This window comes from Epinephelus lanceolatus, chromosome 19, assembly GCF_041903045.1.
Source record: "Epinephelus lanceolatus isolate andai-2023 chromosome 19, ASM4190304v1, whole genome shotgun sequence".
NCBI classification, from domain to species: domain Eukaryota; kingdom Metazoa; phylum Chordata; class Actinopteri; order Perciformes; family Serranidae; genus Epinephelus; species Epinephelus lanceolatus.
In genome coordinates this window covers 39,208,520-39,352,698 of record NC_135752.1, presented here as the reverse complement: position 1 = coordinate 39,352,698, position 144,179 = coordinate 39,208,520, and the positions used below count along the sequence as shown (strand labels likewise).

Sequence of the window (144,179 nt, the reverse complement as noted above, 5' to 3'; positions counted from 1 at the left end):
ACAGGAGGTCAGGGGCCAGTCGGCAGCCCTGCATATGTACGAAGGGATGTTTCTAGGATTTGAAGACATTTAAGGTGTAAGTGGCATTTATACTTCTGCAGTATCTGTGTCGACGTAACCTCCGCAATAGCATAGCTGACTCTACACTGAGGCCCTGTTTAGTCTGTCCTTTGCGTTTTAAAAATCTTCTGCGTTTATATGGCGACGTTACTGAAATGATCTCCGTTCACACAGAGCCGCAAAATCTACTGGAAACGCTGTAGTATGCACGCCAGGCCAATGGGTGGCAGTGTAAATTTGCAAAGCAACACCACGGCATGACGCCATGCCTGCGCTGAAGCACCTTCCTCTGCAACGCGGTGATTACAAACCAAAACAAAGAAGACACAATGGTGAAAGCACGCACAGATAACTTTGTCTGGATGGACGACGAGGTGGAGTTGCTGCAGTAACAGATCTACACTTCACTTCAAATCAACAGGGTGAGCAGCACAAACAGAGCTCGCCATTGTTGTTGTGACGGTCAGCATGCCTCGTGACTGGAACCGCAATGCGCATGTGCGAAAAGTCTCCGTTTTCAGAGGAACTGCATATTGCAAGTTTACATGACAATGGAGACGCTGTCGTTTCCAAAACGTTGCACTCTGGAACCCGTTTTCGAATCGTTGCGTTTTCAGGCACCCAAAACGCCGCTGTCGTGTAAACGATCGGCCAAAATGCAACTTACGTTTACAGATTTCAGTTGAAATCGTTGTCGTATAAAAGGGGCCTGAAGCTCTATTCATCACAGCATCATACAGCCTGACACTGACTGCAACCAAGACTTGATTAGACCCGTCTCACTCAGTGTGACATGAGATAAACTTGCACAATTAATGTTATCACAAAGTCAACACAGATGCCTTTAAGGACGTGTAGCTGTAAGTGGTAGTTTGAGATTTGGGGAAACACGGATTTGTTTTCTTGTTAGGTGAGAGGATTGATACCACCCTCGTGTCCGTGAGGGAAATGTGAAGACATAAGAGCAAAATCAATTTTCCCCTCTAACTCTTGGCAGAAAAGTGAAGGAGTTTATCTCACTAGATGTCAAATTATTCCTTCCCAGCTCTCGTACCTCGTTGAAGCTAATTTTGGGGATGTCAATGTAGCTGTGGCCCATCTCCATGTGGATCCTCAGGCCCTCCACCACTGACAGGCTGTACTGGTAGTTCCTCAGGTCCTGTGGATGAAACCGTTTACTGAACTCTGAATCATGTCTGCAAAGGCCAGCAATGTACATCTGCTATTGGTACCCTTAGTATTTCACTCATTTTGGTGCACAGATTTTCAAGTCAAAATAAAATCACAAAGAGAGAACAAGAAAGAAACACACATTTATCTCTTCAGAAGAATCCTGTGATCACCTGCGTCAAACTGCACCATCCTAACTAGGTCTGTCTGAAAGCTGTGGTAGCAAAGCTTAAAAATATCAAACTGTTTGTAATTAAACCGTGATGATATTCTCAGTTTCCTCTCTTTTAACCAGGCTTCGTCTTCAGTGCCATTTGGGACTTGTAGGGAATGATTAACAGCAGACAGGAGCTCTGCAGCTACTTAATTACAAGCAGTTACAAACATGGTTTCAGTGGGAGTAAGGAGTGAAGTACACAGCTTTACCTCTGACGATACTTTAAAAGACATCCGTATGTGTTTTAATACTTACAGCCAGTAAATTCATGATGGTGTGTCCCGTCTCTCGATACACAGAGTCCCGAAAACGGACACTTGTCAACGTCGTGGGATACACTGGAAAAGAGAAGAATATTCAGTTTGTTATAGCAGTGACACTATAATTAATCAGCTTTATTTAAAATTATAGTTATCTTGGTGGAAACATAATGTGCATGGTTTGCTTTAAAGGAGCAAAATCAAAAATATGATAATAATATTTAATGTTTTATTTAGGGATAACATTTCTCCTCAAATAATTTTGAATAAAATAAACTTTAGAGCTGCAACTAAAATTCATTTTCATTATTTCAATTGATCATTTGGTCTACAAAAAAAAAAAAAAAAATCACAATTTATTAAAGAATTATTATTAATTTTATTTTTTTAATTATTTTATTCATTATAATAGTTGTTTTCCTTTATTTACTTAGTGATTTATTTCATGTTTTATTTTTTATTTTTATTGAAATTTATTTTTTTATTTTTTATTCAATATCTTTTATTTTTCAAGTGTGTTCTTACTGTGTTTTTGACATTTTGTACATGTTTACATGGAAAAAGAAGCGTGACAATAACATGTTTTGTTATTTTCAAAAATGATGATTCACATTAAAAAAATTAGAAATAATTTGTTTTTTTTAAAAGAATTAATTTATTATAATTTTTTTTCCTTATATATTATTTTCATGTATTTATTTATTTATTTTTGTTTATTTAAATGTATCTATTTACACAGTAAAAATAAACAATTTATGTTTTTTTTTAATTCATTGATTTATCATTATATATAATAATTACTGTTTTCCCTTACTTATTTATTCATCTATTTATTTTATTTTATTTTTATTTTCAGAAGAGTCTCACATTATTTTGTTTATATAGAAAAGAAGTAAAGCAATACCATGTTTTGTTATTTTCAAAAATTATTCATTGTTTTTCCTTATATATTTATGAATTTATTTTTTCATGTATTTATTTTTATTTATTTAAATTCATCTATTTACACAGTAAAAAATAAGAAACAATTTCTTATGGGGTTTTTTAAATTCATTGATTTATCATTGTATATAATAATTACTGTTTTCCTTTACTTATTTATTCATCTATTTATTTATTTATTGTATTTATCTATCTATTTTTTTTTTTTTTTGAAGAGTCGTCTTCTTATGTCTCACATTATTTTTGTTTATATAGAAAAGAAGTATGGCAATACCATGTTATCCTTGAAAATGATGGTTTACAATAAAAAACATCTGAAACCAAGCACAACCGTCCAGAGCCCACTCACCGCTGTACTCGGCTCCAAGCCGCAGAAGCAGCCTGAGAGGAAAGACTTTGGCCCAGGGCACCTCCAGCTTCTGGACGAGCAGGCCGAACAGGAAAGGCTGAGCGGGGAGAGTGAGGCCATCTAGAGGCTGACAGGTGGGAGAGAAGAAGAGCATCCCAGCGTGGTCCTTACTGCCCAGAAAACTGTTGGTGAACGTCACGTTATCCAGCTCCTCCAGGAACTTCCCTGTAACAGAAGATCACGACTCTGTAGTCTCTGTTTTAACCAAGGCAGACAAACAGCCTGAATGTGCTGTATCTACCTCTCTGGGCTTCTTGGTAAATGTTGAGATAGAGCGTGAAGAGGTCTTTGGGGAGAGTTTTTTCTTCTGGCAAACACTCCAACAAGAACACCAGCTCTCTCTGGCCCAGAGCCTGCAGCCCGTTAGAGCCGAAACACCAACACTGCCGACCGGAGTCTGACGGAGGAAACAAAAACAGAGAGTTATTAGGGGCTCGATCTGTGAGGGAGCACGGGAACACATCCAGGATCAGGCTGTATATGATGTGTGCTGACAGCCAGTTTATTTGTCATATAAAATCGAAAGTGATTTGAGATATTTTCTGCTCACATGTGACCAGTTTGACGTTGATCAGCAGGTTGGCATTGAGAACAAATGTCAGCGGTCGGGGTCCTCCCTCCTCTAATAAGTGCAGGATCTGACACGGGGCGGGACTTTCCTCAACCAACACATCTGGAATTAATAAAAAACAGCAGAGCACATTTAAAGCCACATGCTTGAGATTCAGTGACAGATTTTTGTCAGTCAGACAGCACATTTCTGTGCGATATTTGACACCTGTTGGATGAGAGGGTGCAGTCACTGCTGGGAAACAGTGGTGAGTTGAAAAGTAAACTTTTAAGTAGACAAATGTTTTCAGTTCTCTCACAGGCTGCATCAGAGACAGATGTTAAAACTTATTTTGCGATTGACATTTTAATAAAATGACCACTGTGAGTGTGAGGGACACTTGTATCGCCCACACTCTGGTGAGTCTCTTACATTTTTACCTTGACCAGGCGTAAACCTGGAGGGAATCAAAGCTTTGGAGGTGTCTGTGAAAGTTTGTATCTGACTGTTCACTGCTAATCTCAAACTACTGGACCAATCAGCCTCATATTTTGTGTGCACTTTTTTGACTGTATGCCAGTGCTTATTTGGTTGACAAAAACTATGGTGAAGATTTTTCATCAATGACCTTTTTTCCCACCACAAAAATGAGACGATGACGAGCTAAAAACAGATCTTGATGATAAAAAAACTAAGACAAAATCTGTGCTTCATTTTCGCTGACGAGATGAGACGGAACGAAACGTCAGTGGTGGACTATCCGATATTGAAAGTGAAAAACTGAAGCCGTGCTTGTAATGATCTTCAGATGCCTGATGAGCGACAGGCTGGTAAACTCCAGTAAATAGTCTGCACCAGGATGTTTGGGTTGGTGCGAGTTGTGAGCTGTAACTCAGCAGTAAATAATCAGCCGTGTATGTCTGACTGTGGATGGTGGAGCTGCTGAATGGATTTGTGGAGTTTGTTAGTTGCAGTTAGCAGCTAGCTCCGCTCGCAGACTTCACAGCTTCACCCCGCAGGACTCCACTCAGTCTGGACTGGAGAAGGTTTGTGGGTTGATGGTGTTTGACAGGCAGGTAGGAGGCTCAGTTATCTGTGAGTGTAGCTGTGCTGTAAGTAAACAGTCTGAACTCAGATCAGTTTTCTCTGACAGAGATGAAAGTTTAGTTTGAATCACCAACTCTGTGAGAGGACACCAGTTTAAACCTCCAGACTAACATGGTGCACATGAAGAAACAAGTTATGTTTCTGCTTCTTAACAGTCACATGGATAAGTCAGAGTTTACAATGAACCTGGGGACAAATCCTAGTTGGCTCACATTAGTTATTTGTTGAGAGCATAAATAGAGAGATGTTGAGCTTTTCAGATGATGATCAGTAAGTGTGTGCTCGTAAATCAGCCCTTAAACCTGTCACACACTGCTGGAGACATGACACACACACATTATTTTATACAACCTGTCACCTTGATTCTGATTTATGATCTATGAATTAACCTCACTGGATTAGTTTAAAGTGACTAAAAGACTAAAATCTTTTGATTTTTTATTGACTAAAACTATGAAGGATAAAAATGACTGAAGTGTGACTTGAACTAATAAACACTGTCGTCTCAAGACTCAGACTAAATCTAAAATAGCTGTCAAAATTACAACTGCTGAACCTCAAGGACCTCTTGTTGTGGTGATTCATAGTTGTTGAAAAACCTGTTTTACTGAATGTTTCATGTCACTGCTGATTCCTCACTCCTCTTGATCAACCAGTAGGGGCCACAGGTTTTCTGGAAATTGGCCCGGCTAAAAACAACAAGCCTTACTGTCTGTTGCAGGAAACATTTTGTCCTTCGTTGTGGCTTAAAAACTGACATCCATTGAAACGTTTGGAATCATTTTGAACCAGAGCATCTGCAGATTTATTCCATACCCGCTAAATTTTGATGCACGACAGTTAGGCACAATACGAGATCAATAAATCGTAAATTTGCTTGTTATCTAATTTATACGTTGTAGAATGCCATAGGCTTGTGCTAATAGTGTTAGCATGTTGTATTTGTGGGGAAAATGTGTCCAGATAAAGACAAGTGTTTGTCTGTGAATGCTGCGAGTTATAGTGAAGCTGATTTGTGTTTGACACTGTCTCTATGAAGCCATGTTTAATGTGTGTTTAATGTGTGTTTTGAATCAACTGAACTTTACAGCACTACACCGCCGACTAGTGTTTTGGAGGTGTAACTGCAGAGTGACACAGACACACCACCGCACAAGAATAAATGCTCACAACAGCGTAGAGTCTGCCACACAAGTTTAAATCCCCCTCAAAACTGCCAAAGCACTCAGTAAAGAGTTACATGTCTGAAAGGAGCCACAGAAAACATACAAGGACACTGAAATAAAACACACACCTCCAGCTTCATCCTCTCCAGTGATGATGAGCAGTGGTGGGAGTTCATCCTCGTTGTCTGGCAGCAGACTGGGAACCCTCTTCACTGAAGTACCGATCCCAGAGAGCAGGGCGTAGTCCCAGGGTCCAGACAGCGGAGGTCGAACCACCTCCACAGCCCCTGAAGCTTCAGGAGCGGAGGAGCCACCGACTCCAACCTCTGACCCTGCAGAGCCAGGCTGAGAGGAGAGAGTCGGTCACTGTGGGAGCTTTCAACTTTAGAGGATTCAGTTATTTTTAATCTTCATGTTTTATTATTTATAATCTAACTGTGAGGCAAAAAATGGTCTGTTAACCACCTGGGGAAGAACTCAACTTTCTCAAAACATGGTAACCAGTTTAAGAGACGGTGAGAGCAACAAGACAATGTGAAAAAGTCCTGATAAAAGAATCTCTGCTGCTCTGCTGCGTGGATGATGTTTCTGTGTCTTACTGTTTGGTCCGGAGAGACGGCGCTGAACTCCTGGGAGCTCCGCCGGCTCGTCACCGACAGCTTGGTTGTGTCTGCCACCTCTCCGTTGGGCAGGATGCCATCAGCGAACCACACGCGCTTCTGTTCACGAGGACAACCTGATAACACACAGAAGTCTCTTCAAGGGTACGGCTCAGGAAAACAACACTGACAGTGAACGTACAGAGCGTGTTCAGTATTTAAGAGCAGTCATACTGTCGTTGTTTGGGTGTTTGAGAACGGACACAGGCACCATGACGGTCGGCGGAGGAGAGTTAAGGGTGCCGGCGGCTCGAGCCTGCTGCAGAGGGGGGATGGTGCTGCAGTACTCAGACGGGACGTTGGGGTTGGGACTGGGACCCGAAGGACTCATCATCCGCTCCAGGGCCTGGGCTGCAAGGAGAAACGTGTCATGGAGGTGGGTTAATTTTAGCTTAGTTTCAAGAGTCTGTGGATGAGTCCAGACTGAAACAGCTCAACAACTAACAGATGGATTATGTTGAGTTTTAATGCAGACTTTTACAATCCCCTGATGATGACTTTGCAGATCCTCTGATTTAATCTCCAGTGTCATCAGGAGGTTTATTTATTTGTGGATTTGAGTGAAATGTCTCCACAGTAACAGGGTGCATTCACATGGGATTCCTTACAGACGTTCATCTTCCTGTCAGGATGAATTGTGATCCCTTTACTTTTCATCTCACGCCATCATCACTTCAACATGTTAATGTGTCCAATACTTTAGTTTTTGGTCAAATTCCTGAAACACTAATGACATTCCCATCAGCCTCAGTTGTTCTTTGCTGTACAACAGTTAACTTGAGGGCGCAATAAATGCAGTATAATAGTAGTTGTCATACTTGAGGTCTGTTTTTATGACAGCCATATTGTTGTTTAGTTCCTTCATTATATTCAGTTCACAAGTTCATTTTCCCCGTCAAACTATTTCACACTTCACTGGTGTCAAACTGTTAACCTCTTGCACTCCACCCTCATTTTGTAGCGAAAACGCCTAAAATGACATACCCAAATTAAAATGACTGTAGCTTCTGAACCGCTCTGACTACATGCATGCATGAGGTGTTGCCAGAAAGAAAACTCCCTGAAGTTTCTTGTGAAAGTGTCAGAAACACTCTAGGTGATACTGAGACAGAGTAATGGGCCTCTGAAGTCAGTAAAAAGTTGAAGATTTTGTCTAAAATAAAATAAAAAATGTGTTTCAGGATGAATAACTGTCTGTGGCTTCATCTGAGGAGGTAAATGACACTGTGGGGCTGTAGGCACACTATCAATGAACACTTGTTCCAAATTTGAAGAAGACTGCTCAAAGTATGACCATTCTACAGTGTTTTATCCATGAAAAGATCCAGGCGGAGCTCCAAATGACAAGTCGGTCACTCAGCTTCAAAACAGTACTATCAGTGATCAAACAACACTCAGCCAGCTTCAAACATTGTACCTTATTGAAATCAGGTGTGATTATGATAGCTGATGTTGTTTATGACACAGAAACACCATAAAATATCACCAAATAAAGCCATATGAAACGTGAAAGTTATGATCCCACTTTCTAGACGGTGTATCTCAGACAAAAATAGTGGTAGGAGTGAGACTCTTACCTTTTATAAGACAGCTAAGTCCCTGCTAATAGCTCCACATAAGATCACGAGTAATCCTTTAACTTTTCCCCTCGAAAAACGGCATGACATGACTTGTCACCACTCATCGTGATTTTGAACTTTGTGTGTTTAGGCTGCTCTGGTGCGAAAGGCATAATAAATAAAAGAAAAACGATGTTATTTCTGAAAAGTCGAGAGCTTCCTGAATCCAGCAATACCAAACATCACATGGTTTGATAACGTAGTGCGCCTGGGAGATACCATTTAACAGAGGATGAGGGGAGCGGGGCGTCGGCATCCTGGCATAGTTGAAAATGTTTTTCTGTTAAAACACCTATAAACACCTGAGGTATGGACAGTAACAGAGTCATATTGCTCCACAGTATGTAGGTACTGTTGTGTTTTCATGTTTGGACTCACTCTGTGTCCATTTAAATGAACGTCAACACAAGATGTAGAACTTTTTTTGTTAGCTTTCTTTCTAATATTGGATATTTCTGATAAAAGCAGCTCTGAAGATGAACCTGAAGCAGCTGATGAGTGATCAGATATCAGATCAGATCATTCACAAGCAGAACTGGAGCATGATGAGCATGACTGTGCTCGCTCAGAGGACACACACTGGACACAAAAACAGCCTCACAGCCATGTTGCAATGACCACGAGGCACTAACTGTGATTTCTGATCACTGTTATGACTAATTTCTGCCTTGAAGCTGCTTGTGTGTCGCACAGTGTGATACTGCAGCACATCCTGAAGCTACGTTTCATTGTTTTCAATACAAAGGATTCGGAAACTACCAAAATCAGACACATTTAACCTTTGACTGACAGCTCTGCTCCCCTACAGCACATCCTGTGGTGCAGATGAATGAAGGTTAGTGCAAACAGCACAGACATGAGTTGTTGCTTCCAGGAAAGCTTCCAGGCGGTGACTGAGAGGCTTTCTAAATGCCTCTCCGGTTGGACTCTCTCACAAAATGCTGATGCAGCACTCGTCTACATTATATTGATTAAGCATCATAGATCTTTATTGATCCGTTGTGTACTGACAACAAGAACAGTGTGGCTTACAAAAGCACAGGAACTCAGCCACATCGAGAGGACACACACCGCAAAGACATTACAGTAGGATGGACTCTCTTCAGTTACACAGCATCACTACAAGTTGTTTCACCTTGTTCTGCAAAGAAATGATGACAAGGCACAAAAACAGTCATCCAAGGCTTTGGGTAATTACTTGGTTGGGTACTGAACTTGGTACTTTAAACGGACCAGACGATCTCCATCGGCACTACTGAGTATCGATTCACATTTAATTTGCCAAATTTCAGCACCTGAAAGCACATCTGGATGAGAACGTCGGGTTTCGGCAAGAGGCAAAGTGCCATGAACCGCCCCAAAGCTCTGAGGTCAGCAACAGAGCGCTGCAGAGCCACCAGTTAAAATTCAGACAGGATTTGGAAGCGTCCCAAAGCCAAGAAGCAACCATGGAGCACTGCGAATGGTCCGTCGGCTCTTTTATCGCTGCAGCGCCGATCTGCTGCAACAGTTTCAGCGTCTAGTCTATTTACTTTTCTTTATCATTGTAGTAATAGTCTTATTATCACTGTTAGATGAGCAGACACGACGGGCAGAGAAAGAAGGGAGGGGGTTTCCTCCAGGTGCTCTGACATGTTCTCCCTGTGTCAGTGTGGGTTTCCTCCAGGTGCTCTGACATGTTCTCCCTGTGTCAGCGTGGGTTTCCTCCAGGTGCTCTGACATGTTCTCCCTGTGTCAGCGTGGGTTTCCTCCAGGTGCTCTGACATGTTCTCCCTGTGTCAGCGTGGGTTTCCTCCAGGTGCTCTGACATGTTCTCCCTGTGTCAGCGTGGGTTTCCTCCAGGTGCTCTGACATGTTCTCCCTGTGTCAGTGTGGGTTTCCTCCAGGTGCTCTGACATGTTCTCCCTGTGTCAGCGTGGGTTTCCTCCAGGTGCTCTGACATGTTCTCCCTGTGTCAGCGTGGGTTTCCTCCAGGTGCTCTGACATGTTCTCCCTGTGTCAGCGTGGGTTTCCTCCAGGTGCTCCAGCTTCCTCCCACAGTCCAAAGACACGCAGGTTAATTGGTGACTCTAAATTGTCCGTAGGTGTGAATGTGAGTGTGAATGGTTGTCTGTCTCTATGTGTCAGCCCTGTGATAGTCTGGTGACCTGTCCAGGGTGAACCCTGCCTCTCACCCAGTGTCAGCTGGGATAGGCTCCAGCCCCGTGACCCCTAACATGATAAGCGGCTACAGAAAAAAAAAGAGCGAATGTTAAATGGAGATGGACGGAGCCTTCTGTCCGTCCTCTGCACACGTTTTCTAAAAGCTTACGGCCAAAACACAGCAGTACCATCCAAGATCTTGGAGGCAGCGTAGCGTAGTTCAGGCGAGATGTGATCGTAGGAGACGACAGTGACACTTCAATAATGGCAGAACGAAACAAATCGGTGGTATATGCTGATGTTTTCACAGCAATCTATAACAGATATTAGAAAGGGAATTATGACACAGTATATACAGGGTGTCTACAGGCATCAAACAGTTAAATTTAATGCTTTTAAGACCCGCTTAAGACACCAAATTTAGGACAGATTTTTGGACAAATCTTATTTTAATTATCTAAGCATCACAGGTAAGTAGTACAGATGTGGTCTTGTGCAGAGGTAAGTGTTATGTGCAAGTATAAAGTACATTTTTAAAGATTTGTAGCACTGGAAATGTGGATGTTTAAATCACTCATTCACTTCACTCATTTACACAAAAAGAAATTAAGAGATATATAAATGAAATGAGATGAAATGTTTGTGGTAGTTACGACCTCACAAATTCAACTTTAAGACTTTTTAATTACTTTTACATTTTTTAATCTAAGACATTTTAAGGACTCTGATATTGAGTAAAAAGCAATTTTTAAAAGATGTTTTCATGTGAAAGAAGATTATATTCTAAAGGCTGTTTCATACATTTGCAGGATTGAATTTGTGCTCGCTCAAAGGTATTGAAGGACTGAATGACATGAAAACAACAAAACAAATCATCAGCCAGATTGTGTTTTCTGAAGGAGTATCAGCCCAGAATTTAAATCGGTGCATCCCTACTCTATAACTTGTCCATTTCACAACAGGTTGGATGAATTGTGACCGTCCATCGTTGTGACGAATGGAAGAAGACGTGCTGGATTCTGCTGACAGCGATATCTCCAGCTGTACCGACACAACCGCTAACATGGCTGATGAATGTGTGAACGCTGTAACCATGCACAGGGCCCTTTGACCTTCTAGCGTAAGTGACGTAGGCAGCAATGAAATCTGAAAACAAGTGGTCAGCTGGGGATGCATGACACAAACAGGTCTGAGCAGCGATGTGTCCTCCTGTGGTCAGATCACCACAACATATTCACACTGGGTCAAATATTCCTCAACGCAGATTATTAACACCACAACAATCCAACAGGACACAGAAGCAGTAAACAATGACTACTTTTTAAGATTCAGCTTACCTCATCCTCATCCTCACCCTCATCATCCCCTCTGCTACAACTCAACCCGTCCAGATCACTGCGAGTCTATTCCTCAGTCTGACTTTCGACACTCCCATCACAGCTCCCCTGAAGCAGCTCCTCGCTTATCTCCGTGAGTCTACGTGTGCCGTTAGCCGTGTCAGCCCCGTTAGCTTTCGGCTGAGGTGTGTGTGTGTGCAGTAAGCTTCACATGCAGCTCACCACACTGTTGTGAGAGATGGAGAGCAAAAGGAGGAGGGAGAGATGACGGAGAGGAGAGAGGGATCACGTCACAGCGCTCGAGCATCCACCAGCAGCCACAAAAAGTGGATCACCTCTTTCTTCTTAATTTAGACGCCGTGTGCGAGCGTCACATGTCCGCTGCGTTAGGCGGGTCCCGTAGCACACACACGCACACACAATCAAGGACAAATGCCAGTGTCCTGCTATAACTCTCCTCCCCTCTCCATCCATCTTCCCCCTCCCCATCTCTCCTCCATGTCCATGCTGCAGTCTTTAACTATAAAAAGGTGCCTCTCTCAAACACAGACGAGTGAAGCACAGACGCTGATTTCAAATCTTTTCTTTTTTACACCAACGTGCTGTTTATGTTCATGCAAAGACGCAATTCTATATATGAATGTTTGAATATTTAATATTTGTTCAGACATGAAAGCGAGCCTCCCGAGCCGCTCTGTACGGGACGTTTTTAGTGTTTCATGCCTTAAATATTCATCAGCTGTATAATGAAAACGTTACTGTGATGTTATTAAGTTTTAATGACAACTCGTTTAGTCTATTTAAAGATGACCTGTAGGTTTAGTCTGTTCCTGTGAGAGGATGAAAAGACCAGTTCTACCCAGGGCACAAAATTAGCCCCAACCACCAGCCAAATGCTGCTTAAATATGCAGGTGTCTGGTAGAATTGCTCCACTCACCAGCCCAAAAACAACTTTCACAAGCCAATATATGAGCCCCATACAGAGGCAGGGCGTCTATAGACAGTTAAAAAATATTAAAGCTGCATTAAATTATGTTTTTGGCCAGGTGAGGGCAGCAAATCAAACTATGAATCAGTCCCTGCAGTGATTTCGGGGAGCTGTTATTGGGACTGTTGTGGCCTGAAATGCAAACATAAGTTCACAGCAGCTTTTCTAAAACAATTGCGATGTACGCTGCGAAGTTTACAGACATTTCTTGCAACAAAAATTACAAATCTGTTCATAATGGCGGGGGTGTGGGGGGCGTCAACATTGAATTGGTGTTGATCAGGACCATCTCCATGAGCCACTCTCCCCCTGCTGCCTCTGACCGGTTAGCATGAGCTGACGATTAGTCGTTTAAATGATTAAACGCCCGCCCCCTCGTTAGTCGGCACCAAAAATATTAATCGTTAAACCAATTACTATTTTATTTATGTACAAGGCTGCTTAACTGTCATGCAGTCGCCCGCCACTAGTGGGTGCTACAGAGCTGTCAGACAGCAGTCCCCCTCCCCGCGGTAATGCTCGAGTAGACTGGAGTTTTAAATTGGAGCGATGTCCTCTCGTAAACCAGCGCAGTTTGGCAGCTTTGATCTAGACAATGAAAAGCATGTAGGCTGTGTCAGAAAATAAACTGGTATATAATCACTCGACTGGAGCAACACACAACCACATTCAACTCAAGCATTCGGATGTTAACCTGGACAGAACGACGGCTGCTGCTGCTGCTAGCGGTGCTCGCCACACTCAGACCAAATTGACATCGTTCACCCAGAGACGCTGTGAAGATAACGCAGCTCATCACAACAATGACCTTGCAAGATACGCTTCCACTGAACTTTGTTGAAGGGTAAGGCTTCAGGAAGTTAACGGAATATGTTGAGCCTGAACGCATCGTGCCGGGACACAAAATGAGAACCTCCAGGCTGAAGCACATCCAACATAAAATGAGTGATTTCCTTTTTTTTAGACTAGTCGATGAGCCTTAATTAAAATTTTCACTTAGTCAACAGGGAAATTAGTTATCAGGAACATCCCGAGCTAACATCTCAACTCTTTCTTTAAACCCGTTAATAACCATTAGGGAACATTAGCTGTGTGATGCTAACAGTTAGCCCTGTCAGTGGGTGTGTACTGAATCACGTACTTTTTCTTTTTACTTTTACTAGGTGCTGCAGCTGCCCTTAAAAAGTACATACTGTTGCATGCAGCATGCACACAATTGGAATATGCTGCTGTGTCATAACATCACGCCCTGAACTTTGACGCTCTTGCTTTTATATCCGTTACCTTGGAGATAAAACAAACGCCACTCACCGAATTCGCCAGAGAAGGAGATCAACCCGGAGAGCTCTGCTGTTGTTACTTTGCAATACATGTAGTTTAACTTGTAGATTCTAACATCATATTTGTGACAGTGAAATTACATCTGCAGTGTTATTTTTATAGTTATATCCTTTTGTTGTTTGTAATATTTATGATTATTTTGTTCACTAAATCAATTAATATTCCTGCTATTACTGTTCAACTGGCACTGTCATCCGTCATTGGGACTTCTGACAGCTGTCAATCAACTGTCAAGCTGTCGTCTGTTTGCAGCTCATCGGACGTGACGTATCGTCCACTGCTCAGACGGTTGTAGAAAAACTTATCAACATCACATACGATGGAGGATCTTCCTAAAAATACAAGTATAGACTCGTACAAAAAGTAAATCCCTATCCAGAGTTCATCATTAGCAACAATGTTTTTGTTGGAGTCGTGAAAACTAGAATTGCCGCCCTGCAATTGTACACCTCCGCCCACCAGTCCAGTGTCTCTGACAGTCTCCATCCATGTCAGTGAAAACATGGATGCTTCACACACAGAAGATCTATACAATCAGCACAGTTTCAAGATTAGAGTCACCAATTCAGTATCTGACCAAATGTCTCCCCTTCTGTTCCTGAGATATGACGTTAAAACATGATGATGTCACAGTCAAGCTGACCTTTAACCTTTTGACCTTTATTATTTTATCCTGTTAGACATTTGTGTGAAATTGTGTCACAATCAGCATATGAATTCTTGAGATCCAGACATTTGTGCCAAATTTGAAGAAATCCCTTAAGGCCGTTCTTGAGATATCGCGTTCACAAAAACGAGACCGACAGGGTCATAGTGACCTTGGCCTTTGACCTATGACCACCAAAAACTAAGCATTTAATTGTTGAGTCCAACTGGACGTTTGTGCCAAATTTCAAGAAATTCCCTTGAGGCGTTCTTGAGATATCAAGACAAGCATGGGATGAATGAACAACCCGAAAACATGATGCCTCTGGCATGGAGGCATAAAAAGTTGAGGCTTGAGCACCACCTGAGGGTGATGTCATGACCTTCCCTCTCCATGTTGCACAGGACCACGCTGTCTAGATTTTAGATGTTGAGTCCAGGTGAATGTCTCATGGCTGCCTCCACGCCGGCAACAAAGGCATTAACAGTAGAACAGGACTGTATCTCAGAAACTACAACGAACACAATCAAGAACTGATATCTGTGAAGTCATAACAAATTAAATATCAAAGATTAACAGTCATTTGCAGCATAAACAATAATCTATTTCTATTTCAATGTGGCAATTTTCCTCATTTTCAAAATTCCTGTGTTTGTCTACACCTTTTTATGTGATCTAAAAATTTCAAACTTGTACTGTTAGATATGCACAAAGTTTATCCAGATTTCAAGACTTTCGACCAATCAGAACAAATGTTGTGACATTTCTCCTCATCATACTAAATATCATTTTTGGCCACAAATGTGTTAAAAACACTTTTTCAAAAGGCCCTTCAAAACCACAGTCATCTGTCTAATGCTACACGTCCCTCCAGGACATGTACACACATGAATCATTGGAGCCTGTACAGCAGCTTTATCCCATTTCAGAGGTTTGTCAATAACGTTCAACTCATCAGACGGACACAAACTCCTTAATTACTCTGCATTTCTGCAACAATCTCACCACAGTGGTGAAAATACTTCCACATTAGCATACTGAATGTCTGCACACTACTCTCTGCTCACATATCTGTCAGAAACATGTGGAGGTGAGTGTGAGCTCAGACCACAGCAGGGCCTTACCTCTGTGTATGGTATCAAAGCAGACGACACACACACGAGCCTCCTTCTCCAGGTACTTCAGCTTACACTTCCTGTTGCAGCAACCGGCACAGTAAACCTGCCACAGAGGAGAGAGTGACCAAACACGTACGCTACAGAGGAACGTGCATACATAAGAAAAAAGACACAACAATTCAGAGTGTATCTAAACATGTCCGCCTGGTTGGACCAGCAGCAGCACTCTTGCTGAGAACAATAACAACAGTCCTCTCTAATGCTGTTTTAATCACTCACCTTTAAAGGACTTAGCTCCATCTTTAGGACACGCGGCTCAGTGGAGATCTATAGAGGGGCTGAAAAAAGAAGTGCTGACTCATGCTCTCTGTGTCCATGCATCCACTGAGCTATATTTGGTGCTGGGACGTAATCCGTTTCATTTGACTATTTCCAAAACACGCACCCCTTACAACTTTCACTGTCATTCACGTATGACATTAAGTGTTGTAAACAAAAATGCATCTAGACTTCGCACAAATAAATGTTAAAAAAAAAACAGAATTAAAGCTGATTGGACAATCTATATAGGAAACATTCAGAGTTCCCTGTAAGCGCACTGACAAACTGTGGTACTGTTCACAATTTAACGACTTAGAAAATTGGAATTGAAAAAAAAAGGTTTAAATTTTAGCTCAAGGAATTCATCGTGACAGGGAGACGTTTCTCTTTTTTTTTTTTTTTGTCCTGCTCCTCGTGCAGGGCGACGGTGCAAAATTAGTCTGATGTTTACAATTTCCACTTGATTCACTGTTTCAATTCAATCAGCCGAGCTGCGCTGTCAGAATAAAATGAAGCCTACAACAACAAAGATGGCTGCACTATAACACTGCTGAACCTTTCAACTTGGGGTTCAATGATTAATCAGACAGTCAATCAACCTAAAAGCAACAATTTTGACAATCGTTTGAATCATATTCAAGCAAATATACCAAACATTTGCCTTTTAAAGGCTCTCAAATGGTAGAATGTTCTGCTTTAAGCCCAGCTCAGACCAAAGATTCACGACAAGACGAGTTGAAAGAGGCGACTACCTGCAATGCACTTTTCTGCAACGTTCTAAAAAGCTGCTAGCTCACACCAATACAACTAGATGTCTATCATCTCTAGTCAACAACTTAAGGCCCTGACACACCAAGCCGATGGTCGGCTGTCGACCAAAGTTGGGCTGTCGGTGAGCGTCTATCGCCCTAGTTTTTGCAGTGTGTCCTGCACCATCGGCACTTCGGCGTCTGCGGCTTTTCGGCCGATTGAGCATGTTGAATCAGCGGCGGAGCTTGTCGGTGAAAGAGATCACTCTGATTGGCTGTTCAGGTTTTATTTCCTCGCCCCTGTAGTGAGTGAATCTGCCTGTAGTGAAACCGGGGCTAACCGGTGCTTCCTCCTCAGGCTCCACTTCACTCAGCTGCCCCACAGACCCGCTGCTTCTTCCCACTTTAACCTGAATAACAAACTGGAGCTAGCTGGGAGCGGCTAGCGGAGCGTTAGCCGCAGCATGACCGGAGGGAAGCACAGCCAGTTAGCCTCCGCTAGTCTCTGAGCTAGCCCCGGCTCTCCGTTTGGATCCAACCGGAGCACCGAGCCCTGGTTTGTTATTCAGGTTAAAGTGGGAAGAAGCAGCGGGTTTATCGGGCAGCTGAGTGAAGTGGAGCCTGAGGAGGAAACACCGGGACCGTCTGGATGTAATAGTCCGTGGAGGTGCTGCGGTGCTCGGCTGCACAGATAGGAAACCCCTCGGCTGACAGGATGTACCACTCTCTCACTCCGCTCTCTCTCACGCAAGCGCAGAACGTACGTGCTACTTGGCCGTCGGATGTAGTCCGTGTAGTGTGTTCAGATGCAACTGACACAGGGCGACGTGAGGCAATGTAGACAACGCAACAGTTGGCTTTCGTCACTGCTAGTTCTTTGATGTCGGTTTGGTGTGTCCGCACCTTTAATCGATATATTGATCCAGATTGATGGATCGTTACACCCCTAGGAAAAACTGCAACACAGAAGACGAAATCGCAACATGGAGATGGCGGCCATTTGTATCGCATGTTTGGTTTTAGTTTGAGGGCCGTTACACCCCCAGTATTCACAGCTGGACAAAAGCGTCCAAGTGTTTTCATACAACAGAACGACACATAAGTGAAACTTGAACATACCTTCCCGCAGGCTCGACAGTGGTGCCGTCTCTTGGTGAAGGTGAACCTCTGGTAGCAGTTCATACAGTTGGGAGCTTCAGAGTCGGGCACCCAGGCAGGCTGTCTGCTCCCCAGCTCCTCTACTCCTTCTCTCTTCCAGTTCACCGACCTGGCTCCATCTGTGGGTGACTCCCCGGGGTAAGGTGGGGGCTCTGAGAGTTCATCAAACCCCACACTGTAGTCCTGATGCTCCTGAGTGGCGTACATAGGGCTCAAATCCCTATTGTTGGAATGTTCCTCTGTAAGACTTGAGGGTGAACTCTCTTCATCCTCAGCAGTGCTGAGCGTCTGCGCCTGCTCCTCTCCTTCCTCTCCTGCTGGTGGAGATCGTGCAGTTTGGCAGTGTAGCTGTTTAGGTCTTGCACCTCCATAGGAGGGCTGCTGATCAGGGCTACTGCTGTGCTGGGACTGGAAAGTGTTGCTGGTTACAGAATGGTTTACCTCAGAGGAGGGTTCTGGCTCTTCTTGGCAAGGAGGTCTGCAGGAGTCTTGTGATGGAGCACCAGGGTTTGAACTTCCCTCTACAGTCACACACATTGTTCTGTCACTCTCTGGAGAAGCCAGACCCTCCAGATCCTCCCGTCTACCTCGACCACAGCTCCTCAGCTCCTCTTCCACCAGCCTGCCCTCCAGATCTCCGTTTGACTCTGAGAGACTCTCAGGTTGAGTGAAATCTCCCGAGCCGCCACCGCAGTAAGAGACACCACCCTGCTCTGCTTCTGCGTGTGCCTGCAGGAATGCATCCAGCTCCTCGTCTGTAACCAGGAGCTCGGCCTGGTCGCTCTCAGGAAGGTATTCGAAACCAAACTCTGGAGGATCAACGGGGCTGGGTTCTGAGTGTTCGCAGGAGGCGAGTTCTGCAGGAGGGGCAACAGCAGCAGGTTCGAGGGCGAGATGCTGCCCCTCTGGTGACACCCTGCCCTCTGCAGCCTGCTCGGACACTGATGAGTCAACGGGTTCCTCTAAATGCAATCTGTCCTCCCTTGCTTCCAGGGCTGACAGGGAGTCTGCCTCAGTGCTTTCAGAGACGTCTGCAGCCTCATCGCACTGCTCTGAAGCTTGTCCCGACTCGTCCTCTGCTGTCTTTGTGTTCACCAGAGCTCCACACATGGACACAGCTATAGGCAGGCAGGATAGGCCCATCGCTTCGCTGTCTGAAGCTTCTGACTTTGGACCATCAAGAGACTCAGCTTCGCCTTTATCCGAAATTTCTTGTGACTCCTCTTCTTTACTCACTGAGGTTGTTGTTGTCTCTTTAATGCTATCAACAGGCAGAGTGGGCTCCGGTTCACAGTGGTCTAAAGAGTTAACCACTACCTGGTTTGTGCAAGCCTCCTCCTCACAGTCCCTCTCGTCTTTGTCAGCTGACTCAGAGATCCTTGGTGCCAGTGAATCATCTGTGGACTCACAGCTCCTCTCCACTGCAGCAGGAAGAATAACATCCAGCAGACTGAGCGAGGCAGAGTATCCACCGCTCTGCTCCTGGGAATCCGAACCCAGAAGCCCGTCTTTCCCTGCAGACGCCTGCTCTTCTGTTACGTCCACACTTTGGCTCGGCCGTCCTTGCTGCTCTCCTCGCACAGTGACCACAGGGCTGTCAAAGTCCACGAGCAGCGTCTCCTCCTCCTCCATTTGCTTCTCCACCATGTCCAGCTCACTGAAAGCATCGTGGCTGTTGGCCCTGACCAGGATGGCTGAGCTGGTGTCGTTCACGAGGTCACACACCGGCTTCAGAGCTCTGTCGGGGCAGGGAGGGGCTGAGCTTTTAGGTGGCCTGCGATCCACAGAGGAGAGAAGGTCCACGCCAGTAAGAGGCTGACCTTTGACCTCCCTGTCATCAGCGCTGCGGTTCTGACTGCTGGAGCGGTCAGGACAGTTGGTGGCAGAACCATAATGAAGAGAGTTAAGGTCGGGGAGGTTTGGTGGGACGGTGGACGCCTCAGAGGATAAACCCAGTGAGGAGAAGGGGTACACAGCGGGCTTCAGGAAAACAGATTTACAGTCGAGTTCCTCTGTAATAAAAATAAAGAACAAAACATGTTAAACTCAGATACACTTAAAAAAACATAATTCAAATATCAAAGTATATTACTGATATGAAATAGTACGGTTAAAACATTTCTTTAACCATTATTTAAATGCATAAATTTCAACTTTAAATTGTACTTCTTTTCCCACATTCAATTTTCGTTTTCTTTTTTTGCAAATAATCAAATATTCTTTAATAATTTAATGTGAATACTAGAATACGGAAGTTTCTTTACATGCCTGCTTTAACGCACACACTGTGCTCACTCTTTACACATGTGTCGAAGGTCTTTAATATGGTTGATCGCGTCATTCTTTTAGATAAGCTGCTCTCTGTGGGTTTTTGATTTATCTACTTACAACTTATTACTTACTTATAACAAGTTATTGTTCTTGGCCCCAAACAACTCAGAGACTCTTTATCTGATGACATAGTTTCTCTAGATGGCATTGCTCTGGCCTCTAGCACTACCGTAAGAAACCTCGGAGTAATATTTGATCAAGATTTGTCTTTTAATTCTCATTTAAAGCAAACCTCACGGACTGCATTTTTTCATCTGCGTAATATTGCGAAAATTAGGCCTATCCTGACCCGAAAAGATGCAGAAAAATTGGTCCACGCTTTTGTTACCTCAAGGCTGGATTACTGTAACTCTCTATTATCAGGTAGCTCTAGTAAGTCCTTAAAAACTCTCCAGCTAATTCAGAATGCAGCAGCACGTGTACTAACAGGAACTAAGAAACGAGATCATATTTCTCCTGTTTTAGCTTCTCTGCACTGGCTCCCTGTAAAATCCAGAATTGAATTTAAAATCCTACTGTTAACTTATAAAGCTCTAAATGGTCAGGCTCCGTCATATCTTAGAGAGCTCATAGTGCCATATTATCCCACCAGAACACTGCGCTCTGAGAACGCAGGGTTACTCGTGGTCCCTAAAGTCTCCAAAAGCAGATCAGGAGCCAGAGCCTTCAGCTATCAGGCTCCTCTCCTGTGGAATCATCTTCCTGTTACGGTCCGGGAGGCAGACACCGTCTCCACATTTAAGACTAGACTTAAGACTTTCCTCTTTGATAAAGCTTATAGTTAGGGCTGGCTCAGGCTTGCCCTGTACCAGCCCCTAGTTAGGCTGACTTAGGCCTAGTCTGCCGGAGGACCCCCTATAATACACCGGGCTCCCTCTCTCTCTCTCTCCCTCTCTCTCCCTCTCTCTCTCTCTCTCTCTCTCTCTCTCTCTCTCTCTCTCTCTCTCTCTCTCTCTCTCTCTCTCTCTCTCTCTCTCACTCTCATCCTATTACTGCATCTTGCTAACTCGGCCATTCTGGATGTCACTAACTCGGCTTCTTCTCCGGAGCCTTTGTGCTCCACTGTCTCTCAGATTAACTCATATCACAGCGGTGCCTGGACAGTGTGACGTGTGTGGTTGTGCTGCTGCCGTGGTCCTGCCAGATGCCTCCTGCTGCTGCTGCCATCATTAGTCATTAGTCATACTTCTACTGTTATTATACACATATGACTATTGTCACACAAGTATACTGTCTGATACTAATACATACTTTCAACATATTGTACCACAGTAGCCAGAACTATAACTATAATATTATTACTTTCATTAATGTTGTTGTAAGCTACTGTCATTACCTGCATCTCTCTCTCTCTCTCTCTCTCTCTCTGTCTCATTGTGTCATATGGATTACTGTTAATTTATTATGCTGATCTGTTCTGTACGACATCTATTGCACGTCTGTCCGTCCTGGAAGAGGGATCCCTCCTCAGTTGCTCTTCCTGAGGTTTCTACCGTTTTTTTTTTCCCCGTTAAAGGGGTTTTTTTGGGGAGTTTTTCCTTATCCGCTGTGAGGGTCTTAAGGACAGAGGGATGTCGTATGCTGTAAAGCCCTGTGAGGCAAATTGTGATTTGTGATATTGGGCTTTATAAATAAAATTGAATTGAATTGAAATTGAATTGAACTGGTTCAAATCGTACCTGTCCGACAGAGTTCAAAATGTGGTTGCCGACGGTTACAAATCCAGTCCTCATATAGTCACTATAGGCGTTCCCCAAGGCTCAATTTTAGGTTCACTGCTTTTCACTCTGTACATAAACCATATCTATTCTCCAACCCCACACTGTACTGCTCACTTTTATGCTGATGATACCATCCTGCTATAGATTCCACTGCAACCCAAGCATCCTCCCCTAACATCTGACAGACATCTCTGTCAAACTTAAAACAGGTTATTAGCTAGTTTCACAAAACCATGATCAGCAGACACCCCTTATTCCATCTGCACCTTAAATGGTGACGGCATTGAAACAGTTCAGCACTATTAATATCTCAACATCTGGTTAGACAGCAAGTTATCATACAAAACTCATTAGAGCATCTTACTCAAAAAATACAAATACAAATTGTCTTTCTATACCACATTAGGGCCTTCTTTTCCTTTGAAAACGGAAAAACTATTATACAATCCACTATACTGTCCACAATAGAATAAAGGGATATCCTGTTCACTCATGCAGCTGCCACAACCCTAATACCCCTTGACGCTGTCTATCATAGTGTCCTGCACTTCATTACAGCCGATAGTTATCGTACTCACCACTGTGACCTGTATAAAAAGCTTGGCTGGACATCACTGGGTGCTAGAAGACATCTACACGCCTGCATCATCTATAAGGCCTTGCTATTCAAACTACCAGGATACCTGTGTGCCAAAATCATTGACATGGAACCATATCACAGGAGAGACTGGTTTTAAAAGTCCTTCACACCAACACTGAGCTGGGCGAGACTGGTTTCTAGTACTATGAGCCTCATTACTGGTCTGTATTAATGGAAATTTTTAATATATTCTATCTTTAGACTACAAGTCAGACAAAGCCAGAGATTTGGAAATGTCACCATGGACTCTGAGAAATTATGACGAACATTCTTTGTCTCTTTTTTGACATTTAACAGATCAAACCATTAACTGATTCATGGGAAAAACAAGATTAAAGATTAAAATAAAATGACAACAATCATAAACTGTATCTTACCAGTATTGAGCTCAAAGTCATCAAGCAGTTTGTCCAGATCACAAACAGCTGCCTTGAAGAAGCTGTCCATGCTGGGCTAAAACAAAGGGCCCTTAACCCCCTCCGATTCCTAAAGGACAAGAAAAACATGCTTTAATACCAGAAAAAGACTACATTTTTTCATAGTTTTTTTTTCAGTCTTTGTCTTTGGGAAGTAGTACAGTAATAAAATGTCTCCTTATGAACAAGAATCTAGGTCAGTTATTTTCACGTTATCCCGGTGTGACATTCTTGTTTACATGTATCAATGCATACTGTTTGTGTTTATAGCAGCTGTAATATAGATTTAATACGACATTAAATCTGTATTATTGTGTAAGATAAGATAAACCTTTATTGATCCCCAGAGGGGCAATTTGGCTCATGCATCAGAACAAGGACAGCAATACAGAAAAATAGAGAAAGTAAAAGACATAACATGTGTTTAGAATCAAAACAGGCATAAAATAAATAATGGAAGCTATACACAAACTTACACTGACTGCTTATGCTGTATCTAGTGTCAAATAAATATAGAGGCTTTATTGCTATATCCCCCTGCGTTTGTCAAGACAATGACTCGACTCTGTAGCTCCTGTCAGTATTAAATCTCTGCAAGATACATTTGAATATGCACAAAGTTTACACTCTTTAGAGCCAGTGTACCTTAGATCTAATCTGTAATTCTAAATCAGACATTTAATTCAAAATAAGACAACATTACAGACATGGAAAACACACCATATGTGGTTATGAGTGCAGCATACAGCCTGTATCAAAAGCACCACAACCATTATCCTCACACAGACCAGTTATGTTGCATCATGTGATCAACAACGTGATTATTACTGCAATCAGAATTTGATTTATCGCCACCTTGTTTTTCACACACAAGGTGTTTTGTTGCATAGACGAGAAAATAATAATAAACACAGAATAGAAAAACAAGTTCACACCACGCTAACTAAGCTCATCACGATCAGGCAAAGCTCTTTGTATTTGGAAGGAGACCAGAGTTGTGGTGTTTGTGGTGACCTTCCTACACTGGGGCGTTGGAGGTGATGCGTAAGAGTACGTACGAGGGCAGGAAGCAGGGAGAGACCACGGGACCATGAAGACCATGGAGTAATAGCTCAGAGTACAGTGACAGCAAGTTTTTGGAGTGAATGCTCCGAATAAAAAAAGAACTCTGTGATCAGAGGGAGGATTTAAGTTGATAAAAAAAGACCTGAAGAGAGAACACTCCTGGGGGTGGGGGAGATGCATCGAGTTCACCTGCAGGCAGTGTCCAAAATTAACTTTCTCAGTCACCAGGCAAGAGGACTGGGAAATGATAAAATCCACCAGCCAAGCAGATTTTTTACTCATAATAATAAACTGCCTTTTGTGTCACATGTTTATTTGTTTCTTGGGCTGGGTGATATGGCCCTAAAACAATATCAAGATATTTGAAAGTATTTTTTGCGATAACAATATTCTTGAGGATATGACAAGTCGGTGAAAAAAATATTGACATGTTCCTCTGCCTGTTGCTGCTCCCTCTCTCCGTGTTCAAATAAATAGAGGAGAGAGAGGGAGCAGCAACAGGCAGAGGAACATGTCTGAATCCAGCTAAAGGTAAACACAGACGTTCATTTCTCCTTTCCGTTATGTTGTCAGATAATTATGCTAACAATCCGAGCCTATCTGTCTGAAAAAAATGCACTTTTAGTGGATGTATTTTGACGTTGTTTGACGCTGTCTGAGTGTGCTAAGAGAAGTAAAACATTCAGGACGCCACAGTTTATTCCACACTACTGAAGCTGCTCCTCTTTTTGGAACCACCAAGGAGTCGGGAATCATTTCTCTGTCAGCCATGATGGTGTTGCCCTGGGTAACTGTATGACATCACTCACTATGTCAACAAGTCAAAATATCGCCAGTGTCACGATATGAATTTTCATATCATATTAAAAAGGATACTGGTAGTATCATGAACAAGATGACATGGCACACCCCTAAAGGTTTTGCACTCCATCTTTAAGAATAAAAAAACACCAACTAACAAACTGACTTGTTCCTGGGTGACAAATGGTTTATACTTAAGTGTATTACTTTTCAACTAGCTCATTTCATTAGTATAATTTACAATACGATTCGATGGACTCCCAATAACAAAAGTTGAGGCTTGAGCAACACCTGAGGGTGATGTCATGACATTCCCTCTCCGTGTTGCACAGGATCACACGGTCTACTTTTAGATCAGCCTCAGCACCACTGAGGATTTAACTCCTGCCAGAGGCAAAATATTAATTGCTGTGTTTCTATCACCTGATGAAATGAAAACAATAGTCTCAAATGTCCTAATCTCAACTTCTGTGCAACAACACAAGGAATATTTACAGAATACCTGCACGAGTGCTTCACAGTGAGAGAAATGTGTAGTGATAGTCTGCTTTTGGTCAGCTTGAATCACACAATCAATAGTCTACACAGGGGTCCCCTGTTCATCTGTGATGCCCCACAGTAAGACACACAGGTAAAGGGGAACGGCCAAATTCTCTTATCTGCTAGTTCAGCTCTTCAGTTCATGAATCAAATAAAATTTAACGCCTTTAAAGAATCTTAATACTAATCTGACACATTTCTCTTTTTAAACTTCATTGAAATAGAACATCAGAAAAGGGTTGAATATGACTGGGAATGAAAATGGGTCAAATATTAGGAAAGCAAATCTCCAGCATGGATAAAAATAACATCAAATAGTTTCTAAAAATCAGCTGCTTGATAAAAAGAGTCACCTTCTTCTCCCAAAATAACAAGCAGTCGCCTTTAAAAGAACCTTTAAATCCATGTTTGATGTCGTAGATGTGAAGAAGAAATTATATGTGATAGTTTATTTGACTTCTAGATGAAGCTGCTACTAAAAATGAAGCCATAAATGGCATTAACTTTGAAGTGTCCGCCATTTTGATGAGAAGACTCTCTTTTCCTGCAATTATTTTAATTAAAACTCCAACAAATGCTTCTGATGATTTCGTCCAGACAACTCCGGATTAATGTCTGAGCACAGAAATACTGTAGACTTCAACACAGAACTAAACTGTCGTCCCCACACAGTGTTAATAAAGACGCAGCTGGCTGTAGTGACTTCTCAACACAAAGGACACAACAGACTGCTTAAAGTGAGACACTTCTTACGTGTTAGTTAAGTGAAGCAAACAACTTTTTCCTACCTCCTCCTTCAGTAACGCTCTTTGTACTGCTGTGTCACACTGGGAACCATGTAAATGCTAAATATAGATGGGAACGAGGAAGTCAGTCTTACAAAGTACACATCTTAGGGTTAATCATCACAGTGAAATGTGCACTTCCATGAATCTGGATTTACCAGTTATCAGCAGTCATTAGCTGCGTATCTGACCAACTATGAAGTCATGACTGATTAGAAGTACTTCTTCAACTTTCAGAAAACATGTTGCACTGCTCTCACCTGGGGTCAGGTGACAGGTAGGAGCGACGGGAAGCTGTGAGGCTTAAATATAACACAAGTTATGGACAGTAGTAGAAGAAATACTCCTATCTTTTACTTCAGTAAAAATAGCAATACCACTCTGCAAAAATACTCTGTTACAAGTAAGTCAAGTCCAAAAGTATCATCAGCATATTGTGCTATGAGGTGGCGTAGCCCCTTTGAGAGTCAGTACATTTCCATGCACAGTTACGTGCTGCTACAGTTACAGCTTGACTACTGTCCTTGTCCCAGTATACAAGCACGGGAGGGGAATCCATTTATTGAGCCAAGTATGTGCGACTCCTCTACGATAGGTGGAGATATGCCCCCTTTCAGCTTGTAAGTATTGGTCCTTTTTCCTGTTGACCTATTACGTCACAGACCAAACAATGGACAAACAAGTAAGCTACGGTTAGCTAGCTGCTAACTGCTATAATGGTGGACAACTTTACAGCTCTGTACATTTGGTCTGTCCAAAAAGTCACGGCTCTGGATGTAGATTTCTCCATGTTGTTACCGGCTTCTTCTTCTCTTACACATTTAATGCTATTGGACTTCCAGGTCAAAGCCCGGGGCGGAAACTATGGAGCATGCTCAGAGCACCTCGGCCACTTTGGGTCTGATTGACTGTATACATGCAGGAGGAGTTCGACTCCCAATCGGTACAATTTCCGTCGGACATGTTAACAGATATTTTAAAAGTCCAGTTTTAGTCAGACTAACACAATAAATCAATTTTATCAAATGTCTTGTAAATGTACTGATCATTTTTTTCAATGGAGCCTGGCTTTGAAGAGAGCAATATTACGACTTCTTTTACCGTTGGAAATCACGATCTGACGTTAACGTAAAACAGTCAAAATATTCTAAATACAGCATAAATTTAATCTGATATACACTTTTTTTAGGTGGGACTCTTTTTCCATTCATCCATCCATTTTCATCTGCTTATCCTGATCCAGGTTGTGGAGGCAGCAAGTCAAGCAAAGCACCCCAGACGTCCCTCTCCCCAGTGACACTTCCCAGCTCCTCCTGGGGGACCCCGAGGTGTTCCCAGGCCAGATGAGATATATAATCCCTCCAGTGTGTTCTGGGTCTGCCCCGGGGCCTCCTACCAGTGGGACGTGCCCAGAACACCTCTAACAGGAGGCGCCCAGGAGGATCCTGATCAGATGTTGAACCACCTCAACTGACCCCTTTCGACGCGAAGGAGCAGCGGCTCTACTCCGAGCTCGGTGGCTAAAATATGTTTTGTTGGTGTCCTCTTCACAGCAGCAGATTGGTTTAATAAAGTATTCTGAATCTGAATCTGAATCTGAACTGGGGGCGTGTCGGCTGACAGGCTGCATGCAATATACTGTCTAAGAGGCCGTATGCATCCTTGTGCCTTTTCTGTGCCAGCTTTCAAGAGCGCGGTATCAGGTTACGTCGTTCTCGAGTTCAAGTACACCTGCCATGTGTCTACATTAAAAACAATGAATTTGAGGGCACAGGAAATGCAGCATGTGTACGGCCCCTAAGAAACCCCACTTAAAAAAATCTGAACTATCCCTTTAAGTAATAACTAAAGGCACTTTTTTTTGCACATTTCCATTTTAAGCTACTTTAAACATCCACTACATCTCAGAGGCAAAAAATATTGTTTTAACTGTACTTAATTTGTCTGACAGCTTTTAGTTACTTTCCATTATCTTTAATACCCTTCCTGTCCTAAGTGCATTTTGCAGATATCACAGTCTCACAAACTTTTACTTAAGTGACGATTTGTAATGCAGAACTTGTGAGGTATTAGTACTTAAATACTTCCTTCACCACTAGTAATCTGGTGGAGATACTCTCCAGCTCAAATCCTGGATCAGGTCACAAACACCGTTATAACACCGACAGCAACCGGTGTCAAGCTACACCTATATTATATCTATATTATTAATACAATTAAAGCCATTTCTCTTGTCATTTAAAGAGCGTTTGTCTTGACGCTAACTCCACAACTTTACATGAACACACATGCCTCAACAAAGGCAGCTAGTTTGTAATATTTTCAACACCAACCACCTTTAGCTACAGGATTAGCAAACATGCTAGCTAACCCAAACATTGAGCTAAATATACAAATGACACCGCTGACGTTAGCAGGTATCATTAGCCACTAACATGTCACAACAACAAACAGACTTAACACTTAGCTTGAGGGTTAATTACAGGGCTGTCTGTGGCTGACTGTCTGTGACTCTTTAACACCAGCCATTAATAAACAGCCTGTTGTTTGTCACCTGGAATTACCGTGATTTAAACAGGTGTAGCTAAAGTTAGCCTGTTAGTTGTTATTGGAACGCGTTAGCTGGCTAATGTGGCTAACTAGCTTGCTGTGGGTTAACCTGGTTTTCTTTTTGAATTCCTTACCAGCTCTGTTTTATTCCATAACTCCGACGTCGTCCTCAGCGACTGTGCTCATGTCCCGCTTTAAAACAGGAGCAAATGTCTCCCGGGTCGTCGTCTCATTGTCTGAGAAGGCAGGTAAAGTTGAGAGGGAAGCTAGCTGTTGGATTAGTTTTATTGGAGATGTGTAAATTCTCCACTCAGGCGGCCATCTTGAAACAGACTGTCGAGAGGTCACAGCAGGATCCGCTCAGCCTGTCTGCCATAGTCCTGCTGTTATTCAGGATTATACCTCAGGTAAATGGGGGTAATTTACTACTTTATAATTACTTTATTACACTTATTGTATTATGTTAAATAATACACAGGGATACTATACTGTTTGTTAAACTATTCTATTCCATCCTATGTTACATTGCTGTATTATATTACATTAGGGACTGTTCCTTACTTATCAGGAAGGGGATGGTGAAAATGGGGGAGGCACTTAAATTGATTTTTAAGCACTGTGGAGGGAGTTATATTTTTGATTTGGCTTAGAGAAAGGACATTTAACATTAAATGGTTGTGTTTTATTTTAAATGCCCTCAGATATCCATCTGCATATCTGGGCCTGGGTTGTGGGGGCAACGGGCTGAGTAAAGTACTACAGATGTTCATCCTGGGGGATCCCGAGGCATTAACTGAAGACTTAAAAATAAAAAGCATGCACATCCAAAAGCGAAAAATACTGTGTGCTGGACAGAAAAACAAATATAAAAATAAAAGCAGGTCAGCACACCAGAAACTGTTCCTTTTGGAAGTTTTAGGCTATGTTTACATGAAAATGATCCACTGAAAACAGAATCATTTCTCATTTTCGTTTTGAAAAAAAGTTCTGCGTTTAGACAACAACATTTTAATAATGCAAAAATGACCAGAAACGCTGCAGTATACATGCCAGGCCAGTAGTTGGCAGTGTGACACTCATGCTTCCTTCTACAGAGCCGATGTATAAACAAACAAAATGGCAACCGCGCCAACGTTTGTCTGGATGGACGACGAAGTGGAGTTGCTACAGTAAATCTACACTATGATGGGGAAGCGTTGATAAATTAAACAGGGTGAGCAGCACAAGCAGAGCTCGGGAGTCCACCATTGTTGTTGTGATGGTTGACTTTCTCGCGCATGCCTAGTGACTGGAAGTGTAATGCTCATGTGAGAAAGTCTCCGTTTTCAGAGGAACTGCATATTGCAAGTTTACATGACAATGGAGACGGTGCCGTTTCCAAAAAATTGCACTCTGGAACACGTTTTCAAAACATTGCGTTTCCAGGCACCGAAAACGCCGCTGTCGTGTAAACGATCGGCCAAAACGCAACTTTACCGTTTTCGGTTGAAATCATTGTCGCATAAACGGGACCTTAATCGTATCACCACGTGAAGTTTCGGGCACATGAAGGGCTGCTTGGTTCCTAAAATGTCACGTGTGATGATATTTATTTTTTGATCCTGAGGCGTTTATAAACATTGCGTATGCACAAAATGAGGCCTGAAAGAGGTGTACGCCACTTCCCACACAAAAGTGGTGATCTACAAAAACAGCCTTGATGGGAGAAACTTTGATCCATGCTTACGAACATTTTGGAGTCAGGAAGTTGACGAATTGTTGAATATTTCTTGGTGCATGCCTTTTTGGCTTTTGTCTGTGCATACATTTTTAGTATGGATCCTAGGCATTATTTTATTAATGAGACCCCAGATGAGATATGTAATCCCTCCAGTGTGTTCTGGGTCTGCCCCGGGGCCTCCTACCAGTGGGACGTGCCCAGAACACCTCTAACAGGAGGCGCCCAGGAGGATCCTGATCAGATGTTGAACCACCTCAACATGAAGGAGCAGCGGCTCTACTCCGAGCTCCCTCCAGATGTCTGACTCCTCCCCCTATCTCTAAGGCTGAGCCCAGACACCCTACAGAGGAAACTCATTGCAGCTGCTTGTATCCACGATCTCATTCTTTCAGTCACTACCCAGAACTCATGACCATAGGTGAGGGTTGGGACGTAGATGGACTGAATAACTGTCTAATATATATCTTTATTGTTTCTGTATTACTATTTTTACTTATGTAAATAGTCTGAGTACTTCTTCCACCAGTGGTGTAAGGTAGTTATGATGGGCCCCAGTGACGCAATCATGTGCGTACCATCTCGTCACGTGATCAGAGCCTGGACACTGGATCACATGAACATACATATTACCCAGCAATCATCATTGCATATCTGTATATAACAAAAAAATACCAAAGAAATTAAGAAATCATTAATTTAACAATTTTGATAGTTGATTTAAAGTCATAGAATAAATATATAATTGTATTGACAGTTTTACAAAAGAAGAAAAAATAAACATGACAGAGATGGGTTTGCCTTTTTCAAGGGCACTGTTTTTAATTTAATTAGAGTTCCACTTTGAACACAGGCAGTTTTTAAGTTGGCAATCACTCATAAGGGCCCATTCTCCACCCAACACATTGTTGGAGGAGCCACTCTCTCTATTCTGTTAAGATATGTTTCAGCTCATATTGCATCTTAAAATTTTAAAATAAAATAGAAAAAAATAGGTAAAATAATGATAATAAAAATAATCTAAACACAAATAGTGAGAGTTTACATAGGGATAAAATACAACAATTAAAAATAAATGAAATAAAGTAATATAGACTTTAATTGCAAAGGATATTTTTTACTTAAATGAATAATCTGAGTACTTTTTCCACCATTAGCCACATTGGTTTGATTTTATTCTGAGCAAATAAATAAACTCTTTCCCCCTCCTGCAGGTGTTGTTAACACCTCAGGACTTCAGGTGAGAGTCACAACCAAAATCAAAAGAGGAACATTACACAGGTCAAAACAAAATCTAAACATAAAATAGTGGAAATGTACATAGGGATAAAATATAACACTTAAAAATAAGACTAAATAAAGGATAAAGTAATATATATGTATACATTAGACAGTAATTGCAAATGTTTTTTTTTCTTTTTTGTTTTTGTATTTCTACTTTTACTCAAGTAAATAATCTGAGTACTTCTTCCACCATTAGTCACATTGGTTTGATTGTAATCTGAGCAAATAAACAAAATCTTTCCCCTCCTGTCTGTCCTGGCCGGCAGGTGGCGCTAACACCTCAGGACGTCAGGTGAGAGCCACTCACAACCAAAATCAAAAGAAGATTATTACACTTGTCAAAAATAAATAAATAGAATAAAAAAATCTAAACATAAAATAGAGGAAGTTTACTAAGGCAGGCATGTCCAAAGTCTGGCCCAGGGGCCAATTGTGGCCCGCAGATCAATTTTAATCGGCCCTCGGCTTGATTTTCCAAATATACCATATGTGGCCCTTTACACAATAATGGTTAATAGAGCAAGATCACTTGGCATTTTTACCCTTTGCCTCACAATGATAGGACTATCATACAGTTTGTAGACAGGCATCACGTAGCAACAGTTCATTAAAAGATAAAAATGGTTGCATTTATTTTTTCCTTTTTAAACCCATTTGATGCGAGAATCAGTTGGCCCCTAGGCATTCTCACGTTGTTTTATCTGGCCCCCATTCAAAAAAGTTTGGCCACCCCCTGTACTAAGGGATAAAACAGAAAAAAATAAATAAAGTCATATAGACAGAGAGCCACTCACAACTGAAACCCAAAGAAGACCATTACACATGTAATGAAAACATAGGCTATATAAATATGAAATGGTGGAAGTTTACTTTCTTTTCAGGAAAAAATAGAACAAAAAGTTATATATAGTACACAGTAATTGCAAAGCATTTTTTTCTTTTTTTTTGTTTTTGTATTTCTACTTTTACTTAAATAAATGATCTGAGCACTTCTTCCACCATTTGTCACATTGGTTTGATTTTATTCTGAGCAAATAAACAAGTGTGCCCCAGGGCTCTGACCAAGGGGGAGTAAGTAGATGATGAATAGCAGGGGCCCCAGGACAGAGCCCTGGGGCACACTTGTTTATTTGCTCAGAATAAAATCAAACCAATGTGACAAATGGTTTTCCGTAAAAAACACATTAATTTCCATTGCTACGTGGATGACACCCAGCTCTACATCTCCTCCACACCTGATTCCACCTTCCCTCCTTCATTTCTTACTGACTGCCTTCATGAAATAAAGTCCTGGTTCACATGCAATTTCCTCAACTTAAACAGTGATAAAACAAAATGTTACTAATCGGCATTAAATCCACTCTAGCCAAAGCCCACAGTTTCACAGTATCGATGGACAATTCTTCCATCCTCCCCTCCCCTCAGATCCTCTTCTTCTATTCACCCCACTGTCCCCTCTGTTCGCCTCACTACCATGGGGGGCAGAGCATTCAGCCGCTCTGCTCCCCCTAACCTCCGAAATATTGATTCACTACCACACTTTAAATCCAGGCTGAAAACTCACCTGTTCAGGCTTTCCTACTCTCTTTGAGTGGGTAAGCCTGAACAGATGTTTTGTTAATGTTTGTTTTGTTTGCTTTTTAAACTGATATTTGTTTGTTTGTTGTAAAATGTTGAATTATCTTGTACTTTGTATTTTATTGTATTTTACTCTGTATTTTTCTCTGTAAGGCGACTTTGAGTGTTATGAAAGGTGCCCAGAAATAAAATGTACTATTATTATTATTAAACCCTTTCCCCTGCTGTCTGTCCAGGCCGGCAGGTGGCACTAACACCCAGGACTTCAGGTGAGAGCCACTCACAACTGAAACCCAAAAAAAGACCATTACACATGTAACGAAAACATAGGCTTTATAAATATAAATTGGTGGAAGTTTACTTTCTTTTCGGGAAAAAAAGAACAAAAAGATCATTATAAGTCATTATAGATCTATAGTACACAATAATTGCAAAGCATTTTTTTCCTTTTTTTGTTTTTGTATTTCCATTTTACTTATATCAATCAATCAATTTTATTTATAAAGCCCAATATCACAAATCACAATTTGCCTCACAGGGCTTTACAGCATACGACATCCTTTTGTCCTTATGACCCTCACAGCTGATCAGGAAAAACTCCCCCAAAAAAACTTTAATGGGGAAAAAAACGGTAGAAACCTCAAGAAGAGCAACTGAGGAGGGATCCCTCTTCCAGGACGGACAGACGTGCAATAGATGTCGTACAGAACAGATCAGCATGATAAATTAACAGTAATCCGCATGACACAATGAGACAGAGAGAGAGAGAGATGCAGGTAATGACAGTAGCTTACAACAACATTATTGAAAGTAATAATATTATAGTTATAGTTCTGACTACTGTGGTACAATATGTTGAAAGTATGTATTAATATCTGGCAGTATACATGTGTGACAATAGTCATATGTGTATAATAACAGTAGAAGTATGACTAATGACTAATGATGGCAGCAGCAGCAGGAGGCATCTGGCAGGACCAGATATAAATTATCTGAGTACTTCTTCCACCATTTGTCACATTGGTTTGATTTTATTCTGAGCAAATAAATAAAATAAAATAAACTCTTTCCCCTCCTGTCCGTCCAGGCCGGCAGGTGGCGCTAACACCCAGGACTTCAGGTGAGAGCCACTCACAACCAAAATCATTAGGCATGTAAAAAAATAAATAAATAAATAAAATAAAATAAAATCTGAACATAAAAGAGTGGAAGTCCACACAGGAATGAAATGTAACAAATAAAATAAAATACTTTTAATAATTAAAAAAAAAGTCTTCCTCCTCCTGCCTGAGTCAGACCTTTGCCCTCCAGGCCGGCAGGTGGCGCCAACACCTCCGGACCTCAGGTGAGAGCCAGTGACAACTCAACCCAAAGAAGTGGAGCAGGAACGGAAAGAAACAGGAAGAAGGAGAAGAAGACACCATCGGTCCCACAATGTCTATGACCAAGAGACTATTCAAGGTAAAATAAATCTATAATTATTGAATTCACGCCGCTTCGCGAGGGCTCGATAACGTGTTTCTTCTTCGCGGGTGTAGCTACAGCCGCGTCGACCGGGGGAAATTGTCGAATAGCCGAGTCTTCATCGGTCGGACAAAATGAAAGGAGAATGACGTCCGACAGACGAGAGGTAACTAGTTAGTTAGTTAGTTTGAGACGCCGGCGGAGCGTGACTCAGCACTTAGAGGAGAAACTTGGCGGATGAAACGTGACGTGGAACAATGTGTTTGGTTTTTATCTGTTAAAAGATGGAGGCTCGGCAGGCAGCCTTCACGGAGAGAAGTGAGGCGGCTGCTTTTACGCGCTGTCACCGTCTCAACAGAAAACATGGAGACTTTGGGGTTGGGACGTGACGTCAGAGCCCGGCTGGGCGGTATGTCATGGAGAAAATAATAATGTTGTGAGGTGAGAGCAGACAGACAGACAGACAGACAGACAGTAATGTCCTCATACGTGTTTAATTAAACCTCTTTCAAAATCCAGTGGTGCGGTGTAACCAGATACATTCACTATAGGACTGTACTTAAATTCGAGATACTTATACTTTACTATCTAATGTAACCCAATACTTGTACTCTATTACATCTCAGAGGTAAATATTTTCCTTTTAACTCCTCTACAGTTGTCTGACAGCTTTAGTTCCTTCCTGTCCAGTGATGTCTCTACAGATATTTGTGATATGCTGCGACATGTAGAGAAACTTCTCCCACTGATTAAACTCTCTGAAAGCCACAGGTTTTGCAAGTAACATAATAATAATAATAACACATTTTATTTATAAGCACCTTTCAAGACACTCAAGAACACTTAACAACAGTGCACAATATAAGTTAATGATAAGCAGTAACTAGAGATGCACTGATATGCTGATATGTGTATCCAATTTCCGCACCTAATTTCAGTGATCACCTTGTGTAGTGGAATTAACATCGTATTACACATGCATACTCTTACCGTGACGGCCCACCAGCAGATAGACACATGAAATATAATGGTTTTTAATGTCTGTAACATTCATTCATTCATTGTGCAAATTTAAAAAAAAAAAAAAAAAAGCATGTTGGCTGATTGTGATGGTTCATTTTAAAGCCAGTATTGGCCGATATTATTGTGCATCCCCAGCTTAAAAGTCCTTTAATTTAATTGTATAAATATCAGGCCTTAAAAGTCATTAAATAGTCTTAGTTTTTTATTTATCCATCCAAGTTCTTCAGCCTGAAAGTCCAAATTCCTGGTGTTAAAAATCTTTAAACCTAATACTTTAACTTTATACTTTCACCTACCTTACTCTTATAACCATATTCACACATAAAACCATCCTCTGCAGCAGGGTTGCAACAGTATGAGGTTGTCACGGTACGATAACCGGCTCAGAAAATATTGCAGCTTCACGGTATCATGGTGTTACAACATTTATATCATTATCAATCACAATGACCCTTATTAAAGGAATGAAAACAGAAGGGTAATTGTTGGTTGAACAAACGTTTTATTACTATAACTGAAATTTAAAACGTTTGAAAACAACTAAAATAAAGTGATTCATCATCCAGTTACATTTATTTTTTTATATCGTAGATCAGCAAATGTACACTGTATGATGATAGTCAATTTAAATATCACACTAAACTTTAAAACCCTCCTACGTCTTAAGCTAAATAAACTCTCTAAAAACCAGAGTGTCTTAAATTTAATTTTGTAAATATTAGCCCTTAGAAGTCATTAGGTACTCTTAGTTTGAATCTGTGAGGTTGTAATTGCCACAAACATTTTAGCTTATTTTATTTCATTTGTCCATCCTAATCCTTTTTGTCCAGATGTCTGGTGTTTAAAGTCTTTAATTCTACCACAAAACCTATACTTTATTTTTCACTTAATACCTGCACTTAACTGTTGGCAAAATGCCTTATTCTAATAACCACATTCTTACATAAAACTTACCTCTGCAAAGGACTACATATATTACTTATCTTTATACTTATCTGCAGTGCTTGAATAAGGAAAGATTGTCTTGAAAAGGACTTAAAAAAAGCATTAAATGTAAGTGTCTGATACCTGCAGACACGCTGAAAAACCCTCCAGGATCAGGTGGAAAATGTCTCATCACAAAGCTGAAAACAGGCTGATTTTTTTGGACTTGTATTCAGAGATACAAACATCAGATGATCTTAAAGAATATGATGCATTGCTGTAGATTAAACTACCCAACAGCATGTAAAGGAGTTAAAATGAGCACATACACATGAATGAAGCAGGAATGTTAATCCAAAAACATCAGACAGAGTAGGACAGCACTGACAGGGAACATTTAATCTGATTTCACTTAGTATGGTTTCAGAGTATTAAAGTAGTCGAGTATTTTCCCTTCAGTAAAACATCTTAACTCTTCTTCCACCACTGATAAAACTCATTAACTCTCTGTACAGCTGCTCAGCCTGCAGCCTCTTACTTACACTTTCACTGTGACCCAGCAGCACTTTTGGTTTTGATTCTGGTTTGTGACTGATGCAACGCAGCCTCCGTGTCAGGAAATCCCCCGCGTGATAACCAGAGCGAAGTGTCTTGTTACTACTTCCCTGAATTCCCCTGTCAGTCCAGTTTTATAGGTCAGGTAAATACAGGAAGTAGAACACTGATTTACTGCCTGCTTCTGTTTTAACATTTTACTAGCGGTGGAGCGAGTATTCAGATCATTTACTCAAGAAATGTGTTTTATTGAATTTTAGTTATCTGGTGCATTGATATGTAATACTTTAATGTAACAGCTGGTGAAGGGGGGCTCATTCCCAAGAGATCAATAAAATCAAAACCTTTTACAATCAGTTGTAAGATAAGATAAGATACACCTTTATTGATCCCACAATTGAGAAATTCCAGTGTTAGAGCAGTCACGGGGAAAGAGTCAAATTAAAGATTTCAGTATTTAAAAACTTAAAAAACTAGGCATGCAGAAAAAAGTACAAAAGATACAAGAAACAGCAATAAATAATAACACTAATAATAATGAGCAGTGGATAAAAAAGTGAGCAATATATGTTAGGTTCTATTATTTTATTTGTTTAATCAAAACTAATGTGTTAATATTTGTGTTATATTGTTCAAAATGACAAAAACTGGAGCAGGGATTACGATCTCATCACACTGACAGATTAAACTCATGTCATACTGCTGCTAGAGTGGAAATAATTCACTGTTTAATCCGTTAGTTGACAGACAAATAATTAATTGACAACCATTTTGATTAAATTGGGCAATTTATCAGGATTATATAGATACTGTGATATGAGACTGTCTTAAATTTTGAATATCAGAATATTGTAAGTGATGTCATTTCCAAACTTATCAGACTGTTCTCCACTAAGTCATTATATCTGCTAGGGCTGCAACGATTAGTCCATTAAAAGAAAATTAATCTCCAACTATTTTCATAATAGATTCATTTTTTTCGCTCAATTTCAGGTTACAATTTTAAATATTTGTTGCTGTTCTTTGTCTTTTATGAAAGCAAATGAAGAATCTTCAGGTTTTGGACTGCTGGTTGGACAAAATTAAGTTGAAGACGTCACCTAAGGCTCTGGAAAATTGCAAAGAGCTTTTTTTCACAATTTGTTTGACATTTTATAGACTAAACAATTAATCGTGAAAATAATCAGCAGAGTAATCGATGACAATAGTTGTAAGTTGCAGCCCTAATATCCACATTACAGATGATTATTAATCAAAAATCAAACTGTATAAATATTGTAATATAGCGATATCAAGGTATTAAGTAAAATATATTATGATATTTGATTTTTTTTTTTTTTTAATCAGTTAGTTCAGTTAATAAGTGTGATTGTTTTCTCTTTTTCTAATATGATGGTAAACCTGAAAATATTTGAAGATGTCATCATGGGCTCTGGGAAATTGTGATGGGACCACATTATTAAGAAATTAGCCTGTAGATAATATGATAATGATAATTAATATTAGTTGCTGCCCTATAATCAATCAATTCAATCAATCAGTTTTATTTATAAAGCCCAATATCATCTTTACAGCATACCACATCCTCCTGTCCTTATGACCCTCGCAGTGGGCAAACAGAGCAGTAATAAACAGAATAACACTGAAGCACACAGTATTCTGTCACAGAATTAATAAACAAGACAACACTGTGCTACGTTACCAAGCATTAACTGAGACAGGTAAAACTGGTTTTGCACTAACGAGAATGCATTTTGCACTGGAATTTTAAAGGAGTGCATGTCACTCATTGTGTAGAAAGTTGTATAGTTTTGTAGCGACCTGTCAGGGTGTTTCCATGGGCTCTTTATGCTACAATTGTAGGTTTTTTGTAGTGACCCATTGTTGTATTTCCATCGGCTCTTTATGCTCCAGTCTTGGGTGTTTTGTAGCGACCTGTCAGGGTGTGTCCATCACCTTTTAAAGGCCCTGACACACCAAGCCGACGGTCGGTTGTCGACCAAAGTCGGGCCGTTGGTGAGCGTCTGTCGGCCTAGTTTTTGCAGTGTGTCCCGCACTGTCAGCCCTTTGGCGTCTGCGTCTTTTCAGCCGATTGAGCATGTTGAATCAGCGGCGGAGCTTGTCGGTGAGAGAAATCACTGTGATTGGCTGTTCAGGTTTTATCTCCTCGCCCCTGTAGCGAGTGAATCTGCCTGTAGTGAAACCGGGGCTAACCGGTGTTTCCTCCTCAGGCTCCACTTCACTCAGCTGCCCCACAGACCCGCTGCTTCTTCACACTTTAACCTGAATAACAAACCGGAGCTAGCTGGGAGCGGCTAGCGGAGCGTTAGCCACAGCATGACGGTTGTTATTCAGGTTAAAGTGGGAAGAAGCAGCGGGTTTATCGGGCAGCTGAGTGAAGTGGAGCCTGAGGAGGAAACACCGGGACCGTCTGGATGTAATAGTCCGTGGAGGTGCTGCGGTGCTCGGCTGCACAAATAGGAAACCCCTCAGCTGACAGGATGTACCACTCTCTCACTCCGCTCTCTCTCACGCAGGCGCAGAACGTACGTGCTACTTGGCCGTCGGATGTAGTCCGTGTAGTGCATTCAGATGCAACTGACACAGGGCGACGTAGATGACACAATAGATGGCTTTCGTCGCCGCTAGTTCTTTGATGTTGGTTTTGTGTCCGCACCTTTAGGCTCCAGTCATGGGTATTTTGTAGCGACCTGTCAGGGTGTTTCCATTGGATTTTTATGCTCCAATAGTGGCTGTTGTGTAGCGACTTGTCGCTGTTTTTTATCAGCTTTTTGGACTCTAATCGTGGCTGTTGTGTAGCGACCTGTCATCGTGTTTCCAGGTGATTTTTAGGCTTCAGTCAGTGTTACACAGTGACCCACTGACCCATTGCAAACCGATGTCAACAACATCCACTGTCGCACAATTCACATAGCCTCGTGTCAGTTAAAGGCAATCGCAGAACTAAGAACTAAGTCTTGATAAATTCTTCTTCACATTTTTCTGTCACCTCATGACGTTTACCATCAAGGCTATATGTAATGTCTTTTTTTTTTTCACTATTTAACAGCAGCCAAGAACCATGACCTCAGTGCTAAAACATATCATTTAACAGCTCAATGAAAGTGTCAGAAATGCATTTATATACAGGGAGTGTAAATGTAGACTTAACAGCAGAACAGTGGAGTACCTAATAAAGTGGCCACTGAGTGTATACATGTATATCCCCCATGGGTCACTGGGGTTTTAGTCGTGTCAATATTTTATCTCATCTTAAATCAGTTGTTTTTTATTTTTCAGGAGCTTGAAGAAATCCGAAAAAATGCGGCGAAGTACTTTCGCAATATTCAAGTGGATGAATCGAATGTTTTGAGCTGGCAAGGGCTCCTCGTTCCTGTAAGTACTGAGCTGCTGCTAAAACACGTGTTGTCCCGTCATTAAAGTTTTTATTAACTTGTTCTTTGCGTCTCTCCGATCTGCAAACTCTTGTTTTCTCCAAGGATTGTGCTCCATATGACAAAGGAGCATTTCGGATTGAAATCATCTTCCCCGCGGAGTACCCCTTCAAGCCACCTAAGGTCACCTTCAAGACAAAAATCTACCACCCCAACGTTGACGAGAAGGGTCAGGTGTGCCTGCCGGTCATCAGCGTGGAGCACTGGAAGCCAGCGACAAAAACTGAAACTGGTGAGGCGCTTTGTTTGGAGGCCCAGGCGCTCATTCAGCCTTTCTTGAATTCTAATTCTGAAGATTTTCATCAGTCAAACCCCATTTTTTGAATTTTATTTCAGGCTTTGCAGGCTGGCATTTCAATGTCTTTGTATTTTTAGTTTCTAGTTTAGTAACTCTAAAAGTCCAGACACAGCAAACCAACACCAAATACTAGTGGTGACTAACACCGACTGCGCCTCGTGTCGCCTGTGTCTCAGCTTAAAAGTTGCATGAACACACCACAGAGACTACAGCCGACAGCCAACCAGCACAAATATTCTGCGTCTGCGTGAGAGGAAGTAACCGTTCACACCAGCAGACCGCAGTCGTTTGTATTGATCTATAAAAAGGGAAACCGGAGACCACAAGAGGGATTCAAGACGCTAATTAGCCCATTAGCACATCAACAATGTGAAAGAAGAAAATATGTACCGGGCACTGGTGAATAATAACGCAAACAATCAGACAGTTTTCTTTCTTGCTGGTTTAGCATCCTGAATCGGCCATTAAAAAGCCAACATGGGCCGACTGTCAGCTTGATTGTCGGGGCCCTAAAAAAGCACGGCAGGTCTGTCAAGCTCCGGACGTCTCCACATATCGAAGTGTTGTACATGGAGCTGCGGTAAACCGAGTGTTCGGAGTGTCGTCTTTTTAAAACAAAAACTACAAGAGCAGAGAGTGTTTGGGAAGAATTAAACAATGGGTTTATCTGTCAAAACGCAAACGTTAGCTTGTCCAGTATGGAGCTAGCACAGTGACAGTAAAAATAATGGCATTGAAAAAAGAAAACACTGGTATTGAAATTATTTTATTTTGTTTGGATTTTTTTTTGCACGCTGTTTCTCAGTGGCAGAAAGAGAGAAAAGGTGATATGAAGGAAAAAATTGAAGAGTATTTTGTTTTTTAATGATTTTTAAACTTTTTAATGCCAAATTTCTTTTTCAATGCCAAAGCTCCCTGTCACTGTTCTAGCTCTGAACTCCAGCTCAAGGCTCAGACGTAGATGTCTTCGGAAAGCTGCGGTCACACAGACGCACACGCAGTTTTATTCATAGTACAACTGACAGTCAACATCAGTCACCAGCCGTGTTTCAGACGAGAGTGTAGAGCAAGAGATTGGAGCATGTGCAGCCGGTGCACTTGCTCTGCCTAGAGTTCACGCGGTCACAGAAAATGAGAATGTGGAAACTGTGAATTGGCCTTAACCGAGCATCACTTCCAAAGCAAAGGAGCTGTTCATACTAAGTTATTATCGAAGTAAAGAACTTAGAGAAATGATTCACTGCTGTAAAGATGCTCTCTTTTACAAAACTGGGCTGTCCGTGCTGTAGGAAGACACAAACACTTTTGAAATTGGAGCGACATGACAAAAGAAAACAGAGAAAGAGGACTGTGGCATTTGACTTTGCACAGGGGAGATGTATGTAGGTAATATGACTTCTCCCCTTTTTAACCTCCTTGACGAAAATGTGTTTGTACAATCTGGAGTTGGAGCAGCAGCCGTAGAGCCGGCGGAAATCGGAAGCAGATTTGAGCCTAAACATGAGCAGGGAGGTCTGGGCTGCAGTAAGATGGAGGGAAGTTTACCACAGTTCATTTACACATAGTACCCACGCTGTTACGATACAGAGCTGGTTGAAAATTGGCAAAGCGTGGCTTTAATGAGCCTAACTTTTTTTTTTTAATGGTGACACAATACAAGGAAAAGTTTCCTCGCTGCTGTTTGTGATACCTGAAGTTTTCTTCTTCAACTTCTACATGTATCATGAAAACTTAAATGCTTGAGTCGCACATATTCTTCTTCCTCCCTCTCTCCCGCAGTGATTAGCAACCTCGTTAGTCTGGTGAACACCCCTCAACCGGAGCACCCGCTGCGGGCCGACCTGGCCGAGGAGTACAGCAAAGACCGCGCCAAATTCATGAAGAACGCCGAGGAGTTTACAAAGAAACACAGTGAAAAGCGGCCCGTCGACTGACGGCGTTGACACCGGCCTCCTTTCTGTTTCCCGTTCCAAGTGCCCGCCCTGACTCTCTGTTCTTACCCCCCAAAACTACACAGAGACGCCCTGTTCTGCATATCTGCTTGTTTTTAGCACTCCCCAACCACTCCTTAATGATGATAGGGGCTTGTGTTTCTGTTTCACTTTGCCAAAATCAAAAAAGAAAAGCAGGACTTTTTGGTGAATAGGCAGGCTCCGGCCTCTAGGTGTCGCCTTTTGGTTCTTTTATGTTCTTTCTACTGATTTCTTTTTAGAAAAAACAAAACAGAAAATAGTCTGAGGTGGTGTCCTAGAAAGTTACAAAGTCAGAAACAATATAAAGTGCTGTTCTGCTTACTTAAATGTTGAATGTTTTTTTCAGATTAATCATTAGCTCCTGCCGACCTGTTTAGATATTTTTTTTAAAGCTTTTTTGTTTTCCAAGCGTTAACAAAATGCACAGATAATCTAAAGCTGTTGTTTATATCTGTCGTCTTTATTTCTCTTTTCTTTTCCCTTATGATACACTGTATTTTGTGAGATCACCTGGAAATTAAAGTTTGTTACTGAAATGCAGAATTCCACTTGTAAACTCGGAGATTTGTGAAAATGCAACTACATTGTACATGTTTTTGTATTTTGGGATGTTGTGAGGAAAAAGTCTCATAATTAAAAGCTCTTCCACCTCTGCTGGCCTCCCAGGAACGTGCATAGTGTCAGTGAGCATCGTTGTTTTTCAGAAACAGTCCCACGGTTTATTTTTTTATTTTAACACGTTCTGCCAAAGTGGCTTTAAACCCACAAGCTGCTCAGCTGCTCTCTGTTTGACTCTGTCACCCCCTCCTGCTTGTCTCTCTCATCACAACACTGACAACATTTTCACAATGAGAACAAGCTCTACAAAGCACTGATTGATTCAAGCATTAAAATATAGTTTCCAACCTGCAGTGTGGCTGTGATCAGCTTCTCTCCATCTTAAACACGCTGTAATTAGGATCTTAACATTCTCTGATAGCTGACGGAGCACACCAGCCGACTGAGGGTGATATCTGCAGGTGGAGGGCAGAGGGTCACTATTGAATAAAGATCTGCGATGGATGCTTAAATCTGTACTGTTGTGTTTATTAAAAGATTTTTCTTCACTTCCTGTTTGTGTTTGTAGCCACCTGGAATATTAAAGTGACACTGGGCCCCCTCATGCTAATGTCAGATTAATAATTAAAGGTCCAGTGCATGATTCAGAGGGATATACTGACAGAAATGGAATATAAGTATATTTTCCTCAGTATATAATCACCTGAAAATAAGAATCGTTAGCAGGCCCTCGTCTACAGAGATCACCATGTTGCACCGCCATGTTTCTACTGTAGAGATTTTCCCGGTACGATAACTGTCACTGTAAATATTGTGGTTTCATGGTATAACAGATTTTATATTATCGGTCAGAATGAGCCTTAAAGGAATAAAAACTGAAGGGCTATTGTTGGTTGGACAAACTTTTCATTACTTTAACTGAAAGCATTTTGTCAGTGGAAGTTTGTGTGAAAAATAGGGTCTGGCAATATGGCCGTAGAATAATATCACAATATTCCAGGGTATTTTTGTGATTACAATATTCTTGACAAAATGTTAGTTTCATAGTTTGCCTTCGAATATTAAAGTTTTGTTAATTAAATAATTGTAAAAATTAATAAATATAAAGTTTAGAATAAAGGGGAGATACTCTGCCCAGTAACATTTTTTTCGTAGACTAGCAAATATCATAGTATACCCTAAAACCAGTATATCACTTCCACCCTATTCTACAGCGGCCCAGGACGGACAAACCAAACACTGGGTCTAGACTGGAGGTCGGAGAAATATTCTCTAAACATCTCTGACAGAGAGTAAATGAAATGCTACAGACGAGATTGTGCAGAAATAATGTTTGTGGTCAGTCTCTTTAGGGATATGGACACATCTCACACCTAAAGATATTTGAAAAACTGGAAAAACACATCAGTGCAGCAGTGACGACTTGAGTCTGTCTCAACCTTCCATCAGCAGAGTGATCACACCAACAATGACAACACTTTAAAAGTCAGCAGTTCATCTCATTTCCACTGGGTGTCCTCACACCTTACAGATTCACAAAAGGGCGTGTCTGTGACAACCAGTCACACCTGTTAAAAGAATGCATCATACCTAACAATAGTAAGTTTCTGTCCCTTCCTCGCTCAGAGAACTGTCCTATATCACTCGTCTTGCACTCCACCCTCATTTTGTAGCGAAAACGCCTAAAATGACATACCCAAATTAAAATGACTATAGCTTCTGAACCGCTCTGACTACATGCATGCATGAGGTGTTGCCAGAAAGAAAACTCCCTGAAGTTTCTTGTGAAAGTGTCAGAAACACTCTAGGTGGTACAGAGACAGAGTAATGGGCCTCTGAAGTCAGTAAAAAGTTGAAGATTTTGCCTAAAATACAATAAAAAATGTGTTTCAGGATGAATAACTGTCTGTGGCTTCATCTGAGCAGGTAAATGACGCTGTGGGGCTGTAGGCACACTATCAATGAACACTTGTTTCAAATTTGAAGAAGACTGCTCAAAGTATGACCATTCTACAGTGTTTTTACCATGAAAAGATCCAGGCGGAGCTCCAAATGACAAATCGGTCACTGGGCTTCAAAACAGTACTATCAGTGATCAAACAACACTCAGCCAGCTTCAAACATTGTACCTTATTGAAATCAGGTGTGATTATGATAGCTGATGTTGTTTATGACACAGAAACACCATAAAATATCACCAAATAAAGCCATGTGAAACGTGAAAGTTATGATCCCACTTTCTAGACGGTGTATCTCAGCCAAAAATAGTGGTAGGAGTGAGACTCTTACCTTTTATAAAAGAGCTAAGTCCCCGCTAACAGCTCCACATAAGATCTCGAGTAATCCTTTAACTTTTCCCGTCGAAAAATGGCATGACATGACTTGTCACCACTCATCGTGATTTTGGACTTTGTGTGTTTAGGCTGCTCTGGTGCGAAATACATAATAAATAAAAGAAAAATGACGTCATTTTTGAAAAGTCGAGAGCTTCCTGAATCCGGCAATACCAAACATCACATGGTCTGATGATGTAGTGCGCCTGGGAGATACCATTTAACAGAGGAGGTTAAAAGTTTTCAGGCTAAGTTAGGAGCTCTTTGAGAGTGATCACAGAACATTTGTGAATACGGCCCCTGGTTCTTAAGTTATCAGGGAAAAAGGTGAGCACACATAGAAGGCTCTAGGCTAAATGTCTGACAAGCTGAACACTGAACACAGAAAACATTGATTTGTAACATGAATAGTCTTTATTCAGTGTTTTTACTGGTTCAAATCAGCTGGTCTGTTTTGGAGAGAAGAGACCTCTGTGGATAATTCAGCTCCTGGTAAAAACCTCCTGAACAATTCTAACCACGAGACGTTTCACCTGGTTGCAATCTGCAATCCTCACCACTAGACGCCACTAAATCTGACACACTGGACCTTTAATTTGCAGTGGATTGAGCTCTCAGGGCCACCGTAGTTGAGTCAAAGAAAAGGCAGCAGAGTCAAAGTGTTAAACACTGTCGGCTTTATTGAAGTCAGGGTTACAGTGACGACCTTAAACGTGAGGTAGAATTTTCCCCTAACTGCAGTTCATGTCTAAGATTAGGTTTCCCTAAAGATTTGCAATGGTTCAGAGGATTAAAGAGAGCGCCTCCTCTGTAGCAGTGGTCAGACGTCGTTCTGAGGTTTGGGAGGGAGCGCCGAGTGCGGAGCCGCCCTCCTGCTGACACTGATGTCACGATGAGACCAGCTTTTACTTCCTGAACTGAGCAATGGGAGACGGGACTTTGATGTCCTGTCCTTTCTCCAGCTTCTTCTCACACTCAATCAGGTAGTTGACCCCATCGATCAGCAGCTGGACCAGCTCCACCTGAAGACAGACACACCACAGGTTATTTCTGCAACAGATATCAGCTTCTTATGAGTCTGAGATGTTGTAAACTTTGATGGCTGACGGCTTCCAGTGTGCCCCACAGTATGCACTGAGGCAATATAACTGTCTGATGCTCACCTCAGATTTACCCAGACGGTCATTGTTGGAAATGTCGAAGGTGTCTCCAGTAGCAGCCGTGTCCACGCCACCTGTGCCTCTTTTCTGCAGCCGCAGGTTGTCGAGGATTTTGGAGAAGCGTGGGTCCTGCAGAGTGATTTCAATCATGTGGAACGTGTTGTAACTCACAGTAAAATCTCACTGACATCCAAGAGCACATATGCAGAAAGTAATATCGACTGATGCTGTGAAGTATTTGGGCAAAAGATGAGATTTAAAGTTTAATCTTGACCTTGCAAACACACAAACATCCTGAGGAGATGGACAATAAAGGGTATTCTGTATTTTATCTGTGTCAAAAAACTCTTGAAAAGAGTCTGTCTCTCAATACTGTCTGACTTCCTGTCTGTGGCTCTCAGCTCGGAGCCGATTGGTTCCTACTGAAGACGTTAATCTTTAAAAACACAGTTTAATTTAAAATAAAAAGTCTCAGTACTTTTCTTAAATAGCTGGTCACTGTAGTTTTCAATCAAACAAACTGCTGTGTTGTATCTGTTATAGTGAGTGTGTGTGTGTGTGTGTTACCTGGCTGAGTTTTGGCAGGCGCACGTGCACGCCCGCCCGCAGGCCGGTGCCCAGGTTGGAGGGACATGTGAGGATGTAGCCCAGACGCTCGTTCCACATGAACTCCCAGCCTCTCTCCTGGATCAGCTGCTCCACCTGCAGGACAGCCAGCAGTAATTTGAATTTCTCAGATGAACTAAAATTACTAACTCCGCCCACCAGTCCAGTGTCTCTGACAGTCTCCATCCATGTCAGTGAAAACATGGATGCTTCACACACAGAAGATCTATACAATCAGCACAGTTTCAAGATTAGAGTCACCAATTCAGTATCTGACCAAATGTCTCCCCTTCTGTTCCTGAGATATGACGCTGAGTAATGGACAAAAAAACATTTTACGTTTCACGTAAATATTTTGAATTTTCGACCACTAAAATGTTTAGATTTTTCATCAACTAAAACATTTAGAACTTTTATCAACTGAAATATTTTGAATTTTTGTCAAATTAAATAGTTTGAATTTTTGTTGACTAAAACGTCTTGAATTTTCATCCACAAATTTTTTTTTAAATTTTCATTGACAGAAATGCTTTACATTTTTTGGCGACTAAAACATTTTGAGTTTTCAGCGACTAAAACATTTTGAATTTTCGCCCATTGAAAATTTTAGAATTTTCGTCGATTAAAATGTTTTGAATTTTTGTCAACTAAAACATTTTGAAAATTATCGACTGAAATATTTTGAATTTTTGTCAAATAAAATATTTTGAATTTTCATGAACTAAAACATTTTGAATTTTCATCCATTAAATTTTTTGGAATTTTCGTCAACTAAAATGTTTTGAATTTTTGTCGATTAAAACATTTTGAATTTCCATCCACTACAATTTTTTCAATTTTCATCAACTAAAATGTTTAGATTTTTTTTCTTCCAAGAAGTTTAAAATTTTTGTCAACTAAAATGTTCTGAATTTCCATTGACAAACATATTTTGAATTTTCCTCCACTAAAGATGTTTGAGTTTTTGTCGGCTAAAACATTTTGAGTTTTCAGAGACTAAAATATTTTGAATTTTCATGAACTAAAACGTTTTGAATTTTCGTCAACTAAAATGTTTTGATTTTTTTTCTTCCAAGACGTTTTAAATTTTTGTCAACTAAAATGTTCTGAATTTTCATCGGCAAACATATTTTGAATTTTCCTTTACTAAAAAGTTTTGAGTTTTTGTCAACTAAAACATTCTGAATTTCCATCCTCTACAATTTTTTTGAATTTTAGTCAACTAAAATGTTTTGAATTTTTTCTTCCAAGATGTTTTAAATTTTTGTCAACTAAAATGTTTTGAATCTTTGTCGACAAACCTATGAAGGATAAAATGAATAAATGTGACTTGAACTAATTAGTATTTTCGTCTCAAGACTCAGACCAGATCTAAAAGTGCTGTCAAAATTTACACTGGAATGCCGTTAGTTTTGTAGCTATTTGATCATAAACCAAAGTGTTGAACAAATTCAGATTTTGACCTGATGATGAGGCACTTCATCCAATTGCTGTGGAAATATTTGACTACAAACACCAAAGTTAACGTCATGGTGGCGCTAAAGGGAAAGTCAGGGGATCACCAAAGTCAGTAGGATTTATCCTCTGGGGAACATGAATGCAGAAAATTTCATAGCCGTTGAGATAAACCCGTCTGGAACAACTTGGTGGACTGAACAGTTAAAAGCTGTGATTATCGTCTCTGTGAACCATCACACCACTCTGTCTCTGCATCGTGTGTGTGATAACTCCACAGACTCCTCCGTACCTGTTTGAGTCCTCGGCAGAATCTCTCAAACACTCTCTTCATGTTGCCTCCCTTCTCCATGGAGATGACTCTGGTGTGGTCCTCCTCGTTCACCCAGATCAGGAAGGTCTTCTCATTGTTGTGCCTGAAGAGAAGCAGCCACAGAGTCACTGAACAAAGAGCTCTCCAGGTGAAACACTCTTTTCATTACCTGGGATGACTCATGGTTCATAAAGGACCTGATTCCACAGACACTTTAATATATTAATGCTGCCGCTCTGAGCAGAATTATTAATACGTCAGAGACACATGCGTTTGTAAACACACAAAATGGAAAACACAAAACACACTTCCTGTTGGTATTTTCCCACCAACATGCGTCACAATCAGAGCAATAATTGAAGTGTTCAGTTGGGCTTCACTGGACATGGAGAGACATATTAAATATATCCAGCAGTGGGAGAAGTGTTCAGATTCTTTACTGAAGTAAAAGTACTGATACACACTAGGAAAATACTCCACTACAAGTCCTGCATTCAAAACCCCTCTCTTATTTAGCTTAATGGGTAACTTTGATTTTTATTAACCTGACCCATATTCTTCATGTGTTAGTGTCCAATGAGAACAATCATTTTTGGAAGCGTAGCATAGAAAGAAATACAATATTTACCTTTGAGGTGTGGAGTAGTATGAAGTATAAAGATGCATAAAATGGAAATACTCAAGTAAAGTACAAATACCTTAAAATTTGTACTTGAGTAAATGTACTCGGTTACATTCGACCACTGTATACATCAGTGACACGGGTCAGTGTGTGGATGTTGGCTTTGCACACAGCAGACATGCAGCAGAGCTGAACACACCCTACCAGATGCCCCTGGCGTCCGGCCAGTCTCTGGCCATAAAGGCACATGTCAACAATGGAGAGACGGGCTTGTCAAACAGGAAGTGGTCCTACAGGTGGAGGGAGGTAGGGACAGGTAGGAGACAGAGGCAGGAGGACGTTAACTCTACGACTCAGTGAATAAACAGCTGTGTGGAGAGGATAGAGGTCGGGGACCTGGGACAGGAGAGGGTGCGGGTCGACTTGTCATCTCGTTACTCGCACTGCTAACGACAGTTCTTACCAGATCCCTCTGGAGTCGGGCCAGTCTCGGGCCATGAAGGCCGAGGTGAGTAAGGGAGACACGGGCTTGTCGAACAGGAAGTGATCCTTGTGTGGCGCAGCGTGAAATCATCAGAACAGGAGGGTCAATAAAAGTGACCCTAAAGGACTGATTGGTTCACGACTGGAGATAACAAGTGGTCTGAATACAGACTGTCAGTCATAAATATGAAGCTGAAATGACCCTGATGATGCAACAGTGACATCATCAGGGTCATTTCCTCAGACTTAAAGCAACAGATCGACACTTTGGGAAATACACTTTGACGTTCTTGCAGATTAAACAGAAGATTGATGCCACTTTCATATCCTTCATGTACGGTACATATAAATCCGGAGCCAGCAGCAGGTTAGCTTAGCTTAGCACAAAGACTGGAAACAAAGGGAAACAGCTAGCCTGATCAATGAGCCATGATTTACTTATTATTCTCTTGCCATGTGATATTTTGGAAGAACTGGACCTGATGGTGAGATGTTGTATGAAGCAGTAAGAGCTTTGTTTTAATAGTAATCTTTACACAAATCAGTCTTAGTGAAGATTTATGAAGAAATATTAAAAATAATTCACACTCATTTAGGGTTGCAGCTGTGTACCAGTTTTAAGGTATACTGTGATATTAAAATGGACTGTTATCACACCGTGTACTGGACGGAGAATCTTAACTTTATTTTAGTTATTTTCAAAAGGGAGACTTTTTATTCAAAAAATGATTTCAAGTTTCAATTATAGAAACAAAACCTTTGTTCAACCAACAATAGTCCTTTTATTCTCGTCCCTTTAAGGGTCATTCTGACTGATATTAAGATAAATTCTGTAAGACCCCGATACCGTGAAACCACGATATTTTCTGAGACGGTTATGGTACTGTGAACATTCATCCCTGTGCTCATTAATGGTTTCGATCTTGCAGCCTGGTCAAGGTAACAACATGGAGAAATCTACATCCAGAGCCGTGACTTTTTGGACGGACCAAACGTACAGAGCTGTAAAGTTGTCCACCATGGTAGCAGTTAGCAGCTAGCTAACCGTAGCTAACTTTTTGTCCATTGTTTGGTCTGTGATGTAATAGGTCAACAGGAAAAAGGTTTGTAGCTTTGATAAACAGTTTGATGGTGTTAAAGAAACTTCAAACTCACATCGATGAGCTGCTGCTGCTCCTTCTCCGTCATGTCTCCCAGGCTGTAGTAGTGTCCTGCCAGGTCTCCCTTCAGGCCGGCCAGGGCCGTCACCACCACCCGCTCCACCTCGCGGCGCTCCGCCCTCGAACAGGCTGGGGGGAGGCTCAGCCCGCGGATACTGCGGCCAGTGCGGACGCGGGAGGACAGGACGTAGTTCTCGTCAAACATGCCATGGGTGATCTGGAGAGGAAGACAGAAATATTGTTTAACACATGTAGGACCAGCAGGTGGAGGAGGGGTCGGGCAGCGGTGAGGTAAACACCTTGGAGGAGTCCAGGTCAGTCGGGTGTGTCATGGTTCTGGGGTCGTAGCCGTTGTGGCGGTCTTTGATGACGGGGTCGAAGAGTTCAGCAAACACCTGCAGGAAACATAAGATCAAGTCAAAGCTTTCAAAATCAAATCGTCTTCGAACTATCATATCTGCTGTCCCAACCTGTGACCTTTGACCTCTCTTACCTCATAGCTCTCCTCGTCACCGGCCACGCAGCCCACCGTCTTGATGAAAGGGTGTCCAGGGTTGTCCACTCCGGTTTGGATGCACTGGTCCAGGGTCCAGTTGTTGGGGGTGAGCTTGTCCCTCAGTTTGGCGTAGACGGCCGGAGTCAGAGCCGACGCCATGCAGTTGTTGTGTTTCCTCAGGTCGGGGAAGTCGGAGCTACAGGAGAGGAGGAAGTGGAAAGATTTGAGCGTATGTAGTCTGATGATCCTGCTTATACTGAGACATAAAAATACAATGCTTTGAATCAGAATCTGTGTCTGATGGTTATTTTTCCCTTTGTTACCTTTTATTGCCATCATATCATTACACAGCTCTGACGTACTGTTCTTCCAGTATATAAATATATATATCTAAAAAATAATAAAAAAAATACTGTGATTCTCAGTGTGCCAGGTCACACAGACCCTGACCTTTGACCACCGAAATCCAATCAGTTCATCTACAGTCCAAGTGAACGTTGGTGCCAAATTTGGAGAAATTCCTTCGAGGTTATTTGAAATATCCCGTTTACATGAAGGAGACAGACATGGTTGAAGTGACCTCGACCTCTGACCACCAAAAACTATTAAGTGTCTCATTAGGGTCCAAGTGAACGTTGGTGCCAAATTCAAAGAAATTCCCTCAAGTTGTTCTTTAGAGGTGGGGGGATTTTTTTTTTTATATACAGCATAGTATCGCGATATTTTTGTGTGGCAATATCGTATCGTCACACAGTGCCAAGTACCAATTTTTTTATTATATTGATTATTAATATTACAAATACAAATTAAGATTTAGATGTGTAGTCTATTTGGATATTAAAATCAACTGCATTTCAGTCCATTACACATATTTTGCTGCAAATAAAATGATTTAAGTAAGATGACAGAAAACTTGTATCTATCTTATTAGATAACACAGATGTTGACAAAGTTTTCCTTCGGGGACATAATTTACAGATGAAAAAAGGTATTAAATTGCAATATATTTTATCACAATACTCAGCATATGACAACACGTTTAATATTGAATACTATATTGTGACGTAAGTATTGTGATAATATTGTAGAGTAGAGCCTCTGGTAATTCCCATACCTATTGTTCTTGAGATATCACGTTTACAAGAATGAAATGGCTGCAAGGTCACAGTGACCTTGACCTTTGACTCTTGACCACCAAAATCAGTTCACCCTCGAGTCTGAGTGAATGTTTGTGCCAAATTTGAAGAAATTCCCTCAGGGCATCTTGAGGTATCACGCTCAAAAGAATGGGACAGACAAGGTCACAGTGACCTTGACCTTTGACCTATGACCATGAAAAACTAATCACATCATCCTTGAGTCTCGAGTGGACATTTGTGCCAAATTTAAAGAAATTCCCTTGAGGCATTCTTGAGATATCATGTTCACAAGGATGTGACAGACATACTGATGGACGTATGGACAAACCAAAACCATCGTGCCACCTGCCACAGCTAACGCCGGTGCAGAAAGATAAAAATTAATTTTTCTTTATAAATCCTGTGTGTGTGTGCTGAGTAGCTGTACAACAAATGATCATTTTCTATGTGAAATATTCCTCTAAATCACAACAAAACCCAAAATCCTGTTTCAACAGGAAACACAAAGAAACTAAGATGCTCTCAAAATGTGACTTTGAGTAAAACTTCTGGCACCCTTGGGACACACGTGAAGCTCTAACTAAAGTTCAGTCAGGAAGACAAAACATTTCATGCCTAGGCTGTAATTATTCTGTCTCACCCTGCCATTCACACCTCGCACACATGCTCACCCTCTGTCATTGACCGAGGCTGTCAACTGTCATCAGCTGCTCTACAGCTGATTCACAACCAACCAACAGCACAGTGACACACCTCCTCCGTCAGCCTATCATCTCACTGCTCCACATTTTAAATACAATTCTTTTACTGCCTGAAGTTCTGTCATGCTGCAGCCGTGCGAACCCTCCACCTCCCCATCACCGCCTAGCCTTCTCAGAGTCATCAGCCTCAGAGTCATCAGCCTCAAAGTCATCAGCCTCACAGTCATCAGCCTCAGCCTCATCAGCCTCAGAGTCGTCAGCCACCTCCACCAGTGTCTGGACTCTATGTGGAGATTTATCTTGCTGCTGCTCAGGTGTCCCTCAGTCACAAATGTTCCCCTCTTCTGTTAAACCATAATCATCTTAAATCATCTGTTAATCTGTTAACTCATATCCTGTATTAATCATTATCTTAACTTGATTAATCTGTCCCTCCTGACTGAGCCAGTCATTTGTCATGACTGCGCACATGTAAAGAGACGTGGTGACAGAGAGGTTGTGTGAATGAGTCGGGCAGAGGGAGGGAGAGTGAGTCGCAGATGAAACCTGAGAGCGTCAGTGATACTGCAGGACAGTGCTGTGACCTCATGTGCTCTTTCACACTCTCACATGTTCACTAACGCCGTACACACTGTGAAATACTCCACAGGTGCTCAGTGTTTCACGTTCTATCTGATGTTTCTGGACTAATGTTGCTGCTGCATTAGTGTTTCATTTTACTGCTGTAGATGTTTTTAAGTCCTTCGTATACTGTTGGATAGTTTAATCTACAGTGATGCATCATATTCTATAAGATCATATGTTTGTAGCGTGGCAACATGTGAGAACCACAAATCTTCATAAAGTCCCCAAAACAGCCTGTTTTTAGCGTCATGACGACGATGCATTTTCCAGCTGATCCAACACATTTTCATCCCAACTCATTAAATATCGCTGCTTTGTCAGCGGACACACACGTCTAAATATGACACGCTACATAGCCATCTGTGTCGGTTTTAGACGTTCACAGACGACGTGTCAATTTCCAATTTTTACATCTATTGTGTCTTTTCAAAATACACTTCCGTTCTGAACCCTTTGAAACCTGAGATAATTGACTTAATTTCTAACAAAAACGTGAAGAAGGCGATGAGCAACGAAAGAAGAATGACTCAGAATATTTGCAAGAAATTAATAAAATGGTCGCCCTGTGGAACTCCCTTCCCCTTCAGATTAAAATCGCGCCCACAGTTGAAACTTTTAAGTCTCGTCTTAAGACTCACTTTTATTCTCTGGCTTTTAACGTAGCATGAGAGTTGTCTTTTGATTCCTTTTATTGATTTTCTTAATGATTTTATTTGTTTTTATTTATTGTTTTTAATTTATTGCTCTTATTTGGTTATATTTCTGTTTTTAGTATTTTATTTCTGTTTCTGTGCAGCACTTTGGAAACCTCCGTTTGTAAAATGCTATATAAATAAAGTGGATTGGATAAAAAGAAAATTAGTAAAAAAGAAAAACAAACAAGGAAATGACCTATTCTAATAATCTAATAAAAATTTAATTTAATCTCTAATAATAATAATAATTATAAATATATATTTTGTTCCTAGCTTTTTTCCTTTTCCCCGATTTTTTTAATATATTTATTTATTTTTATTTTCAAAATAATTTTCTAAAATCAATATTGCCTTTTTTCCCATGTTTAAAAAAAAAAATCGCAGCAATCTAGTTCGAAGGTTGAAATACTTGTGAAAGGCGTCTGAAAGCAGCACAAGAAAAGTGATGTCGCTCCAGGTTTCAAAGGGTTAAAGTACTTCCTGCTCGTTATTCACAATAAACTTCAGAATAAACTTAAAGTACCACGTTTGCTGCCTGGTGCGTATCATACCGCCACGAAAGGGTCCTTCGCGTTTGACGCCACCGTCCACAGACAAAGCCGCAGTATTTGATGAGTTTGGAGTGAGAACAGGCCGGAGCTGAGAGGGTTTTAAAAGAGTTTATTTAGCTTAAGAAGGAGGAGAACTTTCTCAACACTTAGAGGAACCCTGGAGTAGTGAGGTGAACGTACATTTTGAGATGTACTGAGCCAGTAAAGTATCTCAAATTTCTACCTAACAGTACTTGAGGAAATGTTCTTTGTCACATCACCGCCTTTCAGTTGCTTGTGTTGTGGAAACAAAGCAGTGAGTCATTGTTCTGAAATATGTCAGTCACATGAGCACGTGGTTTGTTTCTGTGTTGCTGAGGCAGATAATTATAGAGGCTGGACTTTTCACCGACTCGTCAAGGTCATCCATCCGCTGCTCTGATGAAACACAGAGAGTGGACCTCTTCCTGTACCCTCCACACCTCCATCTTATTCTTTACATCATTTGTTCCTTCATCAGAGGCGTCGATGTTACCTGGTCTTACCTGGGAGGATAGAGCTTCGTCTTCGCATCTGCAGCCAGCGAGCCATTTTCGCTCAACAGGTAGCCGGTGGCCATCGTTCCCGCGCCCAAGCTGGCCAACAGCACAGCCGTGTTGCGGCCGGAGATCAGGCGTGTGAAAGAGCTCGCCATCTTTTCTGATGATTCGTAACTCTGTCAGTAGCAAATGAGCTGCAGAGAGAAAAAAAGAGAGTAGAGTAGTTAGTTTGATATGTTGATGAAGGTGTGAGGGTCACACAGTACAAATAAATCACAACGTTCATAGTACTCGAGCACAACGTTAGCTCAGGTACGAGTCGCTAACATTAGCCTAGCTGGTTCACTCGTGCTTTACAGTAAGCGGCTCCTTCACACCTGTGCAGCTATCAGCCAACTAACCCCATCCAATCACATTAAGAGGGCGGACGTACAACACCTTCATATAAACTGACACTTCTCACCATTACTGCCAGTTATTCCAGTATTTTAAACTGAAAAACTTTGCAGTAAACTTTGCAGTGAAATCACTTAAATTCAATTGAATTTCTGCAATTAGTTTATTAAGTAAATATGTGTCAATCTTTTGCGTCAACTTAAACTTTGACTTGCGCCATGAGAGTGCTGCAGGAGTGGCATTTTTCTGTAGGCCAGTATGGTAGCTAGTGTCGCCCTCGTCAGAAAGTCAGCGGGATGTTTCTTTTGGATTTTGGATTATCGCGGAAAATAAGCTCTGTGGCAAACAAACATTAATGACTCTTACACGTTTGTTCAGCAAGATAACGTTCACAAATGAACACCACTTTAATGATTACTGAAGTCAGAAGTAAGCTGTGTTCGGTTTGCTGATGTTCTGTCGTCAAATTTAGCCACTTGTTAGCAACTGTTCTTTTTTAATACACATAAAAGCCTCAAAATTCACGGTGAGGTTTTTACTGACATATTCTATGTCGTAGAACTAAACGTGAAAGTCTCTCCAGCTTGTCTTAACCACAGACCTTATATCAGACATCTAACCGAAAACCCACCGACTTCGAGTCGAGGGACCCGTGAGTGCTAACATGCTAACTCATTTCCGGGTTTTAGGACTCATTCCTGCAGCTCTCTATTGCCCCAAAACAAACTGCCTTGACAGTGATGACCTTTAAAGAAATGGAGAGCAAACATAGAGGAAGCTATGGGAGTTCATTAGTTAAACTGCTCCACATAAGAGGAATGGTTAATGCTTGTAAGACGGGGTCGATGGTAGAATTTTGAATAAGTAAGACTGAGCTTTGTGGCCTGTTAGCGAGCAATAAGCTAACAAGCTCGCTGACTGAAAGCTCGTTGGATGGAAGAGCTTTTTTCCCCTCTTCAATAACTCTACTGAATAAATTTCAGTAAAATCCTGAGAAAAAATCCTTCAGAGGAGTAAACTGTCCAAAACAGAGGAAAAGGAAATAAATATAGAGAGCTTTTGGCTAAAATGCTAAAGGTTAGCTCGCTATGTGCAGTATTTTACAAAGAAGACCAGTCAGTACTTTGCTACTTTGCTGTCACCAAGATTTAAGTGTGCACCAGAGATGACGCCAAGTGAACTGCATTAGTGAACAATGCGATAACTCTGCATCGAGGTGATATAAACCTTTCACGTTTCTTGTGTTCAGTGCGGCGCGGATGGCGGTATTGCACAATTGCAGCCTGCAGGACTGTGCACGCTGGGTCTCAGCGCCAAGCTGCACACCTTCAAGAATTTGTAACAACCTGGACGTGGTTGCAAAGAGTGCATTGCAGTGATTGACTCGCTACAGGACCTGAAAGTGCGTATATGCCACTACAAATTTCACGGCGCCTTAAAAATGGAGTGCAAGTCTGAAAATGTAAAATAGAAATCTATTTTTTGGAGTCGCTCTGATCATTTTGAACACAATCTGTATGAAAGACCAGACGTTCGCAGGGAGCATGAGCGTCATCTACACCTAACTGACGATACGAGGCATGAAACAGGTTTTATGTGACACATCCTCGAGGGTTGTAAGTTTCCCTTTTTAGCCAAACTGACGTCACACCAGCAGACAAGCTGGGCGAGAATCTGCATTTCCTAGTATAGCGAAGGAATGGCCCACCTTACTCTGCCTCTGATTGGCTTACCGTGACATTCTGACCCTCACCCTAACCAATGCAACCAACAAAGGCAACGAGTGCTCGCCAATTAGAAAGCAAGTAGGGCGGGTCATGCCTTCGCTATCCTAGGATTCCCAAATTTGCATTCTGTGCAGACAGGTGGAGGAAATGGAGATCCATGCTGTAGACAGGAGTTTTTAATACACTGCCCCCTACAGTTTGGGAGAATATCGGTTTGGCACATGAAGAAACTCACATGGAGTGCGTCGGTGTAAAGCGTAACTGGGGCTTCCCACCTCCTGCCTTGACGACCCCCCACCGGTTTTTGTTAAAGACAGTAACAAGCTTAGAGTAGTTGGGGCCGTGGCAGATGCTCTTAGCTTCTTAGCATTACCACCAGTCTCCCACCAACACGACGGCAGGTTTCATATGTCCACTAATGCTTCAGTTACCGGAAGAGTCTGTCTTAAGCTCTGAGGACAAAGTGAGACAGCTCAGGAAGAAACCAGTCTGTAGTGACCAGTTAGGGCAAAAATATTCAATACTGTAACCATGTCCATCAAGGTGGATTTAAAATGTTTAATACCTTAATTAAAGGTCATACTGCAGCTTGTCCTTCAGTGTCCGCAAGGCTGTGTCTTAATATAGAGGGAAGCTGTGAGGACAGAACTCCTGGTAATCCAGGTCAAAGGAAAGATGGCTGATCTGTGCTGCACTGAACTGACAACTGAAGAGTAAAACGTCCCTCCGTGAGGTCACAGCATTTTTTCATTCAGCAGAATTTATCCCACTGACTCTTTCTTCCCCTCTCAGTCTGTGGAGGTTCATAACTTTGGGCCTGTGGTAACATTATTAATAGATCACTGGAGGGTGCTGCCAGGATCCAGTGCCAAGAAACAAGCCATCCCTGGCTCACAGCGTGGTGACATTCTGAACTGGTCACAAGACCGAACCCTCATGAGCCAACGTCAGCGGGACAGAGGCAGAGGGATGGAAACAGGGAGGAGGGCAGGTAGAGGACGTGGAGCAGCAGGTCTAAGGATGAAAATCAGGTGAGAGTTCAAGATGGAAGTGCAAAGTCTTTAAATAATTCTCAAGACATCCAGGCGTTCTGTGCACTGGCTTTGTAAAGCCTCCACTGCCAACTGGATCATATGGTCTTATGGTCAGGATTACACCAAAACCAGTACAGACCTGGGATCAGCCTCCCCTCCCCATGACAGCGCGACCTTTTACCTCTGAGGGAGTACGTGCAGAGGACGTAAGAGCAGCTTCGTCCTTTTCAGAGGACACAGCCGAGGTAACAGTGCCTCAAGAATTTAAAATAAAACATTTAGGAAACAAAAGAAAAATGAATTTTTAAGCAAAGCGCACGAAAATCTGCTCAGAGAGATTTTAGCATGCAAAGTTTTCTGTTTAGTTCAAATACATAAATCAAGTTATCACCTCTCTTAATCTTCTCTTTGCAGTATCTATTCAGCTACATACCTTCTTAAAGTCATAGCTTCCTGCGACCTTTCCTATTTAAACATCTTGACTTTTGAACCATGCACTCAAACCTCAAACCCCCTTCACATTATCTATAAATCTCAAAAGGTTGAGATGGTGCATATCCTGCATCGTCTTTGATAAAAACTCTACAAATAATTTAATACTCAGCTTGAGGTGCACGAAGCTAACGGAGCCGCTCTGCAGGAGAGATAAGAAAAGAAGGTACAGTACCTGTGGAGAAGCTGCTCTGCCTTCTTGCTGAAGGTTTCCAGTTAAAGAGCTTTTCACTCTCCTCTCTCGGGGAGCTCCACCCCCTCATGTGGGATTACAAAGTGGAGGCCAATCATAAGTTCAGAGGCAAATCTTAGGAAACCAATCAAGGGCCACCATCATGAGCTACACCAGCACCAGCCGCTCGTGTTGGGCCATGATGTACCATGAGCACCGGGGGTCCGATATCACTGTCCAGTTTGACCTTGATATTTTCCCTCACACTTGATCTCTTCCTCCTCACACACACACACACACACACACACACACACACACACACACACACATATACACACACTCTGTGATCCAGAGAGCTCCACACACAGCAACTGCAGAAACACATGCAAATAATAATGAGGGGCACTTTTTCATCATGTTGACAACACATTCAAAGCAAAAACTAAATGCAGATACAAAACAGAAACTGATAGTGACACAGAACAAAACAGAATTTAGGTACAAATTAATATAACTTTCCAGGGGACACTAAAAACTGAAGAACAAACCTCCACACGAGTTCCTGTCATGGTTTATGGTGCGTGCATTGAAGATGGCGTCCAATCAGTGGTACTGCAATCAACTTCAACATCCTGATTCTAAAGTTCAGATATTATCATCATTTATTAGCCTTTGTGGCCTCCTTATTCACTGTAAGCTCATTTTCCAACACTGTTAACAGGTTGTAGAGATCAGTAACTCCATGAGCTGCAAACCATGGCAACAACATGCGTGTGTCTGTACGTGTTCATACGTTTTTAGTTTCCCTTCAGAGCTCCTGTTGTAGATTAGTTCTGTTTTGTTCTGTGCAGTTATCAGCATCTCCAGCATTGCTTGGTTTTTTTTTTTGTATTTGTAGCATGTTTCTGTGTTTGTTTGTGATGTGTGTTTCTGTATTCAGAGTACCTGAGGTGCGTTATATAAAATTTGGTTGTGTATTATTTTTGGTGCGTTTCTGTATTTGGCTGTGTTTCCTTTATTTTGGTGCGTTTCTGTATTTGGCTGTGTTTCCTTTATTTTTGGTGCATTTCTGTATGTGGTTGCATTTTCGTGATTTTTGGTGCGTTTCTGTATTTGGTTGCATTTTCGTGATTTTTGGTGTGTTTCTGTATTTGGTTGCGTTTCCTTTATATTTGGTGCATTTCTCTATATGGTTGTGTTTCCTTTATTTTTGGTGCATTTCTCTATATGGTTGCATTTTCGTGATTTTTGGTGCAGTGTTTTCTGTATTTGGTTGTGTTTTCTGTATTTGTGGTGCATTTCTGTTTTTAGCAATTTGAGGTGCGTTTCTACATTTGTTTTCTGTATTTGAGGTGTGTTGTGTTTTCATTATTTTGGTGCATTTCTGTGTTTGGTTGTGTTTTCTTTCTTTGATGTGTGTTTCTGTATTTAGAGTATTTAAGATGTGCTTCTGCACTTGGTTGTGTTTTATTTTTGGTGCGTCTCTATGTATGATTTTGCTTTCTGTATTTCAGGTGCGTTTCTGTATTTGTTGAGCATCTCTGTATCTAGCGATTTGAGGTGCGTTTCTACATTTGGTTGTTTTCTGTAATTGTGCATTTCTTGGTTATGTATTTGAGTTGTGTTTTGTTTTTGTGGTGCATTTCTGTATTTGGTTGTTTGTGTTTTTGTGGTGCATTTCTTGGTTGCGTTTTCTATATTTGTAGTGCATTTCTATATTAAGTGTATTTGAGATGTGCTTCTACATTCATGTTTCCTGTATTTGTGGTGCATTTTTGAGTGCATTTGGTTGTGTTTTATGTATTTGTGGTGAATTTCTATATTTAATGTATTTGAGGTGTGCTTCTATATTTATTTGTTTTCTGCATTTGATTGTGTTGAGGTGCGTCATGTTTTATTTTTGGTGCGTTTCTACAGTATGTATGGTTTTGTTTTTTGTATTGTGGTGTTTCTGTATTTTGCGTATTTGAGGTGCATTTCTGTATTTGGTTGTGTTTTCTTTTTTTTTGGTGCGTCACTCTATCTGGTTGTGTTTTCTATATTTCCGATGCGTGTCTGTATTTGAGGTGCATTTCTATATTTTTTTTGTTCCCTGTATTTGTGGAGCAGATTTATATTTGATTGTGTTTTTTGTATTTGATAGTTGAGCTTGTTTTCTGAAGTTGCGGTACGTTGAGTTCTCAGGTCTAATCGCATCTTCCTCTTATCGCCATAAAAACTGTAACTTTACATTATAATTCACATCATTTATTGTGTGTAAATATCTGTACATCACAGAGAAACGCTGGAAAAATACAAGAGCAAAGCTGAAATTTCAAAGTATACAGTAAGGTCTCATATACTAATGTATTTAAGCATTTAAAGATTCCTGACATCAGGAGTCAAAACAAACAAACATAATAAAACTCAGTAACAGTAACTCTAATGATAACAGTAGTCTGAGGGACGGAGGGGACATCATGCTAATTCATGCTATAAATAAGTTTCTTTTGACATTCTTTACAAATCAATAGTGCAAAGATATTACTATTTTACTAATACAGTCAACAAGGTTTAAAATATGAATATGATTAAAAGGTCACATTGACAAGGAGCTAATAATAATAACAGTGATACATGTAAAAGAAATATAACAGTAGGGCTTTTATCGTGTAAGAAACCTTTTTAACATCAGAGCAAAAAAGAAGATTATTTGTATAAAATGACAAACGTTAAAAAACTGAGGAGACGTGATTTGAAGCGGAAACGCTTTTGATTGTCAACAAAGATGAATAAATGTTAAGTTTGAGAGAACTATCGTATATTGTCAGATTAGGAATCTGTCTAGAGATTTTTGCAGTTAACATGCAAATGCAATACAAGAGCAACTGCAACAACACAAACTGTTTGTGTTAACAGATGAGCGAAGATATAAGAATGCTCCTGTGAGCATCATCACCACCCCGAAACAGGAGATTTAAGGTAGATAATATATTTTAACTGTACTTCAGCTATTCAGGAAACCCAGTGTGTCTTCATGCACACGTATTGTACACAAGGCTGGACGACCAACCGTGCAAAGCAGTTACTTCCACAGGGTCATAAATCGCCCAGGGGCCCCGATGCTTCAGGTTCACTGTGTGGATATGAAAAACTAAAGGCTATGACACACCAAGCCGACGGTCGGTCGATGTTGGGCTGTTGACGAGCATCTGCCGCCCTCGTCTGTGATTTTTTCAGCTGATGGAGCATGTTGAATCAGAGAGGTGGAGCCTGTTGTTGAATCACATCACTCTGATTGACAGCTCAGCTCAGCACACAACAAGAGAAATTAAAGTGAGGAAAGTAAACAAAAAGCTTAAGAGCGCTTTCACACCTGCCCTGTTTGGTTCGTTTCAGTTCAATCAAACTCAAGTTGGTTTGCCCCCCAAGTGACACATTGTTTGGGTTAAACATGAGCATGTTACAGTCCTGGAGGATTATTAATGTGCACCTCCTCCTGTACTGCCTTAATATGCACATTCAGCACATCCAATGCATCAAAACATTGTTTAGTAGTAGTTGGAGCCGCGCCTCGTTTTCAAACTGTATGCTTTGACTAAAATGAACAATGACAGCAATATAGTCCACGATGAGCAGCGCTAAAATCAACCTGCATAGTTGTCCCTCCATTGTGACATTAGAAAGTGTCACATTTATCTTGCAAGTGTACTCTTCTTCAACGTTTGCTTTACTTCCTGGATTTTTCCCACATGGAAATTCTGACCAATCAAGAGCAGCTTTCTCACACAAGGCATTTGATCTGGTCCTCTTCTAAATGCTGCCATGAGAACACGAACCAATTATACTGGCTTGGTGTGTCACCAATTGTACAACTTTGCAACAACATGAGTCCCTGATTCAGACCAGAGGAGACCACTCTAGGGCTGACAGCAGCCTGAGTCAAGAGGGAATGAGACTGAAACCGTTTCATAAGGTACGATTATTTTTCTTTAGTCGTTGAGCTCTTGAGCAAAAACATTTCCTGATGGTTTGTGTTATTGTTAGCACGGTAAATATGCTCTGTTCTCAACACTGTATTGTTCTGTTAATGTACTTACTGGCTAACTTGCGTCAAGATGGTCTTCTGGTTTCCTCTCATACAGGCACAGAACGTACAAGCTTGTTGGCCGTCAGTTGAAGTCTTGGCGGTGTGTTTATGTGCAACTTTTTGACTAATGTACAGGCAACATGAGGCGACGCAAAAGGGATCTTTCATCGCTGCTAGTTCTCTGAAGTCGGTTTGGTGTGTCTGGACCTTAAAGCTCAATATTAACCAATGTGACAGGGCCCTTAAAATACCTGACCACCTGATCTCGTGTTGACGACGTTCTTGGGGTGAAAATCTAGTTTTAAGCTCTTCATAACATCAGCTGACACTGCCAAGAAAGCTGGCCTGTGAGGTTATTTCAGAATAGAGTGCTTCGGGGATGACTGTTTCTTTATTAATTTGGGTTTCACCACACAGTAAACCTGGGGCCCAAAGAGGCCCCTGGTGACCCCAGACAGGTGAATCCGGCCCTGATCGTACAGTCATATAAAACTCATCTGACAGTGTTTATTTAACTACAGAGGCAGATTGTTTACAACGTGATAGCAGCAACAGATTACGTTCTAGCGCCATGTATAGAAGCTAACATGGTTGTTTCCACAGTCATCACTGTACGATTGTATGGCAGAGTCGTGTCTGTTATACAGTTCATTCTGTTCACTAAATATACACATTTAATGTTCATACAACAAGGCACATTTTCTCCTGAGTGTCCTAAGCACAATACCTGGTGGTGTTTGATGAAACAACCCCTGCTTTACTGAGGAAGAGTCTCAAGTTGTGTTGATTCATGGATGATTTTGTACGATGGAAAATACTGTGTATAGATCACATTTATGTGAATGTGTGTGTGAGATAAGGGTATAGTTAGCCAGGTGGTACTCGGGGTTCGATCTTCAGTGAGAGCTCATACAGGGTATCTTCATCCATCACTAGTGTCTTATCCAGGAGGAACTGAGTCACCTGAAGAGAGACGGGACACATAAATTATTTTGTGGTGATAGTACTGATCATTTCAGCACAGATACTGCATTTTATTAGACGCACCTTGGGTTGGTGCTCTATCCTGTAAGGTGCTTGCTGGAACTGACGAATCTCTCGGATGATATGACAAATCTGAGAGAGCACAGACACAGATAATAAATAATTTAGTCAACTGACCACTAAACCCTGCTCCCAGGGCTGTGGTGTCTCACGCACTGAGCATGAGATTCACGCAAATGACACTTTTCACACACCCTCAGGACACAAGTTCGTTTTCTCACATACTGAAAAACCGATTTGTAACTCATAACGTCACAATGTGGAAAGAGGATCAATCTAGATGTGGCTAGCTACTCAGGCTAACTTCAGCTCCATTGTTTGAAAACACAGTCTCCAGCGGACTTTGTAATGTTTCATCTGTCTCATTTTAAAACAAGAATCCTGTAAAATAAATCTTACATTTTTTTTTATAACATATGGGTCTTAATTCCAGACAGACGTACACTTAAGCGCACTTTTCATTTCTAGACATCTACTATCAATTTTGCTACCTAAAATAACTGCCTCCTGGAGTTTTTATATCAGCTATAGCTAACTAGCTAAGGTCCATGAGTTGGCTAAAAAACTGTCTATGGTTGACTTTAAATGTTTCCAGTTGACTCATTTTAAAACTAAAACTAAATAATTCTTAAATAGGCTACATTTTTCAAACATTGTGTTTGGCAAGCCTGACACTATGCTAACGTTGGCTGGTTGCTGAAGTGCAACTACTCCAAATTCAAGAAAGAGCAGGAACGTTAGCAATAGAGGCACCAACAATAGTTATCCATGCTGTCAAGCTAACGTTGGACAACAGCAGCAGGTAGTCATGTTTCAATCTATGCATCACTAGCCATGTTTCCATCAGCCTGTTTAGATGCGCATCTAGAAGTATCGTATCGGAAAGTTATGATGGAAACGCCAAAATTCAAATTAAAATCCCCTGATTCACACAAACTAAAATACGCTCGCTTTAGCCGGGTTTTGGTTGATTTGAAAAAATGTTGATTCACAAAACGGGGGATGGAAACAGTTATGTTTGAATTAACTCTGACGTAGCGCACCTCTCTCCATGGTGATATCCACACTCCGGGTCGGGAAGGTGGTAATGCATTTACAAGCTGGTTGCCAACCGCCAGAAAACGTAGAAGAAGAAGAATAAGAGACTTGTTTTGTTTCCGGTTCTGCGGAAAACTTGTGAGTTCGTAGTTTTCACCAAAGTCCGTACATTCAATGGAAACACACAGGATTCGTATTTCTTTTAATGCACATTTCCCAATGATTCAAATCACTTTTGGATGGAAACATAGCTACTGATATGAAGCAGACAAAAGCAACTTCTCATTTCTAGCCAACAACCATTAATTTTGCTGTTGTTGCAGATTTTATTAACTATAATTAACTAGCTAACGTTAGTTAAGCTAACTTCAGCTCCATTGTTTGAAAATGCAGTCTCCAGCTGACTTATTAATGTTCCATCTGTCTAATTTTAATTCAAGAATCCTGTATAATAAATCTTAAATAATTTTGTACATGGTAGGCTTTCATTTCTACGACCATTTCATTTCTATACTATTAATTTTGCCACTTAAAATTATTGTCGCTTGGAGGTTTTATAAGCTATAGCTAACTAGCTAATTAAGCTACGTCCATTAGTAGGCTAACTGTCTGTGGCTGACTTTTAAATGTTTCCAGGTGACTTATTTTAAAACAAATATTTAAAAAAAAGTCCTAAATACACTTTTTAAATGCTGTGTTTGGCAACACTGTATGATTATGACAACTACCCACAACTACTGTTGTGTTTTTGGTTTTAGGAGACTTTATTTCAGGGGAGGTTAGCGACCAATAAATTGATCTTTATTAGGGATTATATGAAAGGAGGAACAGGGAAGGAGTGTATCGTTACCATCCTCATCTTGGAGAAGTTAACCAGGCCCTCCTCCGTGAAGTTGGGTGTTCCCTCCTCGATGAAAGCCAGGTCAGTGAGGTACATGCCCAGGTACGGGACACATGGAGGGTTACAGCTGCACAAACACAGAGCACAAACATTAGACTGTTATTAAGGACTGGATTTAAACATTTAACACTCTGTTTTCTACTATTTACTTTTTCAGTGTCTCTCTGAGATTCTTGAACCTCCCCTCTGAGGACACCGTCTTCTGCAGCCGGTCCATGAGCGCCTTTGTCTAAAAACACACAAAGAAATCTTAAAGGTTTTGGGCAGGAAGTAGGTTTTTATTTCCAGCAACACCTTTAATGAATTGATCCCAACCTGTTTGCAGACTTTTGCCCAGGTCTTCTTCAGCCTGTAGATGGCGCTGCGGTTGAGAGCAGAGGTGATCTCCAGCACGCCGTTGTAGTTGTTGAGGCAGCGACAGATATCAGCCACCGCCAGCCACTTCTCTATGGAGCTGGCCCTGGAGCCCACGTCAGTGTGAGTCATGATCTGAGACGCCACCAGGTTACTCATCTGTGGGGGGAAGGTGAGAGGGAGACACTTAATATGTTTCTGACAAAAATACTTTTCACCTTGTCAGCAAATATTTACTCAGCTACCATTTTATAAGGTAGAAGACCAATGTGTTCACACTGGGCATGGAAAAAACAATTTAGGCGACTAAATTACCTGTTAAATCAATGTAAAGATTAGAGTGATTAGACACAAATTACCACTGGGTAGTGCGATGGACGCGACGCAAAAGACGCAAAATATGCAAATTCATCGGTGAAAATGGAGCTGGTGCGATATCTCGTCTCTAATCGGAATTTCAGCGACCAATTCGCCATGATAGCCAATCAGCATTGAGATCCTCTGGCGACATATGACGCCAATGACGTACCAGCAGAACTTGATTGATTCAGCGATTTTAGGCACGTATGATGCGAGTCAGCACAAAATATTTTAGCACTCACACTCGTGCGAGTAACACGGCGCAAAAATTGCATCGTGTCTGGTGTGAACAGAACATAAGTATGACTGCTTTTATGTAACGCTATTATATTTAATCTGCCTTTATTTTAATTCGAGACACCTTTCGGTATAATGCACCACAAACTGCAACTTTTGAAAACAGTTTAAACCTAAAGTGAAAATTAGAAAGCGAGGAATTATTACAGGGATGCAACTAACAATTATTTTCATTGTTCATTAATCTTCTTTTTATTATTTGATTTACTGATTAATCCTCTTCTATAACATGTCAGAAATAAATGGAAACTGCCTACCATGATTTCCACACCCTTAATAAAGAGAACCTGCATTAAAGAGTCTGTGTAGTCTTACGTCATTAAAATGTTGGCTGGTCTTCATGATGTACGGAGTCCTCTCCATCTTGTCGACCTTCATCCAGCCCTGACCGAGGAACTCCCTGCAGAAACACAGTCACACACTGTGTGAGTCTTCAGTCTAACCACAGTGGTGGAAAGTGAGGTTTATGTATTTTTACTTTATACATCATACAATTCAACATATTTTAGACCTTTTACCCCGCCACATTCATTCCACATCTATAATTAATTATGTTGCAGATAAGAATTTTACATTCCAAACATTTGATGAACTTACAACATAAAATAAGTATTGTTAAATATTAAACCACCCATCGGTAAAGAAGTTAAATAAGCTTCATCACGACCAAGTACAACAATAAATAATGCTTTTAACATAGTTCGTATTCAGCTGAAAATATTTTATTTTTCTTTAGATCAAATTCTGAATGCAGAGTTTTTACTTGTAATGGAATATTTTATATATTGCATTATTACTACTTTGTGGATCTGAATGCAGCGATACAGACAATATTTATTCTGACCATCGGACTCATCTTGTAATAGAGTATGTCTTGTAGAGTTAATATTGTTTTAATAGTTGGTAAATAAGTAATACAGAATAGCAAAAAAACGTTACTACACAGGATCTCAATAACTAACTAATTATTTCAAATTTTTTGAATATTATACTACTGTACATATTTTTTAGTTTCTTCTTTTTATAATTTTTTAAAAATTATGTAGTGTTTTTAAGTGCCTTTAAAAGCACTCTATAAATAAAATGTATCATCATCATCATCATCATTATTTTACAATTATAATTACATAATTTATATAATTATATATCATTATATATATTATATAATTATTATTATTACATAAAAAATATTATTATAATAAATACAAATAATAATATTTTCCTTTCTTTCTTTAAAAACATTTAAACTCAAGTAATTATTCATTTATTATTGGAAACTTTATTCTTCATAGAAATTTTATTCTGCTACAGACTCAACTTGAACATGTACTACTAATTGAACACAGTATTTATTTTCTTATAATTATTACTAAATTACAATAATTCTTTCTCAGAAACTTGTGAGTAAATTATTGGGTAAGAATTACAGACCTATAAAATAAAAAGTTACCAACCTCTTCTTGAATCTAACGTGTGACTGCAGGTGTGTGAGGTGAACATTATCATATATAGTGATGTACTCACTCGTAGGGAATACTCCTGAACACGATGTGATCCAGCAGTGTGATCTGTTCTGCCAGCTCCATGGCCGACAGAGACTCGAAACACTCGGCCTTCGGACTCTCCGCCTGCAAACACACACAAACTATTTCTAGTAAAGAACTTTAAACCAGCTGTTTGGAACAACTACAGCACCACACACATACCACAGTAAGTTAACTCCTCATACTGGGAATCCACCTACGACTGGGAACTCACTACTGTGCACAGTAACTACAGTGGAGCTGCTGGTTTTTATCATGGGAGTAATATTATTCTTACCACGATGAAGTGTAGCAGAGGACAGCTTTTCTGGAGATAAATTATTTCAACAACTGCTTAAATATGTGCTCAGAATACACCGAGTGAAATCTGTCATAAATCCCTGATGTTAGGTACACTAGTACTGACAGGTGGTGATACTGACCATCTGTAAGATGTCCTCTATCTTCAGCTGAGCATCATCTTGTTCTTCTTGAGAAAGGGCACTGCAGAGGAAAACAGACACTGTTACAAGTGTCCTGAGACAGGCAGCAGCAGCAGAAATAATACGGTAGCAGACAGTAAAACAAACATAGAACAATTAAAATTACACTCAAAGAACAACTTACAGAAACTATAAGATATCAAATAACATTCTTTAATCTGTCCAAACATCTGCATAAAGCATGCCTGCAAAAAGCACGTATAATAATTTCCAGTTCAGCATCTGACAAATCGGATCTCAGTTTACTGATATTTGGTCAGGTGCTTCACAATCCAATGATGAGGAGTGATCAGATACTACCCCTAAATTATGCAGGTTTGTATGAGCAGCAGAGTAAAGAGGCCCAATCAGAGCCTCTGTCTTATCAGCACTGAGCTGTAGAAAGTTCTCTGCACTCCAGACCCTATTAGCAAATATAAGAGATTAACAGAGGCCCCAGAAACCAGCCCTGTGGGACACCACTCGACGGTGGAGAGGAATCAGACACAAAGTCTCCAAACCCCCACAAAGTAGTAATACTGTACCTAGTCATTCTACAGATGGACAAGGCAGACCATCCAAGCCAAGCATACAGAGAGCAATGGTGAGTAGGGGCTTTGAGATTTGTAATAAATCTCAGAGCTCCATGGTTGACAGTATCCAGCGAGTGGAGGAATTTTGAAGCTGTTTATAAAAACTTTGTCATAGTCCAGCACAAGCATACAAGTGCAAACCTGTCCATGACTTTTCAAGGACCCATTGTAGCATATACTTTACTCCAAATGATCTCCAAATTATTGTCTGAAGTTAACAGCAACCTTTTAAATCTAGTTGTACATGTTTGTTACATTATGTGGAAGGTTATCCATGGAAGATTACTGGAATTATCAGTTCACTTTTCCAAAACTTCCAATAATTTATTTTTCCAGGTTTTCCGTGACCATGTGAACCCTGCTCAATTTCTTAGATTCCAATATAGTAAACCTTAACTTTAAGTCCCCCTATTTAGCATTTATAATCAATATACCATCATTTAAAAATGATTTATAACTCACTGTAATGTATTTATGTGGAGCTATAAAGACATTTTTTAATGTTGAGAAATTTACAGTATTTGTTAACAATTAAAACAATCGTATATATGATAGAATAGTTTTTGACAAATACATTAATAAACACTTAAACGCACTTACAACATGATCCAAAGGTTACAGGTGTTAATATACTGTAGGTAAATATTAATATAAACTTTATTTGCAAATCATCTTTTGACATACTGAACCAAGTTGGGGAAAAAAAACAACAACACCCTGTCTTTGCTTACATTTATGTTTTTTTGTAGAATACTCAGGAGTTCATGATAAGAAATTAATATGAGAAAGAAATAATCATTAAAGTGGACAAATAATATTTAAAAATAAGATAATATATAATGACAGATTAATCAGTTAATTATATGACGAACTTTCGACTTTACAGAGACAATAAATCTATTATCGTTTTAAATGCAGACGTTCCCAAAGTTTCTGTTTTTTACTTTTTAATGTTAAGATGGATGGATGATGTTTTTGTGTGTGTGTGTGTGTGTGTGTGTGTGCGTGTGTGTGTACGTACCTTAATATGTTGGACGTGGCTTTCCTCTCCTGAGGCAGCAGGTCTGGGTCACGTAGCACCTCCTCCAGCAGACAGATCACCCCCGTCTTCAGCTCACTGTTCATCTCAAAGTCCTGATGGATCAACACATTTACATACGTTAATACATATTTACACACACTGATATACATTTATAGACATTGATACACATTTGGCATGTCACATGTTTGCAGAGAGGCTGACTTGAGCAGACTCAGGTGCCACAATATCTGCTTTTGTCCTGCTGAAGTCCAAGATATCCTTTAAAGACATTTGTCATGATTTCATAAAGGAAATTAATTATTTCTAATTCAAAATATTTCACTTTCTAATAAAAAATAATTTACATCTAAATTCCCACTGCTCAATTCATTGCTCTAATGATGCCCACAGCTTCAGACACTCCAACATGAGAAGGACGCCCTCTAGTGGACATTTACTGCACTATAAATCAGCTGGTGTGTTTTCTTTTTGTCCAACTTGTTAGTCGAAGCCTCTGAGACATTAAACAGAAATAATGCATCCTTTACACTTCAACTGTTTAAAGTCTGGTTTATAAAACATTCTAATAAATAAAGTTACTATCAGGCTGATAAATTAATGTTTAATATGTTTATTGAGCTGTTAGAGAGGAGGACCCTGGTGCTCCAGTGATGAATGGCTTTACAGGATTATCTTAACCTCATGTTTTTAATTTTAATTAGCTCTGAAACATCAGGAATCCTTTGTAAAAATCTTCTCCTGCAGATTAAAGGTGCGACAAACCACCCTTATTGATCCTGGTTTAGAAGACAATGGTGGTGTGGCGATTGAGCTGGACTTACATGATCACACCGCTGCAAAGGTAACGTTTACAGACCCCCATTTTTGTCGGATAATACATTTTAAATTAAGTATTTCACTGCTTTTTACTGTAAAAGGAAAAAAGAATCCATATTTTTGTTTCACACAATCTGCTGTTGATATCAGTGTTTCCTTTAATCACCAGCTGAAGGTCATAACCCACAGACTCTTATTATCGTCCACATGGACCCAGACCTGTGGTCATCAATAGGTCCAAATAATAAATAATAAATATTCATTTTTCAGGGCGACAAACATCCAGGTACAAAAATAGCATCTTATATAATCTTAAATGAAAACGATAGTCCTTCCAGTGTCCCCGGGGAGGACGCTGACCTTTCTGCATGCTTCCTGGGTGGGAGAAAAGACACGCAGAGTAAAGAGCACCTCCGTCGGGGAAAAAGAGTGACAGAAGAGGACGTGCACAGCGGGGGGGTGATGGCAATGAAAACAGACTCTGTCAGGTGGGCTCAAAATGTCCTCTCCAGGTTATGGACGCATCTAAAGACCTGTTGAGGAACTTGTAAGAAGGCTCTGAGGAGGTGGAAGATTTTACCCGTCGTGAACTCACCTGGGAGTGTTTGGACACCCAGTGTCGCAGCACGTTCAGGACTCTGTTGGTGGCCGCTCGCCGGATGATGAATTCTTTGTCACAGACTTTCTCAGAGTTAGTAAAACCTGGGAGACATGAAGACATAATGTTAAACGTCTGAGGTCACTCTTGTTATTTAGCTCCATGTTAAAAGCCTTTAATCGTGATGTCTGGAGTTACAAGTGTCAAAACAACAACAGTCAGTGGTGGAAGAAAGACTCAGATCTTTCACAGTAAAAGTAGAAATACACCTTAAAGTCGTGCATTCAATTTTTGACTGAAACACAAAAGCATCATAATATACTTAGAGTACTGATCCCTAAAAGTGTTTTTGTCACTGACAGGCTCTAATTGTTACTTTAAGTGTCTGACAACATTATGAGAGGATCCCTACAGAGATAGAGCTTTTTTAATTTATTATTAACAGCCCTGAAATCACCGTCATCAAACCCACCAGACTGCATTTAAATAAACAGTGATTTAATCATCATTAAACACACTTTATTCAAAGTCGACAGAAACAAAATAAAACTCACAGAAACCATCTTGGTTCATCTTTCCACTGTTCCAACAATCACCAGCTCTGGTTTGGTTGAAATTAACCCTTAATTCACCAGTTAGATGTGACAACATGCTGCCTCTATACACACTAACATGACTGTGTATTTAAATGGAGTCTGGTGAGTTTGGTGATGGTGATTTCAGGGCTGTTTCTGGTTAAACAAAAAGGATCTTACTCTTTAACACAAAGCTCTATCTCCGTAGGGATCCTTTCATAATGTTGTCAGACACTGAGTCCCGTCTCCACCAAACCCTTTCAGTCCAGTCCCTCTGGAACCAGCAGTAAGCCTTCAGACATGGTACCTAGACCCTCGGTGTGTTCAGACAGTCCTCTTAAATGTGGGCGGGGTTGTTGTCACTCACTGCTCCGTCCAGCACTCGCTGTATTTCCTCATCAGCGGTGACACAGATGGAAGTCTGCACCTGGTTTATCGTCCACAAAACGAGGCTGCACGCCCACATTTTCACAACAAAATAGAACAGGCTGCAGTGAGAGTCTCTCTCCATGGGATATTTAAAAATAGCAGCTTTGTGCATTTAGTCCTTCTCAGGCAAGCTCAGGGGTTTAGTGTTGCTGTAGCCCACAGGAAGTGAGGATTAGAATATATGACCTTCACATAATCCGATCCAAATTAATCTATATTTTTAAAGTCATTACTAAAAGTGTGTGTCATATAAAAACTAAAGTGATGGTCAAAGTTGTCACAGTGAAATTTAAGGTGTGCTGATGGATTCACGTCATCAACTCATGCATTGAGTAACATTACAAGTTAACGTTCCACCTTAAAAGTTGATCTGTGTGCTAGGTACCCCAACAGAGGGGGGACCAAACATGGGGACGCTAAGGAACGCTTCTGTTGGTACCATCCACAACTTTCACTGTGGGAACAGAATAAATGTGTATCGAACTGAACTGAACTGAACTGAACCAAACTGAACCGAACCGAACCGAACTGAACTGAACTGAACCGAACTGAACTGCTCGGTGGAAACAAGGCTTTAGAATAACAATCTGAGCCTGTCAGTGCAACACATTCTCACTGAGTTTCCACGTCGACATATGACGTGCATGGTACCCTGGGTGCGTTGGTTGTTGATCACTTCAGCCTGATTTCAAAGTACACTTCCATTTCCACAGGAAATGCAGTTTACATACAGTCTCTTTCAAATTAAAACACACTACATTGGTACAACACCGCCACAACAACTAACGCACCTGGTTACACACTGCCAACACACACACATGGTTGGGTTGAGGAAGAAAAGAACAGGGTTTACAATCTTACAGGAAGCTTGAAAATGAAAATACTCAAGTACCTCAGAATTGTACTTGAGTACAGTAAGCACTCGAGTAAATGTCCTGAGACACTTTCCACCACGGATAACAGTCCTCTCCCTCAGCTGTGTGTCTTTTGACCTTCTTGTCTTCCCATACTCACCCTGGGAGCTGCTGTGCCCGGCAGCAGCAGTGGCGATCGCGAACGCAGAGGCAGGTGACATCGTGCAGCGAGAGTTGTCCCCTGATGTGACTGAAAGGAACCAGAGACATAAAAAACAACACGAAATACTTGAACCATAACTGTGTGTGTGTGTGTGTGTGTGTGTGTGTGTGTGTGTGACTGTACGTGTCGTACCTCCTGACTGTCTGTAGCGGAGATGCCTCGGCGTTGAAGGTGAGCGACAGGGAGACATGTCGCCCGGCTCGCTGCTGGACGGTGACTCAGGGAGAAACTTGTCCAGAGAAACTGACTCCAGGACAGCTGTTGGGGAGAGAAAAGTCACACTTCACACATCTGTAACACGATGTAACGAGACAGCGAACATCATGTGAGAACGTCTCTGTCTTCTGATCCCAAACGTCTTTGTTTTGCCTCGTCTGCTTGTAGTCACATTCACCGGGCGATGAAGTATTCAGGTCTTTACTGCAGTAACAGTACTAATACCACACTGTAAAAACAGGCTTCTCTGTCACAAGTTCAAGTCCTTCACTGACAAACTGAAACACAAAGTGCAGGACAAAGTATAAACAAGCATAAACTAGTATTACTAGAAAATAAAACACGAGTACCTCTACTCTGTATTTCTGTACGGTACGTGAGTAAATGTATTTAGTGACGGACCCTACAAACTTGTGCTGAGTAGCTCCATGGGCGGACAATGAGACAGTGGGCCCCTGGGCACAGACATACAGAGGACCCCACCACCTCTCCCACACAGGAGGCAAGACACACACACTCTGGTGGTGTGGTGTCTCTTTGTGGTTGTTTTGTGTCTCTTTGGGTTGTTTTGAGTCTCTGGTTGTTTTTTGAGTCTCTTTGTGGTTGTTTTTTGAGTCTCTTTGTGGTTGTTTTGAGTCCCTTTGGTTTTTGAGTCTCTCTGTGGTTTTGAGTCTTTTTGTTTTTGTTTTTTGAGTCTCCTTGTGGTTGTTTTGAGTCTCTTTGGTTTTTGAGTCTCTGATTGTTTTTTTGTCTTTTTGAGGTTGTTTTGAGTCTCTTTGTGGTTGTTTTGTGTCTCTTTGTGGTTGTTTTGAGTCTCTTTGGGTTGTTTTGAGTCTCTTTTTGTTTTTTGAGTCTCTTTGTGGTTGTTTTGTGTCTCTTTGGGTTGTTTTGAGTCTCTTTGGGTTGTTTTGAGTCTCTTTGTTTTTTGAGTCTCTTTGTGGTTGTTTTGTGTCTCTTTGGGTTGTTTTGAGTCTCTGTGTGGTTGTTTTGTGTCTCTTTGGGTTGTTTTGAGTCTCTTTGTTTTTTGTGTCTCTTTGGGTTGTTTTGAGTCTCTTTGGGTTGTTTTGTGTCTCTGGTTTTTGAGTCTCTTTGGGTTGTTTTGAGTCTCTTTTTGTTTTTTTGAGTCTTTTTGTGGTTGTTTTGTGTCTCTTTGGGTTGTTTTGAGTCTCTTTGTGGCTGTTTGTGTCTCCTTGGGTTGTTTTGAGTCTCTTTTTGTTTTTTGAGTCTCTTTGGGTTGTTTTGTGTCTCTTTGTTTTTTGAGTCTCTTTGTGGTTGTTTTGTGTCTCTTTGTTTTTTGAGTCTCTTTGTGGTTGTTTTGTGTCTCTTTGGGTTGTTTTGAGTCTCTGGTTTTTGAGTCTCTTTGTGGTTGTTTTGTGTCTCTTTGTGGTTGTTTTGTGTCTCCTTGGGTTGTTTTGTGTCTCTTTGGGTTGTTTTGAGTCTCTTTGGTTTTTGAGTCTCTTTGTGGTTGTTTTGAGTCTCTTTTTATTTTTTGAGTCTCTTTGGTTTTTGAGTCTCTTTGTGGTGGTTTTGTGTCTCTTTGTGGTTGTTTTGAGTCTCTTGGGTTTTTGAGTCTCTTTGTGGTTGTTTTGAATCTCTGGTTTTTGAGTCTCCTTGGGTTGTTTTGAGTTTCTTTGGTTTTTGAGTCTCTTTGTGGTTGTTGTGAGTCTCTTTTTATTTTTTGAGTCTCTTTGGTTTTTGAGTCTCTTTGGGTTGTTTTGCGTCTCTTTGTGGTTGTTTTGAGTCTCTTTGTGGTTGTTTTGTGTCTCTTTGTGGTTGTTTTGTGTCTCTTTGGGTTGTTTTGAGTCTCTTTGTTTTTTGAGTCTCTTTGTGGTTGTTTTGTGTCTCCGTGGGTTGTTTTGAGTCTCTTTGTGGTTGTTTTGAGTCTCTTTTTATTTTTTGAGTCTCTTTGTGGTTGTTTTGAGTCTCTTTTTGTTTTTTGAGTCTCCTTGTGGTTGTTTTTTGTCTCTTTGTGGTTGTTTTGTGTCTCCTTAGGTTGTTTTGAGGGTTTATTGTTGTCTTTTTGATCATTGTGTCACTTTGTTTCTCCTTGTAGTTATGTTGAGTGTCTCTGTGGTGATTTTGTGTCTCCTTGTGAATATTTTGAGTTCTTGTAGTAATTTAGGTCTCACTGAGATCATTTTGTCTTTTTTGCTCATTTTGTCACTTTGTAATCATGTTGTTTCTACTTGTGGTTGTTTTAAGGATTCTTTTGTAGACTTTCGGGTCTCGTTGAGGTAATTTTGTGTCTTTTTTCACCATTTTGTGTCACTTTGTGGTTGTTTTGTGTCTCGTTGCAGTTCCTTTGCATTTCTTCTTTGTGGTCATTTTGAGTCTTTTACTAGTCCGCACAAATTGGAGTAACACTTTGCAGGTGAAGGCCAGGCGGGCCCTAAGACACTTTGGGCCCCTGGGCCTGTACCTGGAAGGAACATTCAGTAATCCATCCGTGATTGGCTCATATTGGCCTGATGAGTGACACCTGATCATGAAATATGATCATTTGTATCACCAACCATATGAATCCACCTGTTCTGCTGTTTGTGTGTGGGAGTGAAATACAATGCACAACACGTATTCTTTGTTTCAGAGGAGATCTATAAATACTGCGTCTGGATAAAAATAAATCAGCAGTGTAACCTCTGAATGAGCAAGAGCTGTTGTTCATGTGCATCTTTGGCCTGCAGGGTCATGAGCTGCAGCACTTTGGGCGTTACTGGAGAGCTCTCCATTTCACCCATTTAACAAGTCATTTTCCTCCGGGGGGGGGGGGGGGGGGGGCACTTCAGCTGCCACGTAACAGCTCTGTTTTTATTTCTTCATTTTCTTCCTCTCCAATTTGTTGTCAGAGATTTTCTGACCTGGTGCTCTGCTGCTGTTTTTATAGTGAACAAGCTGTCGGCTGGAGCCAGATGGTGATCTAAGAGCACGATTATTCCTCCGTTGGGTAACGGTGACCCATTTATGTCTCCCGTTCCCGGGAGGGCGGGCCACTATCAGTGATGTGTCAGATTCTAGTTTAATATCAGTTATAAATAAATCATGCACCATTTAAAGTCACTTTCAGGTCCCGCAGTCGATGACAGAGCTTTCTAAACTTTCCCTGTTTTTAAACCTCACTCCAGCGGTCGACTCCGAGGTGTGTGCCCACACATGTGCTGATGCTCACATGAGACTGACAGAGTGTGAATCATATGCTTTTGTGCTCCAGCTACATACCCCTGCGGATGCTGCGCCTCAGCTTCCCACAGAAGGCGTCGATGCGAGGCAGCTCTCCGCTGACGTCCTCCCCTGCAGCTGGGCTCAGCTCTGGGGAGCTGGGACCGCGGCTGAGGTCCAGAGGGGCCTTGGTGGAGAAGGGGGGTGGCGAGGACATCCCGGAGGCCTGGGGGAGGCTGGGAGAGCGCGTGGCGGTGGGCGGAGGGGAGGAAAAGCCAGAGGGGGGCCTGGTTGAGTTGGGAGGAGGAGAGGAGATAGAGGGGCTGTGACTGGAGGTGGGGGAGTTGGCTGCGGAGGAGGTGGGGGTGGTGGACAGATCCAAGGCTCCAGCTTTCCCACTGACGGGGGAACTGAGGGAGAGCTTGCGACTGTGGACGGGCGAGGAGGTGCGAGAGGGGATGGTGAGAGGCGGAGGAGAGGAGAACTTGCGGCACAGCCTCGGGGACTTGTTGTTCAGGGGGTCCGTCCCCCACGTGCCCTGGTTGGTGGCGAAGAAGAGCTCCAGAGACCTGAAAGGGACAGAAGAAGAACTCATCTGTAGATGTGACTCTGACAGACACTGAAGCTAAAACTCTACTGATGGTATTTACTTGGACTGGTCCAGAGCGAGCTGTGTGATCTTCAGACTGTAGTCAGGACAGAGGGACATGATGGACAAACGATCACATGAGTGTTGCTCGATCCTGGGACAGTGACAGCAAGAGGAGGAAGAGGAGGTGTACGGCAGGGTGACAGATGAAGAGAGGGGGTGAATGAGGAGAGCAGGATGAAATGAACAACAGAGAATGTGGAGATGGAGTCAGTGTCCTGCAGCATGAGTGCGATACATGAGAGGAGAGGGAAGACAATCAGGGAGAATGAATGTGGAAACAAATGAACACAATCAGGAAAACAGTGGTGAAGGAAGTATTACAATTAGGGCTGTCCTGATCCGATCTCAAGGATCTGTATCAGAGTTGATCAAGGCATCCTTTAACTGATCAGGATGGGATTGGTTATATTCATCTATACAGAGCTCCATCTGATCCTTTGCTTTACGCCACACAGCTGTTTTTACTCACAAAGCTTTCATGCATTTATGTTGTTTACCAAAGTTACGAGCTCTCATTTCATTTCAGCTCAGTGTGAGAGAGTCTTGCATCACCACGCCACTGCAAGCTCAAAAGAAAAAGACTGCGCATGAGACTGCCAATTAGTCAGTAGGAATTTATCAATGTCGCCTTATCCGTGCAAAACATGTACAGACAACAAAAATGAATGCTGACCAGAACACAGTTCATCCATGTAACAAAAACAAACACTGTAAGTGGCTGTATGATGATGCAAACATGCCCTGTTTTTGTCACTGACAGGCTCAGACTGTTATTCTAAGTGTCTGACAACATTATGAAAGGATCCCTACAGAGATAGAGCTTTGTGTTAAAGAGTCAGATCCTTTTTGTTTAACCAGAAACAGCCCTGAAATCACCGTCACCAAACCCACCAGACTCCATTTAAACAAACAGTCATTTAATCATCATTCAACACAAAGTCGACACAAACAAAATAAAACTCACAGAAACCATCTTGGTTCATCTCTCAGCTGTTCCAACAATCACCAGCTCTGGTTTGGTTGAAATTAACCCTTAATTCACCAGTTAGATGTGACAACATGCTGCCTCTATACACACTAACATGACTGTTTATTTAAATGGAGGCTTGTGGGTTTTGGCTATAGCAATTTTGGGGCTGTTTCCTGTAGTTGAAAAGGATCTTGTCTTAAAAAAAAGTCTATCTCTGTGGGGACCTTTTCCTTGATGTTGTCAGACACGTATAACAATCTGAGCCTGTCAGTGTCAAAAACAAGCACAATTTAAATTTAGTCTGGTGGGTGTGGCAATTGTGATTTCAGGGCTGTTTCTGGTTAAACAAAAAGGATCTTACTCTCTAACACAAAGCTCTATCTCTGTAGGGATCCTTTCATAATGTTGTCGGACACTTAGAATAATAATCTGGTGGCAATCATAATTTTGGGGCTGTTTCCTGTCAAACAAAAAGGACCTTTCTTATTAACAAAAACATCTTTCTCTGTAAGGACCCTTTCCTTGATGTTGTCAAACATGTATAACAATCTGAGCCTGTCAGTGGTAACAACAAGCACTATTTAAAATGGAGGCTTGTGGGTTTTGGCTATAGCAATTTTGGGGCTGTTTCCTGTAGTTGAAAAGGATCTTGTCTTAAAAAAAAAAGTCTATCTCTGTAGGGATCCTTTCATAATGTTGTCAGACACTTAGAATAACAATGTGAGCCTGTCAGTGTCAAAAACAAGCACAATTTAAATGGAGTCTGGTGGGTTTGGTGACGGTGATTTCAGGGCTGTTTCTGGTTAAACAAAAAGGATCTTACTCTTTAACACAAAGCTCTATCTCTGTAGGGATCCTTTCATAATGTTGTCAGACACTTAGAATAACAATCTGAGCCTGTCAGTGACAAAAACAAACTCTTTTGGTGGTTGTAAAATGATGACGCACAAATGCCCCATGAGGTTACATTGCAGCCTGTTTCTCAGCTGCCATCTGCAGACATCTTGTTCAATAATGAACCAGTTTCAAATGTTGTTGTCTCTATTTGTCTCTGAGACACAAATACATGGAAAATAGAGCCCAGGCTAAAAAACACTTAAGTTACCCTCTAAGTAGTTGAATAAATGCACTTAGTAAGGCTCCATCACTGCAGCGATGTTCCACACCTACAGAAGGTGGAGCACTTTAAAGCAGTGACATGTACCTGACAGGTATGGAGGTAAACGGCTTCTTGTAGATGTCGGCCAGCTTGTCGATGACCACGGCCGCTGTGGTGAAGATCCTGTACGTGTGGAGGAAAGTGTTGAGGAAGTCTATGGAGAGGAACCGCAGGTCCGTCAGTCGCTCCAGGAGCCGCTCCACGCTGGCATATCGGATCTGAGGGACCTTGCAGGAGTTGAGCGTCTTGCTGAAGCAGATGTCGACGTCGTCTTTGTGCAGTCGGGCGTCAGATCTTAAAGAAATAAAATGAACTGTGTTAAGTTAAAGGTTGAGGTGATATTTTTATTGGAAATCTTCCTTTTCTCGAAGTCGTCTCTTCTTACTTGATCATGTGCGGCACCGAAACTTTGGAGTTCTCCTCAAACACGCTGGTCATCAGGCCGTTACATCGGATGTTATCGATGCACTGAAACAGAGATTTGGTGACACTTTCAGTCATCTTTAATCCCACATTAAAAGAGATCTTCCACAGCTTTAAACAGTCAGCGTCTACCTGGCTGATGTCACTGGTCCAGGCGGCCTTTTCTTGACGTGACGGCGCCAAGAGGACGACAGAGAAGGACTGACCGTCCGGAGGCTCCACCACGATCTTGAACTCCAGGTGGCTGAAGCCTTGACCTGCTGCGTTATCTGTAACGTTAAACACACCGTCAGCGCCTCGTTCAACAGCAAACGTTGACGTTATGAGAAATGATGTGGTATGACAGATACTCACAGTCCTCATCGCTGGCGTCTAGTTCTTCGATGAGAGTGCACTCTATCAGAGACAACGTGCCTCCTTGCTGTTGGGGAAGAAAAGTTCAGCATCTGATTGGTGCTGAAAAACTACATCACTGGGAAGGTGTTAAACTTTACTTTTAGGGATTTCAATGACATCTGTACCCAGCATTCAGTGATTACCAGGAGTGGAAGTAACAGATTACTTTTTGTTATGCTGTACTTCCCTAAGTATCAGCAGCCCTGATTCACTGTGTGAGAATGGACTGAATGAGTATTATATCCTGATTCATTGTCTTTCCATCCCTGGTGATCAGTAACTTTAAAACTGTACGTGACACTAAGGCGTCTAGTTTCAGAAAGGCAGCGTGAGGTGATGGACAGAGCAGCGTATCTTAGATTTAAGGGAGTAATTTAAGTTCTGTTGTAGCTACAGTAATAAAGGAATACTGCTCCACCCAAATCATCAGTTGTTTATCAGTTACTGACCCTGTGTTACATTGAATTCAGTGATGTAACCGATATACGAATAGTCATTTGGGGAGTGAAGTATTCCTTTAAGTGAGTTTACACAATGAATTTATGACCGTTTTCTTTGAAATCAGCCACAGTATGATGTTACAGGGACTGTGTGTCCCGTCCTGAAGCTCAGCACATAACAGGATTGACACTCAGCCACACATTTGCAAAGCCTGGTAAGACCATCCTCATGACGTGAGCTTAAGGGCCTGTCCCATTTCTACCCCTTAAATCTTCCACTCGGTACTGAGTGCCCTCGTTTGCGAGATAACCCTTGATGAGGGAAGTGAGAGATATTAGGGTAGAGATCTTTCCCTAAGAAATGAGACACCACTTCATGCAAATCGGCGTGGCCGACGTGCAGGCATACGTCACGCGTAGTAGCAACGCAAGATACCGGTAGTCATTCAGGTCTGAGAATGCCGGCTCCAGCGCTTGTGTTGTGGCGTGTGCTACGTTTATTCTTCTCCATCTGATGAATTAACGGAGAAGAAATGCTGAAAACAGGAGGCGCCTTCGACGTCTTCTAGTTCTGATCGATTTTGTTCGGTTAAGTCGATTTGTTTAAATTTTGACGCTGTGTTCAACCAAGTTGCTGATGAGTTTACTAGGGCTGTAGTCAACCGAAGAAAATCTTGGTCGACTAAAGTCGCACATAATCTTCAACTAATCGATTAGTCGTGGGGAAAAAAAAATCTGCACGTTATTTTTACTTCTGCGGTGGTGTGTCTGTGTCACTCTGCAGTTACACCTCCAAAACACTAGTCTGCGGTGGAAGACTGTGTTAAGTGCTGTAAAGTTTACTTCAAATCAAACTTTATTTATATCGTTGATTCAAAACACACATTAAACACACATTAAACATGGCTTAATAGAGACAATTTCAAACACAAGTACACAAATCGGCTTCACTATAACTCGCAGCATTCACAGACAAACACTTGTCTTTATCTGGACACATTTTCCCCACAAATACAACATGCTAACGTTATTAGCACAAGCCTATGGCGTTTTACATTGTATAAATTAGCCTAGCAGCTAGCGATCTTTTCCTCTTCTCATATGAAGCCAGGGACAACAGCAACATTTAACAAAGGTAACGGCACATAATTCGGCTCCATTACAGCTCACAAGGTTCACTGACAAAACAACTGATTTATACTTAACACGTTTTCCAAACAAATACAACATGCTAACGTTATTAGCACAAGCCTATGGCATTTTACATTGTATAAATTAGCCTAGCGACGAGCGGAGATTTCCTCTGCTCATATGAAGCCAGGATAAATCACACACAAGACTTAAAATGCTATTTTAGTGGAGGCTTTATTGTCTTCACAATTTATTGTTTCTTATTTGTGAAATACAAGTAAATACAAGCTTTGTTTCCACTGAGGGAAATGGTTTCAGCTCACAGAGACAGACAGGAGGTCTGCGTCACTGCGACGCTGAGCGTGAGGGTGGGCGAGTTCAACTTTCTGTCAACAAACAAACAAACATTTTCACAGGTAACTTAGCCTGTCGCCCCGCCGCAGGAAATAATGGATTAATCCTGGAAAGCTGTTGATGTAGCACTTCTCTGCTCATGAAAGTAACACGGCGACTATTCGACCAATGAGAATTTGGTCTGACGAGAGCATAGTGATCAAATAATCGACTAGTCGTCTAGTCTAAAAGTCGTCAAGTTTACGCTAGTCCAAATTAAAATGATCCAATCGGGGCCAATCAGGGATCCACATTGTAGCTGACAACATAAGCAGCCAATCAGGGGCTGCTACAGGCTGCAGCTTGCAGAACAGTAATGGCAGCTTCCAAAGCAACAAGCGCGAACTCTAACAGCAAAAATACATAGGACACAGGTGTGGCATGACCTGTCACTCGCCATCATTATAATCAAGTCAAGCTGCTACACTGAACATAGAAGCTGTGTTCGCCCGTGCGCACTGCTCAACTTGTTTTGCTGATTGGCTGAAGGACACTGTCAATGTGAGTGCTCCCGTCTGCTGAAAGTGTTTGTGGCAGCACTGAGAGAGACACGTTGAGCTCACGTCATCAGGATGGTCTCACCAGACTTACATTTGCATCACTACATGTTAAACAACTTCTCCACAGTACTTGTCAGGACTAATTCCACTGTGTTCAGATGAATGTGTCTGTGGACAGGTGAGTCTGACCTTCAGCAGGTGAAGCTTTCCTCCAGATGTTCGTGTGCAGATCAGGAAGTGTTTGGTGAACAGGAAACACTGTCGCTCTCCTTCCTTCCTCAGCGAGAGGGAGCCCAGCCGGACCTTACTGAGCATCCCGCGCTCGCTGCTGGACGGCAGCTGGATGAGGGAGCCTGTTCACAGAGACGCAGTCAGCAGTGAGTGAAAGCTGGTGGAATGAAACGATGTGGTGACGGCGGGTGTCACAGAGGAAGCTCACCCTGTCTGACGAAGGTCTGACTGGTGTCTAACAGGATGTCACAGCCCTCTACGATCATCCTCTCTATGGCCAGGTTCTTCCTGATGTTCTCCGTGTCGCTCACTTCATCGTGCATCATCCTGACAACACCAACAATCATCATCATCATCACCACCACCTCTTCTATCGTTACATATATCTGTGAGATGTGCAAACGCTCACTTCGACAGCTCCTCCAGTTTGGATTTGGCAAACTCCAGACTCTTCCGCTCCACGTGTTCATGAGGTGTGTGAGCCAGCAGCTCGTGGAGGGTGATGATGTATCGAGGAATCTGAAACACAGAGGTCATTAGTGGATGTTTGAAACGTGCATGTTGGAAACCCTGCATCCAAAACCAAAGTAAAAGCATGTATCGGTAATATCTAGTTAAAGTATGGAAAGTCAAAGTACTCATGGTGCAGTAAAATGTTCCCTGTCAGCGTTCAACTACTTCATATGATGTCTTTGGATGACTCTATGAACATAGATGTGCTTTGGTGTGTGCTACCTGGAACATGGGATATGTGAGGAACGTCTCCAGCATGCGTCCCTCACACGCAGCGTTGGACTCGTACTGTTTGAGCAGCTTGTCAAAGTCTCTGTTCTGCTTACAGTTGGCCAGGACCTGCAGACTGTACTGATGGTTACGCACAAACTCCTGGTAGATGTTGAGCATCGGCAGCAGGATGTCAAACAGGTCCGCTGGGTGTTGAAAGGAAAAACACAACACATAAACTAAAGTTTAAGATAGACAAGCCTGAATCGGCAGAGGGTGCTAACACGTCTACGCTCATGCTTCCATGCCCCCATTTAACTGGCATGATCACAAACATTTGACCTCCTGGGGTGAAAACTGTGGCTGCCAAGGAGTGGGAAAGTATTTTGTGGACTGACCGACAGAGCAGCTACAAAGCTGCTAGTCGTGGACATCCTGCAAATTTTTAGGGAGTTGGGACAATCAGTCAGAAATCACTCCAACTGAGGTTTGCAGTCTTGCGATGCACATTGTGATTAATCAGCTAAAACATGCAGCAGTCTAAAGAGACAGGACTGTGAGCTCTGCAGCACTCACCCAGAACCAGAGTGGGCCAGTTGGCGATCCGAGCTTTCAGTCCTTGATGGAAGATCTCGTGCAGAAACATGATCGTCTCACTAGAGAGAAACAGATTCTTACTGTAACTATAAACTGGAAGATGAAATCTTTGCTGGTATTTCACCGTGACACAAAATAAAAACCTGTTGAGGAAGACGCTGCTGACGTCATCGTGGCTGATGGGAGGCTTCTTGGAGCTGGCGGCCATGCGCAGCGGCCGCAGGAAACAGTTGACCAGGATGGAGAGCTGGTGGACGTACTCCGTCTCGGCCTCCACCATGTTGAAGACGATCTGGTTCCTCTTCCTCATGCTCTCGGCGTGAGGGGAACAGATGTAGTCCTGGACGATGATCTTCCACTTCCTGCGGCACAGCCAGCCGCGCATGAAGCTCTGCACCTGCACAGACACACGACACCAGGTGACTCACTGTTCATTTTAACTCCTTCATGTCCTGTTGGGTCGTTTCATCTACAGCACTGCATCGTATTCTACAGTGCTCAAAAAATTAAGGGAACTTTTAATGGTCACAGTCTAACACCAAGTCAGTTAAACAGGACTCGAAGAAGAAGACAGGCGTGAAACAGTCTGGAGACGCCGTGGTGAATGTTATGCTGCCTGTGGTTTGGTGGTGAGTCAGTGATGGTCTGGGGAGGCAGATCCTTGGAGGGTCACACAGACCTCCATGTCATAGCCAACAGTACCCTGACTGCTGTTAGGTACCGGGATGAAACCCTCAAAGCAAATGTCAGACCTTATGCTGGTACCGTGGGCCCTGGGTTCCTCCTGGTGCAGAGGGCCCTGGGTTCCTCCTGGTGCAGAGGGCCCTGGGTTCCTCCTGGTGCAGAGGGTCCTGGGTTCCTCCTGGTGCAGTGGGCCCTGGGTTCCTCCTGGTGCAGAGGGCCCTGGGTTCCTCCTGGTGCAGAGGGTCCTGGGTTCCTCCTGGTGCAGTGGGCCCTGGGTTCCTTCTGGTGCAGAGGGCCCTGGGTTCCTCCTGGTGCAGAGGGTCCTGGGTTCCTCCTGGTGCAGAGGGCCCTGGGTTCCTCCTGGTGCAGAGGGTCCTGGGTTCCTCCTGGTGCAGAGGGTCCTGGGTTCCTCCTGGTGCAGTGGGCCCTGGGTTCCTCCTGGTGCAGAGGGCCCTGGGTTCCTCCTGGTGCAGAGGGCCCTGGGTTCCTCCTGGTGCAGTGGGCCCTGGGTTCCTCCTGGTGCAGAGGGTCCTGGGTTCCTCCTGGTGCAGAGGGTCCTGGGTTCCTCCTGGTGCAGAGGGCCCTGGGTTCCTCCTGGTGCAGTGGGCCCTGGGTTCCTCCTGGTGCAGAGGGTCCTGGGTTCCTCCTGGTGCAGAGGGCCCTGGGTTCCTCCTGGTGCAGTGGGCCCTGGGTTCCTCCTGGTGCAGAGGGTCCTGGGTTCCTCCTGGTGCAGAGGGCCCTGGGTTCCTCCTGGTGCAGAGGGCCCTGGGTTCCTCCTGGTGCAGTGGGCCCTGGGTTCCTCCTGGGGCAGGACCCGGCCTCATGTGTCCAGAGTACAGTTCCTGGATGATGAAGGCATTGATGCCATTGACGGCCCTCTCGTTCTCCTGACCTAAATCCAAATGAGCACCTATGGGACGTTATGTATCGGTGCATCCGCGGCCGCCAAGTACCACCACAGACTGCCCAGGAGCTCACTGATGCCCTGATCCAGGTCTGGGAGGAAATCCCTCAGGGCACCATCCGTGACTCATCAGGAGCCCAGACGTTGCATCAGTCTGTATGGAAGCGTATTGCATTCACTTGACAAATAAAAAAGCCCTGTTTTTCTGAGTAATATTTTCTGTTTTTCGTGGTAATTTTTTTTCCTGAACGAGGAGACAAGATACTTCAAAATCTGGCGAGAAGCTCCCACCTGGCACCTGCAAGTGACCCCTGCATCCATGGTGACTCCTGCTAATGGATGTATTTTGCATCCGTGCTCCTGCTCCTAGACAATTTCAACTACGGGATTCAGGAAAAAAAAATACCCAGAAAAACAGAAAATATTACTCAGAAAAAACCCCAGAAAAAATTACACCAAAAAAACAGAAAAAGAAAAAAAAATACTCCGAAAAACAGGGAAAAATTACACACACAAAAAAAACAGAGAAAAAAAAATACCCCGAAAAACAGAAATTACTCAGAAAAACAGAAAAAAATTACTCAGAAAAAGAGAAAAAAAAAATACCCCAAAAAGGAAAATATTACTCAGAAAAAAAGACAAATAAAAAAATTACTCAAAAAACAGAGAAAAGAAAAATACCACAAAAAAGGAAAATATTACTCAGAAAAAAACAGACAAATAAAAAAATTACTCAAAAAACAGAGAAAAGAAAAATACCACAAAAAAGGAAAATATTACTCAGAAAAAAACAGACAAATAAAAAAATTACTCAAAAAACAGGGCTTTTTTAATTTGTCAAGTGAATGCAATACGCTTCCGTAAGTCTGTGATTTCAATGTTTTACTTAGATTTTCGGTGTGATTTTGAATCCAGCCCTCAGTGGGTTGATAATTTTGGTTTCCACTGACCGTTGTTACGTCATTTTGTTCTCAACAAGTTATACAATGCACATCAGTAAAGATTTAACGATTGAATAATTCGTTCATCAAGATCTGTTGTGTGATTTAAGTGTTCCCGTAATTTTTTTGAGCACTGTAGACTGAACAGTAGCACTACAGGGAAGAGGTAAAACATGTTTTTTTAGGTTGAACTGTCCCTTTAAGTGAAGTACTTGAGTAACTGTACTTAGTTACATTTCAGCACTGGAAACCAGCAGTTTACCTTTTTGATCTTTTTAATATCTGGGTCCTCCTCTTCCTGGTTGTTCTGGTACGGCAGCATCCTCTCCTTGGTTTTATTCAACACAACAATCTGAAACAACAACAGTCTCCATGTGGACACACACCGGGCACAGGGAGGGTAAAATATTCATGAACCCACTTCAGAGGTTGAAAACAACAAATATCTGGTTGCATGATGAGGAAGTAATGGTCCTGGAAATCACTGGAGCCCTGCTGAGCTTTCATTTCACACACACACACACACACCCACACACACACACACACACACGAGCTCCAGAACTCAAGTGCTTTCCCATCACGCCAGATGCATTTGCATGCTTTGATCTGCATCTGAGCACCCGTACACGTTCATGTGTGTGTGTGCGTGTGTGTTTATGTATGCATGCACACGCAGATGTGGATGCACTCATGCATACTTCGGCTTTAAGCCTCTCGATCTCGGTGTCCTGGTCCTCCAGCTGGGTGCGGAGCTGATTGGCTGCGATCTTCTCCGTCTCCATGATCTGGACCAGGTGGATGTACTTCTGCATCAGGATCTCACGCTCGATGATGATGTCAGAGTAACTAAAGGGAGACGAGAGGGTGAGGTCTGTAACTCAACACAAACAGAGAGCTTCATCTCACAAGCTCGTACTTTAATTGAGCATTTCTATTTTACCCTGTTTTATACTTTAACTCCAGTAAATCTCAGACCGCTACACGATAAAACAGACGATTATAACACTGTGCATATTAACGCCTTTCCTCTGCATACTTCAAGAACACTTTGCTTTAAATTCAGGTCCTTCACTTGTAAAGGACTGTTTCTAGACGATAGTATTTCTACTTTTACTGCATTAAAAGTTGTGAGCGTCAATAAGCAACAATCACACAGAAACACGTCGTCATGCACGATTAAATGAAGGTGGTTTGATGTGCATCGTATTTTCTCCTGAATGTTCAGATAGACACAAACAGAGAGGCAGAGAGGTCGAGATCAAGTCTGTGATGTAACCAGTGTAGCAATACAGCACCAGTGTGACCTAAATGTGAACCGCTGCGAGCAGAACACGTCCGTGTTAGTGCACAAACACACACACACACACACACACACACACACACACACACAGAAACATACTCTCAGATGTTAAACAAATATGGGATAACACGTGGTGGTTCAGTCAAACGTACATCAGCACTAAAACACAGCAGAAAGTAGAGAAACAGTTTGACTTGTTAACACCTTACTGATAAAACTGTAAAGAGTTACTGACACTGCTTGAAGCATTTCACTGCTGAAGGACGGTCGCATAAAACTGGGTATACAAAACCATACTAATGAACCTTCATTAATATAGGCCTATATTTTATCTCCAAGTGCACGTCACACACTGAGCGAGCCGCCTGTTAATGACGCTGTGGGCTAATGGGCATGTAGCTACTTCCATGTTTCACATGATACGTCATGTTTTCAGTAGGCTTGGGCGACTGGACGAATATATCGCCAATCGCCCATCGGCTGAGTCCATCACAGTTGGTTTCATTTTTGGCGATTGTTTGGGCGATTTTTGTCATTTTATTTTGCTAAATTAATGGTCTGTCTTCACAGAATTAAACTCGGTACATATAGTCCATAATAACTATGTAGAGCACAATTCAAAGTGTGTGCGTATTGGAACTGGCAGCTTCACACTGATTTCCGACGAGTCTTTCACAAAACACGTCAGCGATGGCGGAGCTGAAAGTTACGGCTGGGGTTCACTGGGCACATCTGCCGCACGACAACTCTCTATTTTAGGATGCTCTTCTATTTTTGTCGCGCTACGCTCCCCTACGCGACCCTCCAGCAGATACTAACTACATGAAACAGTGTGCTAAACGAGCACAATGTGTTTTTAAATGAATAAACCATTATCAGAGGTGATATGTGATGATTTTTTTTCATGCATTTACCCATGTTTATCCGTGACATTGCGTAAATGTCTGTGGCGGACATTTGAAAGCGAGTAGATGACAAACAGTACAGTAAACTTGTAGATAACTCAGATATATGTAATAACTCAGGTGGAAAATGCTTTAACATTTCATGGCTCAGCAAACGGTAAACAAGACGCTTGACGTGACACTTACGTTTGCAGCCGGTGGAACCCGGCCGTAACGTGAATTCATAAACCATATTTGAGAACTACATAAAAAAAGATGTGCAGTTGTGCACCCCGATCGTTATAGTAGGACAGGTATGTTATCCCTATCTCCCACCTGTTTGCTGATTTAGAGGCTGTGAGCGAATGCGTCCTTCTGCAGCCATCAGACTCTTTTTAAAATGGTGTCGGACAGTCGTCTTCAGTCCGTCTTTACAGCTTATTACTCAGCATCTCAAGGTGATTTTTTTTTAATGAATAAGAGTATAGCCTATAGGCTGTATGTTTCAGTAAAATTTCAATATAATAATTTTGACATTAAAGACCACAATCAGAGGATAAGGCGCAGGTAAATTTATTCAAACAGAATAAACAGTTGGTCGGTCCACAAAAGTTACACAGTAACAGTAGCCTATGATAACAAATAAGTAAATATAAACAAAGGACACTGGAAAAATAAAGTGCAAAAATCACACAATCACATAAAATAATGATGTCCACTCCCTTTGCGCTGTCTTTATAATAATGCCGTTGCGGACGTGGCAAAAAAAGCTTAAGCTGTTATAGCTGTTCTAAAAGCCTCTTGCAGGCTTATTGCTTGAATAAATAAATACAAATAATAATAAACATAGGCTAAACGAAGAACAATGGAAAAATAAAGTGCAAAAATCACATAAAATAATAAAGTCCCTTTGCGCTGTCTTTAACTCAAAAACACAGTGTTTTACATGTTTTTGAAGAGGAAAACGAGCATGTTAACCTTATCTGGCTGAAGCAAAGTGCACATATGGTTAACAATGTTACCAGCCGTGCTAAACACCCTCTCTGACAGCGTGCTTGTTGCCGGTATGCACAGATATTTCCGTGCCATGTTGGACATGAGTGGGCTCGCAAAGCACGCTGCATTTTTTTGCTGCATTCATGTGGTGTCGGGAGATCCGAGTTGCTGAGTTGTTTTTCTGACATGAGGTGGCGTTAATGTGAATTATCCCATTCTGAAAGTCATTTTTCGATTCTTTCCGACATCACATGAATGCAACATCCCCCCTCTTTTTTTCTTCTCCGCCACACACACAACTGCCGAATATATCGGCAACCGCCGGTTGATGGGCTGACGGTGGCCGGTTGGAAATTTTTAACATATCGCCCAACCCTAGTTTGTAGTCGACCAATGAAGATGAGTTTACATATCACCTTGGGTTCGTCCTTCACCTTCTCAAAATGATCCCACACTTTGGATTTCCTGCCTGACATGTTATTAACTAGCCTGTGGAATAACCGCAGGTACCAGCCCTGGAAATTAACCTGACGACGACACTTCCTGTGTCTGTCCTTTCAAAGTAAAGTCACACATGCTCCAGTCATATAGGTTTGGATTTATTCTGACAAGGCGTAGGTCCCTCTCTTGATTGTGTCTGTGGTGGGCTTTGAGTGAGACAAGAGGCCTAAAATAGACCCTGAAAACAATCAGGAGCCGCTGGTATAAGCTTTAACAATGTGTTACATTTTAAAATGTTATCATGTTTTTAGTCTCACGAGCTGTCAGATGAATGTAGTGCAATAAAAAGAACATTACCCTCCTAAATGTAGCTGAATAGAAGTATAGAGCAGCATAAGAGAGCAATAATAAGGCAAGGTACCTAAAACGTGTCCTGCAACAGACAAACAGCAGTGAATCTTGATGTTAGTCTTTTCTTACCTGGCCTGTTGGATGCACTCCACCCACTCGTTACAGTCGGACTCTTCCTCTGTCCGCAGCTCCAGAGGTTTCTGTCCATCGTGGCCAAAAATCACCAGGAAGTAGTGCTGCAGAGGAGAAAACACAAATTTTATTTCACTTCAGTGCTGTAATTTGCAGGAAACAGCTCCTCTGGTGTTCTCTGTGTGACACATTATGAATCAGAATGAGCGTCAGTGCTGGTAATTTCAGCTCTGTTTCCACTGAGCAGTTGAGTTCAGTTCAGTTCAGTTCAGTTCGGCACGCTTTTCTGTCTCCACAGTAAAAGTTGTGGATGGTCCCAACAGAAGCGTTCCTTAGCGTCCCCATGTTTGGTCCCCCCTCTGTTGGGGTACCTAGCACACAGATCTGGTACTAAAAGGTGGAGCTAGAAACCCTGCAGTCTGATTGGTCAGGGCTGAGTTGTGTCTGGTAATTATGAGATATGGATCAATATTTTCGGCCTATGATACGAAACACAATAAACAAATGCTGACGTTAGCACAACAAACAGAATGGAGTGCCGGTCAGCCACAGCAGCACCACAGAGACAGAGTTATGTTCAAGAACAGGACTGTGTGCTGGTGTTGCTCTGCAGCTGCAGGAGATGTGAATGGAAACACATCCAACAAACTAACATCACCCAGGATGAGGAAAAAACAAACCAGAGACCAGCTCCTTATTCTCGCCGCTTTCAGGCAGCCTTAGGAACGGGACACGCTGTAGACGTTACAGGTGCATTAATGGAAACACACTGAACATGATGACACACAGATGTGTCGATCACTGGCAGCCTTCTATGATGGAGTCTGTGATGACGTGACAACACAATAAACTAAATAAACTTTTGTAAGTAACGTGTTACATTGTCTTTCAATACTGTCAGAAAGCTGTGAGAACATACCTCTCTACATCCCATGCCTTATTAAACAGTCACATTTTAAAAACACTGCTCCACTGATGTGAACAATGAGACGAGGACGAGCTTCAGCCTGATTCATTGACGGCAGAGTGAGGGTGAGACTAAGTTATTGGACTTTGAGTGTCTTCCATCCATCATCTCTTTAACTTCCGTGATGACACTTCCTGCGTTCTCCTCCATCACTCAGTCATTTTACACTCAGCTAAACCACATCCATCATTTAACTCCACAACAGGAGCTTAAACATCTGCATCATCAACATAAAGACCAGTTTCACCCCCAGCACTGACTCACAGGTCACGTCAGTACACATGAACGTTAACTTAAACAGCACTTATAAAGTGTGGAGTCACGGCGCTCTGACCGTCCAAACTGCTAAATATACCAGTGCTGATGCAACGTCACATTTCAGTCTTGTTGTTGTGAGCACAGTGAGGATCGATGCTTCCTGCTGCAGCTGTAATATCCACTGCATTAATGATACAGGAACTTGATCCTGTGCAGATCGACGCATCCACAACTCTGCTGCACTGAAATGATAAACAAGCCATGATGTTCAGCAGCAGGAAGTTCTCACGCACCACTCGTACATTATCCTATGAAAAGAACCAAAACTCGTATATATCCTGCGTGATGATGAGCCAGTGATTTGTGCATAACCCACGGTTTTTGGAAGGCTGCCATCATGTGACCGATGTGCTAGCAGGAGTAAAGAAGGAAGCGGTACCGAGCAGTCGACTAAAGGCCCATTTATGCTCAACGTTAAATACGGATCCGGATACGGACGGAGCCTTCTGTCCGTGCTCTGCCTTCATTTCGTCTGTATTTCTGCACATTTCCATAAAGCTTACGGATACAGGCCAAACGGAGCAGTACCACCGGGAACCATGGGGGCAGTGTTGCTGTCACTACCCGATACGTAGCGCTAGTGAGACACGAAGAAGAAATAACAATTCAATACAGCGCCGAAGCTCATGGGACCTTAGATCGGAAAAAATATGAATGGCAGTGAATGAGGAGAGAAATATTATCTTTTGGTCCCGTTTGAGTCGTGACATGAAATCTAAATATGTTGTTAATGAATTTAAAACATAAATTTTAAGGTCAAGGAAGTCATACTTTGTGGTAAAACTGTTGAGATATAAGCTTTTGAAAAAAACGTAATTAGAAAAACTACACAGAAGGTGGTCGTGTATGTGACGTCATAGCTTTCGCTCGCTTGGAGTGACTGCAACCTGGCACAAAACACACAGACATCTTCAATCATAAATCGATTAATCATAAAACAGTGGAATTTCAGCGGGGAGTAGGGATAGACCGATATGGATATTTTAGGGCCGATGCCGATACCGATTTTTTTCCATCACCCTTAGCTGATGACCGATTATGGACTGCCGATTTTCTTGAGCTGATATTTGGGGCCGATACTGCTTTTGCTCCCTCAATTTACATAAAAAAAAAAAGACACAATGATAACAAATATTACAGGTCTCAAGTTTAAAATAAGAAACATTTATTGAACAGTAAAAAATACTAAAACAAGATGGAAAGTTGAGGTAGGACAGGTAGAATATTATTATTATTATTATTATTATTATTATTATTATTATTATACATTCAAATAAAAAAAAGAGTTCAGTGCTCTTAAATCTTCCAGTAATGTCTTTATAAAATAAACAAATATTTAAGCTGAAGCATAAATAAAACAACAACTACTGTACACAGTAGGATTCAACAGCTTTGTTCAACTTAACCACATAATTTCAAATGAAGAAAAGTGCCAGGGAAAAATAAATCCGCGAACCCACACGCGTATCGGCCGATGCCGATACAAGTAAAAAACTCGGCCCGATATATTGGCTGGCCGATGTATCGGTCTATCCTTAGCGGGGAGGCCAAGCTGCAGGAAGCAAGCGAAAGCTATGACGTCACATATGCGACCTCCTCCTGTGTACTCTTGAGTCTTTCTAATTCAAAAGCTTATATCTCAACAGTTTTACCACCAAGTATGACTTTCTTGACCTTAAAATTTATGTTTTAAACTCATTAACAACATATTTAGATTTCATGTCGCAAGTCAAACAGGAACAAAAGATAATATTGCTCTCCTCATTCACTGCCATTCATATTTTTTCCGATCTAAGGTCCCATGAGCTCTGCCGGAAGGGGCGTGACTTCGGCACTCTATTTCTCTCATCGTCAGTACTAGAGAAAAGAATTCTCCGTCCTCCAGTCGCGATGTATTTAACAGCCTCACCGACCACCACCTCCTACAACGCTGCCTCCGTTTTTGTCTTTTATGCAAGAGGTACATTATCAATATCTCCTCCACAGTCGCCATGTTTGTTTTTGAGTTTGTTGTTGTCATAAACTTTTGACTCTGCGCTGCCCCCTGGTGGATATATTGGTTAACATCCATGCAAACGTAAAGGATGCATGGAAGTATGTGGGCAGTGACAGTAACATCGTTTGAAACGGACTTATACATTTTCGTACATAAAGGGAGCATAAATGGGCCTTTAGGAGGCAGGTTGGGGCGGTGGATGGATCACAAAACACAGGACTTTCCCCGGGACTTTGTCAGGAGAAGCATGTTCAGACGCAAAAAATATACGTTGCGTGTTGCTCTCAGAGTGTCGTGAAAAGTGGTTGTTTTTACTGGAACACTGCTGCGTTTTCTGCTGGGATAGTGGCAGAAAAAGTGGCTGTTTTTTACTGAGACACTCCTGCATCTCATGCAATTATAGCGTCACAAAAAGTGGATGTTTTTACTGGAACTCCTGCATTTCGTGCCATTATGGTGTCACAAAAACCGGTTGTTTTTAATCCAATCATGGCTTCGTTCCCTGCCAGGATATTGCCACAAAAAGTAGTTGTTTTTTTACTGGGGTATTCCTGCGTCTTGTGCCATTATAGTGCCATGAAAAGTGCTTGATTCTTACTCAAATATCACTGCACCTTCTACCAAATAGTGCCACAGAGAAGTGGTTATTTTGTACAGAGACGTCGCTGTGTTTCCTGCCCTGACAGTAGCAGTAAAGTGGTTGTGGTTTTACGGAGACATCACTGCCCTTCCTGACGGCACTGTGCCCCCAAAGCCGGATATTTTGAGCCAAAACATGATTTTTTTCCTAACTATAACCAAGCTGTTTTGGTGCCTAACCCTAACCACACAGTAACCACAGCATCGTAGAAACGTTAAGATACAACATATCTGCCGTGTATAAAAATGCTATATAAAGGTGGTTTGCACAAAAACTACAATGCCAACACTGATTCTGGCCATGAGGGTGCAACAAGAATAACATATCTGCATCACATTCGACACACATACACTTTAATGAAAGATTAAAGCCTTCAGTGTTAAAGCCAAATATGTGTTGAGGACGACAACATCAGCGATTTGGAGTTTTTCTCATGATAAAATTTACTGTTCTGTTTTAATAAATGAAGAAAACATTTGTCAGCTGTGACTGTTAAACCTTAGTGACTTTTACTCTTTAAGAAAAGGAACAAAGGATTAAAGTCACATGCTGCAAAATTCAGGCTCAGCAGGGACTCGATTCAGTCGTTTTAATCATTCATCCATTCATTTATACACCCTCTCATCCTGTTCAGGGTCACTGGGACGTTTAAATCAGGGTATACATTATTTACAAAGTGCATGTATGGAAATGTAAATCCTCTCAACATGCTGATTTATGTTTATGCATGAGTACGATCATAAGACCTGCACACTGCTGTGACAACACAGACACTTTGCTTTATATGAACCTGGGTTTTTAACCAGTTTCAAGAGTTCTGTGTGTAATAATAGTAACAACAACAACAATAATAAAACAACGATAATAATGCATTTATTGCATATTTATTGGCACCTTTCAAAGCACCCAGGGACACCTTACACAGTTAAAAACACAATCAGCAATGCATCTACAAATCAATTCAGTAATATACAATAATAAGCTAACAGAATAACTAGATGAAAATCATTATTCTAAAAATCTGAACAGCTGCTGCAGAATCCGAGAGGAGCTGAGAATATTTAGACTTTTTTAATGTAAACTAAGAATTCATCATTCAGTCTGGCTTTTATCATTTTTACATTTTTATTTTTTATTCACACTTGTCTTATCGTCATTATTATTTCACAGTTTTGTTTTGATCAAAATTTTATGTTGATTATTTTGATTTAATTTATTCAATTTTCATTAGCATTTTAGTAATTTTAACGTTCTTTTGTCAGTTCCTTGTAAAGCACTGAAGTACACTGATTTGTTTAAAAGGTGCAGTATAAATAAAGTCTGACTGACTGATTGATTTATGAGGCTGTTCTCACAAATTTTTCATGTTTTCCTGCAAAAAGTAATGCACCCAAATTCATACATATTCCAGGTATTTTGAAAAGCTGTGATCACGTGACCAATGCACTGACAGCAGCTAACAAGAAGCAGTCCTGAGTGCTTGTAAGGAGGTGCGTTGGGGTGGTGGGTGGCTCGCAAATAAAACTGACTTTCACCCAGAGTCACGTGCTCAGACCTGTGTGAACTTTGAGTCATTTTAAGGTACGTCCTCACCATGTTTCTCTTTCTATGAGAATATTTTGGATTGATTGAGGAGCAGGGCTTCAAATGTGTTTAATTTGGACAGATAAATGTCAGGAAGTTCAGTTAGCCACACTTTCATTTAAAAAAAAAAAAACACTTTTATTCTGGTCTCTCCCCTGAAGTCGCGTGTTCAGATCTGTATGAACTTTGAGTCATTTTAAGGTACGTCCTCACCATGTTTCTCTTCCTAAACATAACCACAGCACTACTTTCTATTGCCTAAACCTAATCTCCATAACTTTACATTAATTATGTAACTGTCATCTGTGGGATACAAATTCGTAGGATATCTATGGGAATACGTTGGATTAATTGAGGAGCAGGGGTGCCACTTTAAATGTGTTTAATTTGGAGAGATAAGTGTCAGGAAGTTCAGTTAGCCAAGGTTTCCTTTTCCTTTTCTTTTGTTTAGGACAGGGGTCGGAAACCTTTACTATTAACAGAGCCATTATTGGCCAAAGAAAAGAAAACAAAATCTGTCTGGAGCTGCAAAACAGATTTAAATAAAGGTAACAGCCTATCAAGTGTAAATTAGCCCATCAGCAGTATGAATAGGTCTTAATGAGCATATATGATTTACTATAAGGTGGCTCCTCTGCAGTGGGCTGTATATATTTTTTTAGTGTAATTTTTTTGGTCAGTTCTGCAATAAATAACTTCATTTTACCAAAATCCACCTGGTTGTTCGTTGCTTCTCTTCTCTCCTACAGAGCCGATTACAACATCACGTATCTGTGACATCTCACACTGTTTGACATCTTAACACAGAATCAAAACACACACAGACATTATGACTTCAATAATATATAAACAGAATGTGTTCATCAGCAGAATCTGAGGAGACAACAGCTGAGATATTGTGAGCACAACAACGGGCCACCAACATATTACATAATGTTTGTTCCTAATAAACTGCAGAGCACGAAAGGAAACAACAGCAGACTTCAAATGAGAAATTAAAACTGCACTGCTCTAAATATGACCTTTTTTAAAGGAATATGAAGGTTACATATATTTTTAATACTTTTAATTTCAAACGTTGATGGAAAGTAATTAAAAAATATCTTAATTATCTAATAATATATCATTTTCTTATGTGATTTGTAGTTTGTGCTTGTTAAAACAAAAAGTAGTTCACACACTGACGTTAGTAACTTGCTGCATATTTCCTTTTACACTGTGTTATACCATCTGACAATATAGTTTCCTCCGAGGCAGCCACAGGGAGAAAGTAGGCCTGTATAGTAATGATGTAACGATAAGCGGGTGAGAGACACTTGCTAGCGTGTGCCGGCTACGGACCTGAGAGAGGCTTAAGGGCTTGTTTGTGTGTGTGTTGGGGGTGGGGGAGGGTTTACATAACCATCAGGGCTTGTACAGCTCCTCGCATTGCTAATGCGGCTTCCCCGGCCACAAGCCTGCTTTAAGCTGGAGGATAACAATGAGAGAGGGAGACAGACAGACAGACAGACAGACAGAGGGATCTTTAAGCCGTGCACTCAGCATCACTACGTCCAGTCACAAAAATCATCAGCTCATCTGTCTGGCATGAAGCGAGACAGATGTGAGAGCTCCTCCTCGTCTGCAGCGCTCAGAGTTTGAGACTCAGCGTCACTTTACAACAAACCGTGACCTGCAGGGCGACGACAAAAATCTAATAAGGTGTAACAGTTTTCTACGACAAAGACGAGATGCTGACGTGCTGAAATCCGATCTTTCATGATAAAAACTATGACAAAATATGTCTAGACGAAAATGTTAGTGATGGACTGTCAGACATTAAAAATGAGGAGAGGAGAATGATAAATAAAACTTTTTAGAAAAATGTTTTAAACAAGGAAGCAGAGCCGTGCTCACAAATATGTTCTCATGCCACATGAGCGTGAGTTTGAAGTTGGTGTGCCGAAGGGTTAGTAAACATCAGGAAATAGTTTGTGTCAAGATGTTTCGCTAGCCTGCAACACTCTCAAACCTCATCCGCATCTGTTGTTGGTGCGAGCTGTAATTCAGCAGCAAATAATCAGCCGTGTGCGTCTGACTGTGGATGGTGGAGCTGCTGAATGGATTTGTGGAGTTTGTTAGTTGCAGCGGTGGCTGTTAGCAGCTAGCTCCGCTCATTAGCTGCTGAACGGCAGCGGAGCAAGCAGCCACCTGACAAAGTCCAGTTTTAGGGCATATACAGATATTTTTATAAACAGATATTTTCCCCCTTCGTTTCAAAATATATCAACAAAATATCTCAGTCTCCAATAGAACTTTAAAACAACTCAAATTGCTCATGTGTGCAGTGTTCACACAGACAGTGTTGCTGCTGCAAAGCTGCATGCTGCTGTAACTACTAGTTATGGAGCCGTGTAAACCACTGCACTGTCAATATGATCCCGCAAATATTTCACAATAAAAAGCCTCATGTTAACATAAAAAGGGATTCTGTCCACGGAAACAGTGTCAGTGAACTTTTATTTTAAAACAGAAACAGGAAGTCTTGACTCAAAATTAAAACTTATATTTTTTTCATGTCTGTGACAGATATAAACATCTGTAGTGATAGATGGCATGATGTCAATATGATCATCAAAACACCATTTTCACGGCCTATTTGATGCTGGAAACACGTGTCACATAAAAAAATAGGCGAGCCACGAGACTCCTTTCTTCTAGATGTTCTGCAGCTGAGCAGTGCCACTCAGATGGGCAGTGTGACTCGGGGCCGGAGGTTAGTTTTCAAAACGCCTACTGGAGATCACATCACTGCTGATTCCCGTTCAATGTCAGGATGGAGAAGCTCACTGAAACATACAAGTGATGCTCTGGACATGTGAAAGTTTTCCCTCCACTCCTCATCAACAACAGTCCCACTCTGGAAAGTGTCGCACCATCTGCTGGTTCCACCGATCCTGATCCAAAACCGTCGGTTCTAGTGGACTTTAAAACCATGAACGCTGAGGTGGCAAAAACACTGAGCGCAGCAGACGTCTCAGTTCGTCGGTGAAGTGGTGAGTTTAAGTGTAAAGTCGTCATTAGTAAGGATAGACTGATACATCGGCCGGCCGATATATCGGGCCGATATTTGAGTTTTTTACTTGTATCGGCATCGGCCGATACGCGCGTGGGTTCGCGGATTTATTTTTCCCTGGCATGATTTACAGACAGGCATCCACGGGCAGCTCTGTGTTGCCGGAAGACCCTGCTGCGCACATGCAGCGAATCCTACTGTGTACAGTAGTTGTTGTTTTAATTTATGCTTCAGCTTAAATATTTGTTTATTTTATAAAGACATTACTGGAAGATTTAAGAGCATTGAACTTTTTTTTATTTGAATGTATAATAATAATAATAATAATATTCTACCTGTTCTACCTCAACTTTCCATCTTGTTTTAGTATTTTTTACTGTTCAATAAATGTTTCTTATTTTAAACTTGAGACCTGTAATATTTGTTATCATTGTGTCATTTTTTTGATGTAAATTGAGGGAGCAAAAGCAGTATCAGCCCCAAATATTGGCTCAAGAAAATCGGCAGTCCATAATCGGTCATTGGCTAAGGGTGATGGAAAAAAAATCGGTATCGGCATCGGCCCTAAAAAATCCATGTCGGTCTATCCCTAGTCATTAGACTCCGCAGTGCTAACAAACGTTAGCAAACCACCATCGTTGTTGTTGTTTCCAGTGTTTGTTTCAGTCAGATCGATGAGTCAGAGATTACAGTTAATCCTGGGAGTTTGTTGTCTCGTTGCCTCAAATTAGTTATTTATAGTGTCAAAGTTTGAGATGTTGAGCATTTCAAACAATCAGTACGTGTGTGCTCACCCCTTAAACCTGTCAAAAACTCTTCTGGACAAAATGCATGTTTGTAAATGTGAAGTCTAAATAAAATTTCAACACTTGATGCAACCTGTCACCTCTACTCCAATCTCTGATACCTGTATTTGCCTAATTGAACTAGTCTAAATAAGAAAGAACATTTTGACTAAGGCTTAAAGTTGACTAAAAATTTATGTCTATTTGTCGACTAAAACTATGAAAGATAGAAATACTAAAACGTGATTATAACTAGTGAACACAAAATCAAAAACAGCTGACAACACTGCTGTGGTATCAAAGTCTGACCATCCAGTCCACCCCGACCAGCTGCAGTAAATACCAAAGAATGAGCTCAGTTGATGATTTCATGGCTGTTAACATAAGCGGTCTCTTCATGTGACGAGGCTCTGGACGTCTGGAGGTTAAGATGAGACCTTGATGTTCTCAACTCTCATGGTAAACAGTCTGGACCAAGAGTTACACAACACTGATTCACCTCTTCCCTGGTTGCATGATTATACCGGATTCTGTATAATGTCGGAAATACTGTACACAGCTGAGCAGATATACTTACTTAAAGTATTTGGTATATCTGTGTCCACATCCTAAGACTTTCTGCAACATCAGATAAACTTCACGTAATGACACTGAGGCTCACTGAGTTATTCCTTTGATTCATACAGTGTTTGACTTAATATCAAGTCAGTTGGAAAATTTGTGAAACAGTGAAAGAGACGACTCCTCCGCTGGATTTCTAATTCAAGAATGGAGAACCCAGTTTAATGCAAGTGACTGTAACCTGTGTGTGTTTGCAGGTCAGGGTCACGGGACTTTTATTAACAGGTGCAGCTTTAAATTAGACATAATGACAGGTAATGGGTCAGGTCTGGTACTAAGCTTTACGGGTATGAGCAGGGGCGGGTTTTCAAAAATGGACCCGTGCAGGACACTGATTTCGCCACCTTGCCACGTATCATACTGCCATGAAAGGTGGATTTTGGCGTCGGTGTCTGACACCGGAATCTAGGCTTGTCACAATACCAGAATTGACCTATTGAATTGAAGTCCCGCCCTCAAGCGCGATGAGCCAATCACAGCGCATATAGCCATTCCCATACACTGGGACATTCTCTGCCTGGACGTCCATTGAAATGCATTACAGAAAGTCAGTTTGTTCGGTTTTATGAGCTTTTTCTGAGATTTGAAGTTTAAAAATGGTCAAACGGTGTGCATGGGGTACATGCAACTCTGACACAAGGTATCCTGAGAGGCTGGGCGACCAGGTGTATTTTTTACACTTTAAACCACATCTCAAGCGAGAAAAGTGTCTCCTTTGGATAAAGTTGTGTGGTAACGTTAGACCACAACATCAACTCAACGTGAATAAGATTAACAATGATGTCTACATCTGTTCTAAGGTAAGTCAACATTGTGTTTGAGGCAACATATTGTCACTTTGCTGGAAAGAAATATAAAGTTATCTTTAACATCTCTAGCTAACGTTAGCTAAAGTTAGCCTAACGTTAGCTCCTAGCTGCGTTGTTCATCATGTCACCTTGTTTGCTGGGAGTTCATTAGCCTATTTTGTTCTAGTTTTGTACTTTGGTGATCGTACATCATTGTTAGCTGTTGTCCAAAGGGCTCTACTTAAGCTAACGTTAACTTCTGGAGCTTAGCTTCATTAACTTATCTGTAATGGCAGAGATAACAAAGGTTGGCAAACGTTATGCTGAATGATTCAGTGTAAATACTGTAGCACCAAACTAACGGAGAGACACTCTTGGTAAAGATGGTAAAAAGGCCGTTATCCTTTTCTCATATTCTGAGCCAAAAACCTTAACTTCAGTGGCACTTTAACTTGTTGTCTTTGATGGTGACGGCAACCAGATGCGGTTCACAAGCGTACACTGTGACCTGTAAATTTTGGCTTGTAATTTAAGCTTTTCATCGACCTTCTCAACAATAAAATGATGAATATATCCCTCCAATGCGTAGTTTAGGCCCTTTTGGTTACTTCTCAATGACATCTGATCGTTATGTCCCCAAAAATCATCAGTTGCCTCCTGTGAAATGCCGTGTACTGTGACACCTGCCATAGCGCCGGGCACTGAATATTGATAGTTTGTCCGAGTGAGTGAAAGGGGGCGTGGCTTAGCCATAGGTCAATTTCAGTAGTCGATACCAATACCAGTGAACTTCCACGATTCTCAATACTCATTCGATACTACGATAAAAATCAAAAAACAGAACTCATGTATTTCTAAACTCACTACGTTAATAAAACTGAGCGCTACACGAAGGCATCACTTGCGGTGTAAATGAGACCCTCTCCACACACAACTCCTACTACCTGACTTTTCGGCAAGCTGAGGTGTTGTTGCTCCAGCAGCACTTGTAAAAGCCATTGTTTCGGGGCGTCGGTGGCTTGGTGGGTGGAGCAGGCGCCCCATGTGCGGGGCTGTTGCCGCGGTGGTCCGGGTTCGACTCCGGCCTGTGGCCCTATACTGCATGTCTCTCCCCCTCTCTCTCTCTCCCCCCTTCACACTTTACTGTCCTATCAATTAAAGGCAAAAATGCCCTAAAAAATATCTTTAAAAGAAAAAAAAAAAAAAAAAAAAGGCCATTGTTTCTAGCAAAGACGAAGAAGAACAGGCGTTATATCAATCAATCATCAATATAGATTGATCGTGTTGCTGCGGGACGTGGCGACTTTAACTTTTAAACTTTTACACAGCATGTCTTTCTGTTCGTCGCCGTACCTGAATCCAAAGTATCGCCATGTAATAGACATTGCGTTTTTTTCACCACCAACTCAGCCTGTTCTTGGTCAAGCTCATGCTCTTCTTCAGCGTATTGGTCACTGCTGCATGCGCCAGGATAGCTTGTGGGCGTTATGTCAACAAACTCCACACACTACAGGAGAAGCACACACGTTAACAGTTATTTACATTAAATTGCAAATTGCACAGCCTGACATCACGATTGCGATTAGATTAATCGTGCAGCACTAGTTGGCATCGACCCACGTCTTAATCAGAAAATACTACGTTCACAATAAGGCTCAAATCAGAATATCCACACAGAACATGCTGTTAATATGACCCGTATCAAATCCAGAATATTGTGGAACATTACTGCACATGTAAGCTTAGTCACTGATGCATGAGCGCACACACACACACACACACACACACACACACACAGGTCAACTACAGTCTACACAGGACTTAAAATATCCACCGGGCTTCAGGACATTTCCACACCTCAACCTCCTGACACACAGAAGTCAATTTGGCTCGCTGATTCAAAGACTTCACACATGTGTTACACCCAGAGAGAGAGAGAGCGACAGATCCGCTCACGGTACAGTTAAAGGTAGGCCACAAATAGCACAGGTACCAGCAGTGTGTAGTCGTGTGTGTGTGTGTGCAGTTGTGTTGACTTGGTATTCAGACAGTGACTGCAGGCTAAAGGACCAGCAAGGATGCTATTCTTAGTCGAGCACAGCAGCCTCCCAGAGCACCGCCACATGTTCACTACAGACTCACAAACACAGACAGCGGTACATGTTCAGTCAGAATCCTGCTGTGATATTTAAACTCCTGGTTTTAAATTTAGATATATTTCTATATCTGTAAACGTGAAGAAGTGAAAACATCGTACACACGTGTCACCCAGCACACATCTTAAAATCTGATTCCCGTCTTTCAGCATCCGTCACTGTTCGTCTCTCCTGTTTCAATTTCTCCTCTCTTCATACTCTCTCCATCATGTTCAACTTGCTGTATGAGCTACAGTACATTAGCCACTTCAACTTATCAACCCTCGTCTCCATGGAAACACATCAGTCAGGTGGTGCAATGGGTGAGTAGCCTATAGTGGGCAGCAGCATTAGCATAAAGCTAAAGCGGTGGGCAGGGGGAAGAAAGGAAAAGTAAAATAAAGTCACCACAGATTCCACATGTGGCCCGACCCTTCAAAATAAAAGCAGGAGTTTAGTTTAATTTACTTTAAATCAGCTGACTTCTCAAAGTTCTTTACCCCGAGCTGATCATACTGAGAAATCTGGATGTTTTAACCTAAAGCTGCTCTTCCCTGACGTGTTTTATCGTCTTTCAGCTCAGTGTTTTGGCTTTTGCAACCTGCAACTTTATTGTTTTGGTTTATTCTCACCTCTCTCATCATGAAGTTGACATACACTCACCAGCCACTTTAGTAGGTACACCTGTTCAACTGCTCGTTAACGCATATAGCTAATCAGCCAATCACGTGGCAGCAGCTCATTAACATTTAGTCACGTAGACATGGTGAAGACGAGCTGCTGAAGTTCAAACTGAGCATCAGAATGATGAAGAAAGGTGATTGAAGTGACTTTGAACGTGGCATGGTTGTTGGTGCCAGACGGGCTGGTCTGAGTATTTACTGGGATTTTCAGCACAACCATCTCTAGGGTTTACAGAGGATGGTCCCAAAAAGAGAAAATATCCAGTGATCCAAAATGCCTTGTTGATGCCAGAGGTCAGAGGAGAATGGCCAGACTGGTTCAAGATGATAGAAAGGCAACAGGAAGTCAAATAAGCACTGGTTCCAACCAAGGTGTGCAGAAGAGCATCTCTGAAGCAACAACACGTCCTCAAACCTCCGGTCTGAAACACCATGGCTACTAAGACCAACAGCAAAACAACATGAAGCTCCAGGAAATACACCCCACCGAGGTCGGCTGTAGCTCTACACTCGCTAACAACCAAAACTGGATTTTACTTGTGGGCAAACTGAAGCTTGTGGCTGGATATGTGGTGGATGAAATGCTGCTCCATGAGTGACTCTGTGTCTTTTAGGCAGAGTTTTGGGAAAACACTGGTCACAGGCAACATCACTTGCACACTATCACGCTATCTACTCCTGAAAAGAGTAACGAGTAATAAGTAATATATTACATTTTTAGTTTAATGAGCCCAGCACCGTCATGGAGGGAGTAAACAGTGGAGGCTGAATGGGTCAAGCACAGTTTTTATGATGTGTAAAGCTACTGTATGAACACTGTGTACATAACCTGTAGCAGAATACCTGAAGAGACCCGTCTGTGTTAACGTCATATTTCGACGTTGCTAGGACGCACAGGAATATATACACCTGAGTGTAAATAGTCAAAGTGGCTATTTACACTGCAAATAATATCGTTGACTGCAGACACCTTGGTGCTAACAGCATCTGTCTAAGTGTAATGTAACCTAGATTCAACAGCAGCAGGAAGTTGTTTTCAGCTGTAAAAAGCTGCCGTACTCTGCCTGCAACAGCTGACAGACACAGTTAGAGAGCAGCTGGTGAACACAGTGGAGCATTTAGCTGCTACAGAGACATATTTCCTTCAGGAGGTGGTGGAGACCAAAAACAGAGGTATAAGAGAGACTATTGGACGGACATTTATCAGATGACACAAACACAAAGACTCTGGTGAATTATCATGCTGCTCCATGTCTGCTTTATACGCAAAGAAGCAACTGTTTGTTAACTTATTCACTTTACCAACTTTATAAAAAATGTGTCCTGGGATCTATCTTACTATATAATGACGAAAACTGTGTGTGTGTGTGTGTGTGTGTGTGTTCCATGTTTTTCTCCTCACTGACTTGGTCAATCCATGTGAAATTTGGCACAGTGGTAGAGGGTCATGGGAGGATGCCAATGAAGCAATATTACATCAATTGGCCAAAGGGGGGCGCTATAGCAACCCATTGAAATGTCAAACTTTGAATGGGCATATCTCATGCCCCGTATGTGGTAGAGACATGAAACTTTGCACAGAGATGCCTCTCCTCATGAGGAACACATTTGCCTCAAGAACCCATAACTTCCGCTTATATAGATTTTCCGCCATTTTGAATTTTTTGAAAAACACTTCAAATGGATCTCTTCCTAGGAAGTTTGAGCGATCTGCATGAAACTGGGTGAACATAATCTAGGGACCAATATCTAAAGTTCCCTCTTGGCAAAAGTTGGAAAACTTACTAAAACTGAGCTTCTATAAGGCAATGAATATTGCGGAGGGCGTGGCTCATCACATAAAGGTGTATAACATCTCAAGGGTTTCACCCATCACCACGCAACTTTGTAGGCATATGACCACACATAATCTGAGGGGACCCCTCCATTATTGACCCCATCAAACAAAATGGGGGCGCTAGAGAGCTCATTTCTTATCTGGCAACTGGGTGGCGCTATAACAACAGAAAAATGCTTCAAAATGGCTAAAATGCGACCGATCGCTGTGGCTCCCCCTGTGGACCAATGTTGGTGTTGTTTTCTAATGTTTGGTATGACTAAGTCATGGTATGGTATGCTGTACATAATCACGGAAACTGTCAGTGTGTCATTCTGTCAGTCCCACGTTTTTCTACTCACTGACGTGGTCAATCTATGTGAAACTGCACATAGGCATTGAATGAGTTCCCTCTGAGCGCTAAGAGAAGTAAAACATTCAGGACACCACAGTTTATTCCACACTACTGAAGCTGCTCCTCTTTTTGGAATCACCAAGGAGTCGGGAATAATTTCACTTTCAGCCATGCTTGTTGTTGCCGTGGGTTACTGTATGACGTCAATATGTCAGCAAGTTGAAATATCACGAATTATCACAATATGAACTCTTCATAACATATTAAAAATTATACTGGTATTATCATGAACAAGATGACATGGCACATATTTTTTCATGACAAAGATTTCTTTGTTACCCTGGAAAACAAATGGGGATAAATTACAAAAAAAAAAATTGTTTTGGCTATCAGTCAAATTGTTATTTTAAACATCAGTATCGGCCCAGATTTTTTCAATCAGTTCATCCCTACTGTTCCCCACATTGTGCTTCTGAAGTTGTTCCCAGCAGTCTTACATTCTCTAAATGTCTTAACTCACCAGGGTTGGACTCAATCTGAGCAGATTTACACAACAAAAGTTATTACTTTACTCTCACTGTCACTAACATACCAACACACTGATCATGTCTGAAGGTGACAACATAAACAAGTGTAGATCAATTCCTCCTGTGAGCTGCAGATCAAGTTGTTGCAAGCATGATGCAACCAAACGCACAGAAACAATCACAGCTCTGCTCAGCAAGTCAGACGAGCTTTTATCTGCTAATGTTTCCAGTTCATTAGGCAGTAAATCAGAGCGGTGCACTGTATTGTCTCTCACTGTTGTTCTCATTTAACAGCCTGTTTAACTCATCTTAGCCTAATCCAATTACAGGGGGACATCCCAAACACTGTGTTCAGTGGGTAAACACTGGCTGTCCAGGTGCAGCCTGTCCACAACACAGACACTAACACAACGTTATGACATCTACATGTGTATATTATCATTTCTATGGCATTTCTGTGTGTTTAAATTAATGATTGCATCACGTGCCCAGCCTTCATTAACTAATAAGAGACCAGATATACAGCTACCGAGGTTAAACGTGTCAGAAAAGAACAATATACTTCTTACATGTAATACTGTATTGCAAATAATGGATGCTGTCTCCTCTTCTGAACCCTAAAAAATACAAATCTGCCACAAAATGTTTCCTGTTTTAAAATACAGTTAAAGCCTTCAAGCCCTCAAAATTATCCTGATAATATGTTTTGCCATATTGCCCAGCCCTACTTGCATCATCATATAATGAGCAATGAAACAGGTGGTATGTTCTTATCTTATTAGGTGTCATCTCATCGCACAGCCTTCATGAAGTGTCTGCACCAAGCAAAACTACATTCAGCCAAAACAACACTGAAACTAATACGGAAGCAAATAATATAGATGCTAATTTGAAATGAAGACCTAGTTGCTGCGGTGAAAAGGAACTCTGTACATTTATTCAAGTACAATTTTGTGGTACTTGTATTTTACTTAAAGAATTATTTCACTGCTGGAAAGAAAGACACAAGTAATTTTGAAATTGGTGTCACAGAACCAGAGGAAACAGAAACAGGAAGCCTTTGCTCAGAAGGTAGAAAACCTACAACTACCAGAATGCACTGCGCCGCACTGAACCAATAAACGTTCCTGCTGGGGATGGCAGCCGGCTGGTAACAAACAATCTTGTATCACAGTTAAACAGTAAACTTAAACATGTTTCTGAAAACATTTAAGGTGAGAAAAGACAACTCAGTGACAGAATCTTGGTTTAAAACTGATCAGCACTAACTAGGTTTTTTTTTCTGCCTTCATTTTCACTGTGCAGGAAACAGTATAGTGCCCACTTCCTGTTCACACTCTAACTATTACAGCTAAACACAGCAATAAAATATGTTTCTAAAAACACTGTGGGCAGAAAATAGGCAATACAGCACCAACTCGGCCGACCTGATTTCCTCGGGTAGATTGTTCCAGCCTCAGGGCCCGAAGAAGCAAACGCTGTCCTCTTTAGTTTTCAGACGGACCCCTGGAACAGACAAAATACCTCTGCTGCCTGAGGACCTTAAAGTACGTCCTGGCATCTAGGTGCAAGGCCCTTCCTGACCGAGACAATTATAACCGAGCCTGGTCCGAACCCGCGCACAGCACTGTGCACACAGTCAATGGAGCGGAGCCTGTGTTGTGTTCAGGCGTTGTCACGTAAATAACAAATTGCAGTACTTGAATAGGCCATAGCACAAACACAGAAGCATGCAGAGTTGGCCGAACCAGAGCATAATTTAATACTCTAATTTGTTAACACAAAAAATGTTTTTTTTTTTAACTTACAATGTGGAAGCTGAACAATATAAATGAACATAGATGAAAGTAAAATATTTAAATTCTAGCATTAAGTATTAAGTAATGGTTAATTTCGCTGTTAGGTGGTCAGCTTGTTATTAGATTCAATTTTTTTTGCTATTATTTGTTTTAATAACGAACACTTGCTCTCACACACTAAAGTGGTTAAATTACATGTAAATACAACGATGAAAGCAGCTTTAAGAGGCTGAGATCTTGACTCGTGCTCACCACACCAAAGCAGCACATTGAGATGAATGTACAGATCACAGTTACGTTATAATGAACAGGGTTATTATGACCAGGCGCAGAAACAGACAACTGAATAATTAATGCTGTATCTGTGCAGACAGCCGACATCAAATGAGTCCAGTTATCAATGCTACAGAGTGCTTTGATGCTCTCTGATGTTTTGTTCCGACTCCATTAGGAAGCCGCTTCAGATTTAGACTACTGTCTAAATCACAGGGTGGCCTTCATCAGGAGGAGATCAAATAATGACTGTTTGTGTCATCCATCCATCCATCTTCATCCGCCTTTCCGCCAGACGTCCCTCTCCCCAGCGACGCTTCCCAGCTCCTCCTGGAGGATCCTGAGGCGTTCCCAGACCAGATGAGATATATAATCCCTCCAGTGTGTTCTGGGTCTGCCCCGGGGCCTCCTACCAGTGGGACGTGCCCAGAACACCTCTAACAGGAGGCACCCAGGAGGATCCTGATCAGATACTGAACCACCTCAACTGACCCCTTTGGACATGAAGGAGCAGCAGCTCTACTCCGAGCTCTCTCCAGATGTCTGACTCCTCCCCCTATCTCTAAGGCTGAGCCCAGACACCCTACAGAGGAAACTCATTTCAGCCGCTTGCATCTGTGATCTTATTCTTTCGGTCACTACCCAGAGCTCATGACCATAGGTGAGGGTTGGGACGGAGAGCTTTGCCTTCTGGCTCAGCTCCCTCTTCACCACGATGCCCAAGTCACTACAGATGTTGCACCTAAGCGCCGATGCATCTCACGCTCCATGCTACTTTACTGGTGAACAAGACACCAAGCTACTCGAACTCCCTCGCTTGAGGAAGTAACTCTCTCATGTCAAGTTAATTTAAGTCTGGATGTTCGATGAACTTCCTCTGACACAAACTGCTGCATCTCTCCGTACACAAGGAGCTACGATACAATGTCACTGCAACAACTTTGATTTTCTGTTGTTCCAATTTAATGTGTCACATAGAGCTGCAAAACTTAGCTGACTGACAAAAAACTATTTCCATAAGCATTTAATCGCAAAAGCGCCAAAACATCTGACAAGTTCCATCTTTCCTTGCATCACAGCTGACCGAAAATGTTTGAGTTTCTGCCTGTCTGTCAAACAACACAAGCCTTTAGATTAAGTCTCTTTGAGCTCTGGAATGATTGTGACAGGAATTTTTCAATTTTCTAACTACTGTTACTAACTAAACTGATTAAGCTACAGATTAAATCGCTGATGAAAATAACGGTAAGTTGCAATGCTCGATTGATCCACCACTTTGATCTAGACTGAAATATCTCAACAACTATTGGAATGGTTGCCATGACATTTTCTGCAGACTTTCATGTTCCCCAGAGGATGAATCCTGCTTACTGTGGATGTTTCATCTCATGTCATCGTCAGGTCAATGAGGAGATCTGCAGAACTAATGAGCCTCAGCTGTACTGCAAGTACCTGCATGTTAGCATTTAGCTTAAAGCACCAACGTGTCTATAAATACAGCTTCACAGAGCAGTTAGCATGACTGGTTTTGGAGCAACATATGCTGCCATCCAGACGACGTCTTTTTCCAGGGATGTCTCTGTTTATTCCAGTGAGACAATCGACCTTTCCCAAACCGCCTCCTACTAGGGGTGAGTTCGTGTACAAAAATCTCTAAACGTTTAGAGTGGGTAATTTTTTTCGTGTAAACGTGTACACGGGTTTCACCACTGGGTGGTGCTATTGCATTATACTAGTAAAGCCCCAGTTATCTGAATATCAACTGAACGGGCCATTTAACCAATGGTTACAGGCTCCACTCCAAAATATCGCCATTCGGGACGGTCCGCCGATCCGGCGATCACGGATATTTGATGTGGGAAAGATGTAGCCAGATGTATTACCTGTTTTTAAGCAGCACCGAGATACGTGGCTCGTCCGTCTGTAGCATGAGTCATGTGCGCCACCGACCCGTGCGTAAAAGCGTTTTTAATTAAAAATTTAAATTCTGTGTCCTCTCACTGCGGATGCTGTGATTTGATGGCCCGGTACTCACTGTAGCCCACTGGCGAACGACCCCCTTAACGAACGCGCCGTTTTAATAGAACGGCACTATCCACTAAGCGTCGGTAGCTTAGTGGATAGTGCCGGCGCCCCATGTATAGAGGTGGTGCCTCGCCACAGCGGTCGTGAGTTCGACTCCGGCTTGCAACCCTTTGCTGCATGTCGTTCCCCCACTCTCTCTGTCTCCCCACTTCACACTGTCCTTTACATTAAAGGCAAAAAGCCCCAGAAAAAAAATAATCTAAAAATATAAATAAATAAAAAATAGAATGGAGCACATAGGCTACCGACCTGTTGCCAAACCCGGTCTCACACCATTTCTTGTCATATTCACCGTCTATCACAGTTAAAAAAAGTTTTTCGTGTACTAATTTTTCATGACTGTTTATGATCTCAAACACGTGTAAACGTGTACACGGACTCACCCCTGCCCTCTACACCTTTTCCCTATCCACTTCAACTCTGTCTCTGTTCACGTGTATCCACCTCATTAAGTGCCATTCCAAAGCAGCCAGTGAGGAATGGAAGTGGGTTACCCTCCAACAACGAGCCTGCACCGATGCCAACTTACTGAGCATGTGCAACACAGAACTGTGTTCGTCATGGAAGACACTCCGTACAAATAAAGTCCCCACAACTACCCTGAGGAATATAAACTGTTCAAACTAAGATAGACATTTAATATTGTCATTCAGATGTTACATCTTAAATGATATATTTTATTCTGGATCAAATATAAACCTCTCTGGTCTCTATAAAACAGTGGTTGTGTTTATTTTAAAGTCTAACAGGAACTGTTGCAAAAACCGAGCAGCTTATGAACATCTGAGTGAAAAATAGACTTGCTCGGAATCGGGCCGGTTTTCAATCACTGCCGATTGATTCAATTATTTATCTAACGGCGAAAGCATAATATACACAACCAAAATTCCAGTAACGGCAGCATGAATCAAATAAAAGCGATACAACTACATATGAAAAACACAAAATGGGAGTAATTCTACTTATCTCCATGGTTACCAAATACAACGACAGCTCCTTTTTTCGCTGCAGACAGAGAAGTTTGTCCTAAATCTCGCCACTGTGTTTACACTCCACACCTTGATGTGTGGTGCCTCATTCAGCTGTGAAGGTGACTACAATCAGTGACACTCCGAGACGGAGTGGGAGCAGGTAGGGTCCGATTTTGGAAAGGTGCAATGAGACAGCGTGGCTTCATAGTAAAAGAGTGCAGGTACTAGACTGACCTGCCTGCAGTCCACACCTGTCTCCCACTGAAGATGTGTGGAACATGATGAAGCACAAAGAACGACAAAGAAGCCTCTGGTGCATTGAGCAACTGCAGTCATATATCAAGCAAGAACAACAAACATTTAATGAGTGTTGTTAAAAGAAAAGGTCACACAGTGGTTAACATGCTCCTGTCTTAACTTCATCATCACGTGTTGCAGCATCAAAGTCAGAACGAGTGCTTATGTACAAAAAACATTAAGTTTATCAGTTTGAACATTAAGTATCTCGTCTTTGTGTTGCAGTAAACTGAATATGCGTTGAGACTTTGCAAATTGAGGGTTAGGAACTCTACCTCAGCTACACAGAGCCTGGTGTCTCTGCGGTAACACTGCACAGATTTTATTGATTGTTCCTTGTCATCATGTTTTATGTTTTGTATTGTGTGTTTTTGGTTTGTTTCTGTTGTTTAGTCTTTTGTACTTTTTTCTCTCCAGTGGATTTCAAGGCGTATCCATCCTCTACTTGTAAAAGTAAACAATTCATAAATATGTTGTAAAAAAAAAACACCTGGATACTTTGGAGGCTGTTGGACGCAGCTCGTCTGTAGTGTCCACTCTGGTTTCCTGCTGGCAGTGAACGCCCAGGAGTGAGTGAGGAGTAAACAGTGGCTACAGACAGACAGACAGACAGACATTCAGACAGACAGCCTCCTGTGGCTCTAATGCCAAGCTGTCACACTGCAGCTTAACTCTCCTCTGTCACTGTCTTTATCTTTAGTTTGTGTGTGAGACGGAAACACCAGCGCAGAGACAGAGAGACAGTTTGGTAGTAAAGAAGAAGAGATGACTGACGATAAACCGAAAATGCTGCTTTCAGTTTCTGTTCAGAGGAGCTGTCTCAGATACCACAGATAAAATATGCAGGTAATTTGGCAGAAAATGCATCGACGCTGATGCCGGTGTGTTTTCAGCTTAAATCCTACAAACTGGACCTTTGAGTCTAATTTAATTTTTAATAATTCTAGTACAGTCTGGTACTTTATTTTCACTATTCTATATACACCAAAACATTGAAGCCACCGATAGATGACATGAACTATACTGACCATCTCCTTACAATGCCATGCTCTGCTGGGAGACCTTTGGTCCTGGTCTTAATGTGGATGCCATTTGAGGTACTTCACTCATCTAAACACCACTGTAACCCTCCTCGATGGCAGTGCCCCCCCTCCAGCAGAACATGCACCATGCCTCACCACAAACAATGCTCAGAAACACCCTGCAGAATGTGACAAAGAGTGAAGGCATCAACTTGACCTCCAAATTCCCCAGATCCCAATCTGATCGAGCATCCGTGGGACGTGCCAGTACCCCACCTCACAACCGACAGGTCTCAAAGGATCCAACACCCCAGTGCCAGACTCCAAAGCACACCATCAGAGGTCCTAAAAGGCCCCATTGTGGATCAGGGGTACCTCTGGGGTACGAGCTAGTCCCACAAATATTCAATCAGACTGGGATCTGGGGAATTTGGAGGCCAAGTCGATGTGTTGAGCTCTCTGTCAAAAAGTTCCCCAGCAGAACATTGCACTGTAACAAGGTGATCAATGTTATTCACTTCAGCTGCCAGTGGCTTCAATGGTGTATATGCTACTGTATATATGGACACTCACTTCTTGAAACAAGTCTCCACAAACTTCTTTTTTAAAAGTGTGCAAATTAAAGTGTTAATATCAGACTACAGAGCTGAGACCTTCTCTGCATCCTGAGTACAAAACCTTTCTGCTGTTTCTTCTGTTAGACAAACATCCAACGACACAACCCAGCTATCCATTCTGTCAACAGTGAAGATCTTACATGACAACCTGAAAGGCAACTTTGTTCTTTAAAACTACAGATATCATGAAGTGTGTTCTTTTTTTAAGCGAAAGTTGGTTGCTAATTTTTTCCTCATTCAAGCATAAATAACAAAAAACTCTTTCCTCTACAAACAAGCAGCCATGTTGAGTGTTTCTCTGCAGCAGAGAGGACTCAAGTGTTGGCTGAAGGGAAACTGCAGAAGGAATACAAATACTGACGCTGCAGATAACACTGTGTTTGCTCTCAACTGGGAGTGCTGGGAGTGCTGGGAATGCACAAACGTACAGCAGAGAGACGGATGTTAGAAGTTTAAAACAACCAGGACACAACGAACACCTGCAGGTGCACAAAGAATCCAGACACATTTAATAAAGCTTCCACGGAGTTTGCATCTTATTGCATCTTACGGTCGCCATGTTTGCAAACTTCTCAACTTCTGTCATGGCAGCTGGGAACGGCAAGAGGCCTGTTAGTTATACCTGTTTTTACACTAAGTCCCAAAACTGTTGCTGAATAGAAGCTGTCAGTAATGTTCGTTGGGTCTGTAATGATTTGGTACCACAGACAATAATGCGAGCGCTAACGTTAGCTTGCTAGGTAACATACATTGCTGCCGCTGCAGCAAGGACGTTGCCTTTTTGTGCATGGGACGCCCGCTCTAACCGCTGAGCTGCTGGGCCCCGGAGCACGCATTGTAAACCTCAATATCGTAGTCCATTATGTTCATTTAATTGTGAGGGGCAAAAATCGTGATCGTGATTAATATTCGACTAATTGTGAAGCCCTACAGCAAATGTGAGTGTCTGAATGTCTGCTTCAGATTTGGTTCCAAATAGCTGGAGAGACAATGCCACAAATTTTAACCTCGTTGTGGCGCTAGAGGAAAATTCAGAGGATCACCAAAATCAGAATGATTAATCTTCTGTGTAACATGAATGTCTGCACCAAATTATGTGCCAGTCCATCCATTTGTTGTTGAGATATGTCACTGTGAAACAAAGTCGTTCCACCTACTTAAACTGCCATGTGTAGAGCCATAGGACTGTGAATCCCAACTTAAACATGTATATATCACAGGAGAACATGAAGTTTCACAATGTGCAGCAATAAGAACGTCAACTTTATAAAGAACTACTCACGTTTGCAGAGACTTGTAGCAGCTCAGCTTTCTGATGTGATGCAGAGTATAGTGAAGATGTGGGACATTTAAATAAACAACACACTCTTTGCTAACACAGTGTTAAATCAGTAGCCCATGTACTGTGTTTGAAACACAATGACAGATTTAGTCCTATTAATTACTTGTTTGATTACGAGGAGGAAAACGAAGCTCTGACACAGAGACAGGATCATTGTAGCTGCACATTTATGACCCGTGTTGCTCACCAAAACTATTTCATTTCTTTTTTATATAACAGACCTCACAGGGGAAGCCTGAAATTAAATATAACTATAAATAAGGGCCTCCCCTGTCAGACTACCATCTCTTCAATAACAATAAAATGGGAAGTTGTTTAAAGCCATATTATGTAATATATTACATTACATAATATATTATCAGAAATGATAAATAATGTTTATTTTGTGGACTAACTGTTGCTTTTATGGTCCGGACGATCCTGGATGGCTGAGGCTGATATCAATGATATTCCAAAATGGATACATGGATACACATAGATATAGGCAGATGTTTTTGTACACAAACATATATGGTATGTGAACATTTAAACAAGTTTTTTAAAGATCTGTGACACATATCTATCAAAGAAAACATTCATCAATGCTGTCTGGAGGACAAACTATGTACTAGTGGCAATACCGTTTCCTGACACCCCTCCTCCCTAATAATTTTCATACAGCAATTCTTTTGCAATAGAAATGCCCAGAACATGAGAAATAAACTTAGAATATACAAAGAAATCTAAGCCTGTATGTAAACATGTGATGTGTGTGAGTGATCATGACAGCCAGAGCTTCTAAATTCAACTACAGCAGTCGCCAGAATAAATGGTACCTGTTTTGTTGCCACAAACACGGTTAAAAATGTCCCAACTTCTTTAAAAAAAAAAAATACCTGGTATGGTCCACACAAACACAGCTGTAAATATCCTGACCTCTTGTCAAAAAATACCTGCCTTTGTTGATACAAACACGGGGATAAATGTTCCACGGTCTTGTTAAAAATACACAATTCAGTTGCAACAAACACAGCTGTTAATGTCCTGACATCTTATTAAAAAATACCCACTCTTGTTACTACAAACACGGCTGGAAATGTCCCAATGTCTTGTTAAAAAACATACTTCGTCTTGCTGCCACTAACACGGCTAAAATGTCCCAACCTCTTGTCAAAAAGTACCTGCTTGTGTTGCCACAATCACAGCTGAACTATACCGACCTCTCGTCAAAAAGTACCTGTTATTGTTGCCAAAATTAAGGCGGGAAATGTCCCAATATCTTGTTAAAAATACACAATTCAGTCGCATCAAACACAGCTGTTAATGTCCTGACATCTTGTCAGAAAATAACTGCTTTTGTCATCGCTGGAAATGTCCCAACTTCTTGCTAAAAAAAAGGTATGGTCCACACAAACACAGCTGTAAATATCCTGACCTCTTGTCAAAAAATACCTGTTCTTGTCGCAACAAACACGACTGTAAGTATCCCAATGTCTTGTTAAAAAAAATATTTGCCCTTGCTGCCACTAACACGGCTAAAATGTCCCAACCTCTTGTCAAAAAGTACCTGCTTGTGTTGCCACAAACACAGCTGGAAATGTACTAACGTCTTGTAAAAAATACCTGGTCTGGTCCCCGCGAACAGCTGTAAATGTCCTGACCTCTTGTCAAAATATACCTGTTCTTGTCGCCACAAACACGACTGTAAATGCCCCAACATCTTGTTGAAAAATACACAAATCAGTCGCATCAAACGCAGCTGGAAATGTCCTGACATCTTGTCAAAAATCACCTGGTTTTGTCCCCACAAACACGGCTGAACTATCCCGACTACCTGTTATTGTTGCCAAAATTACAGCTGTAAATGTCCCAATATCTTGTTAAAAATACACAATTCAGTCACATCAAACACAGCTGTTGATGTCCTGACATCTTAAAAAAAAATACTTGCCCTTGCTGCCACTAACACGGCTAAAATGTCCCAACCTCTTGCCAAAAAGTACCTGCTTGTGTTGCCACAAACACAGCTGTAAATGTCCTGACCTCTTGTCAAAATATACCTGTTCTTGTCGCCACAAACACGACTGTAAATGTCCCAACATCTTGTTGAAAAATACACAATTCAGTCGCATCAAACGCAGCTGGAAATGTCCTGACTTCTTGTAAAAAAAAAAAATAAAAAAAGACCTGCTTTTGTCCCCACAGACACAGCTGTTAATGTCTCAACATTTCCTTAAAAATACCAGGTTGTGTTGTGTGTTGGTCTTGAACAGTGGTCTGTTGGCAGCCATGTCGCCTGGGAGTCACCCCATCCACCATCCCCTCCTCCTCGTGATGAGAAGGCTCATCTGAACGACATCACTTTAGAAATGTTGATATGATACGTATGAACGTACAAACGTATTCTCACCCTACTGAAGCGTGAGCACATTAACTGTTGCCACATTACAGCTGTTTATTCAACATGTCTGCTTTTTATCTGCCTGTTTGTGAAGTCATGACTGAGTCAGGGTGTCACAGGCAGCGTGTGTCTGACGAAGCATGACAGATTACCTGCGTATTGATGAGATTAAACTGATATAATCCACCTGTAATAAACTATACAGGATCTGCTGAACATGTGTGGAGGAGAAAATGAGCTTTTACAGTCTATAAACGAACCACTACGCTCATGACTCCAGCTGCTGATGGGACGAAACACATCTTCAGACCCTGCAGCACCAAAAACAAGAATGTGGGTCATTTAAAATTAGCTTCCACACAACAAATATTCTCATAAGGGCCAATTCTGTTTACAGTGAAGTCTTCAACAGCATCAGGCTCTTTGTTCACCTCGTTATACGGGACGATCTCTATAAAGGTCGGGCTATTTTCAACACATTACAGAGTCAAGGATGTTTCAGCTGTGAGAGAGAAGCAGCAGACGATGAGATGTGTGCAGCAAATTTTCCTTTTTAATATATTCTGCAGCAAAACATTGACGTTGTGTATGTCAGACGTTTCTCAAACAGTCTAAACAAAATTAAAGTCTGGCAACAAGCTCCAAGACAGAAGCATGAGAGGATGAACGATGAAGACTGAGATAAAAGTCGAGTAATCAATAGACGGAAAATTTTAAAAGGCATTAATTTAAAGACACTTAAAGGTTCCAGCTTCTCAAATGTAATGATTTTTCGATTTTCTTGATCTTCTGTGATAGTAAACTTAATATGTTGGGTTTCAATTTTATGTTTTAACAACATTGGGGTTAGAGTGTGGTTAGGTTTAGGCACAAACACCACTTGGTTAAGGTCAGGAGAACTTCATGTTCTTGCGTAAAATACCTGGTCTGTTTGACAAAAATGGCTGAAAATGCCCTGGAAAATACCTGGTTTGTCACCAAAAACACAGCTGGAAATGTCCGAATGTCTTCTTAAAAAATACCCGATTTGGTCCACACAAACATAACTGTACATGTCCCAGTATCTTGTTAAAAAATATATACAGTGTGGTCATCACAAACACAGTTGAAAATGTCTCATCGTCGCAAATTGGTGGCCACAAAACAGCTAAAAATGTCCTGACGTCTTGTTAAAAATGACCTGGTTTTGTCACCACAAACATCTCAACATCTCGTTAAAAAAAAAACAAGGCTTGGTGGTCACAAATGTGGCTGGAAATGTGCCGAGGTGTTGTTAAAAATACCTGCTTTCTTTACCACAAACAAGGCTGTAAATGTCCCAGTGTCTTCTTAAAAAATACACGGCTTGCTCATCATAAATGTGGCTGGAAATTCCCTGTCGTCTCGTTTAAAATACCCCATTTAGTTGCAACAAACACAGCTGGAAATGTTGTGACCTCTTGTTAAAAATATGCAATTCGGTCACCACAAACACGGCCAAAAATATCCTGATGTCTTGTTAAATATTACCTGGTTTTGTCACCACAGACTGCTTTCCTTGCCACAAACTTGAAATTTCCCAGCGTCTCGTTAAAAAAAAATCCTCTCGTTGCCACAAACATGGCTGGAAATGTCCCAACATCTTTTTCAAAATACTTGCTCTTCTTAAAATGCAAAGATTCTTCAATTTTCTTGATCTTCTATGATCGTAAACTTAATACTTTGGGGTTGTGAAGACGTCACCGTGGGCTCTGGGAACTTGGGACGAGCCTTTCTCACTATTGTCTTCTGACTTTTTACATAAAGACTAAAATGGAAAACTTTCAAGATTCTACTCAATATGACGACAAAACCTTTTTTTCTCCCACACACAGATCATAAATCCAACCTATAAATATGGCACATTACAAATGGTTGAGAAATGTAAACGTTATAGTTCTTTTTATCCAGAAAACCACAGCTCCCCCGTTCACCTGAATTGGTCTACAGACAAGTCTTTCCTTCTCCAATATGGCAACGATGTTGACGTATGATCCAGCATCAATGAGGCATCTACGTTTCTACATCTATGCCAATAGCTACCAGGGAAAACAACATCACCACCCTCTGTCTATTTTGGTTGCTTAGTGGTTGACACACTTCCTTTGTGCCATAAATTGAACCATCATTTCCCTTGAGATCGTAACCGGTGGCAAACACAAAGTCATAGCTAAAGGGAGACCTACAGGAAACCAGTCTACACACAGGTGTTGTCAACATTTACTTCATAATAAGCTGAAGCAAAAAACATGTCTAAAGAAAATAATCTGCAAAATGTTCGTTGGAAGTTGTGTTTAAAGAATAATTTCACTGCTGGAGAGGTGTTGTTTTAATAAACTGGGCTGTTTCAGCAGCAGAAAGATGCAAATACTTTGACATTGGTGCAACATGACGAGAGAAAACAGAGCAAAAGGGCTGCAGAAGAGGGAGGAAACCCTAAACTACCAGATGTTGACGTACGATCCAGCAGCCAATGAGGCATCTGTGTTTCTATATCTATGCCGATAGCTACCAGGGAGGGAGAAACCTACAGCTACCAGAAGATAGGACTGTAATCAACTGCCAGAGCTCGAGTAAACTGTGTTCAGGCGAACGCCTCAAGTGAAAAACAAATGTGATTTTCAGTGTTATAAATGTGAAAATAAACTGCGAGCCTTTTGCGAGCCTGTCTCACCACTACACTTTGAGCAGGGCTGATGAGGACAATCTGACATACTGGACACACTGGCTACGGTTACATGATGGCTTCTCATTCAGAATTAAATAAATCTGAATGAAACCATTCTGAATTAAAGTCTTTCCAGGTAGTTTACATGGGAAACATTCATTCTGAATGAGGGTTTACACGGAGATCAGTTTAATCGCCTTTATTCACCTCTTTAACTGTGATACACCTGGTATCACAGTTAAAGAGTAAAATATGTACAATCTGTGGTTCAAGCAACAGACTTAGAGTCAGCAAAAATCCACCAGATGAAGACGAAGATTTGAGCGAGGAGATGGATTACTGAGCAGGCCCAGAGACCCTAAGTGTCAGAGGGGCCGCCCTGCCCTCACCTGCAAAATGTTTCTCATATTAGGAAGAGACTCAAAATGCAAAACGACCACCGACAGACATTTAACCACTAAAACAGACACAGTTACCTCAGAGACACAAACCACCGCACAGAGACTGAAAGTCACCAAAACATGTTAAACCACCACAATGTCTGTGTCTCGCTCCGATGTTGGAGAGGTGAAGGAGCCTCCTGCATTTCTGAACCTTTCAGGGGCCCACTGTCTCATGATCTGCCCATGATTTACACACACTGCTACACACACTGTCAACATAGCTCCAATTTGAATATTTCAGAGGCAAATAAGGTCAAAATTCATCTGTGAATGCTCTGAGCATGTTTTATCTCCAGCAATATAACTTCATACATCAGGTGGGGATTTCACACAGCAGCTCATTTATGTCTGGAAGCAATTAAATGTTTTTAAAACTGTGAATTATTAATATCAGTGATTTATGATGTGATACTGTGACTGTGGTGAAAAAGGCACAAACATTACACATAAACAGACATGACAGTTTTATTTCTTTCTTATTCTGCTGGATTTGTGTGTATAAATAGTAAAACTGCATTTCTTACATTTTCTAACCGCTCTATAAAATATATCTTCAGAGGTTATCACGTCAGTTTTTGCGTCATTTTGCAGGTGTTTCAGGTTCTTTGCAGCTGTATATTTTGTCAGACTGTCAAAATGAGAAATGAGACACACAGCTGGGTCTGTGCTGAAACATGACACCACACATGTGGAGCAGAGACAGTCTAACAGGTGAAACACAGGCAGCAGTAAGTCTGCAGAAATGAAACGTTACATTCACCAGCAGCCTCTGAACTGTGTGTGAGCTTGTTACTGGTGTGACTGGGATGTGTGTGCCTCTCCCAGTCCAGCTGAGTGGGACCCACCTGCTGTTTCTCCATGGGCTCCTTGCTGATGGCGGAGACTTTGGGCGCAGGTGCGCGCTCGCACGTGCATCCCTCCAGCAGGTAGATCCCGGAGGGCCTCGCGCTCTGGTCGTTCTCGAAGTAGAAGAGCACGTTCTGGTAGAGCGCGAAGTACTTCTCGGTCCAGCGGCTGTTCTCCGTGGTCTTCTTGCTCAGGAAGCCGCGCCTGGAGCCCTCTTTACGCGCCACCACCGACAGATAGAGCGCGTGGCCCTCGTTGTATCGCACGCCCTTCTGCATTTTATTCTTTTAATCCGGTGCCAACTGAGAACAGTCACCGGGGCGTCACATCACACCTCCCGGGAGTGTGTCACGGCCGTTATGAGCGCACAGACGCGGTAAAGATGTCCGTTAGCAGAGGAGAGTAATCCAGGCTTACCATGGCAGGAAAAGTTGGAGAGTCCGCGGCGCAGCGCGCATCACTCACCGGCTCACCGGAGCTTCACCGCGGGCTTCACACCGAGCAGCACCGCGGGAGACACTTCACGAAGCTGCCATGCTCCAAACTTTGGAGCAGGAGTTACCGGAGCCCGTTCCTCTGAGCCCGAGCAGAGCTTACCGTCCCGGCGGAACAGAAATAGACGGAGGGAACAGACGGTGAAAACCGAATCACGACGGAGATCAGCAATAATCCGCTTTGACACCAACTTAAAGAGACAGGTCGCTGCTGCCGCGCCGCGCGCTGCCGTCTGCGCCTCACAGGAGCGCACGAGCCCAGGAACGCCCACTGAGCGCAGGTGCGCAGCAGCGCCTGGAGGGGCCAAAAGTTTAACGGAGGCATCACGGCTGGACAGGTGTGCTCGAGTCAGCTGACCTCCATCTTAGATTTAACCATTTGAAACCTGAGCACTTTGGATTGGTTTGTTTTTGTTTTGTTTTTTTTTCCCCCAAACTTTATTGAACAATACAATAATTACAACATCAAGTAAGAATCTCCACTTTGCATTCTTACAAAAAAAATATGAACTTGTGCAAGGCAAAAAGAAAAATAAACATCAAGACTATCATCTCAGTAAATTAAGTGGATATATATAAACATAAATTCCAATAAAAATATAGATATATACTATGACATGTTAGAAAATAAATCAATAATAAATAAATAATACAGGCAGTCCCTCATTTGCAATGAGACAATCCTTCTCACCATATCATTCACATTTCAACCACATGAAAATGATGCTTAAGGACACATTAACAAGTTGTTTTTTTTTGTTTTTGTTTTTTAGACATTGACATTTCGATCAGTTAAAGCATTAAAAATTGTAACATATTGCAAAGTTTTTGTATTGGTCCATATTTTTCAGCTAAAAGTAATAGAGAGGAATAAAAGATTTTAAGTTCGTTCTTAAAACATATTAGTGAAGGTCTTTGATTTCTCCATTTACATGCATGTATATGATATTTTCCCATAATCATGATAGTATTGATCATGTCAGATATTTCTTTAGCGATGTCATTCTTGTATATTAGGATTTGATTCATATCAAAAGGTGTGATATTCTCTATTGCAGTACTTAACCAATTATGCAGGTTCTGCCAAAATTGACTTGTGACTCTAGGTTTGTTTTAAAAACATGAGAGGAAGGTGAAGAAGAAGTGACCCCCCCAAAAATGATTACAAATTAGTAAAAAGAGAAAAATAAAAATAAAAAAATTAGTTTAAAAAAAGTTTAAAACAATGAAATGAGCCCCCAAAAATGACCAAGAAATTAGTTAAAAAGATAAATGTTAAAACAAGAATATCAGTAAAAAAAAAGACACAAAAATTAGTAAGAAATTAGTAAAAAAAAAAAAAAAGAAACAAATTATAAACAGGAAAATTAGTTTAAAAAAGTTTAAAACAATGAAATGACCCCCATAAAATTACCAAGAAATTAGTTAAAAAAAGAGAAAATTAAAACAAGACCATTTGTAAAAAATAAAAATAAAAAAACAGAATAAAGAAAAAGATAAAACAAAGAAATGACCCCCAAAATTTGTAAGAAATTGGTAAAAAGAGAAACATTAAAACAAGAAAATCAGTTAAAAAAAAAAAGACCCTAAAATTAGTAAGAAATCAGTTTAAAAGAAAGGACCAAATCAAAAACAGGAAAATTAGTTTTAAAAAAAATTAAAAACAAAAAAATGACCCAAAATATTAGCAAGAAATTAGTAAAAAGGCAAAATAAAAAAAATACTTAAAAAGTTAACAAAGAAATGACCAAAAAAAGGAAGAAGTTATTAAAAAGAGAAAATTAAAAACAACAAAATTACTGAAAAAAAGAGTGCTTAAAAATTATAATGAAAAATGATTCTAAAATGTAATAGTTATTACAAATATTGTTGTCCCTACATTTTTTAATCTAAATCTATTAATCTTTTTTTATTACTTTTTTTCGAATTTGTGGGGCATGTTTTACCAAGTTGCTCTTTTGCCTTTTTCCCCGTGTTTTTGACAGAAACTGTTCCAGTGTGTTCAGGGTTCAAAGGTTAAAGTGACAGTTCACTCACTGCCTCCTCCTGATGTGCTGATGTGAGGATGGCTGAAGATCTCCAGTTCACCAGACACATTTTCACCATTATATCTTTTGTACTTTTGGGTTTCATGCAGCAGATACATCTCCAGTTTAAGCTCTTGACACATATATCACATGGCATGTCATGTTTCTGAGCTCACTTTGCCACTTTGACCTGATGAACTGATCCTGTCGCCTCTGTTCAACAGTCAGTTTTAACCAGCTGATGTTGAGGTGAGACAAATCATCTGCTCAACGTGTGAGAACCATGGTGACACATTAACACCCTACTGCAGGTTGTCATTTTAACTTTGAGCATATATTCTAGAAATTTGACATGTAGTTTCCCAATCTATCTATTCTCTCAAACCTCCAAACTTCACATGTGAACAACATAACTGGTTCAACCAGCTTGTCAAAAAGATCACGCGTGATATCTGCAGGTTAATCACATTTTCTACATTCACAGAGAAACGCCGAACAGGAAGCTCCTGTGTGTCTCTGTGGTGCTGGCCTACTGAAATTAGTTTAAAAATAATTATTATTTTTGAATAATAATCAGATTTGAGACTCATTCTCTTGACACACACGCCCACTTACACACTTTAAGGGTGGACAAAAGCAGAAGTTTCTATTTCTGTAAAGTGGTGATTCGCTTCAGAAGACGTGTGTTTGTTTTGAAACTGTCATCCAACCTGAACGCACAGACAGATGTGTGTGTGTGTGTGTGTGTGTGTGTGTGTGTGTGTGTGATGTGGTGACTGATTTGGGGAAACTACAAGGTGTTAATCTCTGAAGAGACTCCCTGTGACCTCCACCTCCTCTCTGCCTCCTCTCCACCCTGCAGTCACAGAGTTGGGTGGAGGTCAGTCTGTGGTCAGCGTCAGAAACATGCAACACTTGTGGACATCATGTAACAGATAACATGTTTCACACCATCTAGAGACACAGTGTGACACAGAGATGTTGACGGTCTGATCTGTGAAGCAGCTCAGAGTCACTTTACTGAAGTCAAACTGACTCTGCAGTTACAAATCTGATGTACTTGTACTTTACTTGAGCGTCTTCCTTTAATGCAGCGCTCATCTTCTACTCCACTACATCTCACTGAGAAATACTTAAAGGAGAAAATCATCAGCAGACAAACCCAAACTGAAAATAACCGCTAGTTAATGGTTGAAAATGAGCTCCATGCACCTCAAACAACTACAACAATAAAATCCTAATTTTACACTAATACATGAGGAATAGTGATCTAATGATATCCAACATGGCTGCCAGAACAAATGTTGGCACTGTATTTTTCTGCAAACCACTGATACGTTTTATTTGCACATTATTGTGTGGTGGGTACATTGAAACTTTAATTACAACATTTCAACAGCACTGTTGTTAACGTGTTGTCAGGTTTAGGCACAAGATTCAACTGGTTATGGTCCAAAAAAGTTCCTGGTTTGGCTTGAAATACCCAGATCTGAAGGCACAGTCCCTGCAGGAGGAGCAGCAACGTCTCTGTGATAAAACAACCACTTTTTGTGCCACTGTCTTGCCCAGAAATGCAGCAGTGTCTCTGTAAAAATCAACTGCTTTTCATGGCACCTTTTTGTTTCTTAAAACAACAACAACAAATCAACTTTCTGTGGCACTACTCTGACAGGAGACACAGCGATGTCTCCATTAAACTAAATTGCTTTTTGTGCCACTATTCTGGCAGGAAATGCTGCAATTTCTTGGTTAACAAAAACATAATCATGCTTTCTGGGGTCACTAACCTGGCAGGAAATGTGGCAATTTTTCAGAAAAATGACAATCACATTTCATGCCGCTACGCCAGCAGGAAACACATCAATGTCACTATAAATAAACAGCTGCTTTTCATGGCACCATCACGGCAGGAAATGCAATGATTCTTCTATTAAAAAACAAAAGAACAACAAGAAGAACACACTCTGTGGCACTATTGTGGCAGGAAACACAACAATGTCTCAGTAATAAAACAACCGTTTTTCATGCCACTGTCCAGCTGGAAATGCAGCCATGTCTCTGAAGAAATCAACTGCGTTTTGTGGCAGTATCCTGGCAGGAAACACAGTAATGTCTTGGTAAATTAAAAAAAATAAACTGCTTTTAACTGCACTATCCTGGCAGGAAACGCAGCAATGTCGCAGTAATAAAACAACCATTTTTCATGCCACTGTCCAGCTGGAAATGCAGCCATGTCTCTGTAGAAATCAACTGCTTTTTAGGTCACTACCCTGGCAAGATATGTGGCGATTTCTCTGTTGGAGGGAAAACAAACAAAAAAGAAAAAACGCTTTTTGTGGCACTATCCTGGCAGGAAACGCTGCGGTATCTTGGTAAGAAATGCACGCTTTTTTACCACTATCTCAGCAGGAAATGCAGCGATGTCTCTGTAAAAAAATCAGCTGCTTTTTGTGGCACTATCCGAGCAGGAAACACAGTGGCATCTTTCTTGGTTAACAAAACAAAATCATGCTTTTAGGGGTCACTAACCTGGCAGGAAATGTGGCAATTTTTCAGAAAAAAGACAATCACATTTCATGCCGCTACGCCAGCAGGAAACACATCAGTGTCTCTATAAATTAACAGCTGCTTTTTATGGCACCATCACGGCAGGAAATGCAATGATTCTTCTATTAAAAAACAAGAGAACAACAAGAAAAACACACTCTGTGGCACTATCCTGAATTCAAATAAACACAAGAAGTTTGTGCTCTAGAGAAAGGATCAGTACTCAGTGAATAACCTGCTAAGCCCTATGATAAGCTATTATGGCAAGACTTAACTATACAGACCAGTGAGCAGTGATAACTAACATGTCTTTGGGGTCATCGGGTGGGAACTTCCTTTCACCAGTGTTTCGTCTAGTTGGTCCCACGACACCTCCAGGAGGCTAGACAGTGATCTCTAGCGTCCCAGAGACACTCCCCTAATGCCAGGTCTCACTGCTCCCCGCACCAACCCAACAACCTCCTTTACCTTACTTACACATGGCTTTCTCAGCCCAAACAGCACTGCCACCTTCAACAGCTCCGTTCATGCGAGCTCCAGGTAGAGACAGGGCTGATACTACTTTCCTAGCACATTCACCATACTCTATTTCACACGCTACATATCATAACTCCAATATAAGCTAAAGTTAAAGGAGCTAAATGAACTCACAGGATCAGCAAACACACTCACCTTGCAGCATGGTCTCAAACAAAATGGATTCAAATAGGCCACTCCCACACTTAAATAACCTTCCTCTTCCTGGATTTCCTCCTGACAGGAAGTGGATCTCTCCACCTGATCTCAAGGAGTTATGTGCCCTGTTTAGTAGTTCCCCCTGCTGGCCCCCAGCTGACATTATTTCTTCTGTAATAGATAAACTGGCTACATTTAATTGCTTCATCTGACATTTCCCTCACTGTCTTCCTCAAACGCTGTCCCCGCACTCCGAGTTCCCCCAGGAGTGAGACAGTTGATCTTGCTATGAATCCCCTACACCCCACTTCCACTGGACAAATCCTAGTCTTCCATCCTCGCTGCTCAGCTTCTGCTCCTAAGTCTGCATATCTAAGCTTTTTTCTTTCATAGGCTTCTTCCACTGAGTCTTCCCAAGGAACTGTCAGCTCAATGAAATAAACTATCTGTTGACTCACTGACCACAACACTAAGTCAGGCCTCTGCCTGGTACAGACTATTTCCTGGGGAACAACAAGCTTTCCCCCTAAATCTACTTGCATTTCCCAATCACAAGCACCTTCTAGGCGGCCACACCCTTGCCTCCTCACTAACTTATCTCTTCTGTGTTTCTCTCCCTCACGGACAAACTGAATTGCTAAACTCCTATCCTTAACACCTTCTGAATTCACCTTTACCTTCGATTCCTGCAGCTAAAAATTTCAACACCTGGTTATGTCGCCATGATACATGGCGACATAACCAGGAAACACAACATTTATTCTATTAAAAAAAACAAAAGAACAACAAGAAAAAAAAACGTTCTATGGCACTATCCTGGCAGGAAATGTAAGGAAAATGGTCAACTTCAGCAAACACTGAAATGAAGAGACTCGGAGAACCACGGAGAAAAGTTACAGCCAATGGGGTTACTTTAATCGCAGAACTCAGCATACAACAGTATACAAGTCTACACAGCAAAACAGATGGAAACAGCCCTGAACAATCACCCTTCAAGCACTTTTATACTGGGCGTCTGCTCCTTCATATATGTGTGTGTGTGTGTGTGTGTGTGTGTGTGTGTGTGTGAATACGCTTGGGTCGTATTTTCTGGGAATCCAAAGTTCTCCTGGTTTCCTACTTATTCCTAGAGCTGGACTTTGTGCGTCAATATTTTCTATCTTCTTTGTCTTTCTGGCAAAAACAACCGTTCCTATTGCGAAACTTGGCACATCTGTTCCAACGGTCAGGTCACCCTAACCCAGAACGTTCTCCTTCATTTAACCTCCCAAGGCTTGACTTACACACAAATACTCAAATGATCAAAACACCTCTTATGGGTCCTTTTTACTGCCAGATCTGATATTTGACCAGCTGCTTCCTAAACCTAGTGTAACTGACCTCATTTTTCACCTTTGGTATAAAGTGATACCCCATCAGCCCGTTCCTGTTAGACGGTCTAGCAGATAAATCTTAAACAGATTGATCAAACACATAACACAGTAGAATGCAACTTACTCATTAGAATATAATGGAATCACAGAAATCATTTTGGATGATATGCATAACTTGCTAAGTCGAAATTGCTAATACATTTTCCTCTTGTAAAATCAAAACACAAAACTGAATACAGAAAATGAATATGAGTGTCAGCCACTGTTCATCATTCTCTCTCACAGTTCCTCCTCGTCCTTTGAATCGTCCATGTAATCAGGGATTGGGAACAAATCTGGTATTTCCTCCCCCCTCTGCGCCAGAGGAATTCTGCGCACCAATTGTTCAGGGGTCATCATATTTAGCATTTGTGCTCCTTGTATGTCCGTTACGAGGTTCAGCCTCTTGTCCATTGCTCTCACACACCATTTCTTCAGGATAGGCACGATGCAACATGTCAACAAGGAAAACAGAGTTAGTACTATCAGTATAATTATCCCTGTCTTAGCCAAAACAGCTCCCCATTTTCCAAAAATTTCCTCTAGCCCATCCCACTTAATGCTTCCGCCCTTAACAGCATTTTCAGTCATTTCAAACTTCCAAAGCTTCAGCTTATTCATAGCAACAGGAAATGTTCCGTCAGACGAAGTGTTATTCGTGTAATCTGCTCCTGACTATACAGCTTACAGTCATAATAAACTTACCTGAGAATGTTGCCATGGGTTTCAACACAGTGTGAATTGGGAATTTTGTGGTTGCATCATACTTATCTTGAACATGGTTGTGCATTGCTTCCTGGAGCAGCTGTGACTCCAGCAGATGTCTCGTGCACCTCGTCTTCAGAGTCTGACTCGGGCTCCGTGGAGCAGTCTCTTTAGGTTGCCTTGGTGCAATGGTTCAGAAAACACCACGTCGTGTTTCCTTTGACTTGGACTGTTGTGGGATTCGCCCTCACTATGGATATCAGGGAGTCTGGAGACCAGGCCGGCCAGATCCAGGGTCTGCCACGGGATATAACCTCCCTGGGTCCCCTTTATTAAGATTGGAGCCATATAGTGCTCATTATTATATCTGTCTGTTTTTTTTAAGTAGTGAACATCTTCAAAAGTTTCAATTCCAATTCTCTCTTTTCTTGACGTTTCTTTGACTGGTCTTTAGGCTTGTAATCTCTTATTCTGATTTCCATACCCTCACAAACCATCATGTCAAACGTGCCTCCCTTCGGCCAAGGGTATTCTAGTCCCTTGACTCGTTTTTCCCATTTCTCTGAAATTTTCTGGATGTCTTTCAAAATGTCAGGATTTTTGCTTCCCAGCAGAGCTACTGGTGTTTGATGCATTATTTCAGATTGTAGTTCAATTGTTTTATGTAAATTTGTGTTCTTATGTGTCGTCGTGTGTCTTTCCTATTTGCTCCCCTTTAAGTGTTTTGGTTTCTAGGAAACAAAAATAGAAGAGCGCTCAAACTTTTCACTTTTGCTGGCGCTCTGGAAAGGAGGGGCTGGGAGCGGACTGTGTACTGCACCTAAACTATTTTTAAAAAGGTCTGTGTCTGTGTCCCCAGGCTCCTCCCCCCTTAGTTTGCTGATCAATTACTGGCTCAGTCTGTTCTCAGCTGTCTATGGGACAACTTCTCTCCACACAAATCCAACTCTCTATACAACTATTTCCTCAAACACACTTTCTCTCTTTCAGCCTCCACCCGGACACCACACACACCAATCTTCCCCTCTCAACACAACGCAAATTCCAACTTTACTATTGTCTCAGACACACTTTCGTCTGTCTTACTTCAACACAAACACATTCACACTCTAGACACAGCTTTCATACGCTTCTCTCAGGTACTACACAACTAAGGGTTAACAGTTCCCTTCTGCTTGGCGCTCTTGGTGTTCAGCCCAGAGTCTTACACACACACATGTACAGGCACACACACATACTGCAGTCCATACACTCAGGTTTTGTTTTTGTTTTTTTTTCCCCCAAATTGTAATTTTCCAGTTATTTCCTTTATACTACTGATGTTATCCGTATTATCCCGCTGGATTCCTTCATATTTTCTCTATTTATAGGCCTCTTTCTATATTTTATTTTCTATATCAGCGTATGGTCTCTTCTCTTCAGACCACCTCCTGGTTCATAGGAGCTTAATTGCCTCTCTCGGCGCTCCTATCTCTTGGCACCCTTTCTGAATTTAAAGTCATCAATTTGTGCCACTAATCGTTACTGCCGACACTCGGCTCACCAGTGAATTGGTCTCTGGTTGCCCGAACCCTGGCCACACTTTTCACTCAAAGCTGTCAAAGTAGGGGTAGCTATTTCTCCGATTGCCGGAAATAGCAAGAAGCCTCAGGTTTCACTCAAACCCGACAAAGTCTGCGCAGTCTTTCTCTAGACTCACATCAGCATCCCTGTCTAAGCTATATCCCTCTGGACATGGGATCTCGGTCTCTCTAGACCTGCCTAAAACTAACTCTTAAGTCCCTCTGGACTCTAATCCTGGTCTCTCTTAGACCTCTTAAATCCCTCTGGATTTCCTCTGGGTCCCTCTGGACCTGAAGTCTTTCTAGACTTCCAACACACGACTTGGCCCCCCTCAGGCTTGACCAATCATCTATTTCCCCAGCTGCTCTTTTAATTTCTGTCTATTTTGTTTTAGACACAATGCCAATCACTCGTAATCAAATTTCATTTCACTCTCTTAAGTTCAGCTTGTCTCTTAGTGGCTGCTCTGTGCACAGAAGTCTGGCTCTCTTTTCTCCTTTGCTCTCCTTCCCCCGCCAAGTTCTCTGTCTGCGAGGGATATTGGTATGCCGTGACCTCTTGGAGCACCCAGCCGCGCACAGTGACTGAGATTTTCAGGGTGATTTTATCTTAGCCAATTCAGAATTTGTGTAAGGAGTTTTAAAAGTCCTTACCTTTTGTTTGGCGCGCCTGTCACCCCACGCAGGGAGGATGCTCCTCGGAGTCACCACTAAATGCCGTCCTCCCTTCAGAGACGACTGTTCATGACGCCAATTATGTAAGGAAAATGGTCAACTTCAGCAAACACTGAAATGAAGAGACTCAGAGAACCACGGAGAAAAGTTACAGCCAATGGGGTTACTTTAATCGCAGAACTTTAGCATACAACAGTATACAAGTCTACACAGCAAAACAGATGGAAACAGCCCTGAACAATCACCCTTCAAGCACTTTTATACTGGGCGTCTGCTCCTTCATATACGTGTGTGTGTGTGTGTGTGTGTGTGTGTGTGTGTGTGTGTGTGTGTGAACACGCTCAGGTCGTATTTTCTGGGAATCCAAAGTTCTCCTGGTTTCCTACTTATTCCTAGAGCTGGACTTTGTGCGTCAATATTTTCTATCTTCTTTGTCTTTCTGGCAAAAACAACCGTTCCTATTGCGAAACTTGGCACAACTGTTCCAACGGTCAGGTCACCCTAACCCAGAACGTTCTCCTTCATTTAACCTCCCAAGGCTTGACTTACACACAAATACTCAAATGATCGAAACACCTCTTACGGGTCCTTTTTACTGCCAGATCTGATATTTGACCAGCTGCTTCCTAAACCTAGTGTAACTGACCTCATTTTTCACCTTTGGTATAAAGTGATACATTATCTGCCTCGACAGAAACGCAACGTTTTTTCTATTAACAAACTAAAGACCAACAAGAAAAACCCGTTCTATGCCACTATCCTGGCAGGAAACGCAGCAATGTCTCAGTAATAAAACAACCGTTTTTCATGCCACTGTCCAGCTGGAAATGCAGCCATGTCTCTGTAGAAATCAGCTGCTTTTTAGGTCACTACCCTGGCAAGATATGTGGCCATTTCTCTGTTGGAGGGGAAAAAAAAACACAAAACAAAAAAAAGCTTCTTGTGGCACTATCCTGGCAGGAAACACTGCGGTATCTTGGTAAGAAATGCATGTTTTTTTTACTACTATCTCAGCAGGAAATGAGGAATGTCTCTGTAAAAATCAGCTGCTTTTTGTGGCACTATCCGAGCAGGAAACACAGTGGCATCTTTCTTGGTTAACAAAACAAAATCATGCTTTCTGGGGTCACTAACCTGGCAGGAAATGTGGCAATTTTTCAGGAAAAAGACAATCACATTTCATGCCGCTACGCCAGCAGGAAACACATCAGTGTCTCTATAAATTAACAGCTGCTTTTTATGGCACCATCACGGCAGGAAATGCAATGATTCTTCTATTAAAAAACAAAAGAACAACAAGAAGAACACACTCTGTGGCACTATCCTGGCAGGAAACACAACAATGTCTCAGTAATAAAACAACCGTTTTTCATGCCACTGTCCAGCTGGAAATGCAGCCATGTCTTCATAGAAATCAACTGCTTTTTAGGTCACTGTCTGAGCAGGAAACACAGCGGCATCTTGGTAAAAAAAACAACTGCTTGTTTTGCCACTAACCCGACGGAAAAAAAAAACAATTGTATTTTGTGTCACTATTCCAGCAGAAAACACAGTAATGTCTTTGTAAATAAAAAAAAGAAACTGCTTTTCACTGCACCATCGCAGCAGGAAATGCAGCCATGTTTCTATTAAAAAACAAACAACAACAAAAACTACTTTCTGTGGCACTATCCTGGCAGGAAACACACTGACAGGTCTCTACAAATCACCCATGATTTAAGCTTATAAAACAGCCACGACTAAATCACAGCTGGTTTTGTTGTTTGTTGGTCGTGAGCAGTGCTCTGCAGCCTGGCAGGTGCAGGGGCCCCTCAGACTCCAGACGACAACACGACACAGTCAGCTCATGTGATACGTCACTTTAGAAATGTTGATATGATACGTATAAAACATGAAAACGTCATCATGGTTTGCAGAAACATACAATTCCAACATTTTCCTCTGGAGATCAAATATAATACGAGAACATTTTTCTACTTTTAATACTTAAACTACATTTTCCTGATTTCATACTTTCACTGAAGGGACGTTTTCAATGCAGGATTGTTCATGTAACAAAGTATTTTTAGTACTTTAGGATCTGAATACTTCCTCTGAGGTTTCATTTGATAGCGTGATAATGTCACAAAGTCACACTTTGAGTTTGAGAGTGCATCTCTCCTCCAGTTCAGCAGATTCTCCGCCGCCCACATCAGCCGGGCTGACAGAGAATAATCAAACCCACGCTGGTGCAGACCTGTTCCCACCGGGTGAAGCTAAAACAGGACTCCCAGGTAAGGGACCGCACGCCAACTCCTGTAACCCACCTTGATCCTCAAACTCTTCTGCACATGCTCAGATGCAAATGAAGCTCGCTGGCACGACAGCAGATAATCTCTGTTCAGATGTATGGAGAAGCTGTGGCAGATTTCTGTTGTCCAGTGACATCATGATGATAAACTTTATTTACACAGCAGCTTCAGAACAAAGTGACAAAGTGGTTGGACCAGGATTAAAACATGTCAAGAAGCAAATAAGATCAGATAATTAAATAATAAGAATTAAATTCCCAACAATAATAATGATCAAACAGATGAGACATTTAGATTTTGAATAAAAACAGAGCTGCAACCAACAGTTATTTTAATTATTGTTTAATCTGTCTGTTAAATTTTCACTGAATCAATTAGTTTAATCTACAAAATGTAAAAAGAATAGTGAAAACTTAAAGCTTATTTTGCTCGCCCAACAGCTGATAAATAACCTAACCTATGAATATTTAATTATAAAAAGTGTTTATGATTAATTTTCTGAGCATCACCTCATTGATTAATAATCTCATTTACTGTGCAGTTACTACAGAAAGCATTTTTAAATCCTTAAATTAAAGTAAAAAAGGTTTTGGCCGATATAAAGCCTCGGAGTGCAGACTGAGGTCGATGAACCTCATCCTGCTGCGTTTCATCAGTCCCACAGCTTTGCAGACCACATGTGATGTCCGCAGACAAACAGTGGGAATGTGGACAAATGAAAAAGTCTCATTGCAGCTTAATGTCACGAGCGGAGCTGCACGGGGAGGAGCGCCCACAGAAACAATCCCTCCGAGGTTAAAGGAGAGGGCAAGGACACGTTGCATCACAGCCAGCCCGGCACCAGACTGCTGCTACATTTCGAATGTGTTTCAGTTTGATAACCTGAACAGAGCAACAGCAGCGGTGAAACTAGACGCACTCAGATCTTTTACTAGCAGTATGTAAAAGTCATTTAAATCCCTGGTAAAAGTATTACAGTCCAAATGTATCTCACGATGACGTATCGCTGCACAGTCACAGTCAATGGAGCCATCTTAAACGTCTTTATATACAGCTTAATCCAGTGGTTCCCAACCAAGCGGTCGGGCCTCTCCAGAAGGGTCACCCAACCCATCCTCACTGTGACCTCGTCACATGTCCACGTTTGGTCATGGACTTTCCACGTCCACATATGACGTCCAAGGTACCCTGGGTGTGTTGGTTGTTGACGTTCTGGGACGCCGTGTCAACTTCAGCCTGTTACATGCATTGTCTGTTTTCAAAATACACTTCTGTTTTCACAGGAAATGTACAGTTTGCATACAGTCTCTTTCAAAATAAAAGCACTATGTTGGTACAACACTGCAAAATGACGTTTTTTCCCTCCAACAACAAACACATGTGGTCGGGTTTAGAATCTTACGTGACATGAACACCACTTTCTCAGGTGAAAGTTGGTGTTTAATGGACCCATCCACCACCACTCTCGACCGCCCTACTCAGACTTGCACCGCCTTAACTTTCATTCTTGTCCTGTCACATTTCCCCCTGACGCCACTGAGCGCCATTAAACTATAACGGCGTATCATGCATATCGCGCCGACACTAAAGGACATCTTCTTTCGTCGGTGTCTGACATCGCATGTCACTGCCCAAGCGCCAGATTTCAATGACTTTGGAAAGAGACCGAGTTGGGTCACCAGATAAATCTGAGGGATCATCACATGATTAAAGGAGAAGTCCAGTATTTTGCACTTTGAGCCCCATTTCTGGTTGTTTATGATGAAATAGAGTGGTTAAGACTAAAATAGCGACGATTGCTCATTTTCAAAGAATTTAGCTTTCGTAGCAAACTGTGGTTTCCATCTGTGTTTTTTTTTCGCTCTTCATCTCGACTGTGGAACTATTTTTTCAGCTGCCTCACACCCGTGTGTAGCCTAAACTTCCACTTGATCGTCCATTTGACCCTGAGGCTTTACACACTCCAGCCCACCTGATGGCGATAATGCTCCCTTACGTGGGTGTCGCCTACCGGCAGGAAACAATGCAATGTAACGGGACACAGAGAAGAAGCAGAAGAAGAAGGCTGACGGTGTGTTCAAAGGCATAGTACCATAGACATATATACGTAGACACCGCATTGAGCGCTGAGCTGTATGTCAACGTCGCCGCCATATTGGATGTGGCAAGGCTGCGCTGTAAACTAATACAAGTGAATGGACTTAATTTCATAAAGCGCCTTTCTACAAAGAAATTTACGTTAATGCCTCTCGTTTATTCATTCACACACACACTAATATACTTGGGAAACAGTTAGGCACCAAAAACAATGTATTTGATCTTCTCAGATGGCTAAGATAAGAACTGATTGATTGATCCCACACAGGAGTAATTCACCTTACATCAGCTATAGAGAACAAGGTAGTGCCGAAAAACAATGCACAGTATATATACATATACATACATACATACATATATATATATGTATGTATGTATGTATATGCGCAGCCTTGCCACATCCAATATGGTGGCGACGTTGACGTATCGCAGCAGCAGGCAAACCCACTCGATGTGGCGTCTACGTATATATGACGTATATACGTATATACGTCACAACCAGACAGGCAAACTAGGCAACTGCCTAGGGCCCCGAGCTGGAAGGGGGCCCCAGAGACGGCTGACATTGGTCCATATCAATGACAATATGATGGAACCCCTATAGACACTGCAACAACGACAACACGTTGGAATCCCACCTAATGGGGCCCCCTACCAGCTGCTGCTTGCAAGTGGCGTGGAAGTAGGGTGACCAGACGTCCAGCATTGTGCGGGACTGCACAGCATTTCTGTCTCTTTTCACGCGTCACGCAAATTGAGACCATGTCCCGCATGATTGGTTGCCACACGCGCTAGCATTGTTGGAGTACTGTAGTGCTACGGTACCTCACAGCACCACTACTGTGGGATAAGTTCAAAGTCCAATCACAAGAGGGTGAGTGTCCAACAACGGCGTGCGCTGGCCACCTGGCACTCAATATGCTGCTGCAGTGGTTTGTATCCAGTGACATGTCAGGTATTAGCTGAGCTATTGAGTATCTTTAAGCAGTGAAAGTTACTATTTATTTCTTTTTACTTGTAGGTTAGATTTGTTTATATATGCTACAGTGATGTGTTTTCCACAGAGCTCTACGGTGCGAGCATTTTACTGGTATTTGCGACTAAAAATAGTTTTGTGCAAGCAAAAGAAATCATTCAGCACGCTATACAAGTACAGATTTCAACCAGCAGCAGAAACGAAAGGCAAATCCTGCCGGTTGTGGGTTGAACGGGGGTCACAGACGTCGTATTCCTGTCAAATACGGCGCAAGATAAGGCTTACCGGCGACGGGGAAGTCCGGCTCCAGGTCCAGTAATTTCCTCTTTGTTGATTTCATGACTGCCCAGAAGTACCTGAACAGCCGAGCCGTGGCGGCACACAGGTGACGTGTCAGAGGAGAAATGAGCCGTTCACATTTCTCTCTTTGTGGCAGGTAACGGTCCACAAACCTCACTGCACTTTAGGGACTGTTCTTTACTTCAACTCCATGGTGCCTCTTGCCTGGGGCCCCCAGGGTGTCTTGAAACAGCCCTGGTCTATGCATCGTCTGTTTACAAGCGAGTAATCCATTGTGCAGTTGTTTCAATTTAGCTCTGACCCCATAATCTGATTAGACAGGAGTCATTCCATGAGTGCTCGTATACAGTATGACAGCAGTGGGACTTTTAACTCTGCATGCATCATTCCACTTTGCAGGTGTTCTGAGCCATTAATTATGTTAACTGTTAACTAGCCAACATGAAGGGTTGTTGTTACAAACTTTGCACCACACCAAGGAACATATTTCCACAAATAACAGAGTCAAAGATTCAGATCTTTTACTCAGGTAAAAGTTCTGTATTGAAAATGTTCCTCAGTAAAATTATGTCATCAGGAAAATGTCATTAAAGTATTAGAAGTAGAAAAACGTCCCCTGTGACTGTTCTGCTATCATACATGATATCATTACGTGCATGTTTGTATGTGTGTTTATGTTTATTTGATCATGAGCGGGTGACATGTCAGTGGGTGGTCCTGGGTGGGGACATAAGGGGCTTTAATAACAGCGCTCTCATCTGTAGATATAGCCAGCAAAGGATTATAGAGGATTACTATGAGTGTGTGTGTCTGCTGCTGTGACCGCTGCACACACACCACCAAACATTTCTGATCAGCAGCTGCATTGTTTCTGTGTGTATTTATTTTACTATATAAATCAGTTGTGTTGCGTGCTGTCTACAGGCTGCTGCAGCTTTCACTGTGGTTACCTCTTTGACACTTTAAGCTCTCAGCTGCATCTGATGTGTTATTTATGGAGAGCAGCTCAGTGGAGCAACACAGGAGACCACCGACTCCTCCACATCACCGCAGTCCTTCAGTCTGCATGTATACCTTTATGATGTATCTGGGCCAAACACAAATACACCTCTGAGCGACGCTCTCTTTGTCTGCCTTTGTCGAAGCAGCAGCAGCTTTAGGGAGAAGATTTCGTAGTAGCACCCACCTCAGGATGTTTCCAGGTGAGTGGGTGCTGACAGCGCAGGTGACGTCCTGTCCACAGGTGTCTGATGTCAGTGACAAGATGGCAGCAGGCTGAGGTTCACCTACAGATGATAAGACCATACCACAAGAAAGAAACATGTCCAGATGAATCAAGAGACAAACGATGGAGACACACATTTAGAACTAATGACAGGACGTTGATGGTAAATAATTATGTCAATTTTATCACTTTTGAAGACCAAACTTTTGTTGTTCTGGAGGAGCTCGGGTCTTTTTTAAGGGGAGTTAAGCCTCTTGTGGCTCCCCGGTAACTTCAACACGTGTCGGATCATTCAGAGGAGACGTATGTGACATTTAAAGCAGATCTATGAGTCAGAGTCTGAGTCAGGTTGTCTGCAAGCGGCTCTCAAGGAGGTGGCTGCTCTGGCGGCTAGCAGCTAGCATTAAACAGTGCTAACTACGGCAACAGTGCTGACAGAATTTACAGTGTTAATGATGATAATACATATTTTTTAATAGGCGCCTTTCAAAACACCTGAGGTCACCTTACAGAGCATAAAATAACACACAGAACAAGAGACGTGAATTGTGCAGACGCATATTGTTGCTGGGATAAAACCAGTAACACTGTTTAAAGGGGACAGTCAGTGTTAGAGTGCAGAAACCAGTCTGAACAGGAGGGTTTAGAGACAGGATTTGAAGGATGTCATGCTGTCAGACTGTCGGATGTTTGGAGGTAGGGAGTAGTGATGTGACGTTCGCGAACGAGCCGAGTCTTTGAACCGGCTCTTTGAAGTGAAAGCGTGAACCGACTCTTTAGAGTGAATGAGCCAGTTCCTGATTTCTTTGTTTTTTGCTGTAATTTACTCTGTATCCATTAATTTCAGATCATTTGATCCGGAACAAGTTGAGAGAGACTAGTTTGTGAGGGAGAAAGACAGTGCAGCCGCTCACTCGTCACTTAAAAGAGCCGGTTCAAAGACTCTGCTCGTTCACGAACGTCACATCACTAGTTAGAAACGAACGGTAGGAAGCTAACCCACTATCCGCTAGCACTTGCTTGTATTGACAGACTTGTTGTTTATAAAGGGCGTTGCTATGGCTACACCAAACTTTATATCTGCAGAGCCTATTCTGGGTCCACGTTACAATATCCAGATCACATACCCCCCCCCCAGCAGCAAACCAAATAGTGGTTTGCTGCTGTGTTAACACACTGAATGTCACATACAGCTCCTTTAATCCAAGTATCTGTATCTCAGAGAGCTGCAGACTGACATCACTCTCGTACCTGGATGTTTGCCTGTGTTCATCACCAGGGTGAAGTCAGGCATCAGCGGACAGAGGACTCAGGTAGGTTCAAGGTAACAGGATTACTGGAGAACAGGGTAAAGGGATCAGAAGCTCAGAGGCAAACGGTAAGGAGCAACAAACCAACACAGCAATTCTGAAGGAGTTATGAAGGAGCCTGGGGAGGGAGAGGGAGAACTGAGAACAGAGAACAGTGTTGTAAAATGTAACTTTAATGGTGGTCTACCTTAAAGGAACAGTTCACCCCAAAACCAAAAATACATATTTTTCCTCCTACCTGTATCGCTTTAATCAGTTTGGATTGTTATGATGTGAGCTACCAACGCGTTCTCATCCCAGCTCTTCAAATACCGCCCCTTGTCTACATCAGTTATGGACGTTCAGGCCTGACGTGCCAATTCACACTCATCACACACTCTAATAAATGACTCGTGCAGTTAGTGGATAACGCGTAAATTAAAGACAGTTTTTAGCATAAGAAATTATGTTTGTCCCAATAACTTGTTTTAGTCAGTTGACAACTTAGGCCCCGATCACACGAGCCCAGTCTCACTCTGAAGTCGTCAATATTCGGCACTTGGGCAGTGACTTGCAGCGTGAAACACTGACAAAAAAAGCCGTCCTTTAACGTCAGCATGATACGTGGCCAGTCACCATTCAATGGTACTTGGTAGCGTCAGGGGGAAACGTGGTGGGGCAAGAATGAAAAGTTAAGGCATCAAAAGTCCGAGTAGAGTAAGAAGGAGTGGTGGTGGATGGGTCCCACAAACACGAACTTTCACCAAGGAGAGAGTGGTGTTCATGTCACGTAAGATTATAAAGCCAAACCCTGTTCTTTTTCCTAAACCCAACCACGTGTGTGTGTTGTTGAAGGAAAACAACGTCAATTTATGTTGTTATACCGATGTAGTGCTTTTATTTTGAAAGAGACTGTATGCAAACTGCACATTTCCTGTGAAAACAGAAGTGTATTTTGAAAACAGACAATGCATGTAACAGGCTGAAGTTGACACGGCGTCCCAGAACGACAACAACCAACACACCCAGGGTACCTTGGATGTCATATGTGGACGTGGAAAGTCCATGACCAAACGTGGACATGTGACGAGGTCGCAGTGAGAATATAATATATATATATACAGTACAGGCCAAAAGTTTGGACACACCTTCTCATTCAATGCGTTTTCTTTATTTTCATGACTATTTACATTGTAGATTCTCACTGAAGGCATCAAAACTATGAATGAACACATGTGGAGTTATGTACTTAACAAAAAAAGGTGAAATAACTGAAAACATGTTTTATATTCTAGTTTCTTCAAAATAGCCACCCTTTGCTCTGATTACTGCTTTGCACACTCTTGGCATTCTCTCCATGAGCTTCAAGAGGTAGTCACCTGAAATGGTTTTCCAACAGTCTTGAAGGAGTTCCCAGAGGTGTTTAGCACTTGTTGGCCCCTTTGCCTTCACTCTGCGGTCCAGCTCACCCCAAACCATCTGGATTGGGTTCAGGTCCGGTGACTGTGGAGGCCAGGTCATCTGCCGCAGCACTCCATCACTCTCCTTCTTGGTCAAATAGCCCTTACACAGCCTGGAGGTGTGTTTGGGGTCATTGTCCTGTTGAAAAACAAATGATGGATCAACTAAACGCAAACCGGATGGGATGGCATGTCGCTGCAGGATGCTGTGGTAGCCATGCTGGTTCAGTGTGCCTTCAATTTTGAATAAATCCCCAACAGTGTCACCAGCAAAACACCC

At 41.7% G+C, this 144,179-nt stretch overlaps 4 protein-coding genes and 1 long non-coding RNA gene across 7 annotated transcripts in view; 1 reads left to right on the top strand and 4 right to left on the bottom strand.

Moving 5' to 3' along the window:
• Positions 1-29,141, bottom strand: part of zfyve16 (zinc finger, FYVE domain containing 16) — a 36,099-nt gene extending 6,958 nt beyond the window's left edge. The window contains exons 1-12 of the mRNA XM_033646579.2: positions 28,944-29,141; positions 23,030-23,138; positions 17,922-19,972; positions 15,739-15,835; positions 6,715-6,891; positions 6,481-6,617; positions 6,010-6,226; positions 3,609-3,731; positions 3,300-3,455; positions 2,999-3,223; positions 1,703-1,785; positions 1,115-1,219 (exon numbers count right to left, since the gene is read on the bottom strand). Coding sequence (XP_033502470.2) covers positions 1,115-1,219; positions 1,703-1,785; positions 2,999-3,223; positions 3,300-3,455; positions 3,609-3,731; positions 6,010-6,226; positions 6,481-6,617; positions 6,715-6,891; positions 15,739-15,835; positions 17,922-19,972; positions 23,030-23,099 — 3,441 coding nt within the window. The 5' untranslated portion in view covers positions 23,100-23,138; positions 28,944-29,141. The remainder of the gene's footprint in view (positions 1-1,114; positions 1,220-1,702; positions 1,786-2,998; positions 3,224-3,299; positions 3,456-3,608; positions 3,732-6,009; positions 6,227-6,480; positions 6,618-6,714; positions 6,892-15,738; positions 15,836-17,921; positions 19,973-23,029; positions 23,139-28,943) is intronic.
• Positions 29,142-33,629: 4,488 nt separating this feature from the next.
• LOC117270097 (ubiquitin-conjugating enzyme E2 L3) lies at positions 33,630-44,150 on the top strand. The gene is made up of 6 exons (XM_033647551.2): positions 33,630-33,657; positions 34,476-34,508; positions 34,700-34,849; positions 40,655-40,750; positions 40,855-41,041; positions 42,887-44,150. The coding sequence occupies exons 3-6, from the start codon at positions 34,823-34,825 to the stop codon at positions 43,039-43,041; spliced, it is 465 nt and encodes a 154-aa protein (XP_033503442.1). The 5' UTR covers positions 33,630-33,657; positions 34,476-34,508; positions 34,700-34,822; the 3' UTR covers positions 43,042-44,150.
• A 2,481-nt stretch (positions 44,151-46,631) lies between these two features.
• Positions 46,632-60,474, bottom strand: ckmt2a (creatine kinase, mitochondrial 2a (sarcomeric)). 2 transcript variants are annotated; one of them, XM_033647074.2, is made up of 10 exons: positions 60,319-60,474; positions 56,501-56,688; positions 52,264-52,462; positions 52,070-52,165; positions 51,766-51,987; positions 50,591-50,676; positions 49,485-49,608; positions 47,699-47,833; positions 47,135-47,260; positions 46,632-46,993 (listed from the first exon to the last, which is right to left on the bottom strand). In XM_033647074.2, the coding sequence occupies exons 2-10, from the start codon at positions 56,647-56,649 to the stop codon at positions 46,877-46,879; spliced, it is 1,254 nt and encodes a 417-aa protein (XP_033502965.1). In that variant the 5' UTR covers positions 56,650-56,688; positions 60,319-60,474; the 3' UTR covers positions 46,632-46,876. The 2 variants fall into 2 exon arrangements, with proteins under 2 accessions (XP_033502965.1, XP_033502964.1); XM_033647073.2 differs by lacking the exon at positions 50,591-50,676 and adding an exon at positions 50,332-50,417 and having other exon boundaries at positions 60,319-60,473.
• A 2,072-nt stretch (positions 60,475-62,546) lies between these two features.
• On the bottom strand, positions 62,547-124,946 carry rasgrf2a (Ras protein-specific guanine nucleotide-releasing factor 2a). Of its 2 annotated transcripts, XM_033646021.2 has the most exons (28): positions 124,164-124,945; positions 93,131-93,237; positions 89,728-89,875; positions 89,292-89,381; positions 86,644-86,897; positions 86,480-86,559; positions 85,916-86,109; positions 85,590-85,699; positions 85,389-85,507; positions 85,139-85,302; positions 82,444-82,510; positions 82,222-82,358; positions 82,052-82,134; positions 81,712-81,960; positions 79,536-79,628; positions 78,946-79,454; positions 75,646-75,771; positions 75,451-75,540; positions 73,430-73,536; positions 71,998-72,110; positions 70,345-70,405; positions 69,903-70,006; positions 68,694-68,778; positions 67,683-67,880; positions 67,517-67,596; positions 67,317-67,434; positions 65,432-65,500; positions 62,547-65,347 (listed from the first exon to the last, which is right to left on the bottom strand). In XM_033646021.2, the coding sequence occupies exons 1-28, from the start codon at positions 124,440-124,442 to the stop codon at positions 65,252-65,254; spliced, it is 3,930 nt and encodes a 1,309-aa protein (XP_033501912.1). In that variant the 5' UTR covers positions 124,443-124,945; the 3' UTR covers positions 62,547-65,251. The 2 variants fall into 2 exon arrangements, with proteins under 2 accessions (XP_033501912.1, XP_033501914.1); XM_033646023.2 differs by lacking the exon at positions 79,536-79,628 and having other exon boundaries at positions 124,164-124,946.
• A 5,849-nt stretch (positions 124,947-130,795) lies between these two features.
• Positions 130,796-134,567, bottom strand: LOC117269434 (uncharacterized). The gene is made up of 2 exons (XR_004502733.2): positions 134,241-134,567; positions 130,796-132,351 (listed from the first exon to the last, which is right to left on the bottom strand). It is a non-coding gene; the product is annotated as an uncharacterized LOC117269434 (long non-coding RNA).
• Positions 134,568-144,179: the final 9,612 nt, after the last annotated feature.

Bases quoted from the DNA above. Each gene is read 5' to 3' on its own strand.
- LOC117270097 (XM_033647551.2), top strand. From the start codon at position 34,823: ATGTCTATGACCAAGAGACTATTCAAG. The intron at 34,850-40,654 runs GTAAAATAAATC...TTTATTTTTCAG, and splicing joins TGACCAAGAGACTATTCAAG to GAGCTTGAAGAAATCCGAAA. The intron at 41,042-42,886 runs GTGAGGCGCTTT...TCTCTCCCGCAG, and splicing joins AGCGACAAAAACTGAAACTG to TGATTAGCAACCTCGTTAGT.
- ckmt2a (XM_033647074.2), bottom strand. From the start codon at position 56,649: ATGGCGAGCTCTTTCACACGCCTGATCTCCGGCCGCAACACGGCTGTG. The intron at 50,677-51,765 runs GTGAGTTTGAAG...GCGCCACACAAG, and splicing joins AGCAGCAGCAGCTCATCGAT to GATCACTTCCTGTTCGACAA. The intron at 49,609-50,590 runs GTAAGAACTGTC...GCTTCTCTTCAG, and splicing joins CCCGACTCCAGAGGGATCTG to GCACAACAATGAGAAGACCT.
- rasgrf2a (XM_033646021.2), bottom strand. From the start codon at position 124,442: ATGCAGAAGGGCGTGCGATACAACGAGGGCCACGCGCTCTATCTGTCG. The intron at 85,700-85,915 runs GTAGCACACACC...TCTGTGTTTCAG, and splicing joins TCACATATCCCATGTTCCAG to ATTCCTCGATACATCATCAC. The intron at 75,772-78,945 runs GTATGTAGCTGG...TCTCCCCAACAG, and splicing joins GAGGCGCAGCATCCGCAGGG to CTGTCCTGGAGTCAGTTTCT.